General features: G+C 42.7%; 2 protein-coding genes and 1 long non-coding RNA gene across 4 annotated transcripts in view; 1 reads left to right on the top strand and 2 right to left on the bottom strand.

The window, feature by feature from the left end:
* The window catches only part of pxdn (peroxidasin), a 58599-nt gene extending 43324 nt beyond the window's left edge, over positions 1–15275 (bottom strand). The window contains exons 1-2 of the mRNA XM_030044928.1: positions 15067–15275; positions 1738–1809 (exon numbers count right to left, since the gene is read on the bottom strand). Of these exons, the coding sequence (XP_029900788.1) occupies positions 1738–1809; positions 15067–15242 (248 nt within the window). The 5' untranslated portion in view covers positions 15243–15275. The remainder of the gene's footprint in view (positions 1–1737; positions 1810–15066) is intronic.
* An 8763-nt stretch (positions 15276–24038) lies between these two features.
* On the bottom strand, positions 24039–124129 carry myt1lb (myelin transcription factor 1-like, b). Its single transcript, XM_030045121.1, has 22 exons — positions 123915–124129; positions 92224–92338; positions 85100–85145; positions 82120–82153; positions 59594–60059; positions 55351–56497; positions 51933–52067; positions 48956–49046; positions 47465–47572; positions 46215–46441; positions 44949–45253; positions 40791–41027; positions 38250–38371; positions 36763–36831; positions 36219–36281; positions 35965–36048; positions 30506–30727; positions 29894–29988; positions 29234–29337; positions 28928–29071; positions 27477–27539; positions 24039–26756 (listed from the first exon to the last, which is right to left on the bottom strand). Exons 3-22 carry the CDS (start codon positions 85143–85145, stop codon positions 26616–26618), a joined length of 3903 nt encoding a protein of 1300 aa, XP_029900981.1. The 5' UTR covers positions 92224–92338; positions 123915–124129; the 3' UTR covers positions 24039–26615.
* On the top strand, positions 59884–72231 carry LOC115354668 (uncharacterized). 2 transcript variants are annotated; one of them, XR_003927788.1, is made up of 4 exons: positions 59884–59977; positions 60726–60801; positions 61388–61718; positions 71044–72231. It is a non-coding gene; the product is annotated as an uncharacterized LOC115354668 (long non-coding RNA). The 2 variants fall into 2 exon arrangements; XR_003927787.1 differs by lacking the exon at positions 71044–72231 and adding an exon at positions 63511–64275.
* Positions 124130–144179: the final 20050 nt, after the last annotated feature.

Raw genomic sequence — 144179 nt, 5'->3', positions numbered from 1 at the left:
TGTCAAGACATTATTCAGTATGAGCCATTACCAAGACATTTGAACTTGGAGAAGTTGTGGGGGGCATCTGGTTCTGTTCCTTCACACAATTCCAATTTGTTCTGCAGTTTTAAATCACCAGGGCCATGGGACAGAACTTGGATATAATTCCAAATGGTTGTCATTGGCTTCTTTGCAATTCTGACAATCTGAGCATTGTTTTACTGTGCTCCATGTGATGCCACAGGAGCCACAACAATCAAGAAACTGCAAATTTATTTGACCTACTTTAGATCTTGAACAAAACACTGTTTTATGTGCACTTTCACCCAAACAAATGTAAAAGTGAATAGCGATTGATTTTAAATCTATGCTTAAGGGTGTCACACATAGTTTGCTGCAGACTGACTCGAGGGGAAAAATAGCTTTCCCTTCAACTAGACAACTATTTCTGAGTGTGCAACAGTAATATTGGACATGTTTCTTTGGTTCAAAGAAAGCTTGACTTTAGGCTGTGTTATTCTTCAGTCTGTGGAACCAGAACTTGAAACCATGAAGAGCTGTTCAGGATATAGACTCCTAAACAGTCTGCATGGCTGGCCGTCTGATAGGAAAAGCTGGGCTTTTCTCCTGCCTTAAGGGAACTTTCTTTACTTTGAAATTAAATCGAAACCACCGTGCTGATGCCTTGCACATGTTCTCATGTTGAATAGTACCAATTCTGGATATATAATTAGATCGAGATCTACACATCTTCATCTTCATGTAAAGAGCAAAATGCACAGGAATAAGGCAGCTGTTGCTTAATCTTCACAATTCTCTACATTGCTCTATGCATAACAGAGTGGGTGAGAAAATATCTGAATGCTGGCTTTAAATATTTGAATAGGGTGAGGTATGCTTGATTTATTGTGCTAGTCAGTCAAACAGCCTGAAATGTGGGACTATTACTTGCAAGATAAGCTAAATCTTGCACTCGTGTTACTTAAAAAATTCAAAGCAGGTAACTGAACTAATATTTTGCCTATATCATATGCAAAGACTCATTAGTAACATTTTTGCCTTATTAGCTTAGCAATGCCCCATCTAGCAGGCTGGACATATGATAAATGGTCCATTGAGTGAAGTGGAAAAATAAATTCCTCGCAGATTATGAGCTGACCTACATGTGTGAAACCACAGCAGAACAGAGAGCAAGAATTTGTCTGTGTGTGCACTGCAAACAGGCCTTCTTAGAGGAGAAGTAACAATCAATCCATAAATTGTTATTTTAATGGACTGGGCATGGTAAGTTCTGAATGGGATCTTGCTGAAGCCTTGCATGTCATTTAGAAAACAATCCAATACAGAGGCTGTGAGTCTACTATTTGATCATTACTTCAGGCTCCAGAGCACAGATAAAGACTTACATTTGGGCTATTGGTAATGATGATTTTTACTGGTGGTTAATCTATTGATTTTTTTTTTATTTATTTATTTATGTTTTGATTAATTGACTAATTTGTTTTAGTAAGTGTCAAAAATAATGACACAGGCTCATGTGAAGTTACCAGAGTCCAGTGTTTCAAATTGTAGTATTAATTTTATGATGACATGAAGAAAGAAAGGTAAGTAAATCTTACCTTGAATGATGTGATCAGCAACTGTTTTTACTAGACAAATAACCTAATTGATTAAACGGTTATTGAAATTATCATCGATTAATTTGCTGTTGATCAACTAGTCCATTAATAAGCTAATTGTTTCAGAGCTACTTACAGTGTGTTGAGGTTCTTTAGTCGTCTGAAGGAACCAGGTTCTAAATCCTTGATTTTGTTGAACCTCAGGTCTCTGTAGAGCAGAAGAAACACAGCTGATCAGAAACCCAACAGGTTCACAGATGAAAATGACATCACTAAGGGCTTACAAAATTTACTTAAACTGAAAACTGCATGTGAGACTGAAACTTCATTTTAGAAGAGGAAAAAAATCATCTTCAAGTCCCTATGAAATGACCTCAAATGACTTTTAATTCCTGTAAACCAGAGTATCTTAAATGGTGACATCATCCTGCACTTGTGGGTATAAATTAATTAATTAATTAACTGTTTCCCCCACAAACTGGTGTCCTATTGATTTGCACTTGTGAATGATCTTTCTCTGCACTATGTCCTGCCTAAACACCCTGTTTCAACAGGAAATACATAAAATCCAGAAAGTAAGACTTCATTTCATGTGGTCTTTAAGCTGTACGCAGATTCACTATTTATCATTAGAGGGAGAGTTGGACAGGTTCCTCAAGGCAAGTCACCTAAACCATTTTGCATGAACATGAGTCCACTGTACAGCCATCATATAATAATGGCAAGGATAATAACTGTATACATTACTCATCTCACAGGAATGCCATTTGTCAAGCTTTAATCTTGAGGGTGGATTTATTTAGCACTTGCCCTAAAAAAACAATTATAAGCCTTGTCATGAGAGTCAGCAGGTTTTAGTATCACTCTCTTTGAACCTCCTTATTTAAAGAGGCTAAGTCATGATATACAATACAGCCTGACATCACACTAATCACTCTTGGTCTAACATTTAGCATGTCATGTCATGATAAACCTGTGAGCTAATGGGCTTTGTCTGAAATAATACTGTGATAAGCTCTGTTGAGGTTAAATCATTCTTAACCCCATGTGGCCACAGACAATGTTGCCCGGTTATGTGAAATCTGAGCATTTCTTAACAATGAGGTTATGTTTGTGGAACTTAGGCTAGCCTTTAAGTCATCTGACCTTCAGCGGAGTCCTTTGCTAAATATATGTTCATAAGAAAAAAGATCTAAGTGGAAGCAGGTATTCACACAAACAGTTAAACAGTGCTTAACAGTGAAAGGTTTGGTGCCCTAAGAAAAGCTGTCCTCATCAGTGGCCTGCATATTCTCTAAATAAGGCCCCACTCTCACCCGTCTATGGTCATTTCTGATAAGCAAAAGTTAACGTTACAACCCACAACAACCATAATAAGCTTTACTGCAGTATTTGGCCCGGCATGGCATCGTGAGAGCACCGTTTGTAGAGAACACCTCCAGCCACAAAGATGATGAAAGCATTTTGGATGGAGCCACAAAGCAGATAGGTTTATCAGTGCAGAGGAAAGGGAGGACTAGATCAGCTTTCCCCCGCTAGAAAATTTGACTCCCCCAATAACAACTAGCACAGTCTACCAGCATTCCTGTTAGCCCGCTGACCTTAAAAGTAAATATTCAGAAAGCTTGGGTCACAGAGACATAACATACTTCACTGACTGGAAAATCTGATGTCAATAAACAAAAAAAATACAAAATAAAAAATTCATATTTCACAGTATGGTTGGTTCTCATTGCTGGTTAATTTTAAATGATATCTGACACAACCTTTTGTGCTATGAAATCAATCTTGAGCATGCGCATTTCATTTGCATTCATTTTGCCTGGTTTTCTGCATGCACAATAACCAAAGCTGAGTTGTTGTTTTTTTCTTATTTGTGTTTCTATGAAAGTGTCGGCCAAATAACAAAATCAATCTCATAGCCAGTGAAATGCTGATGGGTCACTCGTTCCGTAAAAGCTGCTGCATATGGATCCAATCACAGTGAGCCCAACTTTTCATATGCTCACTTCCTTTCATATAGGCTGTGAGCTTGCGGAGGAATCCAGTGTCTTTCAGAAAAACCCTTCCTGTAGCTGACATACTTTGTGTGGAGCCTCCCTCAACTATATTTGAAATTATATAATATTGTTGTTTCTGGCACCACCTTAAGTAGGTGAGAATTAAATTACATTATGCTCTTAATGTCAAGGTTAGAACTCCAGAGGAAATGACTGAATAGCTGACTACAAATCTAAATTATTCAGCAGCGTCTTTCAATCCAACAAGACTTCACTATTTGAGATTAACAGAAAATTCTGATCATGTAAAGAGCGCTTTACATTTGGAGCAGCTGGATAGTGGATTGTCTACAGAGCTACACATGCAGGAGGAGGGAGGGGTGTGTGTGTGTGTGTGTGTGTGTGTGGGTGTGTGTGTGTGTGGGTGGTGGTGGCGGGGTGGGGGTGGGGAGGGGGGTCTTCGGTGGAAAGACAAAGATCACTGGTAGGTGAAGAGGTGCAGTGCCCTCAGGAAAACATCTTTCTCCAGGCAGCAGGCCCAGGGTGCAGAGTGCACTGCCAAGGCAAGCTGAGGCAGACTCGCTCTTATCTGCCTGCCTCCAGGTCTCAGGGGATGCAGGCAGGGAAGAGAAGGCGAGTGGAGGAGTGCAACTATGTGCTGGTTCAGGCAGCACCCATCAAAAGTTCAGGCATGAAAGCAAAGGTATGTGAAGGAAAACATTTCTGTTGAGGAAGCCTAATGGTAAAGATAAAGACGAGTGCACCTCTTTTCAACAACTGCTGAAAGTTTTACCTTGCACTGGCATTGTGTGAAGTCATATCCTCTGTGATTGTCAAGGTTATAATTACAGAGGGACTCAAAAAAATCTACTTTACAGCCAAATATATACATAGGTAAACTGAAAACCCCAAAAGAAATGGTCTATACCCTGAACTGCTTGTCCCTGCTGCAGTGTTTCCTCTAGCATTTTTTGGAGCAGTGGAGAAAAGGATTTTGTTGTACCTGCTATTGTGCCCTGCAAATGTTTACTGAAACTCAAAAATCTGTCTAACTTAACATTAGCAGGGTTTCCGCTACATGTAATTGATCGTGGCGCACCACCACGGCAAAATAAAAGCCGCCACGCCTTCGGAATGATGATTTTTTTTTTTTTTTTCCAGATGTTAAAACAATTCAAAGCACATACACTATAATCAGAGTTTGAAATGATAATTTAAATATCATGAAATTTTTCACTACGCTGCGATTAACTTAAATTGAACACCGGAGTCATCACCCGTCTGTTTGGTTCTACTGCTGTGCACCCAAGAGTGGAGGCCGTAAGAAGCAGAGGGAGTGAAAAGGGTGAGAGAAATGTACCTAAGCAAGATTAAATTTAATCCATTTTTTCTTCAAGCCTGTGAAAACGACCCTAATGTATCATTATGTTAACATGCATTGTTACCGACAGTAACATTTAACGTTAAGAATGCACAGTTTGGCCTTCACGTGTTACGTTTCACATACGTTTTGAAAAACAGCATGACATAGCTTAATGCAGTGACGCTGTTAGGCATGGGCTTCCGGGGCTCTAGCCCCGAACGTTTTTTCTGTAGCCCTGAACGTCACAGAGTCCCGGGCTTTCACACAGCATGCGCACAGTGCAGACCTCGGCCGGCACAGTTATTCATTGTGTATGTGATCGGGGGCGCGAGGGTGCACTGCGCCGAGATGAGCACAGCACAAGGCTGGCGCTGGTGCCCATGCGCACTGCGCCCAAGTTGAAATTTTTTAACTTGCCCTGTGACAACACCTTGGTGCGTCCAATAGGAGAGAATAGTGGGGTCTGAAAAAAATCTGGCGGATTTTGGCAGAACAGCAAAACAACAATGGAGGAAAGCATCATTTTGTCTGTCTCTCTGTGTGGAGCGCTGTGGGACACCAGACTACAGTCATACCATGATCTCATTAAAAAAGCCCAATCACGGAGAGAGATATCCAACAATTTGGGAATACCAGGTGTGTTAAAAAAACTGGCAGAGATATCCGATGTTTTTGCTTTGCACAATAAGTGAGATTTGTTTTCTTTTTTTCTGCAATCAAAGACCAATACTGTTGTAAACTGAAGCAAATGATTTACAACACGGACAGGTGTGTGTTTACATGTTTATGACGATCACCTTTCTGCAAAAATAAAAAAAAGCCTGGGTTCTACATGTTGGTATGGCTACTGACATTATTATTCACCAGTTACAGTTGATAAATACTGCAATACTGAAAAGAGAGCTTTTCATCACTGTGTAATATGCTCAATCATCATTATGCTAACTCAGTCAGACAGTGGGTTTATGGACATCTACATGTAGGCTAAATCTACAAACAAAATTAGCACTTAAATAATTTCAATTTCATTCTGCATGTGCACATTGAATACAGTCAAATTCTGTGCACGTGCACGCAAAATTGCATCGCTCAAAGTGAAGACACAGCAGACAACCACTGGTTTGAGTTCAGTGGAGCAGACAGCTTTGTAGGGTCATGGAACTGTGACTTCATGACACTTCATAAAATTCTGAAGAAGCATCAGCAATTATTTTGTAGCTGTGGGCTGCTGCTGCAAAATGTATATAATGGACATATGGGTGTGTGTGTGTGTATGTGTGTGTGTGTGTGTGTGTGTGAGTGTACTTGCATGGTTGGGATCACTGAGTTCCCTGTTAAAGAAGACTAATCAGTTAGTTCCCACAGAACAGAATTTGAATGGTGTAGAACGGCCCTTCACATTCAAATCAACATACCCGGGTGGTCGGAGTGGCAGCCATTTTTATGTGTATCGTCGCCATGGTACTGGGCTAGCTTCTGTATAAACTGCCATCAGGCCAGTTGCAGCTTGCTGAGGTGAGAGGTTTTGCAGCAAGGATGAAAGCAGCAGTAAGACGCTTAGCCTTACAGATGGTGTCTGTTTGCCAAGTTTTATTCTAAAGCACTTTTATTCTAAGGTTCAACTACACTACAACAGTTTGTAGCACTTATGGGGTTATATTATGTAAAAGGTAAATTTGATGATGCTGACCAGCTAGGTTTACTGCTTGCACTCGCCGACAAAAGAGCTAATAAGAGAAGCACAAAATATGTGCACAGCTCTCAAACAAGTGTGACACACATTATAGCCCTACTGACTTGTTAGCATAGCAAGCAACTACAATCACCTTTTAATTCTGTGCCAGCCAAATAACCCCAGCAAACAAAGAACTGGTCTACTCCATAATCTACTTAAAGTCTCTATGAAATGACCTCACAGTACTTCTACTTACTGTAAACCAGAGTATCTTAATGGTGACATCATCCTGCACTAGTGGGTGTAAATTAAAATTTCAGCCAATAAAAACTCCTATCGGTTTGGTCTTGTGAATAATTGTTCCCTGTACTATGTCCCGCTAAAACATCCTGTTTCAACGGAAAATACAGAAAATCAACAAAGTAAGATTCCATTTCATGGGGTCTTTAAGGCATTTAGGCCAAAGCGCATCTATACCAGTAGTCTACAGCAAGTCACAAAACTAATTCTGTAACAGTCACTGGGGCAAAAAAGTAGGATAATTGTTGTTTGACCACAAGTAAACAGGAAGTGACTGTGTATAACCATCCTAGAGAGACGTTTTGTGGTGGTTTATCATCAGGGAGTCCAAGAAAATTCCAAGGAGATGAATGACTCACTCCATAGGAAAAACAACAGGAACAAGTATAGCAGACCTCTTGTAAACAAATTGTTATCTCCCTTGACGCAATTGTACAAGATTCCTCAGCACATAGCTCAGTCAGCAAGCACAGCTGAGATTCTGGCCCTAAAACACTAGCACATATCGCTGAACATTTTATAATATTTGTTCCAGGACTCACTATGGGAGTCTATTAACATAAGGCTAATTATTACTGTGTTTTGATGGCACTAATCAAGAGGGAAGTATAAAACACTAAAGCGAAAATAGCCCTGGAAAAGGGGTTACTCCAACAGACTATTCTGAGTTTTACCAAAAAAAGAGACCTTGAAAATGAACAGCTTCCCTGGTCAGTAACGAATGAGCCATGGGAACTTGACAATAGTTCTGATACAATGAAGGCAGCACAAAAGATCATTTGATTTCTGTTTGAAAACAAAGAAATGTTCCATTCACCCACACAAGATGGTAGGCCCATAATTCAACATGTTATGCTGATAAAGCAAGAGTCAACAGTGACAGAATATTGGATAACTGTTTTTATTTTATTTTTTTCATTTATTTATTTTAAAGGGGGGACTGAATGCATGATTTTACCTTTACAGTTATAACTGCAGCCTTCTGTGGTAAATGCTCGCATTTCTAATAATTTAAATGGCCTATTTAAACTGCAAAATGATAACATGTTGTCCTTGGTATTTAGATACAGTGGTGAAAGGTGAAAGTCCATTTAGTGGATTGAGATGTGAGGGGCAGCAAAAGGTGTCTGCCGACAATGGATCTGCACCAACTATAGGTCAGTATGTCACCAAAAACATAATTCCTGTAGTTAATTGTGACTGTGGCTGAGAGAGAGTTTCTGTTGCAGTGCTTGACATACCTACTGAGGTCTGGAAAAATCAAACTGCTTGTTTTTACAGTCCTCATGTAGCACACACAAAGGATCCACAGAAGCTGAACTCAAGCAGATACAGAATTTGGCACAACTACAAGAGTCCTCAGGAGAACTCACAGTGGCATCATGGAAAACACATCAGAACAAGGATGGAGTGTCACCCACCAAAGTGAGCAACAACTGTGCTCCAAAACAGAAACTTGGCATTTAAATAAGCCATCTTTACTATGTGTGTGTGGGTCCACACACCAGTGCCCTATGGTATACTTGGCCACAGTCACAAAACCTTTACTGTAATACCCCTCCTCTTCTCAGATTACAACAGTGGAGCCCAGTTTTCAATCCAAAGAGCCAGAAATTAAGGCGACTGAACAATTAGTTCAATCTCTGACCTCTGTATGAGTGTGTAATGATAAGAAACTAAAGGATGAAGGATACTGATATGAACTAAGTGAAATACAAAAGAATACTCCTAATTATTTGATGCATTTTTGCCCGCTCATTTTTGATTTCAGAGGGATTTTAAAAACTTGGGGGTTTGCCTGGGTTTCCTACCCCACTAGCTACTGATCAATAGGCGATTGATTGAAGACAATGGGAGAGTCTGTCTTTGCTCAGCACTGACAAGCAACCATGTGCTTTCTCAGTCTGGCGCCTTGCTCTAACTTCAACATGTTACACATCTTGTGAGATTTGAAACTCAATCTGAGGAGACCTCACAGGTGTTCAGAGTGTGAGAGTAAACACACATACAGATCTTGATACAGTCCACTGTCAATGACAACATTTGAGAATAGCATGCAGGGCGGTTCTGGGTTCTAGCTGGCCAGCGGCTCACCCAGTCTTAACGATTCCACTTGGGAAATTCCACTAAGTAAATGGCCAGGGTGATAAGAGCCCCATGACAGATAACCACACCGGCTGTGATTACAAACTCAAACATGGCTAGGCAACTTTCCCACCAAAATGTCAGCCCATCAGGCTATTCAGCCAATACTTTGTGTAGATATTCAATATCTTTAAATATGATCATTTCCAAAGCCAAAAACATTACAACTACTCAGCCTCTGAAATGGATTAGCAGTGTCAACATCAAGATACAATACATAAATATACTAGACACAGAGGATATTCTTGAAAATTCTAACACTGTCAGTGGTTTTCTGTCTGTCATATTATATTTGCCAGTTTTTATGTCTGGTATATTTATAAATTTATCTTGATGTTATAATTTTTGCCTGATAACGTTGCGCTTCCCTATGCAGGTAAGTATTGACCTTCAAATGTCCAGGACAGACACAGGACACATGATTTGAACTCCCTGTTGCTGACTCCTCTTGATAACGTTAGCTATTTAGTTAATTCAATTTTGCACCTGACTACTTTAAATATCTTGCCTCAGTCATTTTTTGCCATCAACCACAACAGATGCGCGCCTCTCCTGTGAGAACATCTAAGAGACTGCGAGAGCCTGTGTCACTGATGCCACTAAATTAAGTAAAATTGTGCTGGTAGTATACACTGTTCCTTATTCAATTTATAAGCTTTGCTAAAGCTCTCTTTCACTGTCTTTAATCTCAGAGTATGGCTTTACTGTGTCTTTCCATCTTAATAGGAAAGATAGCTAATCATCCACTCACGCTGGTTAATTTTTGAGATCAAAGTGTTATTGTTTTGGCTAGACTATATCCCATTTGGAGAATTGTCTGTACTATGCCTATATCCCATGAAAACCCGAGTCTCCAAAGCGGCTGGTATGCATCTGGCTTTGTGCGTGCTTGTATTTTTTAATAAGTCTGAGCACACCGAATAATAAAATACCCCGATAGCATAAGGAAGAAAAAAATATCTGGTACCACCACTGATGATCTCATATTCATGGCATTAACCATGCAAAACAAAGCGTAAACAGCTCTGTTTATTCACAGCACACAGAGGATGATGCTGGGCTGTGCAAATGTGGACTCTATCTACTAAAAAAAAAAAAAAACAAAACAAAAAAAAAAACGAATAAGTTTCTGTAAATTCTTGTCTGAGCCACGACGAGGAGTGGACCTGGCTGCTATCCAGTTCCAGCTCGCATCTGAGTGCCATGTGTGGACCTCTCCCGTCTCTCTCTCTCTCTAGTCAGGGGAGTTGTTTGGCTGTGTGACACATGCCCAAGTAGGCTTGCCAAAGACTCTCGGGTTTGCGTGAGTCATTCTTACTTAAACAAGAACATGGCTAGCTCTTTGCTTGGTTTCCCGGAGGAAGAACAGTGAACCAGGATCTCCAAACATGGCTGCAATGGCTTTCTGCAAAAGACATCCTCTGTAAAAACGACACGTAGGATTTGTTTTTCATCAGCACAGTGGTAGTGCGCAACAAGAGCCTATCAAAATCCGACTGAGCCTGAAGAAGTTGGATTGTTAAGTGAAGCCAAGGACCATTGCAACTAAAATGGACTGAATCTGAAAACACATAAAAGGGGGACTTCTTGACAAGCAAAAAAGCTATAGCTAATGTATTTTGGATTGACTTTTGAGAGAGAAAAGGCAAAGATGGATAGACTTGTTACACTATCAGGGAAAGCTGACCAAATGGTGTCCAACAAAAGAACAGTGACACATATAAACACCTCGGTTAAGATCTGCCAGAACTCAAACATTTTGCTTGGCAAGACTTTTAAATGTTCTTTGAATGCTCTCTAAATGGGCCGGTACTCAACCACTACTGGCAAATTTATGGTGATGTTAGGAGGATTTCTTCTTTCCTTCTCAGTAGGAATAGGATATTTCCCAGGTTGATACCGTAATGCTTGCTCAAGCCCCAGGCAAACCTTCGAACAACAGTGTGAGCTACAGGTTCAGAAATATGTCAGAAATAATTAATCAGTCAAGCATCAATCAAGAAAAGTCAGAGTGGTTTATTTAGCTTAGGATCAATTTTCATAAACTAATTTAGAGGAAATGTTGAACAGTGTTACACCAAATTCACCAGCTGTCCTGTATTGGATGGGTACAGGAAGAGAGGGGCCAGTAGGGTTCCTTTCAACAACTATCTTAGGCCCAATCTCCCTGTGCAAATGAGCAAAGCTTTGGGGATTTCTGGCTTTGCATTCCATAATGCTGCAGAGACTGAGCGCCTCACAAAGCCTGACTGCAGCAAATTCCACACAATGGAACTCCTCTTTCCCTCCCTGACTCACTCACACAGTCGCTCGGACCAAGCCACTGTTTTGGGGTAGGGGGGTGGGTGGGGATGTGAAAGCCCTAAAAAGGGAAGAAAATGAAAAGCAAAATAAAGGGAAGGATGGCTTGTGGCTGGCCACCAGGTAATTGACCATGCAAAACTCAAAGAACGTGCACGAGGACTGTGCGTCGTAAATTGATCTGCTTAGCCTGGCCATTACTGGGCAGAGCCATGCCTTGCAGTCGAATCTACTCCCCGCTTGCACATTCACACCAACCCCCACTGAACTGACTGTTCTGGCCTCCAACACCCAGACACACCAAACTCCACTCATCATCTGGACACCCAGGCCAAACTCAATAGGCCACGATTCATTTCATCCAAAAGCAGCAGTCAGTGAACGTAATCAGTTGTAGTCTTTGCTCACGTGCAAATCTTTAGTTGTAACATGACTGCATTTTTATAGTGTTTGGAATAACTGTGTTTGAGTACCACATTCACCAGTGTACAAGAAACCAATTGAATAACAAAACACATTTTAATTACAGCATTACGCTACAATCACATCAAGGAAGTACAAAAGATTAACAAGCCGCTGAGCTAGTGCACTGACACATTTACAGTCGGTATACTCCCTGTTGCCATGGAGTCACTCATATGTTTGCAATAAGGCTTCATTTTCACGCTGCTGAAACAAATTGGTTGCCTGGTGTGTTAGACCACGTGATGGCACACTCAAAGTGGGCAAATTAAACAACACACTGATGAAAAAATAGTAAGAGGTTTACATTAGTTGACTGTAAAGATGAAACAATAAATTCTGTTACACTAAAAAGCTTGCTGCATGCCATGCCAACAATAAAATTTGCCATGTTTACACTTCGTCTTCAGCTTTTAAGGTAGCGGCATCTATAACCAAGCACAACGGAGTTGGCATCAAAAGCAGTGGATTCAAATCTGATGTTGGCAAACAATGTGAAAGTAATCATTTCTCCACCTTGGGAGATCCCTGAGAAAGAATAAAAAATGTTGTTACCAAGAGGGAGGGTAATTTACTATCGTGCCTCAAACACAGAGTCCTTAGAGACAACAGCTGAAAAATGAATGTAGGCCAAGAAAAACCAAAATAAATTAATAAATAAAAAATCCTGTGTTTCTCGGTCTGAGTGCCATGTAGAAAAGCTCTTGGCAAACAGCCACTGTGCAGTAGTACTTTTGGGCCAAGATTTTTATTCTCAGCTGGCCCACAGGAAATGACAGAGAGAGAGATACTGTGAGTTTGAAGAATTTTGAAGACACTAACACTCAGTGTTAAATACTACTCAAAAACAAATGTCTGCTTAGCACCTTAGCTAACTGGACACTGTTTTTCAGGAATTTGTTGACAGTCATAAAAGAGAATGCATCTACAGGAGACTGAGATTATTTACGGTGGGAAACACATGCCATACTGACCCTGAAGTCATGTTTACATTATGGATGGGTCTCAGATGGGAAGACATGGAGCAAAGCTGTACATGACTAAATAAAATGTACAGTTGAATACACTTAATCACAAATGGAGCTAAATTATCTGAATTGAGCCAAAATATATAAAACACAGCTGAATTGGAACCGGCATAGATACATGGATGGATAAGAGTGGGCTAAGTTTTGGTAGCCAGGGTAAAAGAAGTGCATGACTGCATTAGCTTTCCCTCATGTTTCCAACAATAACAAAACACCCTCCCGCAGCACTAAGGGCTCATGTAGTGGATCATCTCATCTGACACTCTTATGGTAAGACTGGTCGAGGAGGAAATTCCTAGTCATAGTGTGGCATGCTGCCAGGTGGACTGAGGAATGCAGTGCCTATACAGCACTTACCCGCATAGCATGGCGAGGCGGGTATCTCCCCAAGTGAACCCAGTGACTTCAGAAAAATTTTTACACATATCATCCTTCTTGCCTCGTATCCAACTATTAGCTGATTCCCCAAACCTGTCACAATTTAAAGGTAGAGCTCAAGGTTTGAAATTGCAAGACTGTTGTTTAAACACCAACCCAAGTCAGAATGAACAACTTTCTTGAAGAGAACACTTCACACTTTTCTGCACACGTGCACAAATTCTCTCTTTCAAAGGACATGCTTTTAATCCACGCCGACTACTGTGTAATGGGTCTTAATGCGATCAGCCTCTGGAGACGGACCGCATAGTACAGAAGAGACAACTGCTCCTCACATTCAGACTTTCCATCACAACAGCTTCTGGGTGAGCTGAAGTTCACTGTGGAGGGGTTTTGCCACTTAGCTGCAGAGGGGCCGGTGATGTGTGGAGCAGTAACAGCATTCATGTCCTGACATGACAGCAGAGCAAGGCAACAGGTGGCTGCAGTTTTTTTTTTAAATCCCCCCCAGGGAGCAAAGCTAGGGGGAAACTACAACATGCTCGCCTCCTCTGATCAACCCTGATTTAGAAACATTGTACACAGGACATAAACAACTTCTTCATTACTGTGGTAATGAAGGGTGGACTTTCATCTTTCCTTTGGTAGTCAACAGGGAAGAGCTGCTGGGGTAAAGCAGGACCCCCGGAGTCTGTGAGCTGCCAGCAGATGTTAAGGGACAAGGCTAATTCTGACTATGCTGCTGCGGCTGGTGTGGTTAATTCTGTCTGAGTTGCCCCTTTGTGTCCCTGCTGCCTGGCTGAATGAAGGTCTTTATTTGTGTGAAGGCGTTACAGACTTTCGTGAAAAACACAGGACAATATTGCAATTAAAGACAAGGGGTGACACATATTTGGCATGTTGGGCAGTAGTGAGACTTTGTGCTCTGTCAGTGTGCCTCTTATGGGCAGTTGCTAGTGACAAAAGGCAAACTGTTAGGCAGGGCGACCTTAGAGTAGTGCTAATCACATCCAGGACACATTCGCAAGTGCTCATCAAGGAGGTCACATTTCCTTCCTTTCATCCCAGATAAGAAGACAGAGTTTAAACTGTGAGAAGCCCCACCACCCCGCAGGCACCAGGCAGCTGAAGGTGACAGTTGATGTCAATAATAAAATCCATCATCACAAGTAAAATTCCTGTCCTTGGGCAAAGGGTTTCCCTTGGTAATGAAGCCAACATGTTCCCCAAGACATGATAACACACCTGATGACGTCTGCGGGAAAAGACTGTGGCTTGGCTAAAGCCTATTTGGCCAGCGTCTCTCACTTGCAGTCCAAGAGTATGCATTTCATTAAAAGTCATGATACCGTAGCTGCATGACTGAGATGTTAACACACTGCTGTGATTCCACATACAAAGCTCTCACGCAGAGATCTCTATTGAACAGCCTAACCCCCTCTGCATTACTTGTGGCTGACTTCACCAGCTGTGTGACCCTAAACCCTGTTCCCTAACCTCAGCACATCACAGCAGCCAGCAGCTGAACTCACTGGCAGGTGTCAAAACTTAATGGAAACTTTCAAAGAAAGTGTGATAACCAATGTATTACCTTTGTGCCACTACTCTTTGTCTTCATTTAAACCCTTCAAACCAATGACTGAAACACCCATTAATAAGCTGTCATTTATTAAAGCAAATATTATCAAATATAGCCTTGCCAAAGACTTTAGGATGTGGAGCAACGCACACTACGTGCTTCAGCATTAGTATTGCATTCATGCCCGGTGTGCCCGGTGGGTTTTCCCCGTTAGATTTAAACTGGGTTACTTACAGAATAGTAGTCTGAGGAGAAACTGTCGGTACGGTCTCCAAGTTTAGATGCATACATCGCACGGTGGTTCGGAAACATAAACAGCGACTCGGACAAGAAAGTACAAACTGTGGTACACTAGCAATCAATAACAAAGCTACTAACGGAGAAAAGGGCCGGCCAGTCCAGAGCGCCATTGCTAGGAGTGAGCCGAGCAGAGAACAGACCGCCAGCTGCCCCTCTCGCCGACTAACATCGACTCAGTTGTTGTAAAGCCGAGGAATTCAGCGGAGAGAGAGAGAGAGAGAGAGAGAGAGAGAGAGAGAGAGAGAGAGAGAGAGAGAGAGAGAGAGAGAGAGAGTACGTTACCACCCGAGTGAAGGGGGCCCTAACGGAAAGCGGTTAATGAAGTATTTGTTGACGGTTACTCGTTAGCTAGCACGACGTATTACAAAGTACTGAATCCCATTGCTATGACACACACTTTTAGACCGGTTTGCAGCTGGACTCAAACGCCACATCCATCCCATTTTGGAGTATATTCAGTTTAGTGGAGACGCCACGACCTGGCCGCAGTGTCTAATGTTTTCGAGCAAACCACTAAATCATACTAAAGCGACACACACTGCATTAAAAAAAAAAAAAAAAAAAAACGAGCTCTCGTACAATTATAATTGTCCAGGTATTAATTGTTACTCTTCCGCCAAGCGATATAGTTCTTGAACGTGGTTGTTACGCCACGTAGGTGGTGATCGGCGTGGTATGGCGTTGCTTATAAATGTGAATTAACTCATGTCACTCAGGTGCGCGTTTATTAATTAGTATTTCAAGACGGTCACTCTGATAGAACAGTGAAAACAAAGTTAAATGTGAATATAATGGCTTTGAATATAGACTGCCTACACAACACCTGGCATCTGAACTACACCACTTTAGTGGGTTACAAAAATGTGTTTCCAACTTTCACACTGGGGGGGAGAAATAGAGCCAGATGAGACTACATGAAGTCATTGTCAACTTTCACCTCCAGCATTAGTGCACATGCCTTGGACTCTACGACAGTCATTACTGTAGGCTAATAGTTTGTGTTTGCTGACATCTGCTGGTAAATTCAAATTTAACAATGTACAATATCAGTGCACCATGAGGCAGACTGCCAAACTCACAGGCATGCAGCAAACAAATAAGCAATCAAATAAAGCCTCTTTATTCAGAGCAGCATGTTTCAGCGTCAGTATTCTGAGTGTGTGACAACCTTTTTGTATTCCTGATAGATAACCGTGTGTAGGATGAACAACTCCTTTGTGCTTTTATTACTTTTTCAATTTTACTGATAAGGAGAATTGAGATTTAATTCTAAACCAGGCTGTGGCTATTACTGTGCTGGAAAAAGTGAACATTAAGGTAGAGTCACCTCAAGCACAGTCTCCTGTCCTAAAGCCCTGCGGCTGTCTAGGTAAGATACAATGTTTTAGTGATTACTGACACACAATCCTTGCCTTTTTCCCACACTGGGGCCTTCACTGGGGAGCTGCTCATTATACATACACCCTCCTGATTAGCTCGTTATCTGAAACTGGAATTGTGCCTCACTATGCCATTTCACATACCCACTCCTGATTGGCTGTATTGTGTGGGTGAGTGGTAGTTATGATGGTTGGTGTTCTATTGTTAGCATTTGTACCCTGGCTGTCCTCATGGCAGAGGTGGCACGTGGACAGCCCGACAGACTGGTGGCACTGATAAGGGCAGGAGGTATTGTTTTAATGTACTTTTGTTTCCACACACATGATGAACAGGCATCCTCCATAGGCCCCAGATGATTTACTGGGTATTGTAGCAAAAACATTGCATCAGTGTCACTCTCACAGGCTGCATGGTGCAGCCGCTGGGCCTCATGAAGTACTGAGAATAATCTCCATCAGCTCCTTTCTCAGTGTCACAGAAGGGAGCACAAGGTTAAGCTAACTTCTGCAAACCTTCTACAAACCATGATGATCCAGTGACTTGTATTCTTGTCATTAAAAGGAAGCTAAGATGCTTCTGAAGCTCATGCAAATTATTGTAGGATAAATGTACATTGAAATCAGCAAAAAGTGGGATCGACACAGGTAGATGGAGAAATGGTGGAGAAAAATGAAATCAAAATGTGAGCCTACGTGGTTCAGGTTATCCCTCTGTGGACGGGGAATTGTTACTACTGGCATAGATGGAGCAGCTGCTGCTGCTGATTGTAATTGTTTGTCATTTCAGCTGCCATTATCACTTTGTTGTGAGGAAAAACATCACTGTAATGGATAAAAGGTGGACTATGCAAATTCTCCAGGGGGCGATTTAAGTGAGGATCCTTTAGGTTTGACAAAAAAAGGCAGAATAAGCAAGTAATTTGAGGGATAAGTTATGTGCTTAGTCCACACTTTTGGTCAGTTGAGTCTAATGGTTCTCACTTAAATCAATTCTCAGCTATTTTCATAACGCATCTTTAAATGATTATGTGATTCTTTACAGCCAACCACATACAGACAGCTGTATAACAAGGAATTAGCCTACATTTTTATGCATGCTCTGATGAAGGCCATTTGGCCAAAGTATCAACATATGTATTTGATATAAACTGTTGAAATAGAGATCTGTATAATTTCCATTGAAAATCTGTGTGTGTGTTACCGTTTGCATATTGAACACTGGACTGAGATATTGAGCTGAATTTGCAATTTCCATAGACATATTGGACATCCTAAATTATTTAACCCTAACCCTAAACCTAACCCTGAACTGCAGCATTTCTAATTTATTGTTCCAAAAGAAGTGACTGAATCTTACCCAGAACAGGGTCTGCAGGCACCCAGCCCAGGAGCCAGAGTTTGGATTTGGGTGACCCCTGTAGCACCGCCTGATATAGTCTGCAACAGAAACATAGGAATAATGTCTTGTCAGCTCACCACCTGATAAGAGTGAGGAGAAGTTTGAGTATGGAGATATTCACAAAGCCCTGTCTGACTGCTGCACAGTTGGACTTCTGTCTTTGTGGATAAGAGGGTTTCCAATTTGTGGAGAGACCATCGTTGAGCAAAGGGCCTGTGGATTGGCAGAAAGTGGTGATGTTGTCCATATTCATAAAAGGGACCAGTGAGGAACCACACTGCTCAGCCTCCCTGGGAAAGCTAATGCCACAAGACTCCAAGTGATGGTCGAGCCTCAGTCGGACTCAGGAGGAACAATGTGGATTCCATTCTGGTTGTGGACTAGTGGACCGGCTTTTTACCCTCTCACAGATAATTGAGGGGTTGTAGTTTGAAAATCCTTTCCACATGTGTTTTGTGGATTTGGAAAAGATCTACAACCATGGTCCCTGAGGTCATCTGTGGGTACTGCAGTGGTAAAAGTGTCTAGAGCTACCGCTGCAAGCTTTTCAGTTCCAACACACTCACAGAAAGAGTTGTTTTCACATTTTTGCAATTACGGTAAGTCAATATTCTCCAGACTCCGGCAAGCATAGCCCCTGCTCCTACTCCTTTATGATACTCATGATTGGGATCTCAAGATACTGCCGAGGTCTGGGGAGAGTCCATTTCGGGTGACATTTACTTGACAGCTCTGCTGTGTACAGATGATGTTCTTTTGGATTCACATGGCTGTGATCTCTCATATACGTACATTGTCATCAGCACTCTCTAAGGCCATGGTACTTTTGTGGATAAAGGAGGCCTGGGACGCGCAAATGCAATCATGGTTTATCAGGTGGGAATAAAGGTCAACTGTTCCAGTCCACAAGGTGGAGATGAATGCATTTTCTGGACTCTTCCCTTGCCACACAGGGCAAGAGTTCAGTTTTCTTCAAGTTTACATGTCTGCAGGCTGGAGAGGAGAATGACGCAGATGTTACAGTGAAGTTCTCACAGTGCAGGGCTCCATTTAGATTCTTCAGTGCACCCATTAAAGAATCACTAATTAATCGAACTAAATCTAACTAAAAATAGCTCAATACAAAACATAAGAAAAAATGTAGCATAGACTATAAATATAATACAATATAAAATATGCACACAGGATAATATACCGTATACATTAGACACATGCAAAGTTCTTCAAGTGAGGAGAGAAAAATAACTGCAGGAACAAAACACAGTGGAAGAGGATCTATTGGAGAAAGTGATCCAGTAGGTGGTGGAAAGAATAGTCAGGATTATCCATTATGGATAACAGTTTATTAACTGTCCTCCTGTCCGCCACAACTTCACAGGTGTCTGGTGTACAGTCAATTATACAGAGCCGGCCTTCTTGACCAGTTTATCTAGTCTGTTGTGCACTGGCCACAACAGACTGACAGGCGATTTCCAGCATCTTGCTGCACACGTTGGAGGATCTCAGTTTCCTCAGGAAACAAAGTCCGCTTATCTCCTTCACATATGCAACTTTGGTGTTGGTTACCCAGTTCAGTCTGTTGTCAGTGTGGATGCCCAGGTACTTACCAACATCCTTTTCATCCTGTGCAGAAGCAGATGATTTCTTCCAGACCACCCCAATAAATCATTTAGCAGTGCACTGTACTCCTCCTGCACATCACTTACACACCCAGCCACTGCAGAGCCTTAAGAGAACCTCTGCAGGCGGCAACACTCAGTTACACATAAGTCTGAGGTGCACAAGGTGAAGAGGAAGGCAGACAGCGAGGTCCCCTGTGGCGCTCCTGTACTATTCATCACCATTTCAGACAGAGCACTGCCCAGTTGGACAAAATGCGGTCTGCCCGTCAGGCAGTCAGTAATCGAGGTGGTGGTGGACGTGTCTACCCTCATTGCTTGCAGCCTCTCTCGCTCAGCAGTGGATGGATTGTGCTGAATGCACTGGAGAAATCAATGACTGTGATTTAGTGATGATTTCAGCTGTGGTCTGAGGTGGGTCAGGACCAGCCTCTCCAGCACCTTCATCACATTAGATGTGAGGGGAAGCGGTTGATAGTCACTGAGGCCAGATGGAGTCGGAACAGGAACCAGGCAAGACAACTTCCACAGCACCGGTATCTTCTCCTGGCTCAGGCTCAGGTGAAGGGGTGCTGCAGAATAGCAGATAGCCTTGCCTTGCTGGAATCTCTCTCCAACTGTTGCTTAGCCTAGCCAGTAGTCACAGTCAGGCGGGGGAGGGTGCTTATTGTGTCAGTGGAGGAAAGACATGTTAAAGGTGGGGGTTTTGGGACCAAGCAGGTCATTAGTTGGGGGAAGGGTGAAAGCACTGGGGACAGTGGGGGTGTGTGAAGGTCTGGGTGATGGTGTGGTGTGTGGTGGTGGAGGAGACAGCTGAGGGCTGTGAACTAAACTTGTTGAAAAAACCGTTTCGCTCACTGGCCCTCTGCAGGCTGACTGCTGGTTATCGTTCTCTCTGCTTAAACCTTGAAGTGGTTTCCTTCATTCCAGTCCACACAGCTCTCATGTTGTTCGGCTGGAGTTTGGCCTCCAGGAGTTTGGTCTCCTCTTCAGCTCATGCTGTACACTGCTCAGCTCATCCCTGTTCCCAGAGCTGAAGGCTTTCATCTTATTATCAAGAAGTACTCGATGTGGGCGTGCATGTGTGTGGAGTACACCAAGAGAACGCTACAGGCCTGAATTCTTGACCTTTGGAAGAATGGTGTTCAAGCACTCCAGTAGAGTATGCTATATTCATTCAGCCAGCCTTATGATCAAATGAATGTGGTCAACATCAAAAAGACAGACAGCCTACATACAGTGATTCAGAGATGATAATGAGATTACCCTTGCACTATGTGCTGTGAGGTTGACCTTCCACCTGACCAATGCAACGAATGCCGTTTAAACACATGCTAAAGTTTTTGACCAATGGCCCACACTGTGCTCTCACCCACTTCTCCAGCCTGCAGAGATCGTGACTCTTTCCAGCACCGAGATGTAGCAGCTATAATGCTGGCATTGTAGAAACACTGAGATCGTGGATGAAGTGGCTGAGATGAGGTCTCCTGGCAGAGCTGTTGCCCTTAACCCTTTTGGTTAGTTAAGGGTGTCTCAGACAAAAACCAAGATTGCTGCCCTGAAGGAGGCAAGAAAGATACTGATGAAAAGTGCATTGGTGCTCCCTCTGGGCATAACACAAGAACTGGTAAGGAGGATGAGATCATCATCATCCCTGATTTTAAGAGGAGAAGAAACTCCTTTACCTTTCCCACTGCGTATTCAACCCTTCACTGTGTAAAATTGCTTCAAATATATCCTTTTTTAGAATGCACTTTTGTAAATTGCTCATAGTTTGTGCGTGTATGATTCTGTGGCTTTTTGAAACTTCAAAATAAAGCAAGATTTTATAGTAACAGACATGAGTGTAAACAAAGAGTCATCTTTATCTACACAAATGATAGAAGTATTTGGCATAAACCACAACGCCTACACAGAGAATAATCATGTGGGCAGGAGAGGAGGGTTAAAGTGTGGTAAACTGGCCATGATCTTCAGAAGTTGGTGGGCTAAGAGCACAGAGAGAAGCCAAAACGTGTTGTTTGTACTCTGCACCACAAGATAAATCAATGCAGGCATAAGGCTGAGGCCAGAGAAGCCCACTGTGGGATTTGGGCCGAGTCAAAATCAATCTCTCTCCTCACCGATCTCTCTACCTGGCTCTCTATCTCTCCTTGCCTCTGTGTCTGGGATTTCATCAGAGACTGCAGGATCCTCCTTCACTAAACCACCATAAACTTGCATTTAAGAAGTTCCCCCTGCACCATAACTTGGGCTGAAACTTCGCACACTTTGTCAGGGAGCAACGTTGGAGTGGAGACAAAAACATTCCTTTACATTGTGGTTCGGCGTCTTTGCTTCATTTGAGAACATTGAATTAGTTAGCTGGAGAACTTGCGAAACATGCAGTGTTATAAATTACTGATAATAGCTGGATTATAAATCTGTAACAACAGCATTTTGTTATCAGGATTTGACAAAGGACAGAGGACAAATGAGCGGTGTCCTACCATGCATGATTATCTTATCCTGCTCTTCCTGACCTGCCACCTTGACAGACCGCTGATGGATGACAGTCTTGCAAAGCTGAAGTGTGTGTGTGTGTGTGAGAGAGAGTGTGTGTGTTAGAGAGAGAGAGAGAGAGAGAGAGAACTGAAGAATTAGAATGTTTATATGAGATGCAGTGACAGAGCAAGAGACAAGAGCCAGCAATAGACAGATAGACAGATAGAGAAAACATACAATAATGTCCGTGTATGCATAGAGGACAGGAAGTTAGCCTCCATGAAGAGTTTGATCAAAAGCAGACATGAATAACATACTGAATAACATACACATAAAAAGAGCACCATTCATTTTTGGATACTGAGAAAGGAAATGCGAAGCCTTCATGTTTAGCAAAAAAATAATAAGATCAAACTTTGGAAAAAAAAAAAAAAAAAAAAACAGATAACGGGAACTTCCCTTAATCCCCCAATCTAAATGAAGTGCATCTTAAAAAGAAACAAAGATCCATCAAAGAGTTCATTAATTTGCAGAGGCCAAAACAAGATCCGTTAAAAACACATTCATTTCAATGCCCTTTAATTGCCAATTTAAGCCGTTATTATTTTAAGGGGTACGCCAAGTTTTCCCATGATCATACATTAATTTGAAAAAATTGAAAAGCCCTTAATTATCAATTTAAGCATTTTATTAAGGAGTACCCAGAGGCTTCCCTTGATCGTGCCTTAATTTGAAATATCTGACAAATCAAATCACTGACAAGGGCTCACCTAAAGCGAAATATTCCCAGCTGAAAGAATCTGCCCACTTCCCTCTGTGTGCAGTATTTTTTTCTCTCTCTCTCTGTGTGATACTGAGACATGTTCAGCTTGGAGAGCTCAGCCTGCCTCGAAATGCTTTCAGAATAACAGAAAAGGCAGAAGCATGTTCAAAAAAAGCATCCTGTGTCACTGTGGCCAAAGAAAGACAAACAGGTTAGCACTCCTCCAGGTGGATGGGACACAGGGAAACATCCAGGACCAGGATACAGAAAGCACATCTGCATTCATAACAAACTTGGAATTATCTTATCAGGTGTTGGGTTCCCTGACTTTTTACCAGCCATGGAGGACAAACAGGCTCACAAACCAAGACAGTGCAAGGGAGGATTCAGCTCGATGCACAGCTACTGAAGATAAAAAGAGACAGTAAAATCACATAAGCCGTTTGTACGAACCCTCCAATACCACCCGCAGGAACGTCGGGACATCTGGGGCCTTTTGGGGTGGACCGGGGGCCGAGGACCCGCTCCATGTATGTGCTGATGGTAATCCACACGACCACAAACAGACATGGAGAGCTGTCCGGTCCACATGGCTTTGCTGGGATTGAACCACCACCAGATATACCAACCTCACAGATTAACTGAACTCTCTGGGGGCATGCTTCAACTTCCCAACTTCCACAGAGAGAGAGAGAGAGAGAGAGAGAGAGAGAGAGAGAGAGCACAGAGCCTTGTAGCAGCAGACACCGTGAACTGGATTACGTAAAATAAATCAATTTAACAGTTTGCTTTTTCATCTCAATTAAGCAATTGGCCAAACAAAGCTAACTGAATAAAAATGTTTTTGAAATTATGATGGCATATAATTATTATCTATTTCAGTTCAAGCTGACAGTAATCCCTGTTGACCTGAAAGTCTGAGGACATACAGGGAGTGGCATGAATTTCATTAACATGCCAAGCAGTGTTTTCAATTTTTTTTTTTTCACACATTCTGGGTAATAAATAAATAAATGAGTGAACAAATTGGGGATGCCTGAGGCCACTACCATGCCCACTGTGATCGCACAGCACAAACGGCGATACAGTCATATGGTTTATTATAATACTTTAGGTTTGCTGATATCTGCTGGTGGATTTACATTTCATTTTATGATAAAATAATCTAGTAAATTTGGGATTAACAAAAGGGTTGTCATGAGATTTGCAGTATGACGGCATCATGAGGACAAACAACAAAATACTAATTTTACAGGCCTGTGGCAACACATTTTTTTTCTTTATTCAGATTAAGATGTGTCAACATCCAGCATGACAAAAATTGTACAAAGTTCACAATTTATAAATGAAATATCACAGCAACTTGTGATCTCACACATTTATAGCAAAATTAAAATGTCAACAAATCCATGCTGTGTAGTACAAAAATAAATCAAACTTCAGTTCCACAGAGAGCACAATAGTTTATACAAAATCCTGTCTTTGTTAATGATCACTGAAATCAATCTCAAAATGAATCAGTTCAAATAAAATAATAAACTCTGATGAATTCACAATAATTTATATGAAAAGTCAGCATTCTAAATATGTGACAACCTTTTTGTGTTCCCTATAGATAGTCAGAGATAACTCTTTTTTCAAATTTGTTATTTATGTACCAACATCAGATGAGCAGCCGGTTTGTGCTTTAAATTCCCTTTTCCATTTTTACTGATAATGAGAATTAATTCAAAAACTGGTACTAGCTATTACTCTACTGAAGCATTACTATATTGGCAAAAAGCTGCAGACACGATGCTGTGGAAAAAGGCGTATGCAGTCATGGTTGATGGATAGTAGAGTCCTGAAAGAGGACAGTAAAGTACAATAGATGAGATTCGATCAGGTGAACAACAAGCACCTTTTGCATTAGCTCTCAAAAAGGCAAATTCTGAACATGATCGCTAACAACTAGCACAACAGAATGGAGGGGTGCGTACAGTCAGGCGTACGGGCGTGACGCTGGATGTATCACCCCCTCGAGGCCTTGTTTTACCTGCCGCAGGAAAACAAGGCTTCATTTTCTTCTGCTTTTTTAAATCCTTGAATTGATTGACTATTTAATCCTTTGTACAATGATTAGATATAAAGTGCTGCTGGGGGATAACTTCATCTTCCTAAAACATAGCAAAAATGAAAGAACATCATTGTTTTTACAGTTGATAATAGCCTACAGTATAACTGCTATGGTTATAATCATCCTCCTCTCTGATTTCAAGTCCCTGTTCTTCCTCATTCAGTGGCTCTAAGTCCACACCTACAGTGGCTACTAGCAGTTAGTTGCTCCAATCGTGTGCCAAAGAGGTCACCTGGAAAATTGCACGCCGCCGCACGTAAGGATAATATCTTCAAGGACAAGTGCAAATAGTCTACTGGCACATAAGTGGGGACAGTGACCCTGTAAGTCCCGCTGTCATACTCTATAAATACTCTTTACAAAACCCTCTGCGACCCACCTTTTAGGCTCTCAGGTACTGCTTTTAGTTTCTGTAAGAACATCAAAACATGGAAACGAAGGTGTCCCTGTGCAAAATTGTACAGAAAGAAAGTGGAACTCATATACTTTCGCTTCTAAAACTCAATGTCCAAGTTTCCTCCTCTTTTTTTTAAAAAGTCTTTTTGTATTAAAAGATTTGTATAAAAATCAATATTTTACATAGGCTATATTAAAAAGATTCACGTTACCCCGCTATGCTTATAAACAAGAAATTGCATATACCCAACCTTTTTTTCCCTTTGCAGATTGCATCCCATATCTACTATAAACAAATGATTTCGTTAGTATATTGCTGAGACATTTCTTGATTCTAGCAAGTCTCGAAATTGAACAGAATTGATACTAGAAAGGCTAGAATGTCGTCTCTATAGGTTATCATTTCTATTTTAGGTTACGTAAAGATGAGCATGGTGAACATGCATGCACCACACAGATGTGTCTCTCTAGGAATGAGCTGTCTGTCCTAGATAATGGGATTTACACCATCGGGTTTCCGTGTAATGATGTTTACAATAAAACTGTTCATACATACATTCATACATACATCAGGTCAGTTTCCTCTCCAGATTCATTTACAGCACCAATTAAAAAATGCCCCCACCTACAGCTACAAATCTCTTTTTTTTTTCCTCGGAACAAAAGACAGACATTTCTCAAGCATTGTCAGAAAATAAAGCAATTCGCAAACCAGTTCCCGCTATTGAACAATCTACACGCAAGAAGAAGAAGAAGAAGAAAAAAAAACATCTAAAATCGTCAAGTCCAAAATCATCCATTGAGGAGAAAAAAATAAGTAGCTTCCTCCTTGCTTGTAGTTTTTAAATTTGTTTTTTTTTTCCACTGTCCAGTTCAGCTTTTTCATCTAAAATGCTTTGTCGTCAAGCAATAAAAAGAACTCACGTCCTATAATCATTAGCTTACTGTTCAGAAATATACACTAAAAATGTGCATACATGAGCAGCTAGAAACATTACATGACACTATGTCAGCTCATATGAAAACGTACAAAATGTGAATGTCCTCAAAAACTATTTTGCTGCTTTTTTTCTTCCTCAAAGCAAGACCCAAAAGGGAAACAAAAAAAAATTATCATGAGGTCTTTCTAAGCATAACACCTCTTTTTTTGAAAGAACAAAATTGAAGATATATAACACTATATGATAAGTTACTGCACCGAACCGAGGAGATAAAGCCATCACTGCCTTTTTGTCTGTGGATTTTGATATACCAGCCACACCTGTTGGAGAAAAAAAACAAAAAAACAAACAAACAAAAAAAAAACCCTCTCTTGGTTGCTGAATGGCTACACTTGGATTCCTTGAACAGCTTGCTTGATATTTTCCAACAGGGCTTTGTTCTCTGGGCTCTGGTACTGGTCTTGGTTCGTGTACATATCCGTTAGAGTGGTGACGTACGCGTCAAAGTTCTGCTCGCTTATTGGCTCCTGCGGGACAAAAACAGAGGAATTAGACCTCTGGAGGGCCACAGAGGGAAGAATCACATCTCCTTATAGCTGAGGAATGACTCAATTAGATCACGATCAATCTGAATGCATGTGCAGGTACAAAACATGGTGCATCCCTCTGAGTTATGTGTCTCAAAGGAAAAGGGAAATATGGATGTACATATGAGCAGTCAAGTGGACGATGAACGATGCAAAAACACAGAGCAAATCAACAATTCTTACACTGCAAAGTTTCTACAGCAGTACTCCTTGGACTAACTTTAGAGCACATTAAAACCAGGTTATCTTAGGAAATAGGCCTATGCTTTATACAAAAACACTTGATGGTGATTGTGATTACTAGTATAAAAAGATGAGAAGAGAAAAGAGCATAGGAGGCACATGACAACATCAACAGGTATCATCTGTACTAGAGAATAATGGTGTAGGATAAAGTTTAATTGTTCACAGGTCAATTTTGACTCAATCCCGTTTCAAGTTAACAGTCATAGTTAGGGTTAGTTGAAGTAAAAACCATTTGGTTAAGTTTAGGGCAACATCTAAATGTGATCTGAGATGAGCAGTGATGGATAACTTTACCAGGGAGTTGAGGATAATTCAAGCAGAATGAAAAACCCATGCACACTGAAATAAAGGGAAAAAACAGAATATGAAAAGAATATTAAAAGAAAGGTGAAAAGGAAAAGGTTATTCTCTTACTCGCTGGTGCAGCTGCAAGCAGCTGTTATTTCTAATGGGAGCCTCTTTGTGTACCAGTGGTTTCTACGGAAAGAAAGACGGTGAAAAAAGTTTTATTATCTCGCTTTGAGGAATGTCCTCTGCTCACACAGTATGTCACAAACACTTGATTGCTATTCTCTTAATTAAACACTAGGTGGCAGTCTTTGATACAGAGTCACAGAAGATCTAAAACAGGAAGATGTAGCTAGATGTAGCATGACACCAAAACAGAGGCATGAGACATCAGGACAGAAACAAAACACAAAACTGGACCGAGGACTGAATCTGGCTCACATTACAATGGCCTGCTGGTTTTTGTAAAAGACGTATAATTTGTAAAATACTGCCTACAAAACTGATAATAAATTGCTCTGTGACTGACAGAGAAATTGATCTCCGTGTCAGTCAGCTCTCTTGGCCCCCGTGCAAGACAAGGTCATCAGTGAGTGCTGATAAGGCACGGTGCCATGAAATCCAACACAGGACCAAACAGGCTATGATTACAATGAAGCGGTTGGCCCCAGAATATAATACGTTCATCCTTATCTTCAGTTGACTATAATAATAAAAATAGAACTATGTAGCGTGGAAATAACGGATGCTTTGTCAGGAAAACTGGTACTATATGAAAAACAAGTTAGGTTCTCATTCCTCATAAATTTGGGTAGCTCTTTACAATAAGGCTACCCATAAAAAGGGTTTATAATTAGGTTGTAAACCTAAGTCATTAATAAACAATTATAAACACATAAACATCGATGCAGGCTCACTATTTGGCAAGAACATGTTACTGCTGCAGTGATTCTGTTCTGTTTAATCTCAGATCTTGCTCATTGCTTAGCTTACTTTACTTGAGATTGTCAAATAGTGAGCTTGCATGGACATTTGAAAGCTGTTATAACTTGTTTATAACTGTTTATTAATTATGTGTTTACAACCTAATTAATAACCCAATTATAAACTGTTCATAAACCCTTTAGACAATAGGGTAGCCTTATTGTGAAGTGGTACTAATATAGGTACACCATTAAGTCGGAGAAATCAAAATGGTGATGAGAGGACAATTTATTGTTTGGAAAGTTCAGAGACTTTGTATAACTTAACTTTGAGACTTTGTATAACTATTATGATTACGACGAAAATGCATGTTTTCCTTGTTTGGCCTTATGGAGATCAGTTGGTATGAAGCAATTATTTCAGTCCTTGGATCTGATGTCATCTCTTCACCACTGTCACCAACTACATATCCAATCAAGCCTCATTTCACAACTCCCCCTTACAGCTTGGAAAGACAAGCAACGCTCTTCATTTTAGTCTAAGCATGCACAATAGGCTGGAGTTAAATACACAGATAAATGTATTAGCTGGTATAATGTTGCGTTTAGCTATGTTCTCTAACTTGCCGGCTTGCCGTTCCTGGTAGCCCTTACCATATGAGGGAGCTGGACATTAGCTAAACTGTTAATCAGTGACTGGCTGAGGTTGGCCAGCTCATGCAGGAGAGATTCATTTTGCTGTTCAATCACCTTGTTTTCCTCCTCTATGGACTTCAGGTTGGACTCCATTGTCGTAATCTGAGGAGAGGAGGGGCGGACGGCGTGATATTACAGTAAAGCTTTTTAAACACAGGCAGGCATACATTATGGTGTGTTCACTGCTGCCACTGATGCACGCGCACACACTCACACACACACAACACTCAGCATATCAGATGAGCCAGTCTAGCCTTGCTTTACCTGTGTTCTAAGTTTGATCATGTCTGCTTCCACTTGTGAATTTGATTCACTTAAATCTTTGATTTCTTCATCCAGCTGTTTGATCTCCTCTTCATGCTCTAGTCCTAAAGGGGAACAACAACATGATTGAGCATGGACACATTAATACCAAAAACATAACCAACAACATTTTAGACTGGTAGCCTTTATGTTTGGACTAGCAGAATTATGAATGTGTGCAGAAATTTTGAGTCTCTGTCCTCATCTTCAGATTAGAATCCAAGCTAGTTGTTTCAGCTAAACTGAAAAATATTACACATAACTATATTATCCCGTCAGATCCCTTGATGCACCCTGGAAATTCCCTGCAGTCCTGGGAGAAGTGTGAACAAAATAGTGAAGATAAAGGCTGAACAACGGGCTGGCACAGATATTACATGTTTGATTACTGCCAAACAAACCCAGACCTTTTCTCTCAGATTCAGAGCCCCTGTCTGACTCGCTGTCTAATGCTGATTGGCTGTGTATCTCAAACTTAGGCTTCTGCTCAGGAGCGTCTGATTATGCATACACCTTCCTGATTGGCTCATTATCTGAAATTGGAATTCTGCCTCAGTACGTCATGTCTCATACCCATCCCTGATTGGCTGCACTGTGTGGGTGAGTGGTAGTTGTGGTTACCGTTGCTGGCACGTTGCTGTTTTATTGTTAGCATCTCCACTCCGGACAGCCTGGCTTTCCTCATGGCAGAGGTGGCACGCGGGCAGCCCGACAGACTGGTGGCATCGACAAGGACAGGAAGCATTGTTTTAGTGCGCTCTGGTTTGCACTCACACAAAGAACCAACACTTTAATAGACTGCAGTCTATAAATTAATTTTTATAGACTGCAGTTTATTTTATTTATGGCGCGGCATAGAAAAAAGATCCCATCAATGTCACGCCTAAAGCTTCAACTGGTCCTCATGAATCACTGTAGGTGCAGGACACTTCAACTAATCTGTCCTATAGATTGAATTCCACTAGTCCTTTCATTAAGTGTGTTAGCCTATCCTTGTTATTAAAATGAAATTAAGATGCTTCTGATTTTAATTTTCATTGTTGGGATAAAGGTGCATTCACAGGCCTGAGAAATGTCCAACCACCACAGCAGATGGAGAAACAGTCCAGATCTCAGTATCAGTGTGTGAATCTCATCTGTTTGGTTGCACTGATTTCCCATATTTCATCCTTCTGTCTCAAATGCTGAATATTTCCAACTTCAAAATGACCCAATGATGTTCTCTAGACCCACCTCCGATGCGTCAAAAAGCTGCCGCTGACGTGACCCGAGCCGTCGCACCCCGGCGTCGGACAGGACATGCCGTCTGTCTTCCCAGCCTTCCACGTGAACTGGATGCCATTCAGGTAGCCGTCCTTTTGTCTCTTGGCTGCTATGGGGCATCCTGACGCACTTCTGTGAGACGCATACTTCCCCGTCACGTGACCCTGTCCGTCACAGCCGGGGACCGGACACCTGGGTGGACAGAAGTGAGATGGTCTCAGGCGAGACGCTCTAACAAATAAACTCATTCAGCTTCAACTGCTTCACTCATGCATTTGCTCATCACCCACTTTTACTCACAAATCCAAAATTGGACACTGACACTTGATACCACAGACCACTCTAATGTTGTCTTGATTATTTGATTAATCATTATCACCACCGTCATCATCATTACTATTGTAATCATCTTGATGATTATCCTAATCATCTTTGCCACCACTTGTGTGACCATGATAAGCAAAAATATCCTCTCCTCCATCTCCATCTCCATCTCCATCGTTTTTGATTATACAGGAGCTGGTATTCATCTTGACCTGCTGCCTCTCAGCCACTGGCTGGCTGACATATAGTACAGTTGCCCAGTGAGTACCAAAACACCATATATGTGCAAATTTAATTTCTCTGTATTCCTCTATCTCTTTTGCCTTGATATAAACAAAGATACTATCATCTTATTTAAACCTGTCCCAGTGGCAGCCTTATCACACAGATTTGGAACGCTGACGGTGCATCAACACCAGTGCTAATCAGATCCAATGAGGCAGTAAATTATTCCAAATGTCATATCTCCCAAAACGGATTACTGCTAAAGTTAGTTTCAGCTGTAAATGTAACAGTCTTGTCTTTCAAATAGCAACTAAATGGTTTTAGTGTTCCTATGAAATCAGAGCAGGGTTCCAGTTCATGGCTTCTGACTGAAAAAATACAGGAATGGTCTAGATTATAAGTATGTTGTTATGGTAAAAAAAAAAAAAAAATGCTATTTTATTTTTGTATACTATTACAAGTATGACCCGTCTGGCACTCATGGAAAACATGGATGATATAAAGGTTTTATAGGTTTGAAAATTCAATTCATGAAACCTGTGCAGAGTTACAAAAAGAAAAAAAGTAAAAAAAAAAAAAAAAGAAGAAAAATAAGTGACCTTGCTGTGTCTTTACATTCTTTTATCTTATTGTGAAAGTTCATGCTGATGTTGTTAGAATTGCCCATTGAACCAATGACCCGATTGCAGTTCCCTTTGGTTTCAATAAGGAATGAAAGCGATGGTAGCAAATTGTTTTTATGGTAGCTTAACTTTTTTTTTTTCTTCTCAGGTCTGCACTGATATGTCAACAGAATGATGAGAGGCACATTTATGTGGCTCTCATATTTCTTTCAATGAGAAATGGCTCTGTGTGAAATGGTGCCTGGTTATTATGGGCTGTCAAGACAATGTATGCAAATAAAAGTAAAACTCCACTTGCAATTCAATATCAGTTACTACATAAAAGGTTTAAAAATTAACTAACTGGAATGTGAAATCTGAATTTTCAGCGCCTCCGTTATTCTTTTAATGTTCGTCTGTAGCTCTCAGCCTCTTGAAACAACTACTGGCAAAGACTCCCCACTCACGTCGAGAAGGTTTTTCTTGCAGTTATATCACATGACCAAACTGGCTTTGTTGAGAACAGACTCTCGTTCTCCAATCTCTGAAGGCTCTATTACAAAATCTGTTCTCCCTGCCCAATTCATTGAACTGCAGAGGTGCAATCTCTCTCAAAGCCAAAAAAAAAAAACCCCAAAACATTTGATTTTGCTGAGAGGAATTTTCTTTTTTCTGTCATGAAGAGATTTAGATGTAGTGAAAGGCTGCTGTCCTGTTAAGTTTCCCCCACATTCCCCCTTTGGCATAAGTCCAGATGAGTACCTTTAGGTCAAAATATTTCTCCCTCAGATGTGGAAATGAGGTCTATGCAGGGGTGTCCCCTCTCCCCTCCACTGTTTCTTCTTTTCATCAAACTTCTATCTATCACTCTCTGTTCGCTATCAAGGTGTAATAAGAGGGGGCAGGGAACAAAAGGTCCATATTAAGGCAGTTTGGAAGAGGCTTAAGAGTGAGTTATTTCTCATTAAAAAGCAACCAAGAATCTTTCATATTCCACTTTCCTTGTAGGTACCTTGCAGTCATTCTATCAAGGACTTGAACTTCAAAACTCTACTTGAATGTACAATTTTGATTAGCGGTCCCATCTGCTCTGGTTGGCACAATCAATGTCATCAAGATTAAGATCCTCCCTAAATTTCTATTTCTCTTCCAACGCATATTAAAGAGTCCTGTTTTCACAACCTTTCATTTGCAATGACAATCCTCTCAGAATTAGAGAAGATTTTTTTTATTATTATTTATTTTTTTTATTTATTTATTTTTTACAAATGCTGAAACACATTAATGGCATGGGACGACCCAATTTTCAGTTCTATTACTGGGCTGGCAGTGAATCAAATGATAAACCTGCATGGTTGCAAATTGAGCGAGCATCATGTCACCTCATCTCTGAGCTGTTCTTTCATTCCCTTCATTTTTTGTCATTAGTCACAAGTCTTTGTCACAAAAGGTGATTTAGCTGTTACAGTCCCTCAGACTCTGGGTTAAAAAAAAAAGAAAAGAAAAAAAGATTCACTATTTTGCTCCCTCCTTACTATTTTCTATCCTTGCCACTTTCTTCCCCCATTTGACTGATAGTATATTTAAATTTCTTGCAAAATAAGTAAGATTTTTTTTTTTTTTTTTACTTTTTCAGAAATACAACCCATACTTTTAATTTTTTCAGGATAAATTTAATTCTCCCAAACAGACGCTCCATTGATCGGACACTATAAATGATATGACATTGATGATGAGCATGGATTATGTATTCCGCAAATTTTAGGACTCAAAATCTGGGAATTAGTAACAAACACAAGCTACTGGTTTATACTATAATGCACAATTTTTAATTAATTATATTTAGCCTCTTAATAGTTGTATGTTATTTTATTGTCTCTATATCCCTGAATGGTTAGTGGAAAATCTATATGCATCTAATTTATCTAATCCAAAGGAAAATAGCTTGTTTCCTTGATGAGTCTGACATCCCTTTCCACACTTTCCTGGATGCGTTTGGTCCCTGCGGGACTCTCAGTGATCATAGATCCTTGTGTATCAGTGCTGAGGATGAAGAGAGCTATCTGCTGCGTCTGATTCTACATGTGCTGCTCATCAATCATCTTTCATTTATTGCAACAAATTCTGGAGAGCTGGTTGTCATCAGATTCACTCACCCACACCTTTCACCTTTATTCTCCACCTCCTTTTTATTATTTAGAATACGGCTCAATTTTTTTTTTCCAGGCAGATGGATAAATTTAGTCTCAGCATGGGATTCAAGCTAATGAAATCTTACTATTACTCTTGTCATGTGGTGCGCAGAGCTCAGCGGGAACAGATTTTGTGACTGCTTTTGGGCCATGACCCACAGTCTAAGAACTACTGCTCTAGAAATGAAAGATACATTGTGCTGCTGCTGGGCTCTCCCACAAATCTTTTCCTCTCCCTCTGAGGGGAACTTCAACCAATTCAAGCTATTTGAGTTTCAGTCTCCCGAACCAGAGATCTCGTCACAACATCACATCAGTGACCTGGAGGCCAAGCTGCTTCACGCTCTCACTGAGCAAAATCCCTGCCTGTGCTGTTGAGGCTATCGGCTTCCAAATCTGACGGCTCCATGTGTGCTGTCTGCCAGCTCAGCTGCACCAAACACACAACTGCTGAGCCGTGATGTTGAAGGGTTTCCAAGGTAGTGAGTTCCCGGGACTCACAGGAGGTCATTTGAGTGGGTCCCAGGGACATTGTGTGGTTCCCCAATAAAATGTGTGTTTTTTGACAAATTGTAATGTTCAACTTATGTTTGATGCTGTATGGTCATAATTATGGTCACATTCATGTATGTGTTGAAAATCTGAAAATTAAACAAATAAAATTGTTGTTCACAGTGTAGCATTATCAGGGAAAAACAGGGTGTGTCCAACAGATGCATCGTTACATCCTTTTGGATTTTGATGCTTCAGAGATGCAGGGTGTGTACCAAGCAACATCACTGCTTGAGGAGCTAATGTCCAGCTGGGAAAAGACTGGGGCGCTCAGTGTTGCCATCCATGCTCTGGTGGATGTAGATTAAGGTGGATATTCTGGTGAACCCCCTGCTACTACTAGCCTCTCCTGTAGAGAACAGGATCTCCTGATTTCCCTTTTATGGTTTTGGGTCCTTTTCAGGAGAGAAAGCTACATGCTTGGCACTAAGAAAGGAAGCTGAGCCTCAGTCTGAGCTCTTTAGCAGGCAAGCCAATGACAACTGCCGTGAGCAAATTCCCAAAGACAGAAACAACTAAATTCTCCTGACAATAACTGATCATCCAAAGGTCATGATCCCTGCCCTGCAGAGGGCAAGAAGAAAACAAGCATGTTGAGGAAGAGTACAATGGCTACCCCTCTGAGCATAGTAAGATCACAAGAAACAGGGAGGACAATGAAATCATCATTCCTGATCTCAAGAGACAAGCAGGGCTGAGAGGTAGTTTACCGTCTTCACAATCAATATTCCAATGAAACGGAAAACTTCAAAATCATACCCTATTTCTTGAAGTGCTTCATTCTGCGGATCATCTAGATTTCATTGAAAAATTGCAACCCCATATCTTAACTGTAAAAATATTGTATATTCTTTTTAGTGTGTACAGGGGGAATGACAGGGAGAGGAGGAGGAATGTGCGGTAAACTGTCCTCAGTCCTCAGAATTCAGTGGGCTGACAAGATCGAGAGGGGGCAAAGCGTGTTGTTTGTGCTCTGCACCACAAGAGAAATCAATGCAGCTGCAGGGCTGAGGTCAGAGAAGCCCACTGTGGGATTTAGGTAGAGTCCAATCAATCTCTCTCTCTCTCTCTCTTTCACTCTCGCTCCCTCTACCTGCTTCTGTATCTCTCCCTTCCTGTCTGTGGGATTTCACCAGAGACTGCACGATCTTCCCTTTTGAAAGCACCACAAACTTGCGTCTTATAAGTTTCCCCCGCACCTTTAAATTTGGTTGGAACTTTACACTCTTTTTAACACATACTGATTTCTTTCTCCCTGCCGTATCAAAGAGCAAAGCACTAAAGTTGACTTGAAGACTTGAAGAGAGAAATAGCTTCCATGCTTCATTTGCAACACTTAAAAACAAGGTATTCATCAGGCAATCAGAGGAACTTGTGAAATCTGATACAGTAGAAACTGTTTTACAAGTAGAATAGATTGATTTTAGAGTTAGAACATAAATCTGAAATGAGCACTATTAGCAGCAGCAGTAACACATTTTGTTATCGGGCTTTGCACAGAGACAGAAGACAGATGAGCAGCCTCCTACTGTACCTGATAGGCTCCTGGTCCTCCTTGTTCTCTTTACTGTGGATGATCTTTATCCCGCTCTTCCTGGCTCGCGGACACCCTGAGAGACTGCAGATAAATGACGGTGTTACATTGTTGAAAACTGTGTGTGCATGTGAGGCAGAGAGGAGAGAAATTCAGAAATTTCGGGCATGTGTAAGAGAATGTATAAAAAAGAGAGAAATATTATAGAAAAAGGGGTAAAATTATATTTGTATGATAAGGAAGGTGTGTTTTACCTTCTATGTGAGGCGTAGTTGCCAGTGATGTGCCCCGAACCATCGCACCCCGGTGTCGGGCACCTGGGACAGAAAACACAAACGTCTCAGGGCCTAGAAGTCAAAATGCAATTCCTTGGGGGAAATGTCCAACATATCTTTATATAGGAAGACATGCATAATGACTATAGATATTTATCTTTTTCTTTCTTTCTTATATATACTTCAACTTACGGTGAACTGAAAAGGGTAACTTCAGAGGGGCTACTAAGAATGAGTTTGAGACTTTTTGTCTGACATTATTGTATTATTAGATTCAGCTATGGATCTGTCAACACTAGCCTGACTATGGTTATTATGGAGTATCACTGAAAAACAGTGGAATGATGCTTGAAGTGACTCCATGTTTGGACAGTTTATCATTCCTCTCTGTACAGTGCTTTACATCTTTACTCTTTGTGCTTGTGTGGACCCTGCACTGAAAGGATTGACCTTATCCTGGGCAGGATGAGCAAAGGACATGATACAAATCATACAAAAATCAGTGACTCATCTCACGCCTTACTTGAGCTCTTGCGCGTTGGTGGCCAGCATACTTCGAATGCTTTTATCAGCTAAAGGACAACCTGAGAGACTGAAAAATACACCGGTAAAATGTTAGTTAGGCCAAAATGGCATGAGTCTCCAACCACACACAGTTCCACAGCACGCATACGCATATTTATGAACAAAAAACAAAACAAACAAAAAACAAAACAAAACAAAACAAAAAAACATCAACCAGACAGGAAATGCAAGAAAGCCATGATGCAAGTGCAGGGAGTTGATAAAAGTAGTTAACCCTCTGAATATTTTTATTCATAACTACAATGTAGATTGATTTTCATGCTTTGTAGCCCGTTGACTAAATGAAACGTTATAAATAAACATATAGGGATGGTCTCAAAGAGACGGTGTAAACATAGTCCTGATCCTGAGCTTTTTGTTCAGGGGTAATCTCAAATAACAATGTACAGTAAGCCCTTTTAGCTTCCTAAAGTGAAATCATTCGGTCCTTGCAGCCTCGTCCCACAATGCAAATCCCAGCAATTTTAGTCCTCTTGTTCTGAATGGTAAATGCTTAGTGTGCTTTGCACTGTGGGGAGGGCCTGCAGGACTGAATAACAACAACAAAGGAGGCTTTGCACATGGTCCATTGAGAAATTTATCCTAGGACTAGTGTATCCAACCCATAATTAATTTATCAATCTTGTATTGCATCATACCATTGTTTAGGGAAGTCAATTTGCCAATAGTCAAAGGGCTAACAAATATGAGAGAGAAGCATTCTGCCTACAGGGTTTTGACAGCATAGTTGAGGTAAGCTGAAAACAATAAATCAGAGAGATAGACTCAGTATCCACCAGGAGAAAAGGAAGTCACACCTTCGATGTGAGGCGAAATTGCTCGTCAAGTGACCACTTCCATCACACCCCGGTGTGGGACATCTGCCACCGGAAAAATAGATAGAATTATAAGCCCAAAAGGAAGGAGAAGAAAATGAGAAAATTACAAAAAAGGGGTTTGTTTCTGTTTTTGTACGTTCATTTTCATTGTTTCCAGTTTAGCTTCACTGTCTGCAATTAATATTTTGGTGGTGAATTTGGTTCCAGAGATCGGCTACTCTTGATATGGTATGATATTGAGAGCTAGTGTTGTGTCTTATTAAGATAAAACATCAAAAATGGGGAAACCACAATGAAGCTATCAATAGAAACTACCATCGCTAGCTCTGAGATTAGTGTGGATAAATGGATAAAGCTGCTAAAGTAATGATACAGCAAGCCACTGCCAGTAGCGCAGAAGGGAGGGAGGGTGAGAGAAAGAGAGACAGAGGGTTCTCTGAGGTGAGGCTGGAGCGAGGGGGAGGGTATGAACAAAAAAAAAATTAAGAAATTAAAAATAAGATGGGGGAGAGGGAGGAGGGTAGCAGAGCATGGGTGGGGGGGCATGTGGGGAGGAGGAACACTGGGACGGGGAGGGGAGGGGAGGGGAGGGGAGGGGTGGTCTTACGTTATCAGGTCTTTCTTGCTCTCCTTGCATTGGACGTACTTGGGCTTGGGACTGGGCATGTTCACGTCAGTGGAGTAGGAGCGGTCCTCCAGCAGGTCATGGAAGGGATCCAGGTCATCCGGCTACGAGAGGGTGGGAAGGAACAGAGAGAGAGAGGGAGGGAGGGAGGACAGGATGGAGGGATGAGAAGGAGGTGGGAAGGAGGGAGAAAGAAAGGGTTGGATGAAGAGTTCTTTTTCTTTGTTTGTCACATCATCACATATTAAAGCAATCACACTGCAAAACCTCTCCATTAAGTTTCACAATCAGAGTTAAAATCTTGTTTTTCTTAAAACAAGTAAAAAATATGCCAGTGGGATGAGATAATCCCACTTGTTTCTGAGACTAATCAACTTGTTTCAAGAATTTTCTTGAATCAGGGGTCATTTTCTTGATCCTAATGGACTGACCTACCTTGTTCTGCCTTGTTTCAACATATTTAGATGTTCCCAGAAATATTCATGAAACAAGTGAAGCTTCATTGGAAACAAATGGGATCTCTTCCTACTTTTTTTTTTTTTTTTTTACTTTTTTGAGAAGCAAAGTGTTTAGACTGGATATGAGATTAAATGACTTCAGACAGAACTTTTCACACACACACTCATGTGTGCATGTGCGCACGCACACACACACACACACACACACACACACACACACACACCCCTAACAAACAATGGTGGTTTGTCAGTTTGAATGGCTGAGCCTGTATGACTTTGCTGAGGCTCACCTGTCAGTCTAAAAGCTAGAGAGAATAGCATTCCTGGGAGAGGAAATAATGATTCAGTGCCAAGTGAACAATGAGAGCGTGTATGCGTGTGTGTGCCTGTGCATGCATAGGTCATTCTTGTGCGTGTGCTTCACTGCCTGTGTGTGGCCACTCTCTCTCTCTCTCTCTCTCCCTCTCTCTCTCTCTCTCTCTCCCTCTCTCCCTCAAACTCAACCTGATACTGCATTCGAATCAGGGAGGTGTCTGCATGGGATGGCTGAGCTTGCAATGCATTAGCCGAGCACTAGATGGCACTGCGGTGTAGCCACAGACCGCTTGTGGCTGTGTATGTGGGGCTGTGCTTTGTCTGCAGTGCAAGCAGCCAGGGCACGACGGCTGTTGATGCAAATCCTCTTTTCTTTCTTCCATTCTCCCGGCGTATGTACAGTAATGCCCATAAAGAGACAGGTCCAGATACAGCCCAAATTATCCAGCATTCAAGCTGTCTTGGAGTGCATGGTGCTGGGTCAGCCAGCGAGGTTCTCCAATTATAGGGAGCGCAGGCTGAGAGGCAGACAGAAAGGGAGAACGACACATGCATACATACAGAGATGGAGAGCAAAAAGTAGGCTAGGGATGGGATGTGCTGTATATACGCTCATATATACATGCACACACACATGCATGGGCACACACACACACTTCCAAAGAAGCATGGGCACACACACGTACACACATGTACGCTCTCACATAAATATTCACATGCTCTCTCTGACACACAAACAGATGCACACACACATGCACGTGCCTGCACACGCAGGCGCACCCAGCAGTGCTGCATTGATTTCCAGCAGTTCTTTGATGAGATGAGCTATTCCGATTCCCTCCCAAGGTGCTACTTTGCATAATTCATTTTGGGAGAAGAGCGAAATGTAAAAACAGAAAGCCAGCATGCGGGGAGCATGATCCAAAACAGAGCCGGATACCTCCGTGCATGGCAATGCTGACATCAATTAACATGCAGATTCATTAGCTTTCCCTCAAAAAACCCTAATATGACTTTCTAATGATTCCAAATATATCTGTGAGTCAGACAGGGATGTAAGTAACCTAGAAGACAATCAGACAGCGATGCAAATGTTTGACTCGAAGACAGAGTGTTGAATCAATTGCTTGGAGGGGATAATTTGGGTTGGAGCACACTTAACAGACAACATGGATATAGCATGCCAAGTGTTGGCACATCAGCTTTCCATGCTAAACTATCACACACCCCTGCCCCTGCCATTATTTTTGTCAATTTCATCAACCACCAAGATCAGAAAACCATTCATATCACAGCTTATTTTGTTTTAAATCTTCCTTTCACTTAATCCCTTCTCCCTCATCATCCATCAGCATCAGCATTATTTCTATGTGGACCCCAACGATTGTCATCAAGACTGTCTTAAAGGTGATGATACATGGGGAATTTTTTGAGGCAAAGTAGATAGGCTGTACTGCCTAAAGCAAGGAAGAGGTCTAGCTGATAATTAATCATAGGATCAAAAAGGATGATGACAGATTAAAGAGCATAAAATACATAAAAAATGATACATACTCTTACAAAAAGATTGGTAGCATAAATAAAACCATGCTATATTTTTTAGAGGTATTAAATGGTAAGCTTCAGGCAGATATTGACTTTTTTAAAACCCAAATACATACAGTGTTCTGGAAGCAAAATGTCCACAAAATCTAGAAATGCCTTCACACACTGTCCATGTTGCCATGGCCTCGGGGCCCTACCCTTTTACCTCTTTCTCGTCCTCGTCTATGCGTTTGATCTTGGTGTAGTCTACAGGCAGGTCCCAGCAGTCGGCGGCGTCCCCCATGCCGTAGCAGTGGGAGCCCAGCAGGGCGGCCTGCCTCTGGGGGGACATGGGCTCTAGAGGGGTGAGCACTGAGTCCCCTCCACCACCACCGCCACTGCCCAGACGCTTGCTCATACTCAGGTCCAACGTACCGTTCTCATCAACGTCTAGGTTGGGACTCTGGAAGGTGTTTGTGCGGTTGTTTGGGGGGGTGGTGGGGTTATTTTGTGTGTGCGTGTGTGTCAGTATGTGTGGAAAAGATGAGTGCGTGGGTGTGTGCATGATTATGGGGGAGGGTAAAAGGATGCACAGAACATAAGGAGGTAAGGATGGAGAGAAAGGGATAAAAGAGAGAGAGAGTTTCTGATTAAATAGCAGTCAAACATATTCATATTCTACGATCAGAGCTGGGCAAAACAGTCGCTGCATACATTTGGAAAACTAGAAAGTTACATTGGAAGTGCTTGGGTTCTCTGTTCCTGACAGTGACGTGTCCACTTTTGAGCTTTTTTTTTTTTTTTCTCCAGATGTCTGGGAAGATGGATCAAGCACACCTACAGTTCAAATATCTGTAACAATATTCCAATTTATTTTTTGCCCAAGTCTGTCTAGGATGAAACATTGGATACTTGCAGTGTACAGTAACAATGTAGCGTTACATTCATAAATAAAGAGGGTCAAGAGTAGAAGAGGTCATCAGTGCTCAAGGACGAGTGCATCCCTCTGTGAACCCCTCCTTCGCTCTTTCTCTCTCTGTCTCTCTTTCCTTCCATCCATCCCACGGTGGTCTGTTCTGTGGAGTTAGACGAGTGTGTGTGTGTGTGTGTGTGCATGAATATGTGTGTGTGTTGATGTGAGTGGACAGCAATGGGGGGCTGGGGGTGAGGGTTAGGGGTGGGGTTGAGAGCAGTGATGAGCAGTGGCTGGAACTAGACCGCTGCTAACCCAAAAATAGAAGCAGAACTATACTGTGTTCTGGCACAAAGTGGGCCAGATCTGAGAAGACTGACGACTCAGAACAGCGTTCATGTTACCTGTGTGTGTATACGTGCCTGTGTGTGTATGCTTTGATTTACATTTGGAAAAAAAATGTACCGAAACAGTCCATTTCCCTCCAGGATTGCTTTTGGGAGTGTGTGTGTTGTGCAGAGGTTGTGCATTTTGGTTTGTGTGTTGTGTATAATCGCTGTCCCGTCCTTGCTCTCATTAATATCTCTCTCTCTCTCTCTCTCTCTCTCTGACTCTCTCTTCTCATCTCCCGTCTTCTCCTTATCCTCTTCGCTCCCTTTGCTCCCTTTCATGAGAAGGAAAGCCCGCTCTAATGTTGATTCCATCCGACAGTGTCCCTAGGGGTGGATTCTCCCGGCGTCTGAAGCCAAAATCTCTGTGACGCACTCTGAGTCAAATGCATGGGGTGATAGATTTCTGACCGGGGATGAATGTTGCAACAACTGTGGCTGGACAAAAGAATGGCAAAAAAAAAAAAAAAAAAAAAAAGCAGAAAGAAACACTGAAAAAAGAAAAAAAGAAAGGTTTGCTGCTAGGTCAAAAGTCCTCAGAGATACCTCAGAGCATGGCAAATGGGAGATTTGAATTCTTAATGCTATTACTGAGACTTAAAGCTATGATGCCAAAATTTACATATAAATAAATATCTGTAATGTTCGATTTAAGACCAAACAAGTTCACATGATGATAATGATCCACTGACAAAAGTCCCTGCATTAGGATTATCGCAGACATGGGAAAGCTGTTGTCTGATGTATTCCTGGTGCATAACTGCCCTTTAGTGACACATTTTGGCTACCAACCACACTTCACAATTACCACTGGAATTGTATCTCAAAGGTTTTTTTTTCTTTTTTGTTTGTCTTTGCATGTGAAGATGGAAAGGCATTTCTCCAAGCAACCCGAAAGCGCATTTATTGAGCAAAAATATTTAATTTACGGCCAGAAGAGGGAGACAAATCATACAAAACTGGAAAGTTCCGTACGGCAGCTTTATATGATCAGAGGAACGTCTTAGGACTACAACATTTTCCCTCCTGTTACCTTGGAATTTCACTGTGCAGGATCTGATCAGAGTGGTACACACACACACACACACACACACACACACACACACACACACAGACAAAAAGCTTCCCTCTGTTTTAGCCTAAGATGCCTGATCCACACTCCACTAATGGTTCCCTTTTAGGCGACGCTAGAGGCTTGAAAGTGGAGCCACAGAAGAGAGAGGGAAATAGATCCAGAGAGGGGCAAAAGTGGGAGAGGGACTGAGTAAGAAATAGAAACGAAGGAAGAGCATGTAGGAACGGCAAGATGTTGAGGAGTAAATTCGTAGGCGCGTGCCTCGTCATGAGTTGACATGACCTTGGTGCACTGCCCTCTCCTTGTCAGGCATTGTATTGTGTGTCCCTGTCCAATTAACGTGGCCTAACCCCTTCGTATCAAATTAACGAGGGCAATGGAGGAGGATGTGCCCCGCCTCCTTCATTAGAGACCACCCATCCCTCCTCTGACCCCTCGGTAACCTGTGACCCCAGTTGCTGTGGCAACGCTGTGAGGACGAGGCCAGAGTGTGCAAGGTCACTGGCTAATTCCTCCCACATTACTTCCGCCCACCTCTTCCAGCTCTTAAAATAAAACCAGCCTCATTTTCCTTCTCTCTATCTCTCTCTCCCTGTCTTGCATTTTCTCTCTTTTGAATCTCGCTCCTCACTCTGCCTTTTCTTCCATTTTCTCCCTTGTCTGCTCTTCATCTGCCCTGCCTTGGTTTTTCCCCTTTTACTCCAACTATCAAAGCAGCCTGATCTGAAAAAACAGAAAAAAGTTTAGAAAAGAAATGAAATTGGGACAGCGTTTTTTATTCATTCGGTCAACCGATCAACAGATCAGCCCAACTGCCAGAGGGAGAGACAGGCGGATAGACAGACTGAAAACAAGCAGGCTGGAATGGATGCAAGTGTGTGAAGTCTCATTCAGATGTCGAAGGAACAGAGTGTGCCATGAGGTGAGGTGTCGAGATGAAAGAAGAAGAGGAAGAAGGGGGGAAAAAATCTCTGTGAAGTCTCCCATCTTGCTATCTTGCCCTGAGAGCATCCTACCTGTCTTTCCCCGCTGCAGGAGAAGGACAGACAATGAAACAGGGGGAAGACAGGTGGTAGGAGGAAGTCCTGGCTCCTCGAGGTGTTTATCTGCTTCCACCTTTCTTTGGAAGTCCATTCTTTTGAGCCTTCCCTCCCTCTATTCCCTTACCTCATACTCTCATCCTTTCCTGTACCCACCTGCTCCTCTTGTCTCCTGCCACACCATGACATTCACAAACCCACCACCTCACAGCCCTTCTTTGGTCTTTCTGTCTTTATTTTCAGTTCAGCCCCCCCAATCCGCTGGCAGTCTATGCTGTCAACATTAGCATTAAGCCAGCATTAGCTCGCCGCTGTGCTCTCTCTCTCTCTCTGGCCCCCATTTTCCAGCTCAGCATCTCGGCACAGATAATACAGGAACACCGTCACCTTATCTCCTCTGAAATGACACATTGGGCTCATGCCGTGTCAAACGGCGCTTCGTCCTGCTCCTATCTGATCCCCCGACGGAAAATAAAAAACTGCCCTGCTGAGCCCTGAGTGTAAGACGCAGCCCTGGATCTTTAATGGAATGTGTGTGTGTGTATGTGTGTGTGTGTGTGTGTGTGTGTGTGTGTGTATGTGCATGCGGTGTGTGCAGCTGCAAAATCCCTATCACTGTCAGTCTTCACTGCCAGCATTAATATAATGAAGGAAGCACAGAGATAATCTGTCAGTGGATTTTTGCGGGACTGTAGCGGGAGGCCCGTGTTTTACAAAAGCGGAGTGAATACCAGGTCATGTGAGGTGGCACAGTGTCAGATCAGAGGATACCGGTGGGTTTGTGCCTGCTCTCAGCTACCAGTGCAAAATACCAGCGTATTAAAAATCACCGCCAAAACCAGGTACATGGACATGTTAGTATGTATTTTGACATTGTACACTCCCACCCTTATTTTATATTTTAGACATTTAGGATTTACCTTATCAAGAAAGGTAGACGGTGGGAGTGATTCCTTTTCCCCCCTACCTGTGAGCAGAGGTCCTGGGGCTTCCCTCCCAGGCCATGCGGCATCTCCCGGCAGCGCGTGGACAGGTTGAGGATGGCTGTGGCCGCCATGTGGGCCGCCTCCATGTCGTGGGTGTAGTCGAAGCTGCTCTTGCTGCAGGTGCTGCTGGCACTGCTGCCCCCGCCTCCTCCCCCTCCCCCTCCTCCTCCACCTCCTCCCGCTCCCCCTCCTCCCCCTCCACAGCTGAGGCTGCTGTTGCTACTGCTGGGAGCGTAGGTGCTGGTGGTGCTGCTGGCTGAGCTGGAGTTCTTGCAGTAACGTTTGGCTGCAGCAGGCACAACAGATTCAGGATTCAGGGCGGACTGTTCTTCACTTTCACTCAACAATGTGAAAATTTTCAGCCGTTTGATGCTTCTTGCTATGAGGTATTTTATGGATTTATTTCATAATGATTTATGTACACCAAAAAGTGGGTGAACTGAGTTTAGGTGGGTTTGCCCTCCACTACACACCTGGTGAAATGTATTTTTTTAATGGATGACAAGAATTTAGACAGATCGCCTAATTACATATACAAAAAATGTGTGAGTCATTTGCAATTCTGCCCAGCTTCACTTTTAAATGCATGCTGCAAGATTTCTGAAAGACTTCTTGAACTAATTGAGCACAAAGTTATCATCCCTGCCAAATTTTCTTAGACTGTGAAAAAAGATTATGGAGGATTTTCAGGCTGAGTCTGCTAGGGAACTTGAATTTTTTTTTATTGACATTGCCATGCAGAGTGACGATAATTGCAGCAATGGAAAAGCATTATTCTGAGATCAACAACATTAGAGACAAATGATGGTAAGAAATGCAGTGAGAGCGACAGCTCCCTGGTAACAGATTTAATAAAACATTTCTGTGACGAAAATTCCTACGCATGATAAAGACAACCTGGTGTAAAGGAATATGAGTTAAAGAGAAATGAAAATGTATATAGTTTTACAAAATCCTGGATGCACAGAAAACTATGCATTATAGTTAACACATCATTATGGGAACAAATGAAAAAAAAAAAAAAAAAAGGAAAATGGCATAAGGAAAGGCAACTAAGCCCCTAGGGGTTTTCTGTATCTCACCTGCACAATCTATTGCTATTTTATTTTTGTTCTGATGTTTTGTTTTTATTGTGGAAATAAATAAATAAAAAATAAATAAAACTAATGAACATATTGACGTGTGTTATGTATATGGATGATTATATAGTTTCTTTTTTTTTTGAACAGCAGTGCAGTGGAATTTACCATCATATCCTTTGGGCGAGGTGTCCCGTTGTCCGTGGACTTTGGGTGCAATGGCCCGTTTCCCGTACACTTGGTGGTTGTTACTACCGTCAAAGGCGTTGTAGTCGAAGCTGGTCTTGGAGTACTTCTCCAGCTCCTTGGCCAGGTTGGAGCGCGGCGTGCTGGTGGAAATATTGTTCTTGTAACCATACTGTGGATACTCCAGTTGTTTGACAAAGCACATAGGCCTGGAAAATAAATGACGAGGGGGTGGAAGTTGGACCGAGGCACTCAACATTGCCCAGGGGAAGGATAGGGAATTTGGGGTTTGGTTAAAAAATGGGCAGATGCAACGGAAGAGGCAGACTGGTAATGCAACATCAAATAAAAGATTACAGGGTGCTTTGCTGAGAATATGGAGAATGTTGTTGGAGGATTGAGACTGAGCTTGGGGTGCAGTTCTCCCCTTTAAAGTGCAATATGTTTTGCTGCTCATGTTTAGAGAACATAACCCTAGTGAAAATGTGTTTCACGTCGAGTCAATAAAGACAGGCAAAATTGAATTTTCGCATTTCTTTTATTATGCTTACACACTTTTAATATGCTTTCATCATTTGATATTCTTTTACAGTCTCAATCTAACGCCAGCAAGAAATGAAATGTAAGATCTTGCACTGTTGATGCTCACTTAGATATAAATATAAAATCTACAATTGCTTATGACTTTTCATCATAGCATTTTCATGACTATCAAAGACGCTCGCATTCAAACAAAGATGCCTACACTATGATAAATGAGGCCAATTTTGTTAAAATCCAATAAAACATTTTGCCTTCATAAGTAAACACAGAAATGAACATGCAGTCTCTTGAAAGTATTCTCAGGAGACGAGAGAACATAAACATAAAACAAACAGAAAAGCCTTATAATCTCGTCTTTACAAGACGCAGGGAAAAGGAACAAAACCCATCATTCCAACATTAACAAGACTTACTAACACTGCTATACCTGTGAAGTACAAACATGGGCTCAATGCAATACTGAGAAGCCTTTTTGTGTCAGATTGAGCTTTCAGCACAAAATCTAAGTGACCAATTAATCACCAGTCTTAAATGTTACATGTTCTTAGGGCAGTAGGGAACAGAAGATACTGATAACACTAGAGGGTCGGGGAGTTACATGTGTTTGTGTTGCATGCTGTGCATGACATAATGATGAGAGGAGATTTGTGGAAGACGGGGTGTGGAAAAGAGTGAAGAGTGGGTACTACCTTAAGACGCGGTCTGACGCCTGGTTGGACTTGGAGCCGTCGCAGCTCTGGTGCTTCTCCTGGGCTTTGGCCAGCTTTTCGGCTGCAGCAATGGGACATCCTGACAGACTGAAACAGGAGAGCAAGAGTTACATGCGGCTCCTGCATGTTGACACATTTCGATAAGTCACCACGTTACACCGCACGTGCAGATGTGTCACACGTTTGGCTGACAACAGCTATTGCACATCTGTTTGTGAGACAATCAATTCCAAAATTTGCCTTGTCTGAGAAAGTCTACCTGTCTGTGGTTTAGAAAGTTGCTGGTTAAAACATAAAATAATTAATTTTCTTATAACACTTTGAATAACAACACCATTGCTAACAGCTTGCATGTTTCTGGTTGAGCAGCTTAAGAGAATTCTTAGAATAGATATTCCCATACGGACAAATGTGCATATTTACATTCCACGGCATCCTGTTTCCTTCGCACACATGCTGACAAACACATACACACACACACGCATACAAACACCGGTTTAGAACAGAGTCTAGCCTGGAAAAGAATTTAGTACTGTAAAACTTCGTCCTGGCAACTAGCTGACCAAATGTGACAAAAGTTCATGTTGTTATCCTTAACCCCTATTATTCTCCATCCATTCTGTCAACTGCACTGAGTCGGGCCTCGGTGAAAAAATTATCTTTGACAATGGCCTGAAGCCAGTACAGGGTTGTGTTCATGAGCACCTGTCATCAGACGTGCATGAATGTGTGCGCACTCATGCAGGGATAAAAGTGTGTATCGGTCTGCAGGTTTTGGAGGCATGAGGGAGTGTATGCAGGTTTGTACCAACTCTTGCTGGAAAAAAAGTGAAAGTTTATTGTGCGTGTCCATGTGCGTGCCTATCTAGTGCTAAAGCCGTGTCACTGAGCACAGCAGGGAGGAGTTCTCATCCTCCCAGGTCTGCACCTCTCCTGTCACCCTGGCTGAGTGGCAGAAAGGTGCTAATGGCTGCCGCTATGCCCCGACTCCCTGAGCATCTGCTGCGGGTGACACTCCTCTTTCACTGTCACCTCGCCCTGTCTGACAGCACTGGCAGGAGTGCACTGCTATTTCAGTTTCCCCCTCCAAACCTGCACCTGATAGATGCCATTTTTCGCCATGAGCTGATAAATGATTTATGCTGCAGGAGGTGTGAATTGCTGCATCCTAATCGGCGACCTCGGCAAAGCTATGGAATTGTGAAGCCCCTGAGCTACTTGAAATTTCTCACCTAAGACAACAGTATGAGAAAGGCTATATCGAGACACAAAATGACATTCATGAGTTTACGAAAAAACATAAAATGTTGAACAACAAAAAAAAAAGAATCAGAATCATTTGTAGAGGATGAAAAAAATCATTTAAAAGACCAAACAAATAATGGCCAAACGAAGTCCTGAACAGAAGAAAGACAATGCGACATGGCGACATGGACAGTGCCTTTTTCTGATGGGCAGACTGTCACTTACCTCCTGTGGGAGTTTCTGTTGCTATTGACGTGGCCGCGTCCCGTGCAGCCAGGCGTAGGACACTTAAGAACATTCTCATACATAGCCAGAACTTCATACAGACAGGAGATAGGAGTGAAAGACAGGGAAGGTTAGGAGCCCCTCGCAAACACGCATGAGTTCTATTAGTATATGAGCAGCTTGGCATTATAAACATCATTAAGAAATGAGCCCATGTGAACCCAAATGACCTCTCCTTCATTTTAATGAACACTAGTCTGAAAGGGCAGGCAAGGTTTCCCACCATATTGCTTCCACTTATCCAGCCCTTTCAAATTAGTATTCATGGAATAGGGACAGTCATGAATAAAAAGAAGTCATTTAAGTCTAACAGGACAAAACCAGCAAGTGACAGAAACGGGAGGAAGTTTTGGGCATGCAGAGAACGAAGCAGCCAACAGCTAGCAATCATGCAAAACACAAGCCCTGAAATCAATGGAAAAGCCAGACAGATGGAATGCAGTCGCTTGATAGAGTACGCTTTGTTATCATCCGCACGTTGTTAGGGTAGAGAGTGCAGTCTTCAATACCATTTACCATTAAAACAGTCCATAACTGTCTTGGATCCCCAAGGCAACCAGCCAATTAGATTAATGATCTATGGACATCCGAGAGGACCAGTTGGAGTACCGCAGGCAGGGGTGCGAGGAAGGGTCGCCTCGACACCACTGGTGTACAGGGCCAAACCCCATCGGCATCAGCTTCATCATTATCACCCCCTTAAACTTTAACCCCTCGTCATCTTCCCTCCCTGACATACTAATTAGTGTTCTGTGCAGGTAATTGGACAAGGCCCGCCACCTCAACATGCCAGGAGCCAATGCATTATGTATATCCCAGTTTCCCCTGCCCTCTGCAAAGAGACAGATAGAAGGGCTGGAAATTGCAGGGTTCAGCCGGATCCACTGGGTACATACGTAGCTATGCAAATGGCGTGGACAAGAATAACACAAAGAAGAAACAGACAGGAAGCAAATGTGGTTTCAAATGCCTGTGCAGAGTGATGCACAATATATTGTGCTCCTGAGCAAATCAGGTAAATCACTTTAAAGACAAAAACAAAGAACCCGATGTGAGGCGATTAAATATTTGATATTCTACAGAAAAGGGCTGCAATGAGCAAACATGAATGGGAATTAATGAATTTGAGATATAATTTAATCGTCATTTTTCACATTTCCCTATGAACAGTCTTGCCGCACTGTGTGATTTCCAAATTAAATGAAGCCATTGCATTAATAATGCATTGTCCACTCAGTACGGCAAATGTGTTAATAGGCAAGAGAGATTTTCCCATTGCTGAATCTGCCCTGTAGGCAGTCGGATATGTCACATATACACCTCTTTACCTTTAAAATAGTGGCATGAAGAGTCTGCCTGCATGGGACTATTGACCACATATTGACAGGAGGAACCTGTTGGCTGGCTGCCCCATGGCCAATAATGCATTTTTAAGCAGAGACCTATTGATACATTATGCCACACATAGCAGGTCACCTTTCACCACCATCAAGAGTTTGATAGGGAAAGAGAGTCCAGGTGTGTGTGTGTGTGTGTGTATGTGTGTGTGTGTGTGTGCGTGCGTGCGTGTGTGTGTGTGTGTGTGTGTGTGTGTGTGGGTGCGCGAGTGTGTCCGTGCTGAAGACTGGGATTGGTTCTGCCACAAAGACCGGAAAGAGAAGTTTTTGATTCACAACGTCCTGTACAGTATTATTATGATATCATTTCCCCAAAAGTCAGGGCGATCAACATAAGTGAGGAACAGGAGAAGGAACATCGACATTGCATTCCTAAATCTCCAGTGACAATCAATTCAAGCCTATCCCAAAATCCATTTTGGGGTTTGCTCCCGGTCAAGGTCAACCGCTCCGAACCATTCCAAATTTCTGGGAGAAGAATACACCTCAAGTTAAGGACCTTTGTGTGGACGCTGCCACACAGAACAAGAGTGATCTTTGACACTGCTGGTCTTTACAAGCTCAGCTTTTATGCTAACTAATTTCTTTGCCATTATCGAAACCCTCTTTTATTTTGATTGCCGTCTGGGTCATGGCAGATCATAACTTGATTTTCATGCTGCGGGTAATGACACGTGTAAAGGGGCTTTATTGAGAAGTTTGCACAAGGTGAATGAGACTAAATAGCTGGGGTGAAATCTCTTAGGGGAAAATTCACTATTCATTCAAGACTAATGTTTATTGCCACTTCAGTTGATCCGTGACTTAGAGATAGGATACTGTCTTCCTTTTCAACAGAATTTAATTGAGCAAAGAATACAAATAAATGAAGAGGGTTTATGGTATGGCTGAGTGAAGTAGCCTCAGTGATATTGAGGTCCGTCAGCGTTTTCAAGCTTTGTGAAAAATCAGACTTTAAGATTCTATTAACATCAAAAAGCCAGACATAGTCTTCAATCAAAAAGCAAACCATGGAATTTAACTTTTTCCTTACAAGATATACATGCACTGCCTAATGATGGCATGGGGGAGCATGCAGCCAATGAATCCTCTACATTAATAAGAGTATCAACAGTGGATGGGACTATCTTGTGCACTCAATCACTGTCAGCCAAACCAATGGAAGAACGAGTCGCATGCAGTCAAGTAAATCACTGATTGACGGCTCTTGACAATCCCACCAATCACCACATTGCCGCCATTTGCACATCAACAAGGCCTCATTTCCCACCTCATCACCACGGCACACTAGGCAGGCAATCAGCAAGCGAAAACTGTGACCCCATGCAAAAGGTCACATCAGGAGTGCAGCTGCAGCTCCCCTGACCTCTCGCTGGCCGGCCACAACAGCAAACACACCGCAGACATAATGAGCCGCAACCAGACACAGCAACAATCGAGGGAAACATGCAGATTCCTCAGCATCAAAGAACAGGAAGGCCGCAGGTTGGGGAATTACATTAAACAGGTGCTTGGCTTACTTTCTGGTGGCACCCTGTCTTTGTGCGGACACCCAGACAGGCTTCGATGGTGGGGGTACAAGCCCGTCACGTGGCCTGTTCCGTCGCAGCCTGGTGTTGGACACCGACTTTCTTTCTTGTCTGCACGTGAAGAATCTGTGTGTAGAAAGACATATTCACATGGTCATACGTGGAATCACAGCAAGACAGCCACACACAAGCTCACACACATTGTCCTCACAGAGTCAGATTCAAATATTAGGTGCTGCCTCACTGAATACAGGCCGCACTGGGACCAACACAAAGCTCTGTGACCCTGAGAAAAGACGTGATGCCGGCTGTACATTGTGTATGGCTGTTGCTATGACAACCACATAATGTTTGAGCAAGAATTTGCAACTCAAAGCAGTATCTCACAGATGTCAGTGAGTTACATGGGTGCCACTGGTGAGATATAGTGTAACTATAAAAAAAAAAAAAAAAAATGTCACATCAGTATAGGCTATTTAAAATCCAACTGAGAGCAGTAACAGCTGCACAAGGAAGGAGCAGATGTCATATAACTCTAGATAAGTACTCTTTTTCATAGTGCTATGTTTATTTGAAGGAGTGGTGTGAAGACAAAAAAATGCAATGGCTGTGTACTAATTTTCTGGCAAATCTTTTCTTTGTTGTACCAAAATTGTGATCATTTGTAAATTATTACAGCTTTGGTGTCAGTGGCCCTGTGTTCCATTTTCCAATTTAGATTCAAATTAAGAATTTCATCCAACTGCTCTTTGTTATAAAGCCTCTAAAATATGCTCAAAACATGACAGTTTGTTGAATTATGTGTGGCACTGAAATCTAACAAGCACGTGTGTACTATATGTACAGTATGTGAGCACACACAGACATACACATCAGAAAAACCTACAGCAAGCAAACATACAGTACACACGTTTGTGTAATCATACGCTTGCACAAACACACAGACAGACACAGACACAGACACCCACACACACACACACACACACACACACACACACACACACAAACACACACCGGATAAGATTGTCTTTCCTTTCCCAAAACTTTGTTCTCCTATTTCTCCAAAAACCCTGATCAGATATGGTTACCACCAAAAAGCAATGATGCCAACCCGTGCCAACTGGCATTGTTTCCCAAATGTAACCATCCACCTTCAAATCTCTTTGACTCAGAAACAAGGTCAAGGATTCTTCTTACAGTCAACATGCAATTGTTGCTCTAGAATGATACTGCATTTCTCTTTTACATGAAAACTGGGAAGATTTCAGACGCCAGTACCATATAATAACTATCATAGCTGAATGCTACAGGATGTGAGTGATGGATCAGATTGTCTAACCAATTTGGAGCTTTCTGAGTGACAGCAACCCTTTGCAGGGAGCGAGGGGGCATTTATCCCTTGCCACAGAAACACAGACCACTAATTAAAGTTTTACAGGCCTCTGTAACTTAGTACCTCCACCTCAGGCACTCACTGATGAACCAAAATAAACCCAGGGGTGGAGGATTTGGAGGAAAGAGAATAAAAAGGGATGGGGAAGCAGGGTCCAAAAAAGACAAAAGCGAGAGATAGCACAGAGCACACCTACTCATATATTTACGAGTCACCAAAAGAAATCCCAGGTCTTGAACATCTGGACATCCTTCATCAGTAAAAAGCACCTCATTTTCCTCTGTGGCCCTCATTTATCTATTTCATATCAGGACGCATGAGATTGGTACAATATGGCTATGTCATGTCTGGCCCTTCTGTCTGGCACCAGTGCAATAAATGCATGGAAATATTTTCATGTTGACAGGGAACTGAGGCTATATGTAGAATGTGGCATTAAATACTGGCTTCTTTTCTGGGACATTATTACATTTACTGCTGACGTTTGAACTGCATGTTGGAGATAATTCTCCATTTCCATGTGCACATGCATGCACGCATACACATACATGATGCCTGCTCGTTCTGCCCACCACAGACCCATGGCAGAGAGTGGAGGCGGCCAAGTGGAAGGCATATTAGAAAGCAGGGGTTATTGATTGTGGCTGGGGACGGTCTGCGCTTTGCATAGCAAATGGCCCCCATTACCATACCATCTCTGGATAATTAATGTGCAGTCAGTGGGCCTGTCGTTCGTTATCGGTCATTCTGATACTGTTCAATTTCCATCTCGCCCTCATGCTTCTCTTAGGGAGCTGGCCTCTCCCCTGAAACTCCCCCCTCTCCATGCTCTGTTTTATAAATCACACAGGAACCCTGGTCAACGAGTGTCTGCCACTATCTTGCCTAAGGAAAGATGTTATCGTGACGCAACTGTCTCGCATCCTCTCATTATTCCAACATTAGCCAGACACAGGGGCCATGGAGTGCTATTGAAATTAACATTTGTGTGGCATTTAAGTTGCAATATGTACCTGCTGTGAGTTGTGTGGCATTTAAGGTGCGATATCGACCTGCTGTGAATTAGGATGCTCATATTTGTTGCTCTCATCTGATGTCTCTCTTGTGGGAGCCCATGAAATGTTTTAACCTACCTTACCATGAATAGAGTATTGTTCCAGTAATGGATATGATATGAAGAGTGATCAGGAGCTGCAGTAAACAAGAGAGCCTGTAAACAGAGCGTTGTAAATGCCACTGCAATGTCTCTGTGGCTGCAAATCCACTGTATTTGCCTTGGTATAGAAGTGGACACTGAGCATACTGTACTGAAACTGTAAATTGTAAAAATAATTGCCAAATAATGCTGCTATTTTTGTACTATATGATTATAAACAGGCATACTCTACAGAATATGAGCACTTGAGTGTCTAGGGTATCAATAAGTATCAACTGCTAAATGGCAGAACATAAGCATAATAAACAAACCTAAAAAGCTCCTGTGCTCCCCACAGAATGGATTCTTTCCAAAGGCAGCAGGCCTCTCTATTTTGTAGATTCCCTTCCCAAGTGCTTGTGCAGGTTTAAAAATAGGCAGCTTTACCCCGAGCTGCATCGCAGGGATGAGATTTGCGGTCCTAACAGGCCGTGCAGATTGCCATTACTTATGCCTGACAAGCCTACCCTCTGATGTTTCCATGCTGGCCTATTTTAACAACATAAGCTGCTGCTGCCGCTCCCGCTGCTACCGAGATGCGAATTTCCAAATTGGCTGAAAAAGCTTGTCCTGGGGTTATAGTGAGGTTCCCAGAATACACGTGGGCTGTCTAGTCTGCAATACAGGATAGAGATACAGAGCCGAACACTGGCAAAGAAACATTTTACCTGAGCTAGTTAAATGAGGTAAACATGTCTCCTATTGTGTAGGTATGGTCTGTAATGCACAGTTATGTATAAGGTCATCTAAAGTGTACAGCAAGAGGTTTCAGTAAGCTTGACATGCATCTGAACTTATCTGCATTTGAAAGACCCACTAACCTTTATGGTAGAAGGGCTTCTTCATACCATCGGGTAGCCGGGCTTTACGCTCAACTCCATAGCCATGCCGTGGGCCCTGGTCTTCATGGTACCTCACCCCATCTCTCCTGGCAGCCTCGGCTGCCATTTTGTCCCGCATGGCCTTGGCGCGTTCCGACTCTAGTGCAATAGCTTTCTCCAGCAGGGACAGGTTCCCCTTTGTCATGTCAAACACTTCCTCTGATCGGTCTGATGTCACCGAGGTGGTGTCCTCATCGAAATCCCGGTGGTTGCTGTGATATCGGTCATCCTGAGCACAGCTGGAGAATGCTTTGGAGCGTGGACTCAGTTGCTCTTCCAGCTTCATAAGATTGACCATGTCTGAATAGTTCCTATCAAGAGTCCGCCTCTCCTCCTGGCTCTGGTGGAGATCCTCGTAGCCCTGACTGTGGGGCATTTGATGGGCATCCCCACCTGAAAAATGATTTTGCTGGGAAGACCCAGTTCGGTCAGCAGACTTTGTTTCACTTAGTTTCCGGGCCAGGTCAAAACACTGGTTCCGTAGACACTCTAGACTGCTCAGGCACACTTCCTCATCGCTGTCTTCTAGTTGTCCGTTGCTGGTGGTCTTAACTTGTCCATTACCACCATTGTGTGTATTTCCCCCATTGTGGGCACAGTCATTGTCTTCTCCATTCTCAGCTGTACTATCCACATAGTCCTGTCCATCCAAGTTGTCGGACAACACCGCCCCATGGCCTTGTGCCAACAGCTTGAGGGAGTCCACTGTCTCCCTAACCACATCGCTGTCCACATCCAAACTTAGATCACCCTTTTGTGTTTCATCCCCCTCCCCCTCTTCCTCTTCCTCCTCCTCCTCATCTTCCTCCTCCTCCTCTTCCTCTTCATCTTCTTCCTCCTCCTCTTCCTCTTCTTCTTCCTCTTCTTCCTCCTCCTCTTCTTCCTCAGCACTGTTTGAGGAGTTGCTGTTCATCTCAGATTCTGTCATGGCGCGGTAGGCGGCGTCCTCTGCAATCTTGCCCAGGTTGAGCAGCGACTTGGCCACAAGTTCATCGTAGTTCTCATACTCATCGTTGTTGTTATCATCCTTCTCTGCTGTCGCGCCAGATTTGGAATTGCTGCCGCCACCACCATCGCCCTCGCCACCCTCGCCGCTGCTCATCAGATCGTCCTCTGTTGGAAAAAAGAACAAACGTCTTGTAATTTCATTTCTGTCATTCTATTTTACTGGTAAATCAGATTTCTGGGCTTGGTCCATCTAAATTGGATAAGGAACTCTTTGCTTCCCCTAATAATTTACTTTGAGAGTCTTAACAGCAGCTTGTGTACTGAATTGTGAATCAGCACAGGAAGTTAAATATAGTGCTTTGGGAAAGTTCCAGAGAAACATGCCTTAGTAAATGAGAAATTAAACCAACGACTATATCTTTGACAACTTATATGCTATCCCTTAATCTTGAAGCTCTTTAGAAAGAGACCTCATTCAAGTTCTTTATTTTACTTAAAATATTACAGAGGAATTCTGTAAATAGTTGCAAATGAGATTATATTATACTCATTGTTCTGTATAGTTAAAGTAAAACACATTTGAGTGCAGAAAGAAAATCTTTGAATTGCAGGGAGCATTTTAACATTGTACCTTATGGAGTCTAAAAAGTAAGAGATAATATGGTGTTCCATCTGCAACAAGATGAACCCCTGTCACTCGCTATTCATCGTTTCCTGGCAAAGTCCTTTTTTCATTCAATCAACAGTATCTTTAGAATTCCTTTCACTGCCTAATTGATTCTGACAGGCTGCAAAAGGTTACTGAACCTCTTCTGTCAGTAATTTCAAGCACTCACTCTTTGGAGCACTTCCAATCTCTCCTTTCACATTTCCGCCTTAAACCGCCAAGAGCACATCGCTCACATTGGCGTCACATTTGCCACTTACATTCCTGCAGAGAAAACGAACCCAGAGGCCCACACACAGAAATAATAAATGTGACTTTGATTTGAGAAGTGAGAAAATCACCTGACAAAACACTACTGAAGTGTAATCGTCTGTGATGAAATATTAATTATTGCCTGGTTCAAAGCCTTGTCTGTAATCACTATAGCCACATTAATGCAAACTTGGCCATTTCCATAAGACAAAAGTTGAAAATATGAAGCATAAAGAAATCAAAACTCATATGAACATGCATACATCAACAATTGTGGTAAACAATGCTGTTAGGAAAGCTTACATTCTATAAAGCCTGCATAAACCTTTTATCCCTATACATGTACACACGTGCACACACACACACACACACACACACGTCTAATGAGTGCAACACAACACTGACACTGAAAATACTGGGTGAAGGCATTAGACTGCAAAGACAGAACAGTCACGAATGACCAGGCACATATTTTGACAGAGGAACGCTTCTTACAGAAACCTACAGCACCAGGGGTTTAATTTTTGATGGTATGAAACATGGCACAGGGAAGCAATTTGAAGAGCAATCAGCATACACAAAGGGGATATGGAAGCGAAACAGATTGAGGAGGGAACAGAGAGACTGCCCTGCCCTGAATTGGCTTTGGATTAGCTACAGCGATGTGCATGTCACCAAGAACCAACAAGAGGCTCTTCACAATGCCACCTCTATTACATTTACGAGATTGGAATCTCCCTAGCGACCATCCAGCACCTCTGTCTTGAGGAACATGAGGAAAATGGTAATGACGCATATGGAAAGACTTATCTACATTTCATAGGAAAAATGACGCAGATTAAAAAATGGTATGAAGTCCCCATGTTCCAAGAAGGCAGAACAGCTACAATAGAGCGCAATGCTGAGGGGGATTTGGAAAACTCACTGGAACACACATGCCTCCCAGTGACACCTACATGCACTGTGGCCTGCCAGTGGCTCTTACTGAAGGCAAATGGTAATGATTTACTGCCTGTAGGAGACGCTGTCAGGTTGTTGACATACTGAGCAGAGGGTGGCAACAGTCCTCCATCTCAATGTGAAGGCCACACTCTTGACTGTGAACTCTAATGAACGCCAGTCCGTGGAGATGTTTTCACATGTCGACGAGGAAGTAAGAGAATGGCGGCTGAGACGCCGCATCAACACTTTGAGTGGGTAGAGCCACGCGCCAAACAGGGTTAACACACTCCTCTTTCAGAGCTTCACTCTTAATTGAACTTGAAGGCACTGTCAGGTCCAATCGCAATGTGAGGGTGCAAAGCAGAATCTGTTGGAGAGAAACCTGCCAAATCTGGTGTTGGGCACACTGAGGTGGGGGGGTGGGGCAGGGGCTATGGGAAGAATATGCTATTTCTTCCCCTAACCCAAGAAATAGCATATTCTTCCCAGTATTCAAATCTCAGTCTCAAACTAGATTCACATTTTGTCTTGGGGTTCTATTTTTTCTAAGGACACTTCAGATTCTCGTTCGTTGTATAACGCCATGATGGTGTCTGTTGTTTTTTGAGAAAACATCTTTTTTCCAACCCTTTCTATGACATACCAAATAATAGTCACACTTTAGACTTTTAGCAGTTTAGCATGTTTGGTTCCTATAAAGATTTTTCCCTACAATTTAAAGAAAAGCCCTAAATGTTTTGGGAATCGCAGAGCCTCTAAAAAAGTCAAAGAAACCCAGAAAGGGTGCATGCTCTCAGGAACAACGGCAGCACCTCTCCTCCAGGTGAGTAGGTTTGATTTAGCACTAACAATTCTGTTTCAGGTGCAGTAGCCAGTCATACAGATGGTTTTGAGAAAAAAAAAAGCACACACAAATAAATAAAAAAAAGCCTAAATAACTAAATAAATAAATACACTGCACATAAAACAAACGAGATCAAAGGAATAACCAATCACTGTAGGAATAATACATTTTATGTCTTCGGCAATGCTGCAATTTCAGCATGTTGTTATAGATCTTTTATCTCATTCCAGTGCGAAACACAATGGCAGAGGCGATCTTTTGAATATCACTGCCAGCTCTTCCAGAACACTTGTTTCAGCCCGCCGAAAATGGGAGCAAGAAACTCTGATTCAATAAAAAACAATGCCACACCTGAAAATTAGTTGTAAAAATGTTGAAGCAGAGAAGAGGATATGGATTTAAAAATCTAATAAGACTGAAAGCAGAGCAGCTCTCTGGTGTGGCTCTTATGTATTTCTAGCCATTTAAGTTAATTAGCATGCTTTGCAGAACATCCAGTAATATGTAATTATCACAATACAATGAGAAACATTCTCACCTTGCCCTTGACTGTGCTCTCCTTCCTCCTCCTCCCCCTCTTCATACTCCACCTCCTCTTCCTCTTCTTCCTCCTCCTCCCCCTCCTCTACCCTCTCCTCCTCCCCCTCTTCCTCATCCTCTTGCTCCACCTCGACCTCCTCTTCCTCTTCCTCCTCCTCCCCCTCTCCTTCCGCTCTCTCCACCTCCCCTTCTTCGTGCTCCATTTGCTCCACATTGTAGTCCACATATCCCTCCTCTTCCTCCTCCTCCACTTCTCCCTCTTCCTCCTCCTCTACCGCTCCTTCCTCCTCCTCCTCCTCCTCCCTGTCATCCATCTCCTCGGTCCCATCTGTCTCGTAGCACTCCTCCATCGTGGAGTTGTCCATGTCATCTAGGTAGGTGTTCCTCTTGGGGGAAGGTTCCAGGGTTTCTCTGTCTAGACTTTTCCTCTTCTTGGCCAGAGGGCAGCCGTACACACTGCAGAGGAGAGATAAAGAGGGCAGCCGTTAGCCATTAGCTCCACCTAGCTAGCCACAAACGCTAATGTTAATTTGCACTCAGGCCTCTGTGCCGTGGTTTAGAAGTCTGGAGGCGATGCACCGCACACAGCAGTGCTGGAGCGCTGCACTCCCTCAGCCTCTCACTGCAGAGAGAGAGCAATACCTCCAAGGTTCAACTATGGTTTGTTATAGTACCTGGGTGGAATAAAAATTAAACTTTATTTAATCAGCTTTAATTGCGCACATAATCATTAACTATTGAACAATATGCAATAAAACACTCCCCTTCTTGAAGAAAACAATTGCAGGGGGTAACATATGTACTTTTTAAGGGAACAAAGTGTAAAATTCCATTTCTTTTCAGGTAACACCAATTTATTCTCAAGGCAAAAGAAAATCGCTGTGCACACCCCGCCAAAACACTTTGTTCTGCAGACTGATATGCCCTTGCTATGACATATACTAAGAGAAGCAAAACAGAACGGCTCCTCTGGAATTAACTTCAAGGGGGGAAAGACAACCTGTGGCCTGATTAATTGAATCTTGCTAAGGCACCTCGGGTTTTAATGTATTCGCTGGCTCCCCTTGGCAGCAGGGGGACAGATCCTAATCTGATAATCTGATAATCTGTGTATTCGCTCAGGCTATTGATCACAGGGGCTTAATCCATTTCACTCATCAAACCTCTGGGAGCCTGGAGCTGCTACCTGGGCCCTAATGTAAGCTGTGTGAGTATGTGTATGGGTGTGAATTTAGGACGTGTGCGCGTGTGAGTGTGTATTGGTGTGCGCCCGTGTGCATGCTTGGCACATTTGAACAAAAGCACCCACACAGCCAGAATCATGATGAGTTCTGCTGAGTGTTTTGGCCATCAAATAAACTCCCTGTCCAGGCGTGAGTGTAAGAGAGCTAAACACGCTTTGGGCATGTTCATTCAGCTGTGAAATATCCCTGGTTCCTATTTTTACAACCTCTGGATGTTTCCCTGGCTCTGCACTGCTTAGTGTAAGACCTGATGTGAATGAATGGCACAAGGCAGTGTAAGAGAAGAAGAAGGAAAAAAAATGTTAGTGAATGTGTTCTGCTTTGGTAGTGCAGCAGCTATGGAAAAACCTCATTACCGTAGTTAGTTAATGACTGTCTGCTCATTGTAGAGTGGTGGATTGCAGTGTTAGGAATCCATTGCTGTTTCTTCCTTTTTCCCTTTTTTTGAATCAGTGTAACATGCAGCATGTCCCAGAACCCTGCAATATCCCATCCATTGTGCTCTGTCTCTCCCTCTCTCTCTCTCTCTCTCTCCTGCAGACGTCCATCAGTCAGTCAGCGTCCAGTCAGCTGGCAGGCTCAATCTCGCCCAGCCCAGGGATTCCTTAATGGTCTGACCCCCTGCACCCCCCGCAACCAGGGGCCTCATTTCATTAATCTAAGCCCACATGGAAACTCATTCCCTGCCTGACAGCCAGACCTCTCCCCCAGGGCAGTGTGAGGGTCTGCGGGACAGCGAGGGAGGGGTGCGCTGCGGCACTGTGATCAATAGTGCTTGTGACCAAACATCTCAAAAGCACATTAAAATGCCACTCATCCTGGCCCCCGTTCCGGGACCCTCTCCAAATAAATCAAGGGCTGGTCCCAGCAGGTTAGCGGCTGCCAAGGCAGGCAGGCTGGCAGGAGAGGAGGATAGGTGAGTGGGAGGCAGGAGGGGTAGGAGGGATAGGAGGGATGGAGACAGGGACAGAGAGAAGTGGTCTGGGAATGTCAGATAGAAATAGTGCCCTTTCCTCCCCCCTCCCTCTCTGTCCTCTCCTTCTCCCCCTCGGTTGCTGTGTCTTGGATGGTCTTTCTAGGAGTCTTTTCACAGCATCCAGCGGATGCTGGGGACTGCAACAATACCAGGTGGTTAGCATGTTATGGTTCAGTGGTTGACAGGTATTAATTCCTCTGCACCTGAATCACTATTTCAAAACACACAGTCGTTGAGATGCTAATTGCTTTGCAACACCAGCTAATGGAAAGCAAATAATAAATGCTCAGTTGTTTATTTTTTCATTGGATATTTAAAAGAAGTCAAGTGCAGTCAGAATTGGACAAACAAATATCACTTTTGATGGTAGAGAGGGAGCACGCTTTAAAACCTAAACAGTACCACCTACAGTAGCTCACCAACCAGTGGCACGATTTGGCCACCGCTTTAAAACTCCAGTTCATTTAAATCAACCCGATGACTGCATGCATGACTTTTTAATAACCCTTGTTACAAGGGGTGTTGCATACATAAAAACTCAGGTGTCCTTCTGTCCCTGAGCTGTCAGATTGCTGTGACACTGCGAGAGGTGTGTTTTCCCCAACCCTCCCGAGTCCCACAATGACTAAGCCACATGAAGCCTCCTCAGCTCCAACATCCCACGTTCCCAGGCTCCGTCATAGCGTGACCTTGGCTACAATGCTCATTGTCACTGGCAGTGCATCCCACTCCCTGTGCATGGCAATTAAAATTCCATAAGTAATTAAGTGACATTTAATTAAATAAATTATAGAAAAAGAAGGAATTCTGTAGTGCAGACAAAAAAGGGGAGAAAAACGGAAAAGGGGGAGAAAAACAGCATTATAAGTTTTGCTTTCTCTTTTGTCCCCTGGCAGCATCGCAGAATCCTCCAGGAGGAGTATGCTGTATGAGAGCTAGCAATCAAAGAAGAAAAGAGCTTCATTTCACAAAAAGACCACTTCATATTTTATGGAGTGGGCATCCTCGGCATTACAAGATGGAACAAATTCTATTACGGTGTGAACAAGTGGCCCTTTAATGCTGAAAAAACATTCCGGGAACGTTACGGAGAGGGCCCATTTTTGGAGCATTAATGCGAGGTAAGAGAGCTGAGAGGCAGGAGAAGGAGAGCTCCCGTTTGGCTAATTTTGGGCGACAGTTGAGCGACTGCTGGAATGCGACAGCGTACCACGGCGCCTTTATTAGCAGTCATATTAGCGGCTGTTCTCAGCGGGGGCAAAAGCTTTAGCCAGTCATTAGCATCACGCGCTATTTGTCTCCCTGACAGTGGGATGAGGCTGCTGTTGCTGCTTCCTCGGATCTGCCCAGACCCACCTCACCAGTTCTTTCTTCCTCCCTTTCATGATTTCTTTCTGTCAACTCCTTGAATTATCCTCACTTCACTTATCTCTCTTCCCCTCTGATCCTCCTTCTGATCAGCCGCTCTCACTCATCACCGTCTCACCTGTTCCTTTGCCATCCATCCATCTACTCTATCTGTCCACCCAGTCTCTGAATCATATCTTAGTGTGTATTCCCCCAATCTTGCTTTCACACCAATTTCTCTCTATATTTCCACCAGTCTCTTTTTCCATTTTCCCCTATCTTTCTCACCGGTTCCCACAACCGTGCTCATTGTTTTCTCTCTCTTTCTCTATCTCTGCAGAGCACACTAGAGATGGAGGGAATGCACCACCTCTGGCTGTGCCCCCTATCCAGCAGGAGGATCTATAGACACGTGTGGCAGAGCCCCGTCTCCATGGTGATACCCTCCAGAAATCCATGAGGGATTCGCCATCCTCCCAGCCAGTCAGGAAAAATGAGCGAGAGAGAGGGAGAGGGAGAGAAAGAGAGAGAGAGAAACAGGGAGAGAATGAGAAAATGAGAGGTGTAGGGAAAAAAAATAGAGGCCGGGAGCATGACAGACAGGAGAATGTATGTGTTTCTGTGCATGTTTGCATGTACGCCTGCGCACGTGTGTATTATACGTCTTTTATGTGTGCACAAAATTGGGAAATATATAATAGAGGAGTTGAAAAGAAAAGGCGAATGTGTGTGTGTGTGTGTGTGTGTGTGTCTGTGTGTGTGCATGTGTGTGTGAAAGAGTGAGAGTGAGAGGGAGAGAGAGGATCATTTCAGAGCTGTCAGGCTTCTCCTGCTAGCAGAGGAGAACAAAAGACAGTGTCTTGGTGCAGGAGGCTCAGTGCATGGCAGACGCTGCAATTTGGGGCGTTTTCTGGCGGCTCAGGCTCCGGCTCGCATATCAGCTGCTACGGCTCATTCACACACAGAGAGAGGAATGACTGTCAGTTTGTCCTAAAACTCATAAAATATTACTTCATAGCCATGGTATCAAAATAATCCTCGGTGTCAGTGAAACTTGTATAATGTTTGGGAGCAGAAATGAGTGTTGCAGCACTGAAATTGTACTCTCACATGGATTTAAGTGTTAAAAATGCTCATGTAATAAGTGCAGTCTTTATATGTGTCTGCATATGTTTAAAATGGGGCTGTGAAATGATTATTTTTTTTATTTTTGAATTGCGTTAATCATAAGGTAGCCAGGCATTAATCATGATTAGTCACATATTTAAAATGTGTGAAATCACTTGTTTCCTTGGTGTTTCAGTGTTATATATTGTATTTTGTTAACAACTGGTGGTCTTCAAGGGGGTTCATATGATTCCCTGATGTAATGATATTTTTCAGCTTGTTGTCTTCAACAATGCTGATGGGTTGACACTCCATGGAAATCCACTCAGTGACTGCATTGCTCAGTTTTGATGTGTTGACAGATTTGCCCCCTATGCAGTCCACAAGTGTGGTTCAGCAGCACCACTGCTAATAGTAACCAGTGGTGAAACAACCCCTGTACTTTAGTCTACTTGAGTTAAAGCACTGGAGTACTCCCTTATAAAAATAACTTGAGTATTCAAACGTACATTTTATAGTTTTTAGCCATATTGTTTTCACAGTGTTTAAACAGAACCTCGTAACTATCTCAAACCACCTAACTGACCACCTCTGACTTGCTTGTAGAAGAACTTTGCTACACAAATATACTTAACACCACTGAGTTAGTCATTTGCGCTTTGCTAACAAAATGGTTTTACTTGGAAAGCGGATATCTTGTTGTGTTTGTTTCAGAGCTGGATGACGTATAGTGACACACTAAGTGTGGCCAAGCACATTTTAAATACTCAAGTAAAGTGCACATACTAGAAAAATTGACTTCAGTACAATTCTCAAGTAAATGTTCTTCATTCCTGTTCACCCCTGGCACTAACGTACTTTGACTATTTGAAGCAGTAAGTTAGACAAAAATGTGCAGCATTTAGTTTTAATTTTAAACTAGATATGCTCTGACAGAACAACATTTTAATGTTGCAGTGTGTCCATATGACTTTATTTCTGTCCAGAGATCCAATGAGAAGATTCTTGAAAGAAAACTTGCCATCTAGTGGGCCAAGGGCTGTCTTGGCATTCATTTTGTCTGTTGCCGATACTCACAAGCTTGCTGCTAGCAGCATCCACGACATCTGCTGTGAGACGATGCATGGGGTTAAGGGTCAAAGTGGGTCAAAGTGTTATGTTAAATTGCGTTAATTTCTTAAAAACATGTTAGGGTCCTCAAATTAATCACATCCATTAATGCGTCAACTCTGACAGCCCTAGTTTAAAAAAAACACCAAAACAACAGCAGAAATTAACCATTGCCTGACAATGCATCAGTGTATTTTATGTGTGCCAGCTGATGCATCACAGAAATAGCCAAAGGAATCGACAAACAACAGACATGCGATCCAGCTCGCTTGTTAAGCTTGTTGTTGGCCGCTCAGCTTCAACCCTAACATTTTCACCCTGCAGCTAATAAACCCAGTCTCAACATTAGTCAAATTCTCTCTGTAGCCCCCCACCCCCGTAGCCTTGATTCCTGCTGCTTTACCCATGCTGTCAGTGTCCTTATATCCCCTACTGTCTGTCTGGGTTCTTCTTTATCCCGAGTCCAGTAAGAGCCTTGGAGCTTGCCCTAAGCCCCGGCCTGAACATGACTAAGATACAGTAGCTAGCAGCGATTCCAGTGGGCCTCGCACAGGGCAAACATCACAGCCGTAAGGCAAGCCTCATCTTCCTCCCTTTGATCTGCCTCTCCCTTTTCCCTTCCAAGACCTCCACCACTGCCCCACCGCCCCTTTTGTCCACATCTTCCACCTACTAAGCCTCTTGATTGGAGGAAAAAGTCCCCTCAGAGGTTGTTTCTTGGTGCCTTGGTGATACTGTCCCCACCAGGGAGCTGTAGGGTTGTGGTGGGGGTTGGGGGTTAGTGGTGGGCGGTAGGGCTGGAAACGAGGATGCCTGAGATGGGATAAGACAGGTCAGGTCTGTCCAGCCAGTGGGCTATTTTGTTTCGCGGCTGCTCCAGATGAGATGCCTAAAAGCTTTTGCAGCCTCTGTGGTATGGTGCGAACGAATGAGGAAGTTCAGTGCTTGATATTCTGTGGTCGTCTGTTCTCTTACAGTCTGGTGAGATTTATTTTGAAGGGCCACAGTTGTTCAATTTCAACAAAATATCCAGCATAGGCACATGCATTCCTTGGATAAACATGCATCTGACGAATGACATGTATTATGCATTGCTATTTAGCCTATACAGTGTAAGGATGTGCCATATCAAATGATCTCTGATATAGCACATTATGTGCAGTTAGCATTTGTGTTTTCACATTTTTTAATGAATGTAATACCAGGGTTGTGAGTTTAAGATGGATTAGGCAGACTATTGATATGTGTATCATACAAGCCATTTTGCATAATTTGGTCGAGGAAGTCCTGAGCAGAGAAGCTAATCGGGCAGCAGATTCTGGTGGTGTAATGCGGCTATCTGTCATCCTAGAGCTAAATTCACTCCTGGATTAGCCAGGTAAGGAGTCTCTCCACCAGCGTAATGACTTCAATCAATCATTCCAACTCACAGAAAAAGAGAGAGGCCAGCTAGTTAGCTGCTAGCCCAGCAGCCATTTTGGAAAAAGGAATTCCTTTCTAAACTCCGTCCATCAGTCTATGCAAGTCACAGCCAAGGCTGTCACAGGAGTAGCAGTTTATATGGATGAGCTCAGCTGAGAGAGAGACAAACTGATGTGAGTAAGAAAAAAAAAAAAGGAAGTTAGATTTCGAAGAGGACGGAAACGACAGTTCCATTGGTGTGCTGCTGCTTTTTGCCACTTATAGCCTGATCTATACCAACTGGGAAACATTTCCATGGCAGAAACACTGAGCAACATAACAAACAAATGTAAACACAAAGACTGTATGCCAGACCTAAGCATCTGCCCTGCCTCTGTTGCATCGTGTCTCCCACTCACTGCTGTCTTGTTTACCAGGCCTTGGCTCTGCCTCACCCAGCAGAGGAGGAGGGCTTTTGACATTGATGTAATTTAGTTGGCAGCTGCTCTGAGGGGAGGGCTGGCCAGTGGGGGGGTGTGGAAGGGGTTGGCAGTGGAGGGGGCAGGGGGAAGCGGGGGAGTTAGGGTGAGAGGTCAGGATGTGCCCGGCCTGGAGTTGGCCCTGAGCGGCTGCCCGCCTCTCAACCCCCTCCCCTCCACCCACCTTCAACCTCCATGCCCACATCCCCCTGGCACGCTCTGCACTCACCGCACATGATCTGTTATTCCCTTTGATGTCTCTCCTCCGGGAGGCGCTTATAAAAAAAAAAAGAAAGAAAGAAAAAAAAAACAAGGAGAGGATGAAAAAAAAGTGTAAACACCACCTGTTTATCCGGTGCTGGGTAGCGTCGGATAGGTAGTTTGCTGGCTTGTCATAATAGCACAGGAGGCAAATAAGGGGGGAAAAATACAAAGGGAAAAAATAAACAAATGGCATCCGAATAGAAAGGCATGATGAGGGAAGTCGCATGTGCGTGCCACTGTGAATTTGGCGGCCTCAGTTTTGAAATGCTTTTAAACTGCGTTTTATGTTGCATTAGAGGTTTGTGCGAGGACATGTCTGGAATGAATATGCAGGAGGGAACAAAGTACGACTCCTTTTATGTTCTGAGGAGGAGACTACGGTGCAGAATACACAACATGCTATTATGGTGTTGCTACAATATACGGAGTGGGACCAATCTTCACCCTGTTCAGATGATAACAATGGCATCACAGCCAAAATAAAATGAACCCCAAGGCTCCACATGCAGTCTAAAGTGCATGAGCTGTTGATGGAGCTGACAGATCCAACCAACTCCATTCTTTTCACCGTCTACCCACACTTCCTTTTTTTGGTGATATAAAGCTTTCCCATTAAATATGGAAATTTCCGTTTCGGCGACAGATACTTCACAGAGGGGGGTTGATGGCATAGAGGGTGTTTTTTGGAAGGGGAAGTGGCAGATTTTGATTAATGCGACCTTATCTGGGTTTGCACATGGAGGCAGAGGGGTTGCTGAGCTTGGCGGGGGTGGATGGCTGCCTGTTCTCGTCTCCTTTTTTTTTTTTTTTTTTCCAGGCCTGTTTCTCTCTACGACTTCAATTGGTTTCCCTCACTTCCTCCACCTTTCCTTCTGATGCGTTCTTCCCCTCATCTCTATTCCTCTCGGCTTCTGCCTTCTCTCCATTTTCACCCTTTAGTGGTTAGTGCGCTCATCCGCCCATCTCTGTTATGATGGGAGCTATCCTTTCACGTCTTCCAGTCACACTTTTCTTCAACCTCATATGACCTTACGATTTTCCTCTCCCCATTTCACCTCTTTTCGCTCACCTCTCAGTCTCCTCATCTGTATTTCCCCGCTTATTTGTTTTATTTTCCTCTCCTGCTTACATCCTCCCCTGTCTTCCCAATTTACCTTTCTCTCAAATGAATCATCTCACATTTATTTTCCTCCTTACTATATTCATACTCTCTTCTCTCCCCTCCTCTCCTCTCTTCTCCTCTCCTCTCCTCTCTTCTCCTCTCCTCTCCTCCTCTCCTCATGCCAGGCAGAGAGTGAGGTGCAGCGGTACTGCTCCCCCTGTCACTCCACCACCACCTGGCCCAGTTCCAATGCTTTTAGTGAGAGCTATCTGTCAAGCTATGAATAATACAGGCCCAAGGCTGGCGCTAGCTTGCTAGCTAGCTATGTGGAATCCAAATGAGGTCTACAGCAGGAAGAGAGCACTTGACTTTTAGCTCGGCAACATGCTCTCCCTACCAAGACAGGCAATTACTCAGCCCACAGCCCCAGCTGCAGTCGTGGCAATCATAAACGCAACCCCTCACATCCCCATGTCTGCATGCACACCCAGGCATATGCGCGCACACACGCACACAAACACCCTTGCATATATAAGTACGCACACAAACACACATACACAAACCATCTCCTCATCCAAATAACGCCCACATTGCCTAATGCACACACAGTCTACACAACCTCCTTGCCATCGAGTGAAGAAAGCCTTCTGCTTTTTCCACCAGCGAAAAGGCACAAAAATCATTTGCATTTAGCAACTTTTCAAAAACTGCATAGTAATGAGTGAAAAGCTCCCAATATTTTTTCACAATATAACAGATGATGATAAAGAAGTCCTTGCATTGATCAGAGGTGAAGCAATCAACCAACTGCAGTATATATATTTTGACCAGTCTTCACTATCAATTATATTGATGAAGGCCTTTGATACCAGAAACCTGTTTTTCAACCTTACCAAGTGCATAAAATGGATTTTTACTGTCTTTCCTACTGCCATGAGCGAGAACTGCACCTGATATCCAGACAATGAAGTCAAACTATTTCTGAATGCTTTAAAATTAGTGTATCTATTTCAAAATCACCAACTGTACTTTGGCAAAAAATAAAGAAAATGACTCACTTAATTAAAGCTGTCAGTGCAGAAAACTCAAAGTCAAGTGCCACTACACGGGGGGTGCCTCATATGTGAATGAAAGAAGCCAAACAAAACAGACTCCAGCATATACTGCCGCTGTCATAGTGCTAGTGTACAAGTCAGCACGGAGCTATATGATCTATCAATCAGCGGTGGGGTCACTTCATCATCTCTTATCTGTTGATTAACAGGAGAGGTATGATGTCGTCCATCTTTATCACCGCTATTCCACAGTAATGGCAGAAGGCTGAGAGGGATATCACATGTATCAGGCATATGACACATGTACGGTCATGTAATTAGTTTTGCATTGAGGCATGCTTAGGTGACAGCGTTAACCCATCCATCATTGGTTCTAATCATTCGTTGGCAGAGTGTGGGATGTAATTACAGAGTGCTAGGCAACGGCAGGCTTCACAGGTAAAAATAGTCATGCAGGGGGGAGACTTCTGCATGTGTTTAGCATGTGGGGTGTGTGTACATGTAGGTGGGAAGAAGTGTGTCTGCATGTGTGTGTGTGTGTGTGTGTGTGTGTGTGTGTGTTTGCGTGCGCGTGCACACGATGCCTGCCTGTAGTGTGGTAATGAGATCTAGTTAGTGATGCTCCGGAGTGTCTTATTAACAAATAATAACAGCACTCCTTTGTTTTTTACCTCTCCTCCCATCTATTATTCACACCTCACAGATTTACTCATGATTCATTTATGGGAGCATCTTGTGCAGCCTAGAAACTAAATGTCACCCAAAACATCACTGTCAGATAGTGTTGTGTGTGTGTGTGTGTGTGTGTGTGTGTGTGTTCATTGCTCTCAGGAAGCTAGCGTAGAAGTGGGTCCATTCTGCATTTGCCCTGCTTCGGAAAAACATGACTTTCCTTGCAATGGTGCTAAGGAGAGGAGCAACAATGCAACAGCACTGCAGCAAAGAGTGTACTGAAAAAAAAAAGTGTGATGGCTGCATCTGTATATGCAAACACAAGCGTGAGTGATACAGTGCTATTGAAACAGATGAGTCGGATCTTGGCGGATCAGTAACGAGGGCTATAGTGAGGCCATTCTGCCATTCAGACCCCCCTGCTGTGAAATCAGCATGACGCCCTGTGTACTTTAGCCGGATTCTCTCTCTGCTGAAATTGCCAGGTTGGAGAGAGGCACTCAGCTGGGAATGCTGCTCTACATGTGAAGTAGGCTGTGTGTGTGTGAGGGCTTAGCATGTGTGTTGGTGTGTGTCTGTGCACATTAAGAGAGCCTACCTAGGCGTGAATGTGGATATGGATGTGTGAATCTGTCTGGGTGACTAAATCTGTTGCCCTTTGCCTCTCCCCTCTTTCTCTCCAGGTGAAGAGGCTTTTCTGAAGGCGCTGCTCCAGTCGAGGGCCCTCGAAGCCCAGCTGGCGCTACTTTACCCCGATACTGTAGCAGTCATTTAGTGGACCGTCAGTGGCTCAGAGATGACTTGGAATCAGTGCTTAATTAGTTAGCAGCAGCAGTCGTAGCATTTCTCCCCTGTCAGTGGACCTACATTACACCATCTGTCTTAGCAGCAAACACTTAGTGGACCATCAGACAGCAGCCACCAGTAGTTTGCCACCATTGGGCTGACAACGCTCCATGCTGCAAAAAATACCCCTCTAAACAAATAATTTATTCTAGAGCTGGGTGATATATCAATATTATATCAATATGGCATAAATGTTGTCTTTTCCTGGTTTTAAAGGCTGCAATACAGCAAGGGGATACAATTTTCTGAACTGCTCTTCTATTCGCCTATTCTACCTGTGTAGGTAAAAGAGCACACACACACACACACACAATGACCATTCACTTCAAGGCATAAAAGAAGTCAAGAAGAGCAGCAAACAGAACTAAAAACCTAAGCTTTCTTCCGAGCTAAGAGCACTTTAGACAGTTTTGAACTTTATGACTTAAACAGAATCCACCAACATGGAATTTTATGAACTGAGTTCATTCATTTATATACAGTTGTGACATTTATATAAAACCAGAATGTATTGTTTTATATAGTGCCACATTGCCATCTACAGTAGTGACTGAGTTACTGATATATTGACTATTATTCTATTGATGTTCTTTATCATTATCAATCACCAAGTGTATGATCTAGTAATGATTTGACTACTAATATCTTGTAGAGTTTAAATGTACTCGACTGCAACTTCTTAGAAAATCAAGGATTTACTGTTTTATTCTGTATTCATTTGTGTGATCAATATTAGGCAATTTCTAAGTGTTTGTCCATAGAATATTACGATGTCAACGTTGATGACAGAATTGAGTATCCAATTAAAAGCGCCTAGTTTTCAAATAATCTCCTTAAATTGAATAGCAATCCAATTATTTTTCCTCATTTAAAGGCAAGATCTTTTTTTGCTCCTCACAATTAATTAGTAAAAAAGACATTCCTTCAAAAGAGTGCAGTATTCCTTTTCCTTACTTGCCAACAAAACTATAAAAAGTTTTTATGACTTTTTGACATTGTTTTTGTGCTCCTAGTCCACGGGTTTCTTGCAACATTACAAAAATAATAAATGGCAAATGCATGTGCAACGGTTAAAACGATGTTTTGGCTTCTTTGTGGTGTTTCTTCTGGGTTCAAGATTTCTTTCCTGATGAGCTCAGGTCTCAAACAAAAGTTGAAAACAAAGCGCCAAAATGTGGCAAAAGGTTGAGAGGATGCTTGGCAAGGAGCCAAGACAAATCATGTGATGGAAAAGCAATCTCTACATGTCAAGTTACGTCCACAGTTATGAGGGTGAGAAATTACGCCTACAGCTTTTGGTTTTGCTGTTGGCTCCAACAACATGTGGAATTAGCCAAATCACCAAGAACATGGTCAACAACAATGGTAGCAAACACAGTAACAACTAAAGCTGCTCTCTTCATCGTACACTCAGACTGTAGGGCTTGTCTGACTTCCTCATGGTCCTGTAGCAGAACATTCTCACACAAACTACACTTGTGCCTTGGTCATTCTTGGATACTGAGAAAAACTACAAGGTGGGGTCATTAAAATGCACCTGCCATCTGTCATCTGTCTTTCGATTCAATTCATTTGTTTTTTCTTATTTTCCCGCGATTGAAGTACAAAACTTTAACTTAGAAATGATCAACTAGCTCTTATTTATTCTTATATTAGATCTTACAATAATTTCAACAATATGTAACAACATAATTCAAGAATTTTGATTTTCTTGACAACAGTGGAGTCATGTGCTACACTGCTTCAAGACACTGATACTTGTTTCCAAAAAACTCCTGAAACACTGGAACTGCAGGAGAAACAAACTGACTTATCTCAATCGTCTGGCAGAATTTTTCACTCATTTTTGGAAAAATACAATTTTTAAAGGAAAATACCAGACTAAAATACTATTTAAAGCTATAGTGCAGAGCTTTTACATATAATAAAGGTTTGCTACAATAAATCTAATGCCACATGAGTTTATACAATGACAACCGCCGATGAACCCCTCCCTGCATTCTGCATTGTTGTGTTTTATGTCAACCACGCCGCACATTTTATACTGGAGCTGTGTAGCCGAAATTATCAGCTTATTGGGCTAAAATCATAGCACAGGGCAACTGCAGCTGCTCTCTATGTGCATTGCTTTTGGCGAGTTTACCAACAGAAAAACAGAATCACAACCTTAAAGAACCAAACAGCACCAGAATCCCATTGTAAGTCACCATTCCCTCTTTTTAGACAATGGTAATGTTTTAGGTTTTTTAGGATGGACTTTTTTTCTTTAAGGCAGAAGGAATGAGACTAAAGAGCTTGTCAGAGTGGGCATTTTTTGCAGTGCCACGTGTCCATTGGTGAATTTTGCACCAGAGGTCTGACGGTGCGCCAATCCAGTGCTCTGTCACACTTCTGCCACCGTCTCCGACTGTAGAGCCTTTCTACTGTAGACACCCTGAGACCCATTGTGCCGCTCTGCAGGTTGCTGGCGGCTCTCGTATCAGTCTGAGTGCTATGAGAGCATGACATAGTAGAGAAAGTGGAAAGGACTGCGTGTGTGTGTGTGTGTGTGTGTGTGTGTGTGTGTGTGCGTGCTTGTGTGTGAGAGAGAGAGCGTGAGAGTAAATAGCATCCCAACTGTAGAGATGGCATTTAAGTGTCTCTCCCTCTGCACTCCAAGAGTACTGTAGACCCATTACCAGTGTGTGTGAATGTGTGTGTGTGTGAGCATGTGTGTGTGCACGCGTGTGTGCGTGTGTGTGTGTGTGCACCACTGTCTGTGTGCATGCACTCGTGTGTGCCTACAAACGTATTTCCAACCCATTCCTCTCATCGTCTCCATGCTCCCACGCGGCTTCACCCTCTACCTTTCTGTTCTGATCCCTTTCTCATTCATCATGCTTTCCTCCCTGTCCTCTCACCAGAGGTCTTCGCTAAGGTGTAATTTAGCTCCTGCTGTTCTCTAATTTCTGCCTTAGTCAGGAGGGGTGTGGCCGGCCCCCTGACACCATGGATACAATCTGTCAATCATTTCCCCCGGCCAGGAAACTGCGTTCAAAGTGAGAGTAATTATTAAGTCTGCCCTGAGTGGGTTGAATAGAACGCCCTCTCAGTTTGGCGCGGCAGAGAGAAAGATGTATTCAGCGGCAAGGCCAGGTGCATTTATGTGAATTTTATTGTTGGAACGAGCAGGGTTACGGCTCCCTTCTCCTCACCACCTCGCTTCACCTCTCATTTCACCACCTCTCCTTTTTCCCTCCTCTTCTTCCATGCTCTTTACTCCACCTTTTTCCCATTTCATAATTTTTATACAAATGTGCTAGCCCTCTGTCCCACCCTGCTCGGCTTTACCTTGTTTTACCCCACCTAATCCTATCCAATCTAGTCTGCTATATATTTCCCGCCATAGCCTACTCTATCCCTGCCGTAGAATGTCTTCCTATCCTCCTCAACTCTGTCCTCCTTTACCCCTTATATGGAGGGAAGGACAAAGTGAGGAAAAAAACTACAACACAAGCTTCTACATAGTCTCTTGTGGCCAAAGTCGCACTGTGTTTAACCCCCAGTTTAGATGATGTTGCGTTTAAAGTCATAAACATTCGTTCTGGGAACCATACATTCTGTGATCCCAGCAAGACACCCTTAGTGAGCTCGGAGAAGCACAGGGGCCGAGAGAGAAGGCAAAAACCCACTACCAGACATGAACACCTTCAGTCAATAGCTCTTCAGATTCCTTCTTTTCTTTTTTAAAGGCCTTGGGCATTTAAAACTTACAAAAACAGGGGTATTCACAGGAATGTTGTTGCAGTTACTCAGCTTTCACAATCAAGGCTACATTACTGAAACCTACTTCAGAAAAACACTTTTGTCCTTGGTTACGTTTGCGTTCCACAGGAAAAAAATTGTTTTAATTGCATTTCTTTCCAAGAACTATTTCCTTCCATTTGTGATCATATAACAGAATAGATTCTGTGTATTTTGTCTCCATAGGAATGAACTGTTGTGACTCACACGCTCTTTAACTCTCGGAAAGTTCTAACAGCAAACTATAAAATAAGCCTGACCAAGAACATCAATGCCAGCGTATCTTGCACCACCTTCCTGCACCACATCAGTGTCAGCTAATAGTTGCTTGTCGTTAATGTGATATGACAAACATGATAGATGTTGACTACAGACAACCGAGCCTTATTACAACAGACATGCACCGTGAATGACCCATTAACCTTTGCTCACAAGCAGATAAGTCAGTATTAATGAATGGTCCCTTTCTTCTGGCTTAGTGATTACACTACTGACCCTGCAGCCCTTATGTAAAAGCATAGCTATTGTAGTCGTGTTACTTGAACAGACACTGGGGCAGCTTCCTGCGCACAGAGTAAGGCCTAGTCCTGGCCTGAGAATGGCTCTGAATGGAGAGATTCTTCATTAACTATGCTTTGTTGAAGTACAGGATTAGACTTAATCTATGTCCATGAAACCAGCAACTCCATATGAGTGGATACCATATGGAAATGTCACATGGAAATATTCCTTCAGAGAAGCTTTTGATTCAAACGTGGGGAGGAAACACATTATGTTGCCAGTTCATCTCATGGCTCCAACATTTCCCTATGCATTTACGTACAAATGATGCTAATCCGTGACCCTAGATAAAGAATTAATGGCACTGTATAGAACCCACACCCACCCTGCCACACACTTTAGACAGCTGTGAATCTCCCCTAACCCCCATGTGTGGATGTCTAGAGAGACTTATGGCATTTGAAGGTATTCAAACATTCAAAGGCTGCATGTGAAGCAGAAAGAGGTGGAGGATACGGATGGTGTGCCGGTGTCTAAAGGCAAGGGGGAGAAAAGGAAGGAGGGGGAGTGCTAATTAACATATTAATGACCCCACCTTCTTACAGCTTCTGTCGGATAGTCCAAACACTTTGATAAGTATGCAAATGAGCGCCGCACCATCTGAAGAGGGAATTAGCTCTGCCAGAGAGAGCTGAGAGAGAGGAAGGGAAGGGGGGAGAGAGAGAGGGAGAGAGAGAGAGAGAGAGAGAGAGAAAGAAAGAGTTGGGGTAGGAGGGGAGGAAGGAAGGAAAGGAGTGAGGGAAGGAGAAGGTGTTTGGTGAGGAAAAAGGGGAGCTGACAAGCAGGAGGAGAAACGGAAGGTGGAAGAATGAAGAGAGCAACGACAAAGGAGAGAAGAGGAATGTGGAGGCAAAAGGGGGTGGGGGTGGGGGGTCTCGGGCACACTGATGGACCGATATCCTCTTGTTTGTTTTATTTGTCTTTAATTATCTGGCGAGCACGGCCGAGGAGAGGGTACGTGTGTGGCATTAGAGAGAAAGAGAGAGAGACAGAGAGTAAGAGAAAAGACTGTCTGTGGTGTGCTCTGCCGGCTTTTCCTCTCTCTCTCTTCCTCTCTCTCTCTCTCTTGCTCTCTCTCTCTCTATCTTTCGAATCAGTGCGGCAGTGCCTGTCAGCCCCTGCGGTGATGTGGAGAATAGCTGTGGGGACTCAAGCTGGTGGGCATGGAGTCTTGGGGGTGGGGAGTCGGGGGGAGAGCGGGGGCTTGGAGTAACGACCCCGAGCAGACAAGGGCAAGTAATTATAACGCAGACTGATCTCTCTCGTTCTATCACTGGAGAGAATGGCACGTAATAAGGATGAGGGATAGCACCATGGGAAAGCGAGTGTTCACGAGTGTGTGAGACAAAAAAGAAGGGGAGAGAGCGAGAGAGAGGAGCTCGTGTGTGTATGTGTATGTGTGTAGGTGAGTGTTCGTGCGCATGCAGGCTGGAGCGAGGCACCTCGTACGAACGGCCAGACCAGGGATTCACCGACACGCTCATCACGTTCCACAATTATGTTGAATAATTAAAACGTTTCATTAACTTGATCATTTCCTGCACAGCCATGTTTCAGCTCTGACACTGGCAATTAAAGCCAGGGCCAAGACTGTACGCCTCTCTCATTTGGCCAGTTGGCGGTGACGAGAACCTCGTGTCTTTCTGTGCGGAGGCAGAAATTTGACAAGGGAGAAATGAGGGGCTTTAGCTCTTATCCACCTTACTTAACTGTTCTGAAATGCCTCAGCCCAAAAGCACACAAGGACAGCCTGGAAAGTCTACCTGTTCTGGATCTAGTTTCCTTGGAAATCCTTGATTCATGCAAACAAGTGGGTGAATGGCTTGCCAGCCTTGGGCACCAACACTTCCACCTTGAACATCCTTGCATCTTGATAGCTTTTGCATGGTTGTTAATTTTTCTGATTCATACAAACAAATGAGAAACTTCCTTCCTTCATCAATCACCTTTCATACCGATAAATTTATTGCCGTTTTATGAGACAGCCTTTGTTACTGTTCAAGCACGGCACTTTATGTTCACAAGCACTCCACTACGGAAACACACCACAACACACAAACACATCCTCAAAAACCTTGGCCATCATTTAAAATCAGGGGAATTCTTCCCTACGAACTATCACCATAATTAGCAAAAGCCTGCGCTGCCCTAGTTACGTAAGACATCCCTTTTTGTCTTTTGAAATTGGATTACTGCAGGAAGAACCATTTATTTCCAGAAATGGGAGGTTGATGTGGGGGGTGGGGGGCAATTTTCAGCCCAATGCCTCTCCCATACAGTCTTTGGCATAAAGCAGTCCTTCCTTTTTGAGCTCATGCGCAGTGCTTATACACCCCAATAAACATGATTAGCATATGAGACTGTAAATATGCAAACGACAAAAGAGATTTGGAGGGGAATGTTTGTGCTGTGAGCTGTCTGTCAAGCTCACGCCCCCCCCTGTGAAAACGATGATGAGGTTTATTGAGATGGGGTGTCTGCAAAAGCTATCCTTATTTTTTCCCCCCTTTCATAAAGGAAATTCAACCATGTAATTGGGAGCCGTGAATGGGAAAGGGTGCCTTTACCTTCGATGTCTTGCATATTTAGCTCTGCTGTGCCCGCTTCCGTCACAGCCAGACGTGGGGCCGCCGCAACGACACACGGACACACACTGAGCACCAACGCTCCCGACTGCTTCCCTCGTCTCAGCGAACCTGCCCTGAGCTACATCCATGCGCCGTACAGTTACAGAAACAGCATGCTTTTTGTTCATCACGGGTTTCTGGCTGAAATAATATTTAGAGATCAGTCTGGAAGCCAAAATTTCTTTCTGTTGATCCCTCTGGAGCTTTGGATAAGTAAGCAACAAAGCACTTTGGGGTGTCCTGTTTTACAGAATCTATGGACAAGGAGGCGGCAAAGAATGCCTCAACATCTCCACAATGTCATCAATAAACTTTACCCATTTTTAAATCATTGGTAGGTACATAACCACCACGCGCAATAATTTGGGAAGTGATGTTTCTTAAAATAATTAAAAAAAAAAAAAAATCTATTTCCTGCCACTATTGACCTACACATGAGACTAAATCTGTAATAGAGATGTTACCAGCTGTCCACATCTTGAATTTGCCAGAATGAATTCAGTACAGCACATTATCTAGAAAAAAGTGGCTCAGCTAGCTCCGTATCAGTGTTAACAACACATCTGTGTAGTTTTGAAGCCATCACGATTTGAAAAATGGGGCAAGATGTAACTAACACAGCCTAACATGGTCTACTTAGCTTAATGTGATGTAATGCAACAGATTACCGTAGCTTTTGATTTATTTTCATTACAGGAAGCTACACAGGAAGTTTTAGATTATCCTAATATATTAGGAAGCAAAAATACAGAACACACAACACACACGGCGGCAAGACCTTTTTTGGGGAGGTCATAGTAACTGAAATGAAAAAAATGGCGTGGGCCTTTGTTTCAGGGCAAATTAGAATATTTTCGGGTGGTTCACCTCGCCACGCCAACGGCTGCACACGTTCGACTAACATCACTGTGTCGGCAGAAAATATGAAAAATAATCATGAAAATAAACTTGTGGATCTTGATTTTGATTCAAATAATAAAAAAAAAAACATAGCTAATTAGGATTAATTTAGTTAATTTAGCTCATTAGCTAATATTAACATTAGCCTGAGATAGGCCATGAATTAGCAAAAATTTGAAATAACTTGTGCAGCATGCCGATGATTTTAATTAATTTCACGTGTTAACTTTAACTTCTCCCTTCCCTTGTTGCTGTGAGCTGCACACACTGTAATACAGTGATTCATTGACCAGGGGCTTGTTTTATCACGATGGAAGTTTCAAGAAAGTTATTCAAACAAACTCCTCTGCTGACATGGTTTCATCAGCTGAACATGTACAGCTGTTACCTTGGAAAAGTGAACCACTCAAAACTACTGGTTTGTTGTGAAACAAAAGGCCCACAAAGGCCCACGCCGGTTCTATCCGTTCACTTTCTATGGGCGAAGCAGATTAATTTGAAATGAACAAGTACTGTGGTGAGGTCTAACTTGACAACGGCCTTGACAACAGTCTGTTATTCAGAAATAATAGACCACAGAATGCTTTAATTAGAATTGAATTAGAATTTAAGTTTAATCAGAATAAGTGTTCAACACAGCCACGTAACAAACTGTTACAATAGACACCTTCTATCTAATCAGATTCAAGAATTTGTGGTGACCATGGTATACGCGATATTAAAACTATATCATATGTATGTGCTGTGCATGTATATGTTAACCCACTCCAGTTTGGCTGCTTACATTCATTGCAAGCCCTCGCTCAGCCACGCAGCCACAAACATAGCCACTGTAATTTGCTGCCATTCTCTCCTGACTCCTCTCATTGAATGTAATTCACTCTTTTTTTTTTTTTTTTTGTGCAGGCCTATATGTTCATACGTGTAGTGAATGTGTATGTGCAGGCTTCAATGCTGCATGGCAAGTGAATCAAATGATTACTGTGTGCACACATCTACACACAAGCAAACACATACATACACACACACGTACAGCAGCAGCAGCAGCAGCAGCCACAGCCTATCTGACCCAGCCCAGGCTGCGCCATGCAAAGTCAAGCGTGTTCGTCCTGAGGACTATCAGCTCTCGGGGGAGAGAGGCCATCGAGCAGCATTATCGACATTATAGACGCCTCAGCCTGGAGATAGGCTTCACATCGATCCTCTGATTAATTACTATCTGCAGGCAGCAGCAGAGAGAGAGAGAGAGAGAGAGAGAGAGAGAGAAGGAGCGAGAGGGAGCAAGGAAGAGAGAAAACGAAAGAAGGAGGAGAGAATGATGGAAAATAGTAGGGAAAGCGTCAAAGTGGAAAGGAATGAGGAATTGGAGAGAGAGAGAGCGAGGAGACAGTACACCTTGTGCTATCTATGAATATCAGCTAAAGGGCTACGCAGTAATCTTCCAGGTGGAATATTATTTATTGATATATAGGTGGGCAGGAACCCTTATCTTAGCTGCAACCACCTCCTTACACACAGCCAAGGACAAAATGAAATTCACACGTCCTAGGGTGGAAACAACTCACAAAGGCATGTAGAGGACACTTTGAAATATCCACCCTCGAATTTCCAAACAGGTTTTACATTACCCTGAGTAAAGGTTTGTATTGTAGTCACAGGAATGGTAGATAGAAAAGTGAAAAAGGGAAAACAAGATTGTGCAGCTTAGGTGTAGGCCTGTGTCTGCTGAGCTCACATGCACCGCAGAAGCGGCTCTAGCAGGCAGTGTGGACGGCCGGGCTGAATGTCTAACATTAATGCACTCCGGCTACTGGAGATCCTTTAGGCTACACTTCTTGTCCTATCAATAGACTGTGTTGCACAGTCTGTGACACATGTAAGTCAATAAGTCAAGCATAGCTGCTAAAATACCAGTATATTGGGTCAGTTCAGGATAATCCTCAAGAGGCAGGGGCTGGTGTGCAGAATGAAACATACAAAATAACAAACGAATATGTCAAAAGAGACTTTTTTAAAACTGGGTATTATATATTGTGTCTATTGTCCTATTTAATAATGCATAAAAAAGTGTGTTCGCTCATTGCATGTTATTATTTTGCAAATCAGTGAATTAAAGTACCTATTTTCCTTTAACGCACACATTCATTTATTTTAATTCATTGCTCACAAGTTGCCTTTTTCTCAAAACAAGATTACCCCAAAGAAACTCTCACAAAGTGACAAAGAAAACCGTCAAATGTGAAACAAAGTTGTACTCCAGCTCACTGCCACTCCGCTCACTCAACAAGCCCTTTACGGCGGGGGGAGAAGACAGAGAAGGAATTGTGTTGCATGGGTAATGAATTGATAATTGGCTATCATGCTAAATATCGTCAAGTACATGAGACAAAAACAGAATTATTTAGCTCATCTAGTCGGAACATTAAAAGAGGAGAAAACCCTCTTAATTAATATTTAATACAGGAAAATTGTTTTAACTAGAGGAAGACAGATTTTTGTGGTGATTATTACTGTTTAGCTGTTATCTTCTGTGACACTGAGGCTCTAGAAGAAAGAGAGGGAGACAAGAGAGACTGAAGAGAATTGAGAAGAGAGAGAGAGAGAGAGAGAGAGAGATGTCCTATATGACCATTTTTTCAGAGTGAAAGAGAAAGAGGAGAAGAAAGACAGAATAAACAGGCAGCCGCAGAGAAAGAGGGAGGGTGGAAATCTGGGTTCAGTGACTGGTTGTTAATGTGGAAATAACGATCTGGTAGCAGAGGAAAGGCTGGAAAATGGCTTTGGTTGGTGTGAGCAGTGAAAGGTGACAGCGTGACAGGTGATACAGGCACTACTTGAGCATCTCGCCCTGAATTTTAAAACTACAAGAAGCCTATTTTGTGTTTATGTGTGTGCAGGTGTGTGTGCGAGGCGATGGTCGGGCCTTGTTTTTTCTGCCCGTCTGTGGATTTGAACGGGCATGTGTGTCCGTGTGTGTGTGTGTGTGTGTGCAAATATGCATGTGTGTATAACCATGAAGTGATCTTTTGTAATCCCACTGACCTGAAGAGTTCTGTTAACGCTGGATCCACAGGCACTGAGAGGGAGAGAGAGAGAGAGAGAGAGAGAGAGAGAGAGAGGATGATTATGAAACGGGACTGTAACTTCTGCTTCCTCGAGCTCTTTGTATAACACATAAAAAGCAATCGGCTGAATAGTTTATCATTGTGCCTTATGACCTGCGTAGGAATACCATGAAATAAAACGCCAGCAAAACAAATGAAGCTCAATAAAACTAAGAAATTAGCCTGTCCGTGTGCTCGTGAAGAGTTCTGCTCCAAAACACCACATTTCCATTTTACAAAATAAATCATCACCTTCGTTTTTTGTCATGTGTTCGCCTTTTGCACACATGCACTCGCTTCTGCATGCATGTTTCTCCATCTACACAGCTGAAAACGTGTGTAGCTAATAGAGCTCACTTGCGCCCTTCTAATCTGTAATCAGCACGGCTTAGCAATTAACACTGGGGAGACCAGGCGTGCATGCTGGGATTTGGAGTCCCAGAGTTTTTCATGGGCCAAGCTACAGCCAATGGTGACACTTTATAATAACCATCATTAAAAAATGGTAAATTGTTAGTTACTTAACTGTTATTTTACTGTTAACAAATAATTAATAATGTCAGATAATCAATCATGAGATAAATGTCACGCAGGAGAGAGTGCAATATTTCGCTCTGTGCTTGTCGATGGTGTGTGTTATGGTGTGAGTGTGTGAGCAGAGCCAAATGTCATGCCCTTAATATCTGTGTTTAACATTGCTCAGTTACTTTGTGTGTATGTGTGTAGTATTACTAATAACTAGTCAGCCTTCAATATCATTTATCTGTTATTAGTAATGCTATGCACATGCGACACATACTGAAGTCCAGTGTTGAGGTACTGGCCCTTGACTTGAGTGTTTCTGTTTTGTGCAACTTAAGATGTTATTGCATTGCACTTTTTACTGCAATACAGTTTAAGTTTAATTAACTATCAATTTATCACTTAATCAAGATGGTTATTGTAAAGTCACCAAAGTTATGAATTTACAGCCATAGAATAAAAACCAAGATCAAATTTGGATTATAAAAAGTTGATCATGCTTTGGGTAATATTAAACATTACTTAATGTAGTGTATGCTAAAGTGATGGATCAAGTGACTCCCATTATGTCAGTGCAGACCCAACTTTGTTTACCTGCTGTATCTGTGTTTTTGCTGTTGTAGCTGCTCAGTGTATTTCTCTTTAATACATTATAGATATTTCTGTTTGTATTTTTGTCCTGTCTGTTGCTGTGACAACTCACTTCCCCCACGGCGATCATTAAACTTTCATCTAATCTAATCTAAAATTTCAATGTCTTTAGTGACATGTTGGAGGTTAAGATGGCCGTGATCCAATCTGGTCTGTCTCTGGCCTCCCGGCACAGAATACCTGATAGAAATACCTTTCCATCAAACAAAGCCCATGTGGTCCAGCCTCTCAGTACACTGCTGGCAAGGTGCTTGATCGTCTCCATGTGGAAACACTGGTCACCTCCACCTTGTTCCTTGTTTAATCAAAGATGTTACAAGCTTTCTAAAGTTTGAAAAAAAATGAAATATGCATCAGGGGGACCCTCACAAGCCTTCATTAAAATATGGACACCCTTTTTTAGATTTTTTTTTTTAACCTGTTAGCCTGTGGGAGCCTGTGGGGTGACAGAGAGTGAGATGGCGGCGGACACTGAGTCTGATGCTGAATTTTGATCATTCTCAGAAAAAGTTTGGATACCTAAGTGAAAGCAAAGAAGCGGCTTATCCGCTCCGAATGGAAACTTGCTCCTTTTGCTTCCTTCTTGTGTCTGTTTCACCGACCTCCTCCAGCCACACAACAGACCAATGTTATGGCTTTCATCATACTCACCTTGTTCCAACAACTTTTTCTTCTGTCTTTGTCTTAGAACTTCTGGTCAGCTACTTGGTCAGCTACAGATGTTATATATCAAAATTATTCACTATTTTCTGCTGAATCAAATGATATCAGGGTCGAAGCAATCTGACTTTTACTTTTGATGACACGACCCCTGGAGTCCGGCAACGTCACGTTCAAGGCAGGTTTTGCTTGCAGGTTTGCCCACACGAGCATCTTGCTTCACCAAACTCTATTACTGTGTTCGCCCGCACAGTTTTACACAAACCCACTTATTATACATTTAATTTTTCAGCACCTTCTACTGAATCAAACAGTGCCAGGGTTGAAGTAATTGCACCTATACTTTTATCATGACAAATTTCAAAAAGGGTGGCTCTGCCTTGTCTAAAACAGTGGATTAGCTGTTGCACCACAAGGTCCAAGACAAAGTGAATAAAGATGGTTCATCCCTTGTTGTCATGGAAAATAAGGTGAGTATCTCTCCAGCCTCAAAGACCAACAATATCAAAAGCTTGGCGCCCATCTTGATACATGACCCAAACGATAATCTCATTGGTCGGTGAGTTTTGTTCCGGCCTTTGACCAAAATAAATTCAACCTGGTCTCTGGACATGAAAAAAGAGAATCTTTGCGCTTTGAAAACTAGCATAAAAAAACGTATAAAATAAAGTATAAAATATCCCCCAAAATTTGCGGCATCATGTTATTTTTGAAAAGTTTAATAATTTGTTTTCATTTTGTGCCATGCAGCATTGGAACAGTGCAGATATCACTTTTTTTTTTTCAAGTAGTGGATTTTTGCAACAGAACTCTTCAAATGTGCACGTTCTTTGTCTGTCTCTGAAAAAAGTATAATGAGAGAGAGAGAGAGAGAGAGAGAGAGAGAGAGAGAGAGAGAGAGAGAGAGAGAGAGAAGTGAGAAGAGACAATTGGAGTGTGACAGTCCGGGATTTGTGCAGTGGTGTGTGTCTGTGTATATGCATGTGTGTTTACGTTTGGGGGAGGAAAGGTCACCCTGAATGGCAACAACGCTGTGTGTGTGTGTGTGTGTGTGTGTGGGTACGGATGTGTATTCATGCAGATACCTTTGGAGCGTGTGCGATGGCGCTTATCGTCCGCATCCACCTCCATCTGCAGGAGAGGCACAAACAAGCTGTTAAACACACAACACACAACACAGCACCTCAAAGTTATTGTCTCCAATTTGTATACATGTTCACGTTCGGCCTCAGAGCATTTACATGTTGGCCCAAACCTACACAGCTATAGAATGAAGCTCATATAGAGTAGCACCAGCTCACAAAAACACCTTTCATTGTCTTAAAGAAAATTGTAGTCATTGAGTAACTGAGGTCATAAATCCGAGACATAAAATATATTTTCTGATATAGCCATAGCGCTGCAAGTAAAGGTAATCACCTCTTCAACCAAAAATCAATACACTTCTCTGAATGCGCTTATGACAGAAAACGTTTTTTTTTTTTTTTCCTAGGAAATAACGGTTATAACATGAAAAAAATCACTAAAAGCAACTTATTGACAAAAAGAATCCTATCTGACCGAGCCACCAAGAGATTAACAGATTGATTGCTTGATGAATCGATTAAGAGTCATCCCTTTGTGAGAAAGAGCTTCCATGTGAAATTTACAACTCAATATTTCACAAACAGGTAAAAGGCAATGCCATCCTCAGAATGTTAGTATTTCTTAAGCAAAACAACAATAAATTCCAGTCAGTGTGTAAAATAACTGAAAAAAATGTGAATAAAGTGTCAGTTGCTCTTCACATGTCACTTCTTCACCCACCCATTCATTACATTAATCCACGGATCAATGTTATGTCAGTATTCACATATGAGGCTAGATATGTCTGGTATTGTGGCTATTATTATACCAAAATGTTTTTCTTTCAGTGCAACAGTGTGCCTCTGATGTTCTTTAAATGTGTCAGCTGTATTCTACATAGGATGCGAAAATATTTTCTATTGATCTTACCCCGACTTTAACCAAGTATTTTACCAAACTATTTTATTTTATTCACCAAACTGTGACTGTTTTGACGCATGCGCACCATGGCTTGTGGCATATTTGCTGCTACCAGGAGGGTGCGCTACTTTAGGAAACGGTCCCGTGGGTCGTATTAGAGGACAGGAACAAACAAGCTGTGTGGTTGTATGGATTGGGGGATTTGTAGGTCTGTTGTCTTTTCTTGGTTTTAAAGGCTGCATTACAGTTACAAGAATGTGATAACTCATAACTAGGCCTATATCTGCACTTAATAGAGTCTTCCAGATGTTCTATTATTTGCCTGTAGCTGCTTGGTCATCATATCCACATTACTGATGACTGTTTGTCCAAAAATATCTTGTGAGTAAATATCTTATGGAAGCACCAACAGTCATTCTTACAGCGTCGTCACAATATGGATACCAAGGTATTCGGTCAAAGATAGCATGAATTTGATTTCGTCCGTATCGCCCAGCCCCACGTCCATCCATCCAGTATTTGTTATGCTGATCATGTTTATCATGTCATACTAAGTGTTGAGGCCTCCCAGCATTATCTTCCCTTCCTTCATGCATGTCAGACCAACATACCCGATGAAGGCAGGTCTAACCCCTCGCTAGCGGATCATAAATTGTTCAGGAGTTTGAACACTGGCGAATGTTTCTCTGTTATTTCCAGATGTCTCTAAATATTCATGTTCGCCAAGGTGGGACTATGACGGGGGCCGTGGCCCTGTTTGGATGTCTCTTTTTATTAAACATGATTTATTAACGCCACACTTACTGTACTGTAGAGCCCTCAGCCCTAATGGCGTGTTTCTTTATGAATGCCCATAAATGTTTCAGCAGGAGAAAAATAAAATGATGAAAGGCAAGGATACCTAGTAAATCTTATTAGTGCAGCGGAGAGGGAACGACCTGGAGTATTTTGGAAGGACTCTATGTGCGTGTGGGTGTGTGTACGTGCGTCTGTGTGTGAGAAGAAGTGGGAGGGAGCCGAATATATATAATTTTTTTTTCTGTGAAGCGGAACTGCGGTTTCCATGGCAATGGAGAGGAAATCCTTCCTTTGGAAAATAGAAAAAAGAAAGTAACGACTTATCAATCCGGCTCTCTGCTCTCCCCTTGGGCGGGCATACCTCATTCAGACAGAGAGAGATTGAATGTACAGTAGTGTGTGTCTGTGTGTATGTGTGTGTTTGTGTATACCTGTGTGTGTGCACGTGTGTATGTGACCCTGAACTAGACGTGTGAGAAAAGCCGAGCTTGTCCCCTCTTGCCGAATCTCTCTCATCGGTCTCAACATGCCGGCGCAGTTGTGCTTTAATCTGAGCTTTTCTGGAACAGTCTGCAGTAAGAGCAGAGGTGGTAGCATCCCTGAAACATCTGACCTAAGCTGCACTTTTATCCACTTCAAAGTGCAGGAGAAATCATGTTGCGCATACTTATTTTCATCACAGAATAGGCTGCCCTGGATGCCTGAGTTCCTGTTACACTGCAAAAAAAGAAAGAAAAAATCTCTCTTTAACTAGTATTTCAGTCTCATATTCAATGTTAACAGCTTGTTTTTTCACATGGGGATTTTTTTGCAGTGCAGAATTTCCTTCTGTGTATGTGTGTGTGTGTGTGTGTGTGTATGAGACACACTGTAAAAAATTGGTCCAAGTAAATCATCCAATTTCCTATTCAGTTTTAAAATCTTATTTACTCAAATAGGTAAACCTTGCAATCCATTTTTATGTCTTATTTTGTCTCCGTCTTTGGTGCAAAGTGCTCATTGGTGTTTTTTTTGTTTGTTTGTTTGTTTATCTTGTTTGTTTTTTGCACTGATCGCCTGTCATTCAAACTATGACATCCATTTTCTTGGACTGTCTGTTGATGAAGTTTGAGTTTCTGTAGGTGGCGCTCTTTTCTTTGTCTGTGTTTGTCTGTCTGCCTCGGCTCTGCCAGCCATGTTGGCTCTAGCAGGTCATACTAACTCCTCAGTTCTTCTTCTTCTTCTGTTTTTTTCAAACAAACAGCTGTTTCTGCTGCCAGAAACCTAAAACACACCGCTGTCTGGGTGCCAACAAAGGCCAGACACAGAGCAGTGTAAGGTGTATGGAGCTAATTTAGTGCCAAACATAACAAAACATCTGTATATTAGGCACATTTTGTATTTGCAAAACACGTTGTGTTGATTGTTAATGGCAAGACACGCTGTTTATGAATCCTAGGACATCTGTAAAATATGCTTTTGTTTGTTTGTTAAGTTTTGGTGCAAAGTTAGCTTCACATAAACTTCAACTGGCTGTGGTTGATTTCTTGTTGTGTTTTGTCAACTGCCAATAGGAAGTACTACAAACAAACATTTATTTATATGAAATTGCTGTAGATTATTACTTTTATGAGAATTTTCTTGATACTAATGAGTGATTTGGCTTGTTTCAAGAAGCTGACTGTGGGTTCTAGCCTGGGAACCAGATGAATCTGTGAGCTCATGTTATTTGCTCTAGCAGATTGGTCTGGCCGCCCTCCCGCTTAGACAGATTTCCAGCCCAACTGGCCCAGGTTGTGCCAATCACAAGTGTTCATCTTATATGGGGCGGGTTTGATACGATGACTGACAGAGGAGCGTTGTTGAGGCTCGATGGTCACGCAGGGCTTCATCGCACATCACTGCTCTGACTGGTTGTAGGTCTATCCAACTGTTTCCAGAGGCATTTTGGTCTGCAGCTGTGATAATGTCCATCGGAAATCAGAAATGAACTGAGAGGTTCTCCATTAAGTCACACCGGCAAAATGGTCTGGTGATACCAGTCGATCTAGACTCAAGAAACCTCCTGAAATGAACAAACTTAAATGATCAACCTAATGGAAGAATTTTCCTCTTACTGTATAAAAAAAGATACACACTGGAATTAAATGCGTTGTACAGATGGAACTTTTATGGAAGCACACACACACACACACACACACACACACACACACACATACACACACTGCCTATCTGAAGCTGTCAGATTCTCTCTAAGGGCCTACCAGTTTGAAGCTATGAATGTATCAGCACCTAAAACGCCAACATCGGTGACAAGCGAATGCAGTGGCAGACTAAAACAACAGCAACAGCGACGGCAGCACCTCTCGTCTTCCCTCCCTCAAGGCTCCTCGTGAGACCTGGACTCCGGCAGCGGGCACTCATCTGTGGCTCACCATATGCTGGAGAGCCCTTCATATTCTCTCTCTCTCTCTCTCTCTCTCTCTCTCTCTCTCTCTCTCTCTCTCTCTCTCTCTCTCTCTCTCTCTCTCTCTCTCTCTCCCTCTCTCTCTCTCTCTCCCTCTCTTGCCTTTTCTCTCTCTCACCACCCCATGGGAAAATGTCGTGGCTGTAATGAAGGTTAGCCAGCTTATTGGGGATTAAGAGGAGGCCCCCTCCTCCTGCGTCTGCGTCTCAATTAGACCTCGGATCAATGGAATTATAGGCCCAGTTGGATAACCATGGAGTCAAGTTGATCCATGCTCCCAAACCAGTTAACCAAACACACCACGACACAAACACAGGGACCAATGTTATTTGTATATAGCGGATAGATTTTTGCTGTTAATGCGTGCAGCTAGGCGTGTTATGTCTTTAGGCATAACTTATAAAAAGTGCTGCAGGAGATACACTTCATAAGGAAATGATGTGATTTCAAGGCACTGGAAAGTGTTTGGGCAGGGTGAAACGTATGAGAATGGTCAATGTGAGGTGTGACCAAATGCAGCTCACAGTTTTATATACATCACACAAGATGAGGCAGATAAAACTGTACAAGCTACATCTCATTCCTGGTCCTCTCAGCTTCTGCTATGTGATACTTTAGGACACCAAAATCTATACAGAAAGTATTTTTTTTACCAAATGCAGATAGCTTCCTTAAATCAGAAAGTAAGGATCTCAACTGGCATAACGATAATTAGACACTGATTTTATGATATTTTATGTGATGGCAGTGTCCTTATGTATATACTTGATTTGATTAATTTATTTATTGGAATTTTTTGGTTTGTCTGGTGACCCTTGATGTCCGTCTTTGTGTGTTTTGGGTGACATTTACACTCATTAAAGTTTTTCTATTCTGTTCTGTTCTATTCTATTCTATTCTATTTAAAACAAAAAAAAGTAGTTTTTTTTTTTTTTTGACGAGACAGTTTTGTAGCACATGTCTAATGCTAGGAGTACTCAAGCAGCACTGAACTTTTGTAGAAGTGGTTTATCATTTCATTTCATAAATAAGCTCCATGTATTTATATTTAAAAGCACACACATCCAATAGCTGATTTGTTGAGCATGCTGTTGTACTTTATATTCGTATTTACCATCCACTCCCTTTAAACATACATGACACAAATTCATGCCATATTTTCTAATTTGCATCCATGACTTTTAATCCGTGTGGCATTTTATGCAGCACATATCATCTAAGTGGCGAGGATTTCTATTCATTTTCAGAATAACACAAAGTCTGCCGTGAAAAGCCTGTATGAGACACTAAGTGACGGCTGTGTCCCATCTCAAATGTGCACCATCTAAGCCTATAAACACAAGTGCATTCGATGCAAAACTAAACGCTCATAGAGGACTGTCCTCCTTTGAAAAAAAAAAAAAAAATACAGGGATGTTGTTGGGAATGCAGCTAGACTTTTCATTCAACTCACATAATGGAAAAAGCAGCCGTCCAAATGCCAACTGTGTTTGCGTTCATATCGATTGTACAGTCAACATCAATACAACAACAACATGTAAATTCCCCTCCTTGGAAATGAGAGTGGCTTTGCCTATTATTAATGCGGCCTTCATCACCATATAGGACACCAGAATGCCAGCAGACACAGACAAACAGTGTACCACAACAAGAAAAGAGGTTTTGCTGTTAGATAGAGAAGAACTGGGATATTACTGGGAATGAAACATGATAAGAGATGCGGGGATTATTGTAATATGCATCCATACTCAGTGAAAGTATTAGGTGTGTGTGTGTGTGTGTGTGTGTGTGTGTGTGTGTGTGTGAGTGTGCGCATGTCTTTATCATTGTGGTGGTGATGATGGGTGGGGGCTTGTGGGGGTGGAGGGATGGGGGCTCAGACATCTGTCACAAGAATTCACATCGTTATCAGTTTCCCTTTGTTTTCACCTTGAAGTTTTGGGAGAATGCGTTTCAGGCATATGGTGCCCAACCCCACCCCCCAACACACACACACACAAACAAACAATGGACACACACGCACACACACACACACACTCTCGCATTGGTATTCTTCACAGCGTGCCAGGAGGGAGCCACCAAAACCGTGCTGGCATTATCGAATTTCACTGCAAATAGGTATTTACGCCATGCATCATCCAGTGACAGTAAACATGTGTGCCAACCCGATGCTAAGTGCATCTGAATTGGTGTGAAGGGGCGTGGAGATAGCATCTGAGTGGGTGCTGAGAGAGAGAGAGACAGAGAGAGAGAGAGAGAGAGAGAGAGAGAGAGAGAGAAAGAGACTGAAATCTGGTGAGAGGTAGCAATCGTTCAGCACAGAGTATGGAAAATGGTTCTGGAGGGTGTCGGCAGCGGCGCATGTGTCTAAAATGGTTAGAGCGTGAAAGGCTGTGATCTGAATACAATACAACAATGTGTCAGCTGGTCTGGGGATGGAACCGAGAGCTGTTACTGTACAAGTTCAGCAGCATCTGTATCTAAAGTGGCTGCAATGTGTTGTGGATGTGAGGCTGGGCTTCTTTTTTTGTCATATTTTTATTCTGTGCTTGAACTTTGCGTGTTATAGGTTGAATATTACCAACTTGTATGTCAAATACTTTAGGTACATACTGCATTAGAGTTGATTTAAGGGCAGACAAGGTCACTCAAACTAGCACTGGAGCCAGCTTGATGTCTACAAACTGGACTCTGGCACAAGTTGGAAGAGATCCACTGAAATAGATTTGGAGGTGATTGGGAATTGGATATAGAAACTGATACGGCATGAACAGGATTGTCCAAAGTGTAATGCAGTCATTTTAGGTTTCAACAAGATCGTGTCATTTATCAAAACTGGTTGGGCTGTGAGCACAATCACCGACAACCACAACAGGGTTTGGAACAAGATCAGCCAAAATGTATTAAAACTGACTCTGAATGTGAACAGAACAGGACAGAAATAAATAAATGTACTTCATCTGGTTTACCAAGCTGTACCTGAAATGTTTTGGGGTTGAGACAGCTCTTTGGTCCACACCTCTGCTTCCTCTGCGGCCTACTTGACGTTCGACTGGAGAGGAAAGGCTCACCACGTCTCCTCCAAACTCATTTTCTACACAGAGGGAGAAAGACAGGAACATGCATCATTAAAATAATTTCCAGGAAAATCACGTATTCACGTGCGACCGTGACGGGATCTGAAACGCCGTCTTCTCCTTTGACTCCAGACTCATGAATAGTCATATAGCATAAGCTATGCGGCACACACCAAGTGATTTCCGCCATAACGACGGCCGATTGTCGTTTGCAATAGGCTTGGCAACATGGGGTAATTAGCTAGATCTATCATCTTCTGCAGGAAGTGGGGACAAATATAGCTAATGATCCGTGCCTGCCTCCATGATTTCTCTCCTCAGCTCTCCATCCTTCGCTGACTTAGAGGAGGAGAGGAAAGGAGGGAGGAGAGGAGGGCAAAGGGGGAGATGTTAAAAAGGTTAAAAAATAAGGTAGAATAACTTAAGATACAGAAAAGAGACAGGAAGAGTGAGAGAAAGGGAGAGAGGGACTGGGAAAAGAGTTTGAGGCGTGACTAAACATGAGCAAAGTGCAATCAAGCATTATGTTTTCCTCTCTGCCTCTGTCTACCTTCCTCTCTTTCTCTCTCTGTCTCTCTCTCTCTCCCTCTCTCCTTTCCATCCTGCTCGGCTAATTGAGAGAATGTATGGGAGAGAACAGATGAGGTATTGATGGTGCATAGGGAGCGTCACAGAGAATGAAGGAGAATGAAGGCCCCCATAGGGAGCCTACCAGACGGCCCACTACACACACACACACACACACACACACACACACACACACAACAGTCATTCACAGCCCATCTCAAAAGCAGCTTACATCTAAACAATAGCCGGTCCCGTAAGACACACATAAGCATCGGCGTGCCATGCACGTTTAGAACCCCTGTTACGAGTGTTATGTAAAGAAAGGGGGTGCGTAAAAGATGCCTGCATAAGCTGCTGACTTTACTTTGAACCAGCAGGGGGTTTATTCTACCACTCCCCCCCGCCACACACACACACCACCACCCTTATGCACACACGCACATACTTCTCTCTTTCTTACTCCTTTTTTCCATCCATCTCTTCCCATCCCTTTGTACTGTAAATAATAAACCAAACTGAAAAGAGTGTGGCCTCACTGTACAGAGCACGAACACAAACAACTTTGAAAAGTGCTGTTAACATGAAGCCCTGGAACAATAAGCCACTCCAGCTACATTTTCTTTTTACTGTTTTATATAGCCTAGTCTCTCTGTCCTCTATATTTTCTAAGAGCAGCATCAAAGGCCATGTGGCATGTGATTAAAGCCACTGGTGCCACACTCCAACCTGGCCGCCCTGGCTCTATTCAGCAAACAAATGGCGTTAAAACAAAGCCAGAGTGCGTCTGGGCATGCGTGACGAGCAAACTGCCTTTGTGAAAATGTATAACTCCAGATAAAATGTGGGGCGATGAGCCAGGGGTCAGGTGTTCAAAAGCACAGCCCCAAGGCTACACACTGAATTTTATAAAGTCCCAAGTAATTTGTGTGAATAATCTGAGGTGAATTTGTAACGAAATTCCACCTGTTCCTACCCCATAAATGATCCAGCCACCTAAGAAGCCCAGGAACACCACACACACACACACACACACACTCATCCCTGGCCCCTTGGTCATTATAATCACAGTGTAAGTGATGGGTCTGTCCTCTGATGAAGGTCTTGATGTGGAGGCTGATGAGAAATCACAGCTCTCTGACTCTTCATCATCACACATCCCACCACATTCCCTTATGTGTGAGAGTGTGTGTGTGTGTGTGTGTGTGTGTGTGTGTGTGTGTGTGTGTGTGTGTGTTAGAGAGAAAGGAAAGAAAGAAAGAAAGCAAGGAAGAAAGAAAGAAAGAAAGAAAGAAAGAAAGAAAGAGAAAAAGAAAGAAAAAGAAAGAAAGAACAAAAAAGAAAGAAATACAGACATTGGAAAATGGCAATGTGTGTGTGGTGTGTGAGAACGTGTTTGTGTGGATGCTTTTGAATGTGTGTGTGTAAGAAACAGACAGAGAGACAGACATGTCAGGCAACAAAGGCAAACAAAGGGTGTGTGTATATGTGCCTTATATACTGTATACGCATGCTGTGTGCCTGCTGTATGCTCACTCTGAGCTTTTGTGTGTGTGTGTGTGTGTGTTGATATTCTGGTCATGGTAGTGAATGGGGAGGCTGCTGCTAGTTTCAGCACCAAGGACAGCGGCAGAGCTCAGCCTGCTGCTGTAATGGGGACATTGAGGCAGCGCTGTAGCCCAGATCGCTCTTTTGAAGGTCTGGATTTCATCTCGGAATCGATCACATTTTAACTCTGTCGTGTCTCCACCTCACACAAAGGCCTTGTTCAGATTATTAGTCTATTAGTCCATATCTGTTTTTTCTGGCATATCCAGACTGTATACAGATTGATTTTAGAAAGTCTGGACAGCAAAAAAAAAAAAAAGAAAAAAAAAGAAACCCACATGGAATGCTGATATTTTACTTATATACCAGTAGAAGTACAAAAATCTACTCTAAGTAGATTTTTGCAGCGGGGTAAAAAGTAGAGGTAGAGGTAAAAAGTAGCTCATTTAAAATGTACTCAGAGTAGAAGTTACTTTTTCAGAACAGTACACTTTGTGATCATTTCCATTTCTTTTCCATTTCTAGACTCAGCTGACTAATGTAGAATAGGCACATAATATGATTGAGTCTACGTGGCTCTCATCATCAGGCCATTGCACTGATGATTTCTTAATCCACATTCTTAGTACCTTTTAACAGGCACTCAGAGAGGCGCCCACATTACATTTACCCTTGCTGCTATTCACTGGTTAGCTGTGAGTTTTAGAATTGATTTTAAGTTTGTCCTGTTTGTTTTTCAGGCATTGAACGGTCGGGCTCCTGCCTGTGTCTGTGAACTGTTGCTCACTTATGAGCCTGATCGCTGCCTGAGATCCTCCAGCAGGGATCAGCTGCTGGTCCCTGGATCGTGGCTTGTCACCAAGGGTGACCGGGCCTTTTCTGCTGGGGCCCCTCGGTTGTTGAGTTCCCTGCCTGGAGATGTCAGGCAGGGAAACTCAGGATCCGCTTTTGAATCTCTTCTTAAGACTCACTTTTATGGTAAATTATTCTATTGTGTTTTCATTCATTTTATTGTGTTTTTCATGTTGTATTTTTTACGTTATTATCTTATTGTGTTATTGTTTTATTGTTAAGCACTTTGTAACCCAAGTGCTCTATAAATGAAGTTTTTTTTTTTTTTTTTCCAGTTGAGTGTAAATGATCCTTGCTTCCATATAGTGCACCCTTTATTAGAAATTTGCAAATGACAAAAAGTGGAACCAACAAAGCTGAAGCAGGTTCTTCTTCTCATCTTTGCTGACTGAGTTTTTATTGTGAAAAGTTCCATCATCTGTCATTGATCGTTTGTTCTCTGTAATGGATATGATTTAAAGTGTAGTGGAGGACGATACTCAAACATTGTAATGTAATTAGTAACATCCACCTCTGCCAATCGGATCCCTACAGATGCCTCTCAGTCTGGATGCCCCGGCCGCTCACGTTGGTTTTCAAAGTGTCTTTTGCGTCACTCACAGCGCGACACACAAGGACGACATGAAATCCAGAGTGATGGAAGTGCATCAGAGCGGCTGAGCAGCATCAGAGCATGCCGCTGCTAACAGAGCGCTATGGAGGACAGCACAGAACAACAGACAGTGAAATAAATTGTCTGCTGGCACTTTGGGGGGGAAGCTTGTATACATCTCTCCTGCCTCCACGCTGGAAAGCCACATCACCAGCGTACGAGGTCACTGACGCCTACATCGTTACCACAGCAACCCATGCAGATATGTTGATGATGTCTGGACACACAAATCTGATTTCATCACTTGCAAATAACAGTGTGGACAGCCTGTCTTAAAGATCTGATGTGGGAAACAAGAGCACAGCATCACACAGCATTATTCGCTAATGACTGGATATAAAACTTGCTGCTTCAAATGCGACCAGTAACTTGACTCTAATCTGACACAGCTCACACATGCAAATACACAGCAATACAAAAGGTGAATTGTGTGTGCAGGATTATTCATTTGCTTTCTGCAGGTGTTTTTTTTGGGAACGTGGATCTCACAGATCGTGTGTGGCTTGCATTTTTCACATTCTATCATAAATGAGTGATGCAGTCTGGGAATGTGTATACATATTCTAACAGAAACACACACAGAAATTTACAGGAACACACACACACACACACACACACACACACACACAGCCAAATACCTATTCTTATTATTTTCCTTTTGTTACAATACAAAGAAATCTCTGACCAGGGACTGCTACACTCCTGCTCAGCTAATAATCCTACAAGTGTGTGTGTGTGTGTGTGTGTGTGTGTGTGACTTCTGGTAGTCTGTTCCGTAGAGAATAAGAAGGGACCGTGCCTGCCCTTTACAGGCCTCCTATATCTATCAAATCCTGGGTATACACTGTAAATAGCCTGGGAATATTGGCTGCTCTGGCACACACACACACACACACACCCACACACACACCCACGCACACACGCACACACACACACACACACACACACACACACACACACACACACAAGAAAACCCCACTGTATGGTCACACTGCAGTATATGGGATGTGAGCTGTGATAGGGTGAGAACGTTCAGAGGATACTACTGTGACATTTTCTCTGACATACTATACATGACAGACATTTTAAACACACACACACACACACACACACACACATACACAGGCACACACACGTACATGAACACACTCACACACACACAGGCGCGCACTGGGAGGAATTCACACCCGTCATATACTGACACACACATATGGCACATGAGGATAAGGGGGCTGCACACAAATAAGTACGTATTACATGAGGGACACATGCAGTATTCATAGGATGTGTATGCACGCACACACACACACACACACACACACACACACATTCACACAGCAATCTCTTTCTCCCAGGCTCTGAGAGAGTGACTGGGGCTGCCTGACCTACATTCTAGCAGATATGTATACAGGCAGAGAGGAGATGAAATCTCTCTGTAGTTCTCTCTCTCTGTTCCCCATCCTGTGTTCTTTTCAACGCCTGTTCATTCCCTGTTGGACACACACACACACACACACACACACATAGAAGAATCCACTATGATGTCTTGGCTGTACTGTCCTCATGCTGTAGATGAGCCTGGTATTGTCAGAATAGCTGCAGTGTCTGATGGTTTTCAGACCAAGGTGAAAGTAACCTCATGGTGCAGCCGAGGTGTCTTTACACCACTACAAAAATGTAGAATCTTAAATCTAACACTGGCTCCACCTTCTGACACAACACCGAAATAAAATATTTACCACCGAAATATACTGGGAGTCAAAATCCAGTCCAAAGACTGAGCGTCTTTACCTGAGTCAAGAAAAACAAACATTCAGAGAGCAGGTGGAGCGGGACACAAACGGTGGAGGAGAACGAATTTCACGTGTGCGCTCGGTGTTCAGAGATGTGTTTATTTTGGTGATGGTCTGCTTGTTAGATGGCGCGGGGCGGCTGATAAGCTTGTGAGCAGAGGATGGGACCGGTCCGATAATCATTCCAACTGGCGCTTTATCTCCTTCCCCTCGCACTTGTCTGAGGAAATCAATGCTTCCACCAGACTGGACTGGAAACCACCTAGATAACATGAACCTGTAAGATTAGTTACCGCGCGCACATAGTTAATGAGCTCCGCAGGGTTCATTTCATCTGACAGGCCCCGAGCCTTCAGAGTGTCTCCTAATGCTGTCACACTGTGCAGAGGACAGATCCATAGCCATGATTCATAGCCACATTGTGGAGGTGATAGTCTGCTCAGAGTGCTCTCAATGCCCCGACCACACTCGGGGTGAGTAATTCAATAGCCTTAAGGGAAAAAAACAACAAAAAAAAAACAACAACCATACCCACCGTATCCCTAAACTTAACCAAGCTAACACTTTAAATCCCTCTGCTACTGAGGGTGAGGCATTACGCTGACCAAAATGTCAAAACACTGATACAGCAGAAACCAATTGTGTAAATCCCCTGACCCTGCATCTTGCCAACTTTAATATTACAGGATTTTCCAAACAAATCCTCTTGCAGTTGGAGAAACAGCACAGCTGCAGAAAGCATGTGAAACCTTTTTTTGTGTGTGTGAATATTTTTTTTCCATAAGAGCAACTTCCGTGAGTTTTTTTTTTTTTTTTTTTGTCTCGTTTGGCCAGTTGTCTCTACACAAACAATAAAATATCCACTATTTGTACGTATTTTAGAGAATCTTAATGATATTTTTCTCTCTTCCCTTAAAGATCAGCCTACATAATTCTATGTTTAAACTCTGGCTTGCTGGACTGTCTGAATATTATTTTTGGACATGAAAGATCAGCATCAAGATTCAAATGTATGTGCAAAAAAAAAAAAAAAAAAAAAATCAATAAAATGCAGACCTACTTTGGTGCCAAACACGTCAAATACACAGTTAAAACACAGCAGCAAAAAAAACCAACCAACTCATTCAGAGTCACTGAATATGAGACTTTGTAATCTATACCAGTATTTCTTTATCATTTGAGGGAAAAAAGTCTGTCTATGGGATGCAGTTTCACTTGTTTCAGACTTGTTTTTAGGAGCAAGTATAAATATGTTAAAACAAGGCAAAATGAAGCAGACTGGCTCACGACTATCAAGAAAATGAGGCTTGATTCAAGGAAATTCTGAAAACAAGTTGATAAGCATCAGAAACAAGTGGGAACCTCTTTGAAAGCCTGACCAATGGGTCAAACTGTAGGCTCCTCTCTTTTCATTTCACCTCATCGCTTTGAATCAATACAAATCGCGTCTTTACTGATGGGTGATCTTTTGTTGCAACGGCAGAGGGAAAAAAAAACAAAAAAACTGCCCATCGGACTGAATCTTTCCTGCAAAATCTGTGTTTGACATGGCGGTGCTCTGTGCGCTGTGGTGGCACACGCTGAGGTTCAGGGGTGAGAGAGGCTGCCAGGTAGTGAAGTGGACTGTCTCTGCTCATATCAAAGAGGAAGAGTGAACCCAGTTAAAAGCGGTTTCCTGACCCGCTTCTCTCTTCAAGGACGTGAGAGATGGAACTGACCGCCTGTGTGACCCACCGGGCTTCGATGTGGCCACACACAACAACCCTGAGCACACACAAACACACACATATACACACACGCGCACACACATCTAAGTGGACGAGATAAGCCCACTCAGAAAAAAAAAAAAAAAAAAAAAAAATCAAAAATGCACACAGGAACACATGCCGGGTACTCATTATTACTTCGCCCCTCCTGACAGCACACACACACACACACACACACACACACACAGAGGCAGCTAAAAGTGCATCCCCCCCCCAGCCCTCCATCCCCCTTGAGGGAGGCGCTTCCTCCTCCGTACAGGCAGGCAGAGGGGGAAGAAAATATCATAGAGCGAACCGCCGCCGCCGCAATTACCCACAGTGGGGTAATCACCGGCACAATGCACTATGGGTAGGCTGCCTGCCTGAGAGAGTGAAATACTCAGGTGAGGAGAGTAGCCAGACAGCAATCAGCCCAGCGGGGAGAGGAAGAGAGAGAGGGAGACAGAGTGAGAGAGAGAGAGAGAGAGAGAGAGAGAGAGAGAGAGAGAGAGAGAGAAAGAGGAGCAAAGGGCCATTCCTTTAATTTCCAAGGGAGCGCCAGGGCCTTAATTACTTGATGAGTCTCCCTCTCTCTCTGTCTCTCTGCTATGTGGCTGTAAAAAGGTGTGTGTGCATGTGTCTGTATGCGTGCGTGCGTGTGTGTGTCTGTGTCTGTGTCTGTGTATGTGTGTGTGTGTGGCCCATTATCAGACTGGGAAGACTCCAATCACCTCTCAGTGTAGATAGCGAGTGAAGAGAACAACACTGGAGCTGGAGGAGGAGAGAGAGAGTGACAGAAAGAGAGAGAGATGGAGAGAGAGAGAGTGAGAGAGAGAGAGAGAGGGAGGGAGGGAGGTGATTTATGCCTTTAGAAGTGTTAACACCATCTCTCATCCCCACCAGCTATAGAACACCAAGGTCGAGGAGTGAGACAGCCAAGGCTTGAAATAGCCACAGGAAAACACAAAGCTGTATGGCAGCTCTACCTATAGAAAACAACACAACTCCTTCTCGCTCCATCATGCATGATGCCACTGCAGAACTGACAGCAGCAGCAGACCAAAGATCACAGCATAGAAACACAAGGTAGTGAAGATCGATGTTAATTGAACCACCTTGAACTCTGATTTTTCCCTTACAAGTCCCCTTAAGAGGGCTAAAAAATAGAAACAAATATTGTTCCTCAGAGTCACACATATTCTGTATCTGCTGGCTGCAAAGCTTCATTTGAGCTACATCACATTTATACCGAGTGAAATATCCAAACCAAAGATGCCATGGCTTTATGGCTGCACCACTATGTCTTTTGCATCATTTTATACACATTCCCTCCACTCCAGCACAACATATTTGGCATTGACGCAAACCTTGGGATCTCATCTAGAATTTAAAATTTAATGTTCTGTGCATTTGAAATTTGATATAACATAGAATCAATATAATAGAGGGCAATCAAAATTTTCAGGAAATTTAGTAGGTCGCCATATCAAAGTAAATAAGTAAATAAATTACTAAATAAAATTAAATAAAATTAAAAATACAATAAATAAATAAATAACATCATAGGACATACTCTATGAGCTGTTAGTTTAGTTTAGATGTATTTGATCACAGTCACAGTTACCAAATAACAACGCTCTGTCAGTCATCAGCCATTGCTCCACTTGCCCTTGCAAATTTCAATATAAGCAGATTTGGGAGTTTTGCTGGCAAATGATATTAGATCCTAGGACTTTGCCGTAGCTGAGGTTTTAGTGATCAGATACCCTCCGTGTCCATCCAGCGGTGGTTTCAGAATGTAAAACGACTCTTTTATTTACAGAAACATGCGATCTCTGCTCACTAGAAAGTCAGTAGGATCAATGGAAAAGAAGTGTTTTTTGCAGTATTGATGCATTTAGAGTGATGGCCAGGTGTTTTTGAAGATGAACTGTGGGTCATTTGATCATGTCAGATGGTAGTTTAATGCTAAGCTGCGATAATCTGAGTCCATATTGGAGCGCTGCACCCTGACTAATGAAGGAGCTGCTTTTGTGTGGCTGTTGATGACATTTTCCAACATTTAGTTCTCGTGGCTTCGTCCTTCTCTTTATTCATATCAGATCTCCCTCATGAATTGGCAAGGACACCATTGTGCGTGTGTGTGTGTGTGTGTGTGTGTGTGTGCGCGCGTGCTTGTATTTACCCTAACCGGCATATGAGTGGATGGTTGAACGGATGCCAGTTTATGTGCATGTGCAGGCATGCATGTGTGTGTGTGTGTATGTGTCTGTATGCATTCATCTGTGTGTGCATGTGAATACGTGTGTGTGTGCGTCTGATTGCACCCAGGTCTCAATGCACTGATGAGCTCTATTGTTCTTGTCTCTATTTTTTCCCCTCCCCCGACCCCCTTCCCTCATTTTGTCCCTCCCTCTCTCTCTCTCTCTCTCGTTTCCTCACACACACACACACACACACGCACACACACACACAGACCCTGTCCCCTGCTCGGCTGCCAGTGTCTACCCAGAATACCAATGATGCAGTCTGCAGATAGATAGATAGGGCTGTCTGTCACATGACCCTATATGTCCTGAGGCCTTACCCCGGGATGACAGCAGACACAGCACACACACACACGCACACACACACACACAGACACACACAAAGGTACCCCCACCTTGGCATGCTCTATGCCAAAGTAGGCACACAGGCAGACAGACAGGCAAGCAGGCACTGGAAGAAACACCAACATGCACACACATGCACGCACACGCATGCACGCACGCGCGCGCGTGCACACACATACACACACGCAATCCCACACAGCTGAGCACACACATAGCAGAGCTGGCATTCACATTCAGAGGCATACACACACACTTGGGCAAGCTAATGGGCATGCACACACTGAATCACCGCAGGGGAGAGAGCCAAACAGAGAGAGAGAGGGAGAGAGAGAGAGAGAGAGTGAGAGAGAGAGAGAGAGAGAGAGGGAGAGGGAGAGAGAGAGAGTCCTGAAGGCAAGATAGAAAAACACCCCACAGTATCGTACCACAATTCTATCCTAATCAAACACAGAGACTGACACACACACACACACACACACACATGCACACACATACACACACATACACACACAGATACACACACCACTTCCTCTGGGAAGGCACCCCACCCCTGTTTCTCCCACAAACACATTCGTCACTGACAGAGCTCTACTCAGTGACTGGGTATCCTGCAGCACCAAAAATAGCAGCCTAATAGAACAGAATAGAAATCCTCCTGCCACTTTCTACTCAAATAGAAGCTGCACCTCCGGAGTGCGAGCCAAAGAGGCTGGATGGATCTGAGACAGAACCAGCCTCCGTTTGAATGAATGAATCCATCCGACCAATCCATCCAACAGTCCTGCGAGGCGTGCAGTGCGATGGAAAGTGCGTTTTTTCACGCGGCACTGCCGGAAAACTACAAGCAAGTTTCCAGAATTTTTCTTGAATCAAGTGTCACTTTCCTGATCCTAGTGGGCTGGCCTGCTTTATTCTGCCAACATATTTATACTTGTTCCCAGAAAAATGCCTAAAACCAGTGAAGCTGCACTGGAAAAAAGTGGGATGATCTTATCCCACAGGCAGATTTTTTTTTTCACTTGTGTTAAGAATAACAGGTTTTTAAAGTTGAAAAGGAGACTGAATTAAAGAGGAAGATGGAGTTCTGTCTTTCTGGTACAAACAAGAGTCTATCTCCTTTGCACAATAATGCGCCAGATAGCTTCTCATGTGCACCAGAACTCAGAAGGGGCTCCATACTAAATTACTTCTTGAGACTTTTTTTTTTTTTTTTTTTTTGCAGAAGTGCTGTGTTTCACTGTGTTTGACGAGCTTGGTACCAAAGTAGCTCTGTGTTCTACTGGTTGAATTTTTTGCATGTTGAAGTCTTAATGATGATCTTTCATCTCCAAAATTAATATCCAAATACTGCAGCGATCCAAAATTTAAATCCAAAATGATATGTCAAAGATGTTCCCCATACAAGTTCAGAATCAGAATCAGAATCAGAATCAGAAATACATATTGATCCTCAATGGGAAATTGGGACCATTGCAGTTGCTCAAACTCTGCAGAGAAAAATCTCTATTAGCATAAATGAAATGATAAGAAATAGAAAGGAAATAAGAATTTGTGTAATGGACTAAGCAACAATACAGTATGTGCATTAGAATTTGTAAAAAAAAAAAAAAAAAAATGTGCATCATGTTAAAAAGTGAATGTGCATTAAACTCTGCAGAGAAAAATCTCTATTAGCATAAATGAAATGATAAGAAATAGAAAGGAAATAAGAATTTGTGTAATGGACTAAGCAACAATACAGTATGTGCATTAGAATTTGTAAAAAAAAAAAAAAAAATGTGCATCATGTTAAAAAGTGAATGTGCATTAATGGTACAATAATATTACAATATATACAGAACATAATAAAAAGAGAAAAGTGTAACTATAGCTATATACACCAAATATACAATGGGTTACTGCACTAATTGAATTATTGCAATTATACAGATATACAATTATTATTATTACAAGTTAAACTGCATGTGAAGAAAGTGGGATTATCTATCTTTTAATTTATTCACACCTTTATTATTTGTCCTTGGAGATTTTTATTAGGTTTATGAGGTTTTATTATTTGCACTAAACTGTCTTCTTTGCCCTTTCTTTGGGTCTCTTACACAAATACTGTATTGAATATGATTTCTCAATGAATAGCAGACACATCTTGGTGGACATTTTTATCCAAAGTATCTGACAATACGATGAGCACATACATTTTTAGCTCGCGCTCAATTTAAAACCTCAAAACTGAACTGGATTCAGTGTGAGGGTTTGAGAATTGCTCTGCATGTAAGGAAAGTCCCACAGATTGTCGACTGCACTGGCACCTGTTTACGTCAGAGCTGCTGCTGGCTGGCTTTATACTCAGTGGGTGAATAAGTGGGCCTAGCATCCATAAAATAAGCATTTAGTTGGACAGAACAGCTCACACACTTGTCTTTATCCCAGCTAAGAGAATATATTGATTCAACCATGCCGGGTATCACTGAAAAACAAATATGAAATCCTCAGAAAGGAAACAGGTGCTTAATGTGGCACTTCGAAATGAATTTGATTCCAAGACCCTGCCAAAGTCATACCAGCGACAACGAGTCACGAGCTCGTTACAATAATTATCAGCTTGGCAAGCCGTGTGCCAAGCACACATGCCCACACAGAAATACAAGCTGAAAAAACAATCATCTGCAAATACAAGATGTGTGCATGTGTTTGACAGTGTGTGTGTGTATGTGTGTTTGTGTGCATGTGTATGTTTGTGAGCACACGTGACGTGCATTCGTATACGTGTTTGTGTGTGTGTGTTTGCCTCTGTGTGTGTGTGTGAGTGTGAGCATACGCTGGTGTGTGTTTGGGCTCTTCCTCCACATTCTTCCCTTTACCCTGTACTTCTCTTAACACCTGTTGTGAAATATGTATATGTGCATTTTTGGACTGCTGTCAGGAAAAGTGTTATGTCGACATCACACTACGATATGATGGCTACATCGAGGTGACTGCTTAAGAAAAGGTGGGATGTTTTTATGCGTATGGATGTGTGAATGAGGAAAGGTCTGGGTAGAGTTTAAACAAGGGGGTTCTGAAAAGATGGAGCATGTGGATGTGTATATGTGTAATTATGTGTGTGTGTGTGTATGTGTGTGCTTGAGTTTCTGTATCTGTGCGTGTATGTAAGCATGTGGGTGCGTGCGAGTGTTTGTGTGTGCGTGTGTGTGTGTGTGTGTGCGCGTGTGCATATGTGAGTGGGCTCAGGTGGATTGTGAACTCGACAGATGGACATTTGGAGCAGCTTTGCGCCCTGCAGCAAAACACACACACGCACACACACACACACACACACACACACACACACACACACACAAAGGCATGCACACACGCATACACACACGCTCACACTCCCACACACGGCTGTAACATTAACCTTGTGTAACTCTAGCTGAGAGAGAACCATAAAAACCATCCTCAGGACCTCAAATCACATATCGACGTGCCGCTCCCATAATTCAACTGTCCAAACATGCAGTAACTCAAAACTGCTGTACCATAATATTCTAATATTTCGTCTGTGTCCTGAAAATGCCTCCGCAAGGTTTGTAGCAAGTGAGAGAATTTTTTTTTTTCATTGCTACTCAAGATTTTTTTTTTTTCTTTGACATTTTAGATTATCGTTTGGTCGGTTTGGACTTGTGATCATGAATGATAAACACCAACAATACTTACACATATTCCAGTCTTGTTGACAGAAATAGGGCAAGCCTTTTTGGCCTTTGTTTTCCTCTTTCTTTTTCATTTATTTTACCACCATTCCAAAAACACATATATTTTCCATGGTGTCGGGGTGCTGCTACTCTGACCGCTGCACTACTTAGTATTGCTTGTTGGCAGTGTTGGTGATGTGGGATTTGAAGCTGATGTTACTGTTGCACTCATTGTATACGCTGCTGCGGATGAGAGCGTCAGCTAAATGCTTAAAATGTAAATGTAAACACGACCGGTTGCGCATGTTAAATGAGGAATAAAAATGCTGAAACAGATCGGCGAAATATGGTTTTTTGAGCGTGTTTTCTGCCACGCACTGGACTGTGGTTTTGACGTGAGCGGCACTCCTTCCTGTGATGTCAACAGAGCGCGTGCAGGTGTGCTCTGAATATCACATGTCCACCTTCAAAAAAGCCCTGGGGTAGATGGAGAGCCCCATGTGGCAGCCTGTCCTGTCAGAGTGTCCTTCAAATGTTTGTTCCAGAGGAGAGGAGAGGAGAGGAGAGGAGAGGAGAGGAGAGGAGAGGAGAGGAGAACTGGGACTTTTTTCAATATTCCTTCCCATCCTTTCATTCCAATCTTCCGCTTCTCAGCTATTACTGTATGCAAGTCTAGCATTTGTCACTCTGACTCCTAATTTCCTACACTTTACCTCTCCATGCCACTATTTGCTGAAATGATTTGCTCTCTGCATCACCCTCCCCCTCCTCCTCCTCTCCCCAGCTGGGGGATGGAGGGATAAAGGGCTGGATGGAGGGCTGGAGGGCTGTAGAGGGAGGCTGTGTGGAGCTGCTCTCTCCCCGAGGAGACTCCTCTGCCAGCCCAGTGCCACAGATCAGCAGTCAGCCAGCCAGCCGTGCACTGACCTCATCTCTCTCTCCCTCTCTCTCCCTCTATTTCTGTCTCTCTCTATCTCGCTCCCTCTCTCTGCCAGAGGCACTTGCTGTCCCCGTGTCTCCTTCCTACGCCAACTGCCTGTCCTCCTACCAACGGTGCATGTCTGTCTGGCAACCTCTCTCTCCCCCCTGCCTCTCTGTCTGCCCGTCTGCGTGCCTGTCTTTCTTTCTGCCAGCCTCTCAGGCACTCGCTCTACCTATTATTCTGCCAATCCGCCTGTCTGTCTGCTTCTGTGTCTATTTATCTGTCTGTCTGCATGGCCGCCTGCCTGTCCATCTGCCTGTCTGCCTGCCAGCCACTCTTTCTAGCCAATACCTCTCTGCCGGAAAGCGGCCAGGCTGTCAGCCGCTCTGCCAATCTGCCTGACTATCTGCCTGTCTATTCGTCATCTGTTTGTGTCTCTATTTGTTTGCCTGCTCGTCTATCTGCCTGTCTACCTGTCTGCCTGTCCATCTGTCCTATCTAGCTATATGTGCCTGTCCTGAGCTGCTTGGCTAGATGGCCAACATGTCCTATAGTGGCAATGGTCTTGCTTCAGTTTGAATATGATTTATATCAATTTGCCAATGTGACGTTTTCTCTAAATAAAAGCAAACCCAGCCAACAGTATGTTATAAAACCACACTGGCCTTTCAATGTTTTTCTCTGCTCCTTTAAAATGGAATTAGGGGGATACAATTTATTTGTACGTATCAATTCACCAAACCAGCCTTTCTCAACTGGGGGTAGGTGCACCCCAAGGGGTATGTTGGGGAACTGCAGGGTGCACTCGGCAAGTTTATAAAAATGTGATTATTTTTAATTTAAATTGTTAAATAAAATTGTAAAATACCTGAAATCTTTTCAATGCCAAATATTTTCAGTACATCTTTTTTTTTTTTGTAAGCGTATTGTGTGCACAAATTATAGTCATGAAATTGGCAGTTCTGGAGATCCATACAAACAAGACGGCGGCTAGCTGCTTCATTGTGAGTGAGTTGAGATTTTGAAAACCAGATAAAAGTAGTTTAAAAAATGGGCAAGCCGTTGAAATGTCAAAATGAAAACAAGAAAAGAGGAAAATCCATGAAAAAGAAAGTAAAGCTAGAAACACCAAAAATGTCATCAGTATCAAGAACAGCATGATTTGATTTTGGATTTTGACTCTGTATAGACCTACAGTTTTTATTTTTGCTCATCTTTTGTTTTTTCATGCCAAACTGCTATTTGCCAATGAAAGGGTACTCGACTGAAGAAACTAGCAGGGGAAGTTTGAGAGCCACTGCACTAAACTCTAAGGCAAAGTCCATAGATCGAATTTGCGAACAATAGTTTGAAACCCAATTATATCTGGTCAGTGTGATGAATTACAACACATCCAGCTTGGAGGCTTCAAAATCAATTTCTTGCAATTTTTGCTTGATCCTTGCTCCATCAAACTCGGACTCTCAGGTATGGCGAGTGCCACAACTGTCGTACTCAATTTGAAGCTGAATTTGATGCCTCATGATTTCTGAAGCTTTTCTCTCTTGGCAAACAATGTCTTCTCATGCACTGTCTTCCAGCACAGGACGCCCGGAGCGCTTCCCTTCTCTCTTTAGACGCTTACTCATCAGACCAACTTCCTGCTAATACTTCTGTCTCATTCACAGCTCTGTGTGGCTCTTGGTAGATGTTTACAAAATTGGAAAAGAAAGAATCTCTCCTGCATTTTCTCTCCATCCTTTTTATTTTTTCTCTTTTTTTTTTTTTTTGCCACCCCGCGTTCCCTTCTATTCCGTCTCAACGGGAGAGTGAGAGAGCGTTCGACTGGCTCCTCTCAACCAAAAAATGCACCGCGCGCTCACTCGGCAGTCAAGGACAACTCTAATAGAGGTAGAACAAAAGAGGGAGCGAGAGGCAGAGGGACAGGAAGAATGAGGGAGAGGGAGAGAGAAACAAGCATGCTGTGGCGCAAGGCTGTCTGAAATTATACATATTGTATAATAATAACAGTGTGTAATTCCCTTTGGAGCGGCGGTAACTTTTGCCTCTGCCTGTCCACAGGTGGGGAGAGGGAAAGAAAGACAATTTGAATCCGCCTCTACTTCGCTGATCAGACAGCTAAATAGGACTTTGAAAGAGCAACTCACCACATTTTTCTTCCCCTGAGCACTGAATCGATGGTGATTTGCACATATTCTGTCAGTTCAATATTCAAGGTGGACACATATTTCCATGTAAAGACAACTGCCAATCCAATTTAATTTGCATACTGTTTTTTTCCTACTGTAATACTGATTGGATATACGGTATCTTAATCTATTTAAAATTTTTCGCCTATTTCATTCTGCATGTGTAACATCATTTGTATATTTTGGTATATTTTTATTTGCACATGTATCTTGTGTGGTATCCTGCTATTATTGCTTCTGCAAAGTTGCAGCTCCCAAATGGGAATCAATAAATCTTATCTTAAAATATATAACACAACATTTTTCTTAATGTAATGTGACACTATTCTATTCTCAAATAGTGTGTCGTCTCAATGTCACTGTATTAAAATTCGATGTGAGGTCCCTTTAAAAAAAAAAAATAATAAAAAAATAAAAAAAACACAGACAATAGAGTGAGGCGCGTTTTTCTTTCTTCTGTTTGACGCCTCAGTATGTGTTTGTGTTTACAGTTACTCCCACATAAAGCGCGGCGCTCACTACAAGCACATTCAAATGCCTCTGCAGCTAGATAGCTAATCCCTATTGTGGATTGGCCCAGTTAGTGGTTCCCAGCTTTTGGAAGGGAATGTTAAACTGGGGATGTGTGTGTGTGTGTGTGTGTGTGTGTGTGTGTGTGTGTGTGTGTGTGTGTGTGTGGTGAAGGGGGGTGTTTCTCTGCTATTTATAATGGTAGACCCAGCCCATGTTTCTGCCGTGCTGATAGATGTTATCTGTGTCACTCTTTGTTTCTCTCTCTCTCTCTCTCTCTCTCTCTCTCCACAGTCCCACCCTCGTGTTTTTCTCTCTCCCTCTCCTGTGTCCTCTCGCTCATTCTTATTCCCTGTCTTCTACCTTGCTCTGTATTGCCTCCCTCTCTCCCCCCTCTCTTCCCCCCTTCTTTCCATCCGTTGCCCAGATGCAGAGGAGGCAGCTGTGTTGTGTTTTAAAGTGTGCCCGGTTGAAACCGCTGTGCCTGGCATCTGCTGTTTGCGAAATAAATAAATAAATAAATAAATGAAAATAACCAACCCCCACTAAAACCATGCATCTCTGTCTCTCTCTATCTCTGTGCCTTTTAATCCTCTGAAACGAGATGAAAGACGACTGCCATCCTATTAGAGAGGAAAGGGTTAACCAGTTACCCAGCTTCACTTCCAACAAGCTCACTAATAACAGCCAATTATTGAACTGTACATCAGCTCAGAAAAAAAAGAGAAAGGAAGAAAAATAAATGGGCCTCTATCTACTGTACGTTAGCCAGGGCTTGTTAGCCCTGAGGTGGATAGCTAGCTAACTGGCTAACTAGACACTAAACCAGGATAGCCCAAATGAGCTCCCTACAGATTCATAATGCCAATGTTTGTTAGGCATGATATAGAGATGTGGTGATCAAGCTAACAAGCTAAACACACTGGGCGACTGTCTGGCATCCTTCCACGCAACTGTCAACAAAGAGAATGACAATATAGCATGCTAGCTAGGGACCTCATTTAAGCCGGCTAATCAGACACCGCGGTGCATTGTGCTAAGGTGGAGCCCTCCTGAGACCAAAGCTTGGGAGACGAGAGGGGCGTTTCATCTGGCCTAGCCGGGGAAGATGCACCCAAACATCGGGGCTGAGGGAGACGGAGGCAGGCTGTGGGAGCCGGGGCTGTAATTAGGTGCTCTGAGCTCGACGCCCACATGCATCGGATGAGACACCATCCACCCCCCCCACCCCTGCCCCCCCCCACCCCTCGGCAAGGGCTCCCCGGTGCCTGTGTTCTGGTGCACCGACACACACACACACACACACACACAGCTAATACAAGCAAGAGCGCACACTTAAGGAGAAACACCGGCAGCCCATGCATGCATACAAACACACACTTACAGACATGTAGCACATTCATCATGCATAAGCTACATAATGACCAACATGTACACACCAGCAACACTGAACCTATACACACACACACACATACAAACATAAGCACCGATTCCTAAGGGATCATGAAGTCATAAAACTAAAGGCACTGGTGGAGGCTGGCCGGTACTCAATGAGGAATAACAGGAATATTGTCCAACAAAGATCTGGAGGCGGCTTTATTATCGCTTTATGTTATCGTTACAGGCAAAACAGTCTAAAGTGAACAAGTGAACTGTAAGAGCTAGGCTACCTCTTGGCCAGTTCAAGTTTTTTTGGCCTTCATGCTCTACCATCACCCTTTCAAGGATGGTAATTTTAAGGACTGCACCAAACGTATCTTTATTTGTAAGTGTGTATGATTTAGTGCGAGGACAGCTCAGCCAAAACACACACACAAAAAAAGAAAAATATGTAAATAGAATTTTCACCGTGGCCCAAAATAGAAACCAACCCAACCACCAAAAATCAATCCCGAGCACAGTATAGAAAAACGAGCTAGCTATCTCCGCCGCAAAGCCTGTCTCCCCATCTCCCTTGGTCCGCGAGAGCAGAACACACTGGCGCGCTGGCTTTCGACCACGGCAATTTTAATCAGTCTTTTTCACACTTCATTGGGAATTCATCGCCGCCTTCCCCCTTCAAACATTGTTTGGGAGAGTTATCAGCGGCAGGCAGCATATCCGGTAATTATACATGCAAGGTAACGCTGGGAGCCGGGCTGAATATTTCAGCCAAATGCATGTGCTGCTGAGAGGCACTGGAGGGTACAGCTGCTTCATAATGCTAGGTCTGTGGCGGCCATGATTGAAGAACACTGTCTGAGAGTCGCATCCAGAAAGTAGCCATTTGCGCTACACGCAAAATGAGGCTACATGTGAAGTGTACAAAAGCAGGAAGTATAACGCTGTGTGATTTGCATTACAATGGATCTTTTAGTTAGAAATGTTGTGTTTTAATTTAAATCCCTCCAGAAAAGTAAAACAGCAATGCCTTTTACAAGAAGCATATGGTCTGTACCAACTGAGAGTTTCAATGCATCGCCGATGTGTTGTGAATGCACACACTACCAAAGACTGGATCGCTAAAATTTTGATGGTTCAACGTGTTTGTTTACTGTGTGAGTAAGAGGCCAGCTGTTAATAGGGCCCGAACACACAGCCAGATGAAAACTCAAAGACAGACAGACACACACACACACACACACACACACAGAGAAACCACCAGTCAGAGACTAGAGGGTCCTCTAGGGAGCACAGCGGCGGAGGCATAACAGTGAGTCATCCAAACGGTCACGGAACACACATGCATACACACACACACACACACACACACACACACACACACACACACACACACACTGTCATGGCAGCCTGGCTGTCAGATAGCATCAGGACGCAGCCTATAGAGCACTGTTGACAGGTGTGGCCCGCCAGTCACGCACACAAACACCAGCCAGCCACGTCCTCCAACCCCATCGTCTGACAAGGCAACCCTACGTCATAATGCACCCCATTCTCATTCTGTGTGTGTGTGGTCGTGTGTGTGAGAGAAAAGGGGGATAGAAAGTGTATGTTTGTCAGGGTGTACATGTGTGCATGTGTGTGTGTGTGTGTGTATCTTGCATGTATGCGCCAACATTGTGTAACTCTGTCACGTCAAGGCCGGTCTAAGCAGTGCTGGTGTATGGGAGGGCTGCTGCTGTGAATACTGTGTACAGAGGCATGGAGAAAGCTACAGCATTGCAGTAAGATCAATATAATGATATGGAGCTTGGCTGATTCTCTTTCTAGCATCTGTGGGCCGTATTGAGCCATATGCTGCTGTGTGTTGTGGCGTGCGTGCCCGTGTGCATGTGCATTTTGCATTGTGCGGTGTGAATGAACGCGAATGTGTCTTTATGCGTTCGCACCTGTTAGACGCAATGGCGCATGTAGGTATGCATCCGTGACATGTATGCGTGTGTACGGCACATGTGTGTGTATATGAAGCGTAGGAGTGATGAGGATGAGACCTGCAGGCTGTGTTGTGCGCTTGCGTATATGCGCCTGTTTGTGTATCTGAGAGCGACTATTTCAGAATGGAGTGCCCTTCACGCACAAAATCAGCCTCGCAGCACACAGAGGACTGCAGTTACCAAATTAAGCAAAGCCATGGCACACACACACACACAAACACACACACACACTTAAGCATACGTTGAAATATATGGTATTGCAGACATTGTAAAAGCTGAGGAGGCGTGTGAAAGAGCCTTCTACCTGTATCACTGTTTTCTCAATTAAAGGCCATATGCGGGGTCTGTGAAACAAATAATGTCTTATTGTTATTAGAGGAATACGCACATGCAGGCACGTGCAGTGCACACAAACATGCGAACAGATGGACGAGCGCACTCACACGTGTGTGCGGGCATCCACACACACAACAATACCCCACCCACACACACAGGCATATTAGCACACTTCCCTCAGAACATGCAAACGCACACACATGCACACACACACACACACACACTCCAATCTCTTGCCTCTAAGCAGTCTAGTCCGGCTACTACAAAGCCCACCAAGAGCTCTTTGCAGATCAAATAATCATGCCTTCCATCTGTTTCCATTCTCTACATTAGCTTTGTGAAGGCGCCCTACAGACCCCGTTAAGAAGCACTGCAGCCACGAGTGAAATAATGATTCCTCCCTCTACCCCCTACTCCTCATTATCTCCATCCAAAGCCAGCCCAATGACAGGGAGTAGATATGGGCCAATTGCATGTACGGTCCTCATATTGTTCTGTATTGCTCTCTAACTGTGATGTTACACAGGGCTTCTAAAGCAATGAGCTTTTTTATGGCAAATGGCAAAAGTATTTTGTTGCTGTTTTTGGTATGAAATACAATGTAAGCTTGCAAATGTGTTGCCCTGAAGTCTTATGCACTTGTTCTGATTTTGCAGTGTACGCTATAGTTATGTATCCTTTATCACATTTTTTTTTTTTCATTTTGTAGCACATGCAATGTCTTTTTTTATTTGCATAAACCAAGTCCGAGTTAAAGTTAGAAGAAAAAAGCACGTACAAAAAATACTGGCGACAGCACCGACATAATGGACATACTGTGGCTTGAAAAAGGAGATTGTGAAATTCATAATATCCCCGTCCTCCTCTTGCAGTGAGGTGGGAAGCTGATATTCAGCCTGCGAGAGTATGTGCCATCTCGCCGTTGAGCCTGGGCATGGGGGGAATGTTTGGTCCCTGTTATGCAAGATGGAAATGAGTCTGCCACGCTTGCTGTAGCCGAGCTATTTTGGAATGGCTCACATCGGAAAACGCTGGGCCGAGCAGGAAAATTAGGTCACTTACACGAGCAGGGCAGCGGCTTCTTTCGGGAAGCGAGCGGCGGCGAGGGCTAAGACTAAAGAACTAAAACGTGTAGCGCTATTTATTCAGGGCATGGGGTACACAGTTTTGACTAAAATGAACAAGATGCAGGAGCTTAACACCGGCAAAGCAAAGAAGCGTTTTAACAGAGACCCGGCAATGACCTGAATACATTGCAGCAATGGCAGGGAAACGAAAATCCGGCTTTGAGAGCACAGCTTCGGATTTTTTTTCTTACATTTTGTTGCAGATCACACCGACTACTTTCTTGTCTGTATGCAGAGACTGATGCCAACAGAGGGTCTGATTTATTATGCATGGGACTGTGGGGGGCAATTGGAGAGGGGGAATGAGAAAAGATGGCATCCCCCCCCTTGTTAACAGTAAATATGTGATACATCCCCCTTGTTAGCCGCCGAACAGAGGTGAAGAAGTGAAGGGAAAACTTGCCCCGACCCCCGCCTACCCCTGAAGTACAGTAATCACCCACCAGGATCGGGAGACTCCGGTTATATGGAGATTGGGATAACAAAGAGACAGAAGAATGTAATGCAGTCAGTGGCAGAGGAAAAGGTTAGACAGGGGAGGGCACAGAGGAAACAGAAAAGCAGCAAGAGTCAGGGACACAGACAGGGGAAGGAAGGAGGAGACAGAGGACGGCTAGACAGGTCGAGTGGGGTGGGGCTGCTTACATGAGCAGAGAGAGAGAGAGAGAGAGAGAGAGAGAGAGAGGAAGATAAAGGAAATGACAGAGGGAGCAGAGGGAGGACAGCCAGAGAGAGGGTACATGAGGAGACACAGAGCGTAGAGAGCAGTGCGTGTGTGTGTTTGTGTGTGTGTGTGTGTGTGTGTGTGTGTGTGTTGTGGTGGTGGGGGTGTGTGTGTGGTGGTGAGCAGGAGGACCTAGAGATGCCTTGTCAGCGGTTTCTGGGGGACGTGTCTGAGGAGGCCTCCAGGTGGCAGGTGGATATGCCCTAGTTTGAGGAGCTCTGCCTCTGTCCTCTAGCACACACACACACACACACACACACACACACACACACACACACACACACCCATATGCACTTCCATAGACTCATAAGCCATGTGCATAAAGAAATACAAACAACGTAATGTAGCTAACACTGACATTGTCTGTAAAAGTTAATTTTAGTGGGCCATGAATTTCATGCTGCATAGGCGATAATTAGTAGTAACATGTTCTTTGAAATTATACATTACAAAAGTTAATTTATATCATTTACAACATTTACTTTTACTGTGTCACCAAACTCATTCTAGATGAGTATTTCAAATCACAAAAATTAAACAAGGACTGCCAGTAATCATGTAATTTCTTCAGACTGTCTTTGCATGTGGAGCCTGATCATTTGCAATGTTCAGAATGAGTTTGGTGACACAGTAAAAGTTTTGGATTCCAATACATTTTGAGGTGAATGCTTTTGTAATCTGGGGAATAATTAAGAAATTTTTAATACGTTACTTGCTAATTATCACCTACTTAGCATGTAATTCACAGCCCATTAAAATGAAATCTCTCAGAACTATTAATGGTATTAAATTATATATAAATTAAGGAAACAAAAACCTCTTAAAATGACATTTCATTGTGAATTAGCAGTCTTCAAATCTCATTCTGCTTCTCCTTAAAACCCTTGAAGTTAACTGTTCTGTCTCAGACAAACAAAATCATCTTATCGAGGCACTGAGATTGCATTCTTTTACCTGTATGTGATGGCTTTACCAATAAATGAATTTCTTTGACAAAATGTCACGCTGCAACGAAGCTCCCCAAAAACTGGGCTTAAAAATAAAGTGATCGATTCAACTCAAATCCACCCAACACAAAGACACGACTTTCTAAACAAAAATGGCCTTTCCAATTCAAAGAACTATTTTGACACCCATTAAAAAGGAGCCTAATCAAAAATAAGTGCGCTTGAATTGTTGTCTGACACAATCCTTTCTGCATCTCAGTTTGATTTTCTGAGCCGGTCAAAGTGAGCCATATGCTTTAAATGCTCAAAATTGGATCCAAATTGTTATTGGCCAGACAAAAGCTGTATGTCCACAAAACAACGCTATCGATCTGGACTTGATCCGCGTGTGTGTGTTTATGTGATAGCTCGTCTCTGTCTGCCTCATCTTCCGCATATACGTCTACGTCTGCATATTGTTGCAACCCTTGCAGGCATTTTACTAAATTTTCATCTTTATATGCATGTGTCCCCATGTGCCTGCACGCATTCACATTGGATTATGTGTGTGTATGACTGCGTGTGTGTGTGTGTGTGTGTCCGCGTTCGGTGAGCCGTCAGTCCTAAAGAGGGGTTGTGCTGCTGTCATGCGATGACACCTCTCATTTGCTGCTGTCCTGTGAAGCGGAGCTGAAGGCAGAGGTCAGGCCACCCTCACAGAGACGCTGCGACTCAGAGCACATCATGTCTGCCTGCCTGCCTCCCAACGCCCCAGCATAGGCCCCAGCCCATGACACACACACACCCACACACACGCATGCATAAAAACACACATTCACTCACATGCCCTCATACAAACACAAACCTGCACAAACTCGTGCATCAGCTGCAATTATTTGTAATTTCCATGGACCGTCTATAATAATAACATTAAATTCAGTAACTACATTGAGTACCAAGTAAGTACTTATTGAAACAAATACTGATCTTTAGTCAGCATTAGTGCACTGTACTGTAGTTGAATATTCATTCACTGTACTGCACAATAATGTCTCCATGGAATGAGGACTTACAGTAGCCTACATGAGGAGAGCATGTTCTGTAATATGCCTGCTACATGGAACACTAGTCATCTTTTCTCGTCACACCTCCAACCCCCCTTTCCTCCCCTTGTAGGCCGTCCATTCGTCTCGACCGGTGTCACATGCCGTCATCAATTACCCATTAGACAGTGTAATATTCGCCCAATATTGCCGGCGTGTGACTGGGAGATTTTACAGTGATCAAAACCGACAAATCTGATTTAAAGAGCCGGCATAAATAAGAAGATTGTGCCCTCCCTGATCGCCCTGTTGAATAATGGATGCCTGTTTTGTAATCATTTTCCAATATCACACCACTTTCCCCCTAGACTGGCTTAGCAGAGCAGCGATTACTTTTTTTTCCAACCCTTTTTCTTTCTTTGTTTCTTTCATTCCTTCTCTCTTTGCCGTTTCCCTGGCTTCTGCTACTTTTTGGTTATGACAGCAGGACATAGCTTGGGATACTAGAGACATCCAACAAGAACGGTTAAAAAACAAAAAAACCAAATAAAACATTGTTTGGATTTTGTCTGGTCTTAACAAGACTCTTTGACTCACTGACCCAAAGAATCTGGGGGCTCTCCTTGATGTTGCCTACAGCAATTGCGTCACTATGGAGGAGGCGGGTGTTGTTGGAGCATTTGGTTTCTGATTCATCTTGTCATTGTCAAGAGAGAGAAAATGTCAACAGGTGCGAACGTTACAGCTGATTCATTTTGTAAAAGTTTATGTGGGCTTGAAAATAAATGGCACCTCACAAATCTTTTTAGAAGTAACATGGGCATCCTGCTCTGTTTTCAAAACAGGACCAAGGTGTTTTAGTGTCTGCTATTTGGTCTGAATGGACATCGACATTTATGTTCACCACATTGTTGTGCAACAGGCAGCTGAATAGCTTAGTGACACTGCCTAGCATCACTTGGCATATGTGGTAACCAATCAAAATTGACGCTCTAAGGTTAAGCACATTCCACAGGAGATCTCCATCTCAGGTTTCTAGATTACTACATTCCAGCTACAGCCACATGGAGCCCTAGTTCACTAAGCTAGCTAGAATTAACATTTCTGAATGATTTCTCCCTCTCAAAAGGTGTGTGTAGGTAGTTTACCAGGGGACTGTATATGGAAAACATTACCGTAGGTACGGCTTAGAGGGGGGCACAAAGGACTGATTTGCCTGCTTGTGTACCGCCCCTTAATATGGTGGTTTACCTGCACTCGCCACGGTTCATACTAAATTTAGTGGTAATGCTAATTGTAATCGCATGACAACAACACAGGCAGTCTCAAGGTCACTACTTTGATGATATCGTAGCAGCACTCTAAACGGCTGCTCCTGTGCTCTTTGTAATATTCTTCAAGGCGCAGTTGTGCCTCTAATGGGAAAAGGCCAAACCAGGTTATGAAAATCCTTATTTACAGCTAGCTGCCTGGCTGTGTGAAGTAGGTCACAGCAGCTCCTGAAATGGAACGAACCTCCCTCACACCGTTTAATACTTTTCTTTTTGAATGCATGCTGCCTTACAATGGCACCGGAGGGAAAGACACAAACAGACTTTCCACTCCTCCTTAGGAAGAGCGCCTTGTCTGTACTGCTGAAAATGTGCCTGAGCCCTGCGAGACAGTCCAGCTTTTACCTGGCAAAACAACAAAAAGAGGGAGCAGCATCAGCTCCAAAGGCTGTAAACAACACGAGGGCTGCAGTTTAACTATTGATATTATTAGGACTATTAAATCACTCCATTTCCAGCATGGCTGACCAGCTTGTCTTTTACATGGAAAAAGCTATAATGATCAACCACTACAAGTCGGTAAGCTACCTAACAACAAATAATCTCAACAGGTCAAGCAGGCTATCATAAGGTAAATGCTAACCTATTCTGGCACTTTATGCCCATCATCAAGACACCCACAGACATTTGCAACTTACAATATGCCTGACAGTGGTGGATGGGTGCTGGGCTTGGGGTGTAGGTGAGAGTTGTCCCCTGGGGTGATGGATGCCTGTGGGAGGCTGTTATGCCACAAGGTGAAAGTGTCCATTAATCAGCCCCACTTCCTCCACCGCCGTGGCTTTCCCATTACCCGCGCACTCCAAGCAGCCTGATTGGTTTTTAATTGGCCTGCCCGCCAGGAGATAGATCATGTTTTCCCCCAGGAAAGGCACGGAGGTGTGTGCGGGGGGGCGCCCGCTCCGTCTCTGAGGAAACCACTGTCGTGGAATCAAGGGATGCCCACGGTGAAATTTCCTCCCAGCACCTTTTATCACTAACAACCAGGGTTTGGTGGCAACGTTTTACTCAGTAATATCATTCATCATCCCTCTAAATATGATTGACGCTGAGTTATCCAAAAATTATATCCTTACTCCATTACTTGATTTATTTTCTTGTTAATTACTGGTAGTCATCTTCCTGTCAAGCTGGTTTAGCTAAGAAATGACCATAAGGTTAACTTTCTCAGGGTGAAGAATTCCCACTGTTTTGATTTCATCATGTAAAATAATGACAAGAAAATGTCACATAAACACTGGTTGGTTTCCCTGATCATACACAGGAGAGGTAAGTCTGTTATCCCAATTAGAGGGGATGCAGCTACAAATTTTGCAATTGTAAAGAAAGAAATGATAGAATACTATGATTTCTGGATACTGTCAAGAATGAGTTCTCCCAAGGGGGTAATTATATAACTTTTGAACTGAATCATGAGTAGTACTGCTAATATCAGAGTGCAGCATTTAGCTTGTATCTTTCAAGACCCTTACTATTTTAGTTACAGAATAATCAAAGTGAAGTTTTCCAGTTGCTGCAACAGACTGTGAATTTGGATTTGAGCAAAGTCCGGGCCATAATTAATAGCCTGCAGCAGTGCAAGTGGCAAGAATGCATGTGTGAAGGACACGAGAGCAGCTACATCTCACATTGAGCAGACGTCAGTATTGACATTATGTCTGCTCCTATAGATCAATCCCCTCTCCATCCTAGCCTGACCGCGTCATTGAGACTGATTGGAAGAACACATTGATTCCCTATGGTATCTTAACGCTGGTTCACCCGGGTACACGCTCACAATTCAAGCGCAGGCGGATCATTGCGGCCTTTGTTCAAGCTAGGAAGTGAAAAAATTAACTACACACAAATAAAAACGAAGGTGTGGGTGGAAATGTTTAAATTAATCCCAGCTGCAGCCTAATCGATGTATGTCATTCTATGATTCACCGTAAGGATACAAAGCAGACAGCCTCCGGGTTGCGGGCGAAAATACTGCAAGCCGGTGTTTCTGTGGGTGCACCGTAGCCTGTGTCAAGGGCAGGTTGTGTAAGGAGGCCGGCCTGTAAGCCTGTTTTAGCCTTCACCGCAGGGAGAGAGTGTGATCCGCTCCTGTGCTGGGGAGATAGGCTCCCAGGGTGTAGCTGGGGTTAGCATGCTCTACAGGGAGGGACATACAGTACAGCACAGGCTACAGCTGGCCACAGGTTTTACTTCTGTACAGGGATGAGGAGGGTAAAACAGCCTGTGCTCAGTATATGTATATATATATGCAGAACTCAGTTTACATTGTTACAATTCGTATGAAAGCAATAAAAAAAGTGATGTTACATCTATGAAACCTGTCTTTTGAGCAGAAAAGCATACTTTACTATCATGTGACGTGCAGCGTTTCCCTTACTGTCATTGTAAGGCACATAAACCACTGTACTGTTGTAAGAAAATTAGTCACACTATGAGGCAAGTTTTAAAATTATTTAACACAATCATCAAGGTTTATTTATTCTCAGAGAATTATGTGCCAAATATTTCGATTTTTAGTTTGCATTATCATCACAGTCTGAGATGGCTACTAAGGTGAAGCAGAATAAATAACAGAGACACTACACCCTGCCATTATAAATTCACCCAAGACTAATTTACATTATAGTATTTGAAAAGAGACTTTCAATTTCCACTGATTAACTTAGTCCATTTGTCGCAATATTTTTGGTCACATTTGTTTACATTTTAATAATACAACTCATTGGTGCAGAATTAATAACAGATATGAATAAATATTCCTTTACTAATTAAACTAATATGCACATACATGCATAAAAGTGAAAATGAAAAAAAAAAAAAAAAAATTAATCATATATTTTTAAAAGCAAACTGTGACTCTCCACAACAGCAGGTCACACAGAGAAGCTAGCATGAGTGCAGAGTCATGCTACAGTGCAGCATGGCTCAGACATGCCAAGCATAGCGTGTGGATGTGTGACCCAGCTACTCAACATTAGAGGTTAATACGAGTGTGTGGCTGCTATGGCCTCCCCTCCGGTTGCACGCAGGGAATCCCCAGGAGGCCTTTTGCTGCTCATTCATTAGGCTGCTCGGGAATAAGGGACATACAGTACATCTCCCACGCAAGCCTGGACAGAAGACGCACACCCCACCCACCCACCCATAACACTCAGTCTGCGGTTGTGCATATTCAACTTTGCAAAACCACACACAGGCACATTAAAATGTTTTTTTTAATAGTCTGTGGAGACAGTAAAAAAAAAAAAAATCAGCAGAGAGTTTCTTCAGTTTGTTTTTTAGACCATTTCACTGTATCTAACCAGGAATGCTATTGCTGAGATAAATTAGAACAATAAAAAAAAAACAAAGGAAAATCCGATGTTATGGTGATTGTTCAACTAGAAACAGCGGCTAGGACTAGCTGTCGCTCTGCACAGTGGCCAAGTACAGTGTATCAGGGCAATTCTTATGGCCATACAGTCCATATTCAGAAATCCCATCAGCACCCAATTTCCTTTCCCCTCCAGCTCTGGCTAGACTGTTGTGATTATGTGGGGCTGGGTTCTTTACTTTCATACTGGAGAGAGAGAGAGAGCGCAAGAGAGAAAGAGAGATGGGAGGGGGGTGGGGTGGGGGGTTCCCGCGATGTTGGTCTCACCGAGACCCGGGTAGCGTGCTTTCCCTCTATAATTTAATCACATTCGGCTGTCTCCCTGTCCTCGGCTCGCTCGGTAAAGCACATCAGGCACCGCGGTGGCACACACACTCACACACACACACACAGTCACACAGTCTCTCTTTCAGCACACCAACCAACACGCTGGGCTCCTAACAAGCAAGACATTTCCTCCCCTCTTCCAGCTAAAGGAACATCCCAAAGAACATGGCTTCACCTCATGCCAAGCCAGCCAGTCAGCTTGTCCCGGCCGCCTCCGTTCACCGAACACAGCCCTCTGTAAAATACATGACATTACAGAGAGCTGCACTAATGCAAGAGGGCACTGCTCTTATTGTGTGACAGGAACTGTGGCACAAAATATTATAGCCTCAAACTGAATATAAGGTGTGGAGAAAGAAGCGCTGGTTGCGGCGATTCATGAGCTTCTACGCCTACTAATTGTTTCACAGAAGTACAAGACTGCTGAATCTATAAAAGTAATCTCCAGGTACGAAAGTTGATTTAGTGTATGGTGATTAAGACGATTGTAAAATACATGTTTGAGGATCTTACCCAAACCCCAACCTGGAATTAGGGAGGAGAATATTGACCTTTGCTATGCCCACACAGTTTGTTTTCTTGGCATGGGGACATGGCTGTTATAATCACTCACAGCAACGCCAGATGTCAGGAAATATTGTCTCCATCGCTTGCAGACACGAGTAACATTCATTTTGACACACTTTGGGTGAGGGAGAGTAGACAGAAGTAGCTCACTTTGTATCAGAGCTTTGTTTGTCTTGACAGAAAGAAACATGTTGAAGCGCATCTGCCTTCTGCTGCAAGTGTGTACGCCACCCACGGGAGCACACACACACCGAGACACACATACAATAACATCTGCAATCGCTTGTCTCGCATGCATACCAGAAAATAATGTGAGTGGGATGAAATACAGCCCAGAGGGACACGCGTGTGCATGTGCGTGCTTGTGCGATTGTGTATATTTGCGATTCAAACAAAGAGTTGAAGTTGGGCACCTCAACTCTCTTCCAACTTCAAATCCTGTCCTTCTCTCCCCTGCGTCTCGCCTCTCTCTATTCTCACCACTTCTAATTGTTTTCTGGCAGTCACAGCACCTACACCTGCCTTCCCTGGATACCAAATAGTGTCCTTGTTACCTTCCAGATTTCAGAGTGACAGCAAATATCACACATTGCCCAATGTGACAGACTGATTTTTGCAATGGATAAAAGCTCTTCAGGGTTCATTTTACAGGAAAAGGCACAATATTTTTACTAGGAACACAAACAAGATGCTGAATAAAGTGATTGCCTCACATTTTAAATAATAATTGTAATATCACTATTGATACAGCCCGTATAAATTCTGTATATTGATCAGCTGTTCCTTCCGAGAGCCACCTTATTTTCCAAAATAGCTTTAGCAGTGCAACACAACATCTCGCAGCACAAAACTTATGAACAAAGTTTTAAATGGAAGTTTCTTATTAGAGTGCTGCTTCTAAATCCACGCTGCTTTGGCACTGACATAAAAAAAACTCCTTGATCTCTTTCCATTTCAGTTGCGGTCATAATATTTGCACACAGATTCATAGAATTCAGCAAGGAAAACAACGTGGAGAGCAAAAAGCAACATATTAGAAACACGACAATATCAGGCATCCCAGTGCAAAACGACTGGAACAATAATAAACTAAGCATATCATCTTGGCCGGCTGCTACTTTTTCTCATTCAAGTCACTGCGACAATGCTACAAAATCAACAGGATTAGTTCTATCTGAACAATGCACAACACCACAGCAATTAAAGTAAGAGGCAAATTTTGCAGGATTATGACTAATAATTCATCAATCTGCCTTCATGATTAAAACTAGAAACCTCTGTTTAGCCATTCTACTCTATTTCAAATATGCTTTTTCTCCAAGACTGAAGATTACAGCACCAAATATAATTTTTTAATCAGTGGAAATCAAAACATTAGATTAGATGCAGTAAGTTACCTACCAATCACAACTGCGGTCTTCTCTTTAAACTTTTCCTCCTGCTCTCCACAATGCGCTTCCTCTCCTCTTTTTCACAGCCTTCCTTTTACTTCTCTCCCTTACTCTTTCCCAATTCACTTGCTGTGCTCACTGCAAAGTTCTGCTCTCCTCCTGCATGCAAATCATTTTTACGACTTGAGAGACGACTGGGAATGAGGGAAGGAGGGAGAGCGAAGAGAGAGAGGATGACAGAGGGGTGGAGGAGTAGAGATAATGGTTGGAAGGCAGGCGACCAATGGGCCTGGAGCCTAATGGAAAAAGGGAATCAGGACACACCAATGAGGCGCAGCCGAGGGAGAGAGTGAGAGAGAGAGGGAGAGTGAGAGAGACAGAGGGAGAGAGAGAGAGAGAGAGCGGAGGAAGCAGGCAAGGGAAGCAGGGATGGCGAGAGCACAGCCGAGAGGAGACAGTGTAACGCAGACAGAGAAAGACACCGAGGGAGGGAGGATGCATAGAGAGAGAGAGCTGAAAAAGAGGAGAGATAGAGAGAGAGAGAGTGGGAGAGGGAGAGAGAGAGAGAGAGAGAGAGAGAGAGGAGAGCTGCACACAGCGGATGTGCACGGTAGGTGGAGAGAGGCGAGCATCCCTAGCGAGATGGAGAGACTGCAGAGCAGAAAGGAGGAAAAGACTGAGAGAAAGACAAAGAAAGAAGGAGGGAGACAGTGAGAGGAAGGAAGAAAGAAAGAAAGGGGAAGAAGGAAGGAAGGAAGGAAGGAAGGAGGGAGCTGACTTACCCAGGTACTGCTGCTGGCATCCTTCTTTCACACACCGCCTCGCAGACTCCACACACACACACACAACCACACGCGCACCCACCCCAGCGATAGAGGCGCACGCCGAGCTGCCGCCGAGGCTAACGAATAGCAAAAACAACAAAGGAGAGGACTGCCAGAGCCGACTGGTATACCCTAAAGCAGTCGTGCCTGTGTGTGTGTGTACGTGCGTGTGTATGTGTGTGTATGTGTGTGTCTCAAGGAGAGAGGGAGGGAGTGTGTGTGAGCATGTGTGTGTATGTGTGTGCTGAGAGGAGAAGGAGAGAGGGTTGAGGGAAGCTAAAAAAATCTTTCTCTTTTTTCAGTCCTATAGGCTGAACTGGTTTTCCCTCTGTCCCATCTATCTATCTATCTATCTATCTATCTATCTATCTATCTATCTATCTATCTTGCTGTCTCAGTACATGGTGCATGTATGTCCTCCAACACTGAAAATGTTCTCTCTCTCTCTCTTGCTCTCTCTCTGCCTGCTAATGTGCCCCCCCTCCTCTTCTCCCTCTTATACATTTATTCAGGGCTGCAGACTGTCTGCTCCCAGAGTCAGTTCTTCCCACGGGCCCCGGGTAGAGATGGAAAGAGGGAGGGAAGGGAAGGAGAGGGAGAATAGTGGACGGATGTGGGGGATGATAGCGAGCCATGTGGAACATGTGCAGGGCATTTATTTAGAATGTGAGAGACACAAATTTGTACCCAAGCAATGCTGAAATGAGCTCCCCCCACCCCCCAGTTCAGCGCACATTATTTGGCCCGGCTTCGCTCAGAGAGAGCTGGGAGAAACACAGGATGCTAACTTAAAGGAAGTCACTGGCTGATCTCTGGCTCGCTGTTAATTAAGGCTTTTTCTCTCCTCCCCATTCCAGGCTCTGAGGCTGGCTGAGCACCAGAATTAAGAGCACAGAAGATGAATGACTATTGAAACAGCCTAGTTGTAGCCATGTGCTGTGTGACGAGCGCTGGTAACGCATCGCTCCCAAACAGGAGACAATATTTACAATATAATCATGCTCTAGCCATAACGAGGGTGACATTCATAGGCACTCTTGTGTGAATGAAAATGGGAATAACAACATGGTGATTTGCATATTTACCCAGATATGCAAACGCGGGGAATGCTAATTTGATCCCTGAGACATCATCATAATTAGATTATAAATTAGATTCATTTCTTACTGGACAGAGGTGCTAATTCATTCATTTTCTACCAGTGTTGTAGAGTTTGAATGAGTTGCCTCAGTTGGCTGTAAATGCAGCAGCAACCCTATAGGCAGAGCAGAGTATTGGGGACTTTAGTTTTCATATGCTCGTATGACAGAGATGACAACTAACATATTCAAATAAATTCATGATTCTACATAAATATTCAGGAGAATATTCAAAGTCCTAGGCCTATGTTTTCCTCTTCCAGTCCAGTATACATTTATATGAGGCACATTGTTTTGATCTTCCCCATAACAGTAAACAAATCAAATGCCATAGAGCAGTATTTTGCAGAACCAACAAGCATCGCTCTCTCCAACAATGCTGCCAGGCAGTTGAGGGAGGCATGATAAGTACTCCGGTGGATTGGGACACGCGTGCCCTCGGGGCGTTCAATATTAGCAATTTCAAATTCTTATTTGGCTATGTTAATGCCAATCAAGCACAATTAATTTACTCCACATTCTTAAACAAATAAACAAAAGGGAGATATGTGCACAAAGAAGGAGTGCCCTGGTACTTTGATGAGGAATCATTACACATAATAAGTATACTATCTGGAAATGAATGTTTAAGCAGTTTATTTATTATGGATGAATGACTGAAAACAAGAGATATGAAAATGTCTTGGAATCTCCCCTTCCTGCTGTAATGCTGGAACATCAACCTTAAAATCTCAAGGAAAAAAACAAACTGGTTGGATAATGTGGACAGTCCCTCACAGGATGGATCCATCCTGACCTCTGATTGGCCAGGCCTAATTTAAGCTGTTGTAAATACCCAATAAACAGACATACATGACTGCCCAATATTTACTACCAATTAATGTCACCATTACAACTACTTAAAGGTTGCTCTGGGCTGCAAAGAAGCAGTTTGTTTTCTTAATTATTCTTTAAGTGCTATATTGCTTGGCCTAAAAACAATATTCAACTCCTTCATTCTCTCTTTTTTTTTTTTTTTTTTTTTTAAATTTAATTACAAATGTATGTTATCTAATTTTACCAAAGCAAAAAGCCACTACAGGACATGATTGTGGGTGATAGGTACTAGCTATGATCAATTAATCTTCTGTTTTTAATTGATAAAAAATGAACACTAGCTGGTAATATTAAAATAGTATTTTCATAGTTATGAAAATACATATGTTATTAAATATGATTTCTTTCCCCCACCAAACATAGTTATGGAGGACAGTTAACTGGCATTAACTTGATATGAAGTTAGTGATAACTTACTCTCCGCAGCAGCAAACCGTTACAGTTACTGGGAGGACTGGTGGCATTACTGTACCGGTTACTAGGCAACGGCTGGCCACGTTACAGCTATGGCAGCCCCGATGGGACAGAGGGGGAGACGGTGCGGAACCTGGCGGTCGGAGCGGCGGACAGCTCCCGGTGCTGAACACGGACAGAGACTGACAGGGAGGGAAAAAAAGAAAGAAGGAGGCAGGACTCGCCTACGTCAGCCGCGTCACCCGAAGGTGGCCAGAGGGAGGAAGAGATGAAGACAAGGAGAGAGAGAGAGAGAGAGAAAGGGAGAGAGAGAGAGAGAGAGAGAGAGAGAGAGAGAGAGAGAGAGCGGGAGAGGCGGAAGTGCACAGAAATAGCCTGAGATAGGCTATTCTCACACACGGGAGACCGGAGAGCAGAATAAATACGACGGCAAATGTAGCACGTACAACATAAAAAAAAAAAAAAAAATCCAATTCATTCAGTAGTATAAAGTTTTCAAACCGCTTAACATTTTTAAAAAAAAAAAAAAAAAGCGGGAAAAGCATGATTGTACTTACTTGGCACTTCACTGCATATAAAATTAAATTGCCTAGCTTAGGTGGAGTGTGTGTGTGTGTGTGTGTGTGTGTGTGTGTGTGTGTGTGTGTGTGTGTGTGTGTGCGCGCGCGCGCGCGCGCGCGCGTACAGGTGATCAAATAGGCAAACTGGGATCTATCATTAGTACAAAGAGCATTAACCATTAGCCTATACCTAAATGAGTCTAATCAATGAATAAGCCGCAATTAAATGTGAGAACTACAGCTTACTGTAAGTCTGATAAACACACGTGCCTACAGTACATTTAGCAATGAAAAAGGGAAGGATACTCAAAATCTCTCTTTCTATTTTCTTTTTTGTTGATAAGGAATTATTTTCATTCATTTGTGAAATTTTATTTTAAGAAGAATATTTCATTATAATGGCAAAATCATGCATTTCAGACTAAAACTGCTGCCCAAAATGAGGAGTACTTTATTTTTTCAGTTACTTAAGAATCTGCTATGCAGCGTTCATCTGTACTGTTAACTTACAGCTGTAGCAGAGATGTTGTCCCTGACATGATAAAGTTTGGGGGCCTGTCAGACCCGTGGTTCACAAATGGGTGTACGCGTACCCCTAGGGGTATGTTGGAGTACTACAGGGGGTACGGGAGATTTATAAACAAACAAACAAACAAACAAACAAACAAACAAATAAATAAATAAATAAATGTTATTAAAAAAATGTGTGCGTTTGTGGTTTAGATCTGCTACAGCGCTTGACGAGTGAGGACATTTGTTTGCCAGGAAGTTGAGACAAAAAAAAAAAAAAAAAAAAAATCCAGGAAATGGATTAGGGGTTGAAATACAGCAGCAATACATCTGAAAACAAGGAGAAAGGAGAGAAAAAGAAGCAAAAACAGAGGCTCAAAAAATTGCTAGATTATAAAAACCCAGTTTGGGTTATTTATTATTATGGTAACTATTTTGGTAATTATTTTGGTAACCCAACACTGGGTCAAAAAGAGCCTGGTATTGGGTTATTATGAACCAGCAGGCTTGGGTTGTGGGTTTGACCCAACATGATGGGTTATGTTTTCTACACACAAATGGGTGAAAATTATTATATTGTTGAGTCAAAGTTACCAAAAATTTGGTTGAAAAATATTATCCAAATTCTGGGTTATCAATTTCACTTGGGTTAAAATGACTGATTTCATTCTGATCAACGTCTGCATTAATGAATGAGCTGAAGAAAACAAATTGTTATGAAATGATGAAACAAGCGATGATGTCACAGCCACTCTTTTCCAGCTGTTAGCATGACACTAACAGTTAGCACAGTGTGTCAACGTATCTATAGCTGTAAACAGCTGTAAATATTTATTAATAGCCTGTGCTAAAAACACTATCAGCTATAAATAGCTCATTTTAGCTGATACTAGCTAACACAAACTATTTATAGCTTGGTATGTGCTAACCGTAAGCATAAACTAGCATTAGCTAATGTGAGCTAAAGTTATTTATTGCTATTTATACATATAGCTATACATAGGTCACACTCGCTAGCTGACACGAACAGTTAGTTTGTTGTCAGCAAACTAACTAAGCTAAGTTCATGTTAACAGTGAAATTATATTACATTTAATGTCTTACTGTTTCCTGTTACATGGTGGAGCAAAGAGGGCTGGAGGTCAGCTCAGGTCACCGTCTGAACAATGAGCCTTGATCTCAGGTCACATCTCCAACCTGTTGTGTTGGGTCAGTATTTTTAACCCAGTGTTGGGTCAAGCCCACCCAACCTGTAACCCAACAGCCTCAGACGGGGATGTGGGTATGAAAATAACCCAACATGTTTTTGTGTGAAGAAAACATCCTCAGTTATTGTTTCAGACACTGACGAGATATATATATATATATATATATATATATATATAGACAGAATGACTTTCTGATAACTGCTATTAAGAGCTACACCTACAATTAAAATCTTTTAGTCATTTTAAAGCTGATTGTTTGTAGTGTGCTGTCACAAAGTTTCAAAGTGTCACTTTGAATGTGTTTAAGTGCTAAAACTGTTATAATCTATTACTGACGCTAAGTGCACATATGTGTGAGCCATTAATATGACATGAGCTGACCCTCCAGAATGAACATTTGCATAAAAGAACTGGCTTGATTTGCTGTTGGTTGGAGGAGGAAAACACACATACACACATAACACAGGCACATACCCTCCTGCAGTAAACCCTGCAGGAGGGTATATATATATATTTTTTTTTTTTTTTTTTTTTTTTTTTGCACTGGTCAGGAGGAACTTGGCTGAGAAAATCTTTCACATGGGGTTCATTATTGAAAAAAGTTTGAAAACCATTGTTTTAGACAACTAAAGCCATTTCAGTTTGATGTGATAATTTCGGTGTCAAATCTTATTAAACTTTATTAAACATGCTCCACTCTAAGGGTATTAATTGATAGTGTAAATGAATTAAACTTGCTGGATTTACCCTACAAATAGGTGGCATATGTATAAATGAATCAATTTCATCCATCTACTGAACATACTGATGACAACAAATCAAATTAAGCCTAAGAAAAATGTAGAATGACTGAGAAAAGTGAATAAAGTTACAAGTTGTCGTTTCAGGCAATTCTCCTGAAGAAAAGTTGGCAATAAATTTCATTCAGCACTCATCCACATGGTGTGATGGACAGAATGACTTTCTGATAACTGCTATTAAGAGCTACACCTACAATTAAAATCTTTTAGTCATTTTAAAGCTGATTGTTTGTAGTGTGCTGTCACAAAGTTTCAAAGTGTCACTTTGAATGTGTTTAAGTGCTAAAACTGTTATAATCTATTACTGACGCTAAGTGCACATATGTGTGAGCCATTAATATGACATGAGCTGACCCTCCAGAATGAACATTTGCATAAAAGAACTGGCTTGATTTGCTGTTGGTTGGAGGAGGAAAACACACATACACACATAACACAGGCACATACCCTCCTGCAGTAAACCCTACAAGATACTGTACAGACAACAACAACAACTACAACAACACAAAATTCTAACACGAAATTCAATCTAAAGCGCCTTTACACCGGGTTTAATTCAGAAAACATAATGGATGTGCATGCCATTGTGAATGCACACACACAGACACACACATCTGAAGAAATGTGTGCTACCAGCTCACAAATATTCAATGCAAAGGTATGCGGGAGCAGGCGTGCTTTGCGTGTGCACAGCCATGGAACTCACAAATGCACTCCCCAACAAATGTCATAGAAATAAACAAGACCCAATCCATAACCATGACATGCACATGTATTATGCAGACACACATAAACACACACAATGAAAAACACATTATCATATGTTGATATACCGTCCATATCATATCGTATGTGGGAAGGTGTAAAGGTGAGCTTGTCAGTACCGTCAGGCTCACACTGCAGACCCTCATTCACAGCAACAACACCACTTCCTGCCAGAGCAGAGAGAGGGGGCGAAATAAAAGAATGAATGAATGAATAAATACAGAAAGAGAGATGAAGGGCAGCCCAGTGCCACGGGATGGATGGAGGAAGCACAAGGGGGAGGGATGTTTTTGAGGTTCCAGGTATCGGGGGTTGTAGAAAGAGAGAGCCGAGGAGCTGGAGGAGGAGGAAGAGGAGAAGGAGGAGGAGGAGGAGGAGAAGGAGAACTGTTGTGTTTTGGGAGTAGAGATGATAGTATGGGAGAGGGTGAAGGCTTGTTGTTCTGTGGGACTGAGGTGGAAGGGAGGGGAGGCGGAGGGGTTGGGGAGAAGAAGAGTGATAACTTAAGGGAGAGGAGGGGGAGAGGTGCAGGAGGAGGGAGAGGTTGCATTGCCAGCGCATTGGGAGTAAGAAAGAGAGAGAAGGAATAACAAGCTTTAGCCTACTTATGTGTGTGTGTGTGTGTGTGTGTTTGAGAGGGAGAGAGAGAGAGAGAGAGAGAGAGAGAGAGACTTGTGTCTCTGGGATGGGATGACAAATGTGCCAGACATGAAAGACTAGAGCACACACAAACCCTTAGGGAGCCACTTTACCTGCACACGCGCGTGCACATACACACACACACACACACACACACACACACACACACACACACACACACACACACACACACACAATACTGGCTCCAGGGGATAAACACACTAACACAAACATGCACACAAAGATTTGGGCAAATGTAATGCATTCACACACACACACACACACACACACACACACACACACACACACACACACCATTATTGCATGCAACAATTTTGGTAGGCAAAAACATGCACGCACTCATACATACATGCTGACTGATACAAGCACACGTAGAGTTGCATACACACACACACACACACACACACACACACACACACAGAGCGAGAGAGAGAGAGAGAGAGAGAGAGAGAGAGAGAGTTCGTAAATTCAAAAGCACTCACATGGGAACAAAGGCATGGCATTGATATAAACACAAGGCCATACATAAACATTACATGCACATGCATTATGCAGACACATGCACACATACAAGCACTGATACACACTCAAATATACACATACACACCATTTACCTCATTCATATAAGGAAGATCACGCATCACTTCTCTCTCTCTCTCTCTCTCTCTCTCTCTCTCTCTCTCCCTCTCTCTCCAGTCCCCAAATCCATGGCATATGACCTTCTGTGGGACAGATAAAGAATGTGCTTATCAGTCATGCAAATGAGGCTGAATTCATTTTCCACAACAGATGGCCCCATAGATAATGATGATGGAGGAGAGAAAATTAAATGTCTCTCGCTTGGTGACCATGGCAACCGCGCCTCTGCGGCGTAATATCAATAATAAGTGCGCCGCATAATAAGGTTGTCAGTCCTGTGAATCAAAACGTACCATGATGGGATAGGGCACGGGGGGTGAAGTCTCTCAGAAAGTTTTGTGGACTCTCAGTGGGGCGCACAGACTTCAGACCAGCTTAAAGCAACAGGAAGTCTAGTATTGGTGTGTGTTGCTTGACTTCACAGTAAGAGTCTACACACAACCTGGTCCTGCAGTCGAAAATGTCCCAACATCCACATTTGCTCCAGGCAGCTTGGACATGGGGGAAGAGGTGGAGTCGTTGCAGTTGCATTCCGGGATGTGACATGTGAATGAAACAACGCTCCATGTGGCCACTGAACTGTATATGCTGATCACTGAGTCAACTGAAAATGAAACGGACTGATTACAAACAGAATGATTACTGAGCTTAATAGCCACACAAGGAAGGAAAATTGAAAAATGCCAGCGATACGGCAGCTAGATCAGCTCCTATTCATGAGTGCAGATGGGACTCTGCTCTAGCCTGCTGTGCTTCTACACACCAGTTATTCGGCTCGTTTCAACTTCGTGCGCCACTTTCTAATTGGAAACCAGGGTTTGACAAGAGCAATAAAACTCTTTACTCTTTTACTTTAAACTTATACAATTGATGCGGCAGCAGCTTATACATACATTTACTCTAATGTACTGCTATTATCACTTAGTGCAGTGGTCAAAAGTTATTGTGCCATTACGAAGCACGAGTCCTCCTTCAAGAATTATTGTTGAATCTGTGAATTTCGGTGGATTTTAAGGCATACGGAAAATGAGGCCGTTTGTTGCGGAGAGCACTTGAGCTCCGATCCTTTTCACAGCACAGTTTGCCTAATTACAGAGCTGATTTATTTGCTCCATTATTTCATCTCAAGCCTCAGCAACACTGGTCCTGATGAAAACAGTGATTATCACCCAAGTATGGGCCAGGGTGGGGAACTGAACTTTCATTACTCAGAAATGGGAAAGAGAGGAATAATCCAAGAAAAAAAAAATAGGAACAATTGGAGATTCGTCAAAGGAGGGGTGATTGTTTTTTTTTTTTTCATCTCCACAAACCTGACCTCTGGGATTTTATTTTACGTTGTCTCTTCTCTTTATTGACCGGCTGCTCAGTCACATATGGTTGAGTGCTTTCCCTTTCCATTGCTTCAACACACGCCTGTTCAAGGCGGACACGCTGTACAGTTACTCTATTGCCCAGACTGCACTTCACTATGCCCTTACTTTTCCTGTACCGCTACTTTTAATTGCTGTCAGAACAACTTCAGGCCTCCTTGAACTGCTGTCATTCAAGTCCTAAACTGTGCGTGTTGGCATGTTGGACCTTTCTTTAAGCCAGAAAGCTTCCACTTCTTTGAGGGTGACAGGAGGTGGAGATCCATGTACCGTCAAGGCTCAAAGATGTTTAGATCTGGTGACTGATGAGGCCATGGAGGGAGTCTGGTGTTCATGAAACCACTCTTGAATTTCTTTAGCAGTGAATATGGAGACATTACCATTGTGGACACCAAAAGCAACCAAGGGTGCAGCTGGCCCTGTAAAATGACTTCACATACCCTGGTTGTTATACGACCATGCAAAGCAATCATCAGACCTAACGACTCCCAGTAGATGGCTTCCTATAACATTAACAGATCCACCATCCGCCACGCTTAACAGTTGGCAACAGACATTCTAGGTGGAAGGCATCCTTAGGCTTCCTCCAGATGTTAATCCATGCAGATGTGTGAGAAAAGGGTGAAAGAAGACTCATCAAACCAGATTGCTGTTCTTACGCTGCTCGTGGGTCCAAGTTGTATGCTCCTTGCATGTGCACGACTCAGGTTCACACTAACACTCAGGATTGCTGTTGACAGCCTCTTCAAAATGTCAGCTTTTAAAGAACTCAGGTCTGTTTTTTGCTTGACAGCTACACATTTTTAACTTTATCTAATGGGTCTTGAAAGATTTTCAAAAGCTCAAGTCCTCAAACTTTCTCACACCACAGAAGACCATGTAAGTCTTTAATTTGCCATGTGATGACCCTAGGGCTGCGTTTTGTTTAGCTCCCTATGCAAGCCTAATGTGGGTGGAGTACTGTGATCCTGATTGGCCCCTGCAAGGATGGGATCTGCCACACCCTGGGCACACAATTTTCTTCTCTACACATGCAACATGCACTCACCCATACTCCTTGCATTACTGATCTGACTGACTCTCATGTTGGTTAGACTATTGTTTGAGTTATGTTATTGGCAGAATAAAAACCTTTAAAGATAAACTTTGTGTGGTCTCCCTCTCTTTGTTACAAGCCTGTGCCTCTTGTAACAGATAAAACATGAAAATCACCAATGCTGAAGTAAATGATAATAATAAAAATAATATAATGATAAAAAATAATAACTACAGTAACAGCAGCAACAACAATACAACATATTATGATTATTATTAATAATATTTTATTATTTAAATTTTTTTTTATCACAATTAATTACTACAATACATCTCTATGAGGAACTTGAATTGTACTATGTTCTGCATTTTCCTCTGTCCTCCTACTCTCTCTCTCGTTTTCTCTCCATGTCTCTCTCTCTCTCTCCCAACCCAAACAGCTGAGGCAGATGGTCGCCCACCCAGAGCTGGGCTCTGCTCAAGGTTTTTGCCTGTTAAATGTTTTTTTTTTTTTTTTTTTTTTTTTTTTTTTTCCTCGCCACTGTTGCTCATGGGGGAGATTTTGGTTTATGGTTTATGAGCCAAAATTTGTTGTGTCCCTGTAAAGCACCTCAAGATAACTTTTGTTTTTATTTGATGCTATACAGATAAAATTGAATTGAATTGAAGTGGCTTCTGAATGGCAGCCCTTCCTTAACTATGAAGCACACAATATACAGTTAATTGAGATTGTGTCCCACAACTGTTTGTTTAATTCTACAGCAATTATTGAGGCTGTAGTTTTGTTATGTTTAGCAGCTATCCTGTTGATTGGCCTCCCGTCCTGGCCAGTGGGCTTCAAATAGTGACCACTACTCCTATTTACTGTGTTTGACATATGTTGTCATGATTTTCAGAGGTGGGAAGTAATGAAGTACAAGTATTTCATCGCTGTACTTTTGTAGATTTTTCTAGTGTCGTACATAAACCAGAGCAGGAGAAAACAATCCAATCCACTGAGCCAGTCAGATCAGTTCGTCTCTCTAGTATTCGAAGCAGAGCACCTGTTGTGGCAGCCTCTTCCCGCCACAAATCGAGTCACGGGAGAACACAACAAACGAGTCTAAGACCCCACCAGATATGTGCCAAATGCCAACATTTGCTGTAGCTGACAGTTTCATATCAAATGCAGTTGGGTGTTTAATTTGATGTTTAATTAGATTTCAACAATAGGGGTGGCAGGCCAACAAGCAACCTTACATCTACGGGTTGTTGTGACTGTGGCATGATGGTGCAAATCCTTGTAGCCTAAATACACAGAGTGTTTGGAATGGTGTGTTTGATTTATTGATCCCATCCCATCCTTGATCCAGTCCTCAAATTTTTCGATGACCTGGCTATGACCTCTATTCATATTGCTTGTATCGGTCAAGGACGGGTGATAGGCTAAATGACCAAAATTAACAAAATTATTCTGTATCACATACATTGTTTGCCGTACATGATGTCAAGTATCAGATGCAGGGGGAGTACCACAAAGAACGTCAGTCTACATTTACCACTGTTTACTAAAGGTATTTCAAATAGCTGAACACTCTGAGTGCACTTTGCATTGTGCAACATTTAAAAAGATTGCTGATATAAGATCAGTGATTCACTGGGTATGCATCCTTGGAAATTGCAATGACACTAGTGCTTATTGTTTAATACAAAGTAGAATCAGAATACAAGATCACTCATATGGAAAGAGGCTATAATACGGCACTACATGCCATATTATAGCCTGCTGTTACACCGCAGTATGAAACACAACTCGCACTTTCATTTTCACTTTTAAAAGAGTTGTTCCCTTTGCCAGTGAAACTAATCGGTGAAGTTCAATCTAATGCTAATCCTGAATAGTATCAGAGGTTGGGCATTCTATAAATCCAACACATAGAGATATATGCCTGTGTAAAATTTTATAGATAAATACTTATATCCACTCCACACATCGTCTGTGCAGCAATGACACAAATGAAGGAGATAATGAAGTTAGGAATACAGAGCAAAAAGATTAAGAAACCATCCTGTAACATTATTACAATATTTGTAATTAAAAATGAATGTTTGTGTCACTGATCTGGCTCTTGTCTGGCTGTGGTGAAGCGTTTTGTCAAGGTGATAAGTAATTGTCCCAGTGTGTGAACATTCATCATGGGCGTTTCAGCTTGCTGAATAGCCTCCATACCTTCACATGAGACTTTCCTCTGGCAAAAAATTAGCCCACAGATCGTACAGACTATAGACTACAGCTGCGTTTTAAAGTGAAGCCACCTGTTGTGGTCCTATAAATAACAAACTGTGATGGAGTATTGAGGGAGTGACAAAGTCTGCATAAAGAGGTCAATCAACACAACTTTCAATAAGCCAACCCGGGTTCAGATCCAAGCTAGAAAACAGTTTTAGCTAGCTAATATTAGCAAACTTCCACTGATTATATACATGAGCTAATGTTTGGTAAGCTTAACCCTGACCTTTTCCTGATCTTAACGACAACGTTTTCTTGACCTGATCCAACTATTTTTAGTGGTTAGCTCACTCAGGAAACAGCCCTTTGGGTCATATTAGAGATGCTCCTGTGGATTGTATGCACTACTAATTTGGGAAACACCTCAGAAATGTACACATTCCCAGTGACTCAAAATGACACCAAACATGGCCGTGCTGCATATACAGAGAGTGTTACATTAATACTAGATAAGCATATTACATAGGCAGGCATGTTCTGCACTTTGAAAAGTAAAGAAACACATGTAGCACTGTGGATACATTTTGCTATTTGCACTTGCACTTTCCTATGTGTCCCGCATTAAATCATGTTGTAGTTTTTGTGACCGATACTGCAGCTGAAGCGTCGATGATTTGTACTCTGTTAGGTGCCTCATTATTTCTCTGAAAACTATCATGTAGAAGTATCAAGGGTCGGACGCCTTTTAAAAGCTGATACTTGGTGCTAATAGGCATTCAACTTAGTACGGTTCACCTGTGAAACTGCTCTTGTACTTATGATTTTCAGTTTAACGTTTTCTTGTAGTGTTTTCATTCTTTTGTCCACCCCCCGTATCTCTTGTTATCTAACTCTTCATGTTCTCTTTCCTTTGCTTTCTTGATCCACCGCAACATTTCGTCCTCCCCGCTCTTTCTCTTGCTCTGTCTTTGTTTTTCACATCAGCTTCTACCCGCCGTCTCTTCGTCACTCTCTAGCTCTATCTCTCTCCTCCGGCCTCATCATGCACTCTCGCCCTCTCCTCTCCTCTGTGTCTGCCAGCCAGACACTCTCAATATAGCACTGCTCATAAACGCAGAGAGAGAAAGAGAGGCAGAGAGGGAGGGAAAGGGCGAGAGAGAGAGGGAGAGAGAGAGGCTCCTATGACAGTAATAAAAATGAGTGAGGGGCAGGGGAGAGATGGAGATTGGGGTGAACGAGTGGGAGGAGAGAAGGAGGGAGGAGAGAACATACTCATGTAGAGCAGCCTAGAGTGTGTGTGTCTGTATGTGTGTGTGTGTGTGTGTGTGTGTGTGTGTGTGTGTGTGTGTGTGTGATGGAGAGAGTGAGAGGGAGAGAGAGATGAATCAAGCAAAGGAGAGTGATGAGGGAATGAGCAAGACTGTAGGAGAGTGAAAGAGAGAGATGAGAGAAAAAAATGTGAGCAATGACGCAAGACAGTGGGCTGAGAAAATGAGAGAGAGAGAGAGAGAGAGAGAGAGAAGAGGAGAGCAGGGCTTCTCAGTGAGGTAGCTTTGAAGGCCAGGCTGTCCTACTTTAACCACTGATGTAAATAATGCATCTTGCGGCTGGAGAGAAGCACACGCACACACACACACACACACACACACACACAGAGAGAGAGAGAAGGCACTCTTCTCCAAAAATCCTGACTCGCACTTGCCACTCAAATGCTACCTTATTCGTCTGACAGGGCTCAGCACAGCACGACAAATGATGTCAAACGCAGTTGATTTGATTCTAGCTCTACTCCTCATGATTCCCCGTGTATTCCAGAGCTGATTCATACTGTCTGTGCTGCACAAACACACAAAATGTGCATACTTAAATTACAGTTTCGGAGGCTGTGCCGTGGCTCGGTTGACTAAGGCACACGTTATGTAATCGTGACATCCCGGGTGTGATTCGGGGCCTGGGACCTTTGTCGCAGCTCATCTCCCGATCTCTCTCTCCTTATTTTTTTTCTGTCTCTACTGTACCTTTCCAATGAAAAAACTACATTAAAAAAATGCACTCATGATTTGATAATAAAGAACACAGGTAGATACCGTGAGTGAATCAGCTTAAGGCAATATTTGGATTAGAGTGTTTACATGGTTACAAGTGATGCAATGTCTTTACTTAGTTTATAGATTCAGTTCATAATCAATCTATGACATCCAGCCGGCCTTTGATATTCACACTAAAATAAAATCAAATAATAAATCCAATTAAGTAATCTACATATCCAGACACACTGACAGACTGAGAATTAATCCAGGGGTGTTAACAAGGTTATGCTTACTCCTAGGGGGGCTTTACACTGTTTGATGGACAACACTTAGGAGTTTGGTCCATAGGGTAAACAGAGGTGTTAAATAATGATATTAATTAAGGTCCCATTGAAGTTCCCATTTAGTACAATGGGCCAGCATGAACACTAGCAGGGCCCTGGCTCTGTTCGCCCTAAATGGAGCTGAGCCTTAATTAAAGCCATCAGTAACACCTGTGTTTACCTGCTATTTCATGTCAAATGGCTGCTGTGGAAAAGGCCTACTGAGGCACAAGAGGGCACTGAGACCCCCCCTAAGAGTCTGCCTTGTCCAGAGTGCCTGCTAAATATTCTCTACTGCAAGCATATGCTAAGGAGCTAATCCTATGTGGCCAGCATCACCCAAAATATGAAGATGAAACTTTGACTAACTCGAAGTTGAGGTTGTTTTTTTTTTTTTTTTTTTTTTTTTTTTTATTCCATACAGCCTGTAGCTGCATAACTTCTGAAAACCACATCTCAAATTGTAATCATTTGGGAAGTCTAAACGCAGAGAGCATCTTCACTCGCGTCTTTTGTAAACAGGCCACGTTCCACCCCAAGTCTCACGGGAAGAAAGATCCGCTGCCAAAGAAAGTGTATTCTTTTTGTCTTTTTTTTTTTTTTTTTTTTTTTTGTATATTTAGATGCTGAAATAAAATGGAAATGAAAATGAACCAGCCATCCTGTTGTACTGCTGCCACAAGTTCAGTTTTCTCATGTTTTGGGCTAGTCTCATTTTATTACGACATACAGTTGCATTTTAAAGTTGAGCGGCCTCTAGTGGTCCTGTGCGTAACAACACTTTGGTATTTATGTTGTGGTGGATGGGTCAATCAACCCGTCTTTCACTCAGCTGTGTTTGTTTTTAGGTAGCTAATGCTAACGAGCTAATTCAAGCGAACATTCATAAATGTTGGCTAGGAAACGTTAGCTAACGTTTCGCAACCTTTCCTAAGCTCAACTATTAGGCCAAAACTTTGCCTAATCTTAACAACAACCCTTTCCTAACTTTAACCAAATAAGTTTAGTGGCTAGTGAACGTTAGCTCGCAAGCTAGTTTGCTCTGGAAACGGTATTTTGCATCGTATTAGAGGGTTGGGACAAATGACCTGTGGTTGTATCGACTCGAGGACATGTTAATAGTGTTAATAGTGTTATTTATCCACCTTACAGGCTAATAACATGCTAAAGCTGAAGTTAATGTGGGACTGGAATGACTGGACTGTACAAATGTGCGTTCATTATTATCGTTTCCTTTTTTTTTTTTTTACCTTTTATTAGCGATGCTTCCAAGATGAAATCCATGCTTTTTTAAATCTTCTGTCCGGTGTAGAAACAGTAAATCCACAGTGTCCAGGTAGCAAAGACAAGTTGGAGGAGGATGTGAATGTTTTTTTCCAAGTAGGAAGTTGTGTTTGTTTAGTCATAACAATACAGACATGACTGCAGCATTATCTGTCACAGAGAGGAGGGGCATTAATTACATGATGGGACAACACCTGGGCAGAAACAACATTATGATGTGTTTATCATGTAGAATACATACAATAAAGAACAAACAATATATGGATATTATATTGATTATCTTGACATGAGACTAGATATTTAGGGATTTTGGATTTCATAATATAATGATATGACAAAAGTTATTTCCTCATTTTAAAGGCTGCATTAATGTAAAGTGATGTCATTTTCTTAACTTATTGATTAATCTTGATTGTTCTAGCTGTCCCATTATTTGCCTTTACCCGCTGGCATTTATCATAATGCCTATTTATCAAGCATTTCATTGTGTAAATGTTTGGACAATATCGCCTCAATACCGATATTCGGGTATTTGGTCAAAAAATACTGTGCTAATTGATTTCATACATATTGCCCTGGCCTACAATAATATATTTTTGTAAGACAATGCTGACAATACTGACTCCTGAAAAAGTCCTTTAAGATAAACAAATGGAGGTGCTCATGTTCACTGTGTTAATGATGTTAAGATTGAATTTTTAATGTGCATATATATATATATATATATATATATATTTTTTTTTTTTTTTTTTTATTTTATTTTATTTTATTTTTTTTACCCCACAGTGGGGTAAAAACAAGGATCGTCAGCCCTATCAGATTTATTTTCAAGAGCTATATGTATATTGTTTTATACTTGTATTGGGTTTAAACTCCGACAAAGACTCTGTATTTTGAGGCTGTTTTCTGTGAGAATAGCCACCAGACATTTTGAGTATATTATGTACACCTTACTGAGTCTGCCCCAGTGACGGTGACCAGTACTGTTGCATAACATCGTGTCAGTCCTCCATCCATATACAGAAGTGTGTGTATGTCTTTATTTAGCCAATCGCCCCCAACTTCCCATTAACCTTGAGCATACACACATGTAAGACAGGAAGGTGTGAAAGACAGACAGAGAGAGAGAGAGAGAGAGGGAGAGAGAGAATTACACAACATTGTAATTGCCAGCTACATGCTGACTGGCAATCATTGCCTCTCTCTCCTCATCTTCTCTCTTCTTTTATTCCACTTCCTCCCTCTCTCCTCCCTCCTTCCTGTGTCTCCTGCTGCTCTCCCACGTCTCTCTGTCTCACTTTCGCCTCATTGTTGATCCCCCCTACCTCTCATCCATCCTCACTCTATCCTCAGCTCCTCCCCGCTTCCTTCTTTCCTTTTTCGCTCTTTCTCACTCCTTTCATTCCCGCTGCCTTACTTCACTCCTTCCTTGCGTTTTATCTTCCCTCCTTTTGACTCCTTCTTTTTGTCCCACCTCTATTTCTTCCTTCTTTCCTTAGTGGCTTCACCTCCTTCCTTCTTTAATACCATCTCTTGCAGGAGAGGGAATTATGCCTCCATTCTTTCCTTCCTCCCTTCTTCTTTTTCCTCTCACCTTTCTTCCACTTTTCCATCAATATTCTCCCTCCTTCAGTCCTCCCTGCTTTTCTTCCTCTTCTTCCATCCTTCCTCCCTCCCTCCCCTATATCTTGCCTTCTTTCCTTCTTTCCTTCCCTTCCTTTCATCGATCCGTCCATCCCTTTGTTCTCCATCCTTTCTCCTCTCCTATGTATTCCCACAGAGTTGTTTCAATGGTGGCTTCAATTCAGTATACTGTAGCTGTAGAGACACACACACACACACACACACACACACACACACACACACACAGAGGAGGGCGCTTAATGGCGCCAGCACAGCCATCCGTCCCTGTCGGAGGAAGCCATATGATGTTCACAGGGAGGCAGAGAGAGAGAGAAAGAGAGAGAAAGAGAGAGAGAAAGAGAGCGAGCGTGGGCTTCTGTCAGGGAGGAGTGCGTCTGAGTCACTGCTCTCTGCGTGTGTGTGTGTGTGTGTGTGTGTGTGTGTGTGTGTGTGTGCGTGCGATTTTTCATGTAGCGTGTCTGAGCTGCATATTAATCAGTCTGTGTGTGTCATGTTGCCTATGTTTATGTGTGTGCACTATTCTAATGTGAGTGTGTGCCCTTCCTTGTGTGTTTCATCCTCAGAAAAATGCATGTGTGTTCACACTTGCGTATGTCATTCTTGTGTGTGTGAGTGTGTGTGTGTGTGTGTGTGTGTGTGTGTGTGTATGTGTGTGTCTGGCCGGTAGCTTGGCTAGCAGACAGACAGGAGAGCTGATTGGCCGGCTCTCCCCAGACATCTGACGAGGCATTCTGTCAGAGCGCGTTCACACACAGCAGGTCACCTCATTTCCTCCGACACACGCACGCACACACACACACGCACGCACGCACGCACACACACACACACACACACACACACAGGCATAGACAAACACATACAGGCACACATGGACAAAAAACAGGAAAATACACACCCACATGTGCATACACCACATAAACACACAAATATGCACAAACAGGCCTACACACACACATCTACACACAGAAAAGCCATACACACACACACACACACACACACACACACTTGGAGAACACATGAACATACATCACTGTCAGAGTTAGCATTATTCAGCGGCTGGTTGCTTCTTAGTGAATGGCACAGCAAAAGACGGCCTATTGTTATTTACACTTCACTGCTACTTTACCTTTGTTATTGATTTTGTACACGAGTCAGAGGCTAAACGTTGACTTACTGCTGTTTGTGCATTCTTTTACAGTCTGATACCCCCATGCAAAAAAACTTTCCTCCCTGCCTCTGTCTCTCTTTTCCCCTCTCACTTTCAGCTAAGTGTAATCCAACCTGCTTCCAAAAGTAATGACATCGCTGCTGCCAAAGCCAGTGAAATATTAAACAGTGAAAATGACAAGCAAACATCTGGTGTTAACAATAAAAGCAGCATATAAGTTTATCATAAACAATGAAAAAGTGTATTATATACCGACCAGTACAACTTTATATATTTGGGTAAATGTGGGAAAATGGTACTGGAACATAGATATAATAACACATGTATAGTGTCTCCTGAATGCTTCTGTGCAAAATATTGTATGGACAAAATATGTGACAGTAAATTTGGTAAAAAGATTAATGTACATTGTAAAATGTACACTGTATATATGCCTTTTTCTACCGCAGAAAATGTATACAATTCACCTTGAAACTTGAGTAAATTCAATTCAAAAACATGGGAGCAAGGCAATGAGGTAATGATATTGTGTGTGTGTGTGTGTGCGTGTGCGTGCACGTGCATGCATATGTAAGTATGTAAATAGAAACAAACAAAAAAAAAAACAAGAAAACTATTTATAATTATTTTAATTACATATTCAAAATTCACTTACAAGAAAATTAACTGAGAATTACTGAAAATGTGTAAAAATGACAACAACCACTTTTAAATTCCACTCCAAAAAAATAAATAAAAAATAAATAAATAAATAAAGTGAATTAAACAAAAGGTTCCTGGGACTTGTATACACACTTATAGATATACAGTACAG

This window comes from Myripristis murdjan, chromosome 22, assembly GCF_902150065.1.
Source record: "Myripristis murdjan chromosome 22, fMyrMur1.1, whole genome shotgun sequence".
In the NCBI taxonomy this organism is placed as follows: domain Eukaryota; kingdom Metazoa; phylum Chordata; class Actinopteri; order Holocentriformes; family Holocentridae; genus Myripristis; species Myripristis murdjan.
This window is presented reverse-complemented; position numbering and strand designations above follow the sequence as displayed.

Excerpts from the sequence above, each read along its gene's own strand:
- myt1lb (XM_030045121.1), bottom strand. The coding sequence starts at position 85,145 with ATGGAGGTGGATGCGGACGATAAGCGCCATCGCACACGCTCCAAAG. Across the intron at positions 47,573-48,955 it reads AACAGAAACTCCCACAGGAG|TCTGTCAGGATGTCCCATTG; the intron begins GTAAGTGACAGT and ends CTCCTGTTTCAG. Across the intron at positions 26,757-27,476 it reads GCTTGCAGCTGCACCAGCGA|GAGCCAATAAGCGAGCAGAA; the intron begins GTAAGAGAATAA and ends TTTGTCCCGCAG.